The 144,179-nt window shown below is 41.0% G+C and overlaps 1 protein-coding gene across 1 annotated transcript; it reads left to right on the forward strand.

The window, feature by feature from the left end:
* The first annotated feature begins 30,481 nt into the window (after nt 1–30,481).
* On the forward strand, nt 30,482–32,167 carry Znf648 (zinc finger protein 648). The gene has a single exon (XM_026392823.2). The coding sequence runs from the start codon at nt 30,482–30,484 to the stop codon at nt 32,165–32,167; it is 1,686 nt and encodes a 561-aa protein (XP_026248608.1).
* The last annotated feature ends 112,012 nt before the right edge of the window (nt 32,168–144,179 follow it).

Genomic DNA, 144,179 nt, shown 5'->3' on the forward strand with positions numbered 1-144,179 from the left:
AACCATCTCTTTTCGTAAGTCAACGTCGGCGGGGGGCGGGGGACCCCTGCATAGGTTCTCACAGATGGCCCAAGGCCACTCAGATAAGACCCCAGTCAGCTTGGAATGCTGAGCAAAACAGAGATTTCTAAGTCCTTGCTGGACTGCAATGTACAGAGGTGCCCTGGTCATGGACAGCCCCACAGTGGGATTTTTCTCATCCAATGCTAAGATTTATCTTCACCACTGCTATGTAGGATTAATAAGGACAGAGACTTGTTCATTAATCCTCTTTATTCCTCCCTGGGTATCTAGAACAAATGCTGGGTCTTCACTTAATTCTTGTTCATAGAACAAATTTGTCAGCCACCAAATGTGTGCTGGATGCCTCCTGTATGATAGACACAATCACTCAATGCACAGTGTGGTTTTTAAGGTCCAGGGAACTTTCCAGGTAGATAATATTACAAAATTATTCTCAACTGCTTTTTCAAAATGGTCCATTAGATCAGTATTTATCCATAAATGGCTACAGCCCTGAAGTGAGGAGGCATAGAGAACCCCTCACTGCCTTCTCATGGGTCAGCTGCAGCCCAGCGTGACCTGTGACCTGCTGCGGAGCTGGGCAGTGCAGAAGATGTCAGGGCCAGCAGGGCCCTGAAGTCACTCAAAAGATGGGTCTTACAGGTTCCACTGGCTTGTTGGGAGTTGAACTGCTTTCTGAGATTCTGGTAATGGGGATGAGGAATGCACAGTGGGAGAGACAGGATGTTAGGGAAACAGGTAGAGTCAAGCAAGAGAGCACTTCAGGGTGACTCTGAAGCTGGGCTAAGAGTCTTCCTGGATGTTTGCAAAGGTGAGAGCAACACTTGCAAACTGTGTCCCCCTGGTGAGATAAACAGAACAGAGAACTGGAGTGCTGGTATCTTATCAAGTTTATTCTTGGGAAGCAAGCCTAGGACTGCTTCAAGGTGGCCAGTGGGATTCTTGCCTCACAGCTCGAGCACAGATCTGTAGATACCTGAGCAGACCCAAGCAGGTGTGACACAGGCAGAACTGCCTTCTGCAAATGCTTTCCAGGAAACTGGTTACGGGAGGACAGGTAAGTGTCCGCTGAATTCTTTGTCAACATCCTGTAAGCTGAGGCCAGGCCAGGCTCTTGTTGCGCTGGATTTACTGGAAGGCCCCTGTCCTGCCTGCAGGTACCTGCAGGGCAGTTTTGCAAGTCAGTTCCCCTTTGGACTCTGGCTCCTTTCTTTGTCCATATCCTTGGACAACGTGGCCATGCAGCTGAGGGCTATGAAGCATTGTCTTTGCAGCAACCCTTTTCTACCCACACTGCCAACCTCCTGCCAGATCTCTGTGTGAATTCAGACGTGCTCTGACCCAGAATGAGTTATGGCCCTGTCATGAAGTTGAATCCCTCTGCTTCAAATGCAAGGAAATGAAGGTCTTGTGGTACAGCGTTCACAGCTCCCTGAATCCAAATCAGCTTTGGAGAGAGCTAGAGCCAAGAGCCCAGTGGGGCAGAGTGTGAAGGAACTCTGACCCGAGCCTCCATGAGGTGGCATTCCCAGGCCTTCCTCTTCACGAACGCTCAAGGGTGACCATCTCATCTTCACCTACAAGGCCCTGCAGCCAAGGGGGCCATACTTCTCCCCAGCTTTCTCTGGGGCTATCTAGCTTGGAAATGACAATCAAGCAAGCAATAATACAGAGACTCTGTGGAATTCCAGAGCTCAGTCTCAGAAATGGAAGAGATTGGAGACTCTCCATCATTCCTGTTCTTTCATGTATCGTAGCTCTGTAACACCAAGGTCAAAGGATCAGCTTCTTTATTTTTTCTTCTTCCTACTGAAAGAATTAGGTTTCTTTTCTCGGGGCTACACATTCTCCATTGCATCAGTCAATCTTTATAAGATATGACATTACACACAGGTATGTGACTATCCACAGTCCTGGGCGTACAAAGAGGAGTAAGACAGGATAATCAGGTAGGGCAACGAGTACCATGTCCTGAGTGCTCTATGGAGCCACATGCCAATCACTGTGAGAAGTGCTGAGCAAGATGCTACGTAAAGCAGCAGGGAACATTCTTGGGGTGCCTGACATCTAAACTGGGTGCTTGAAAGGATGAATAGGGTTTACCGAATGCACAAACAGGAAGGCAAAATGTTCCAGGCAGAGGAACTAGCACTGATTCACTCCTTCCTTCATCCCTTCCACTAATATTTACTCAGTACCTGTTTTGTGGCAAAATGTGTCCTGAGGAAATAGAGTAAAAAAAGAAACATCATCTCTGCCCTCATGTAGCTGTCCTCAGATAGCTTCCAGTTTTGTTTGACATACAGGTAAGAAAAAAGGCAACCATGACAAGGCCAGGCAAGAAAGACATGGGGGAAAATGGGGACTCTGGGAGCCCACAATCCACACCGTATCCTGGAGAGGGACTGAGTATGGTGAGCTGAGGCAACAGGGTAGCCAGAGTTCTCTGGGAAAGTAGAGAGAAAGGAGGCTGGGGTTAGAACATGGAGAGTCTTGGGTTTTATTTCTTATGCAGTGGGGAGAAAGCCTTGAAGACTAAACAAGTGATCAGGGTGATCCTAATCATGCTCAAGAAAAAGCACTCTGGGAGCCATGTGGAGAACTGGCAGAAGCAAGAGGTGGAGCTGGGAGGGCTGACAGGTTGCAGTAGTTTTCATGAGACCTGGTTTTTTTCCTTCACATGCACCTCAGTAGGTCAATTTCCTCTTTAAGCATGACGCCAGAATGGAATGAGATATTGTAGGTATGGATTGATCAGCAGACTCCTGAAAGATAGGTGATTAATGTGTATATTTTGATTGCTGCCTACATGGTTGATTTTTGGTAACATTACTCTACTACTTCATATGAAATTTGTCAACATAAATTCCTGGGTCACTTTCTTCTTTACCATGCAAAACACGGGTTCCCTCACCTGATAGTTAGATAGTTCTTAGTACCAAATGCAGGAATTCCCATTCATTCTTGCTAAATGTCATTTCATTAGCTCTATTCATTCATCTAATCCAGCAGAATTGTTTGGGATCTTGTGTGTTCTATCAATGTATTTGTATCTTACTTAGCTATTGCTTTGTATCATCTGAAAATTGGATGAGAACATCATTGGAATGAGGTTCTTACATGAATCTTTGACAGCATCTTTGAACAAGCCAAGAGGAGAGATGGTAAAATATGCTATCTATCAATTCTCTGAAACTTTTTCATAGGCCAATATTTTGCTGTTGTGTTTGAGGATACCAGAACCAATCTTTTCTCAAATGCCGTATTGAAATCTGGCTTAAACGTGGCATTGTCTACAGACATTTTCTAAATAAAAACATTTGCTTTATCTAGAAAAACTTGTTCTTAGTGAACCCATGTTGAATCCTAGCCATCATCACCTTCTTCTTTAGGGATTTATTCATTGTCCTTTAAACCAACAATTTCAATGGTAATTTCTTAGTTCTGGTCTTACTTGATCATCCCTCCTTCTCCTTGAATTCTGTTTTTACTGAGTCTCAGAACACCACGATCTCCATTGTCCTCCATCTCACTGGATATTCCTTTTTGGTCTCCAGATGCTAGTTCCTCTTCCTCTTCTATTTCAACTTAAATGTGCTTGAGCTCAGTCCTTGGAGTTCTTCTTTTTTATAGTTACTTTAGGCCATTGGGTAATTTCAACATTCAATGTACCTATCTTAGTCCATTTTCTTTTACTACAAAATAATACATGGGACTAGGTAGTTTACAAATAACAGAGATTTATTTGGCTCACAGTCTGAAGACTGAGAAATTCAAGAGCTTGGCATTAGCATCTGGCAAGGGCCTTTGTGCTGAGTCATTCCATGGTGGAAGGCAGAAGGGAAAGACAGTGAGAGCAAGGGGGGTCTGAACTTACTTTAACAACAAGTCCACTCTTAAAATAACTTCACTAACTCACTAATGTGGGCAAAGCCCTTGTGAACGAAGCATTTCTTATTAGACTTCACCCTCTACAACAGGGATTGAGGTATTGTTTCCAATAAATAAACTTTGGGAACACATTCAAAATGTAGCAGTATCTTTCCAATCTTGGTCTCTTCCCCAAACTGCAGACTCACAAATTTGATTACCTATCAAATATCTTTTCTTGAATGTCAAATAGGCATCTAAAATACACAAAAATACATCTAAATACACGAAAAAAAACAAGCTCCGCAATTTCTCCCATCACCTAAACTGGTAGTTGTGCTCCAGTATCTTCCTGTTTTAGTTAATGGCATTCCATCTTTCTAGCAGATCAGGACAAAATTCTTGAAAATTAACCTTGACTCCTCTCATTTCTCACATCCTTATTCAATCCACTAGCAAAATCCCAAGGTTTTTATCCAGAAATTGACTACGTCATAAACAGTGTCTTCATACCTCCATGGCTACCAACCTGGCTCAAGCCATCATTCCCACTCAATAGCTGCCTGCTAGGTCTCCCTTTTCCACTGTAGCCTCCCTTTAGTTTTACCACATAGAGGGAATCTGTTAAAATGGATATCTGAGCATGCCACGCCACTGGTCAATGACTGCCATATCTCCCTCTAGGTAATATTCCTGGGCCTTCCAAGAACCTCCAAAGCCCTGCTCAGTCTGGCCTCCTGCTGTATGTCTAACCTCATCTCTTCCCCAGACACACTAGCCTCCATTCTGTGCAGGAAACACATCCAGTACATTTCCTTCTTGGGCTCTTTACAGGTCATTCTCATGAGCCACATTATCTTTGGATTTTGATAAAAGACTTTACCCAACTCTCCTCTTTAAAATCTAAATCCTTTTTGTCTAACATTTTGTTTCCTCCTGCTCTACTTTTATTTTTTTCTGTATAATTTCCAGTGATCAAAATATTAAATATTTAATTATTTTTGGAAATTATATGTATCCCCCTATGTATCACACTAAAAAAGGCATGTATTTCTGGTGTTTTGCTCAGGGTTCTATTCCCAGGGCCCAACATTGAGCTCAACACACAATGGGAATGTAGTAATACATGTCAAATAGTATAATCAGAAATCTTGCCTGACATTGAGAAAACTTCACTTATTTTGAGACTTGTAACACATCCATTTATGTCTGCTTTCTGGATTTTTCTTTGATTGCCATGATGTTTCATAGAAGCCTTCATGAAACCAACCATATAATAACAGAAGCAGGGACCAGTTATTGAATATTTACTAACTGTCAGACTCCATGCTCAGAATAGACAGAATCTTATTTAAACCCTTAGACAATCCTATGTGGCAGGTGTCATTGTTGGAGAGACACAGTTTGCTTAGGTGATTTCCCAAGGCCACACAACCAGGAAGTGGCTGAGTAAAGATCCAAACCCAGGTAGCCAAGCTCCAGGGGCTATGCTCTTAACTATTCTGCCTCTACACTGACACCTTCTTTAAAGTTCTTTTAGAACTCTGGAATGTAATTCATTTGGATCAGGATATTTCAGCAAATTTGAGGAGTAGGTTTTCTCAGGCACTCTCCTTAATCTTTGCAGTCTTCTATGGCTTCTACTCAATGCTTTTTTTTTTTTTGTCTTAAAAATCATTCACTTTGACAAAGAAATTGGAAACAAAATAGAAATGAGTAGGAATGCTTTCCTGACACTCATAACATCTCACCCTCCGTTCCATAGGGACAGTAAATCTCATTTATTCTGCTCAAAGAAAGCTTTGGAAAATTCTGTGCTAACATTTTTCAGATAATGCTGGTTCAGCATTCCTAATGTTGCTCTCACTGTTCCATATTGACGTTTCTAGGTTGTTTTTGGTCAAGCCACTCTTGTCACCTTTTGTTCATGCTGCTTCTGAGCTCATTTGAGAGTTTCCTGGGAAGCCACAATGACCTATTTATCTATTGATGCATGTTCTTTTTAAAAAATTTTTATTTATTTATTTTTTTAGTCATACATGACAGTAGAATGCATTTTGACATATAATACATACATGGAATGTACATACATCCATCATATTGTCTCTTCTATTCTGCTGCCCTTCCTATCCCCCCTACTCCTCCCCTCCTCTCCCATCCTTTCTTTCTATCCAATCTAATGTGACACACTTTTTTTTCTTTTTCTCATTACAACATCATATATGTATTCTGTATAACAATGAGGTTCTCCTTCCATCTTCTGTGCAACTCCCCTTCTCCCTCTTTTCCCCTCCCACCTCTCTTCCCTATTTAGTGGTAGTCTTCTTCTCTTGCTCTTTCTCCCTATCCCATTTTGAGTCATCCCCCTTATATCAGAGAAGGCATTCGGCATTTGTTTTTTAGGTTTGGGCTAACTTCACTTAGCATAATCTGCTCTAATGCCATCCATTTGCCTGCAAATGCCATGATTTTATTATTTTTTAGTGCTGAATAATGGGCTGGGGATGTGGCTCAAATGGTAGCGCACTCACCTGGCATGCGTGCGGCCAGGGTTCGATCCTCAGAACCACATACAAACAAAGATGTTGTGTCTGCCGAAAACTTAAATAAATAAATAAATAAATATTTAAAAAATTCTCTATTGATGCATGTTCTTGAGAAGAACTTTTTAGATATTTCCATTCTTCTTCAGAGCTCACCTCCCACTCTTCTACTTGAGGAGAAGGTGAGATCACATCACTGAACCTCATTCTATAAGGCTCTCAGCTGGCATTCCCATTTGGTTGACTCCACACCGTCATGGTGCTCATTCATGATGTGGAGCTGGGAGGTCCTTTCCAATAGGAGCTATGCTTTTCAGTCCCATTTGGGACAGGCCTGTTGAGTTTGGGCCAAGGACATGTGGGTACAGGTGATATAGATCACTTCCAGGACTAACAACAAAAGCCTTCCTACCCCTCCACACCTTCTCCATGTGCTGGCTGGATGCCTGCACTCCCGATGATCTGAGAAGCTGTGTGTTGAACATGGCAGTGCCTCTGCCAGCCCCGGAGGTCTGTGGGACACCTTCCCAGGTTACATTTTGTGAGAGTTAGGAGCTGACATCTTCTCTCTTGAGCACAGGTGTCTCCCTCAGCCATCAGGAGCTGAGACAGGAAGTGGGCACTCTCCTAACGGTCCCACCGTCTCCACATCCTGAGCCATGCTCTACCACAGTGAGGTCCACCTCACAGTTCCCCTCATCATACTTCCTACCTTTGGGGTGAAAAAACTGTTTTTTTAAAAAAAAAGAAAGAAAAGAAAGGCAGAGGCAGCTGTCTCAGCTACTGGGCTGGAAGAGGGGCCAGCTGGATCTATTAAGATGGAGAGGGGAGAGGGGTAAACTGACCGAGGGGGGGCCAGTGTCTGGGCTTCAGTGAGGGCTTCAGAAACAAGCTCCTGACCATGTGAGAAGCTTTTCATTTGACTCTCAGAGTCAGGCCAAGAAGCAGGTGCTCGTCCATCCTATACCTGGGGCAGCAAGAAGAGCTGGTTGTCTGGCCACCAAGGGGCAGGGCTTGTGCTGTGCGCCACCTTTGTGTTGCAGACACACCCAGCATTCCCAGGAGAGATGATGAGTAAAAGCCCCAGCACTGAAAAGAAGAAAGAGAGAGAGAGAGAGAGAGAGAGAGAGAGAGAGAGAGAGAGAGAGTGTCTGGTGGAGGGAGAAGGGAAACCAGGCAGGGTGAAGCCACAGATGGAGAGAGAGAGAGAGAGAGAGAGAGAGAGAGAGAGAGAGAGAGAGAGAGTGTCTGGTGGAGGGAGAAGGGAAACCAGGCAGGGTGAAGCCACAGATGGCATCCGAGAAGGCCTGGTTCAGGTGTCTTGCCCCTTCCCAGCATCAGGAAACTCACAGCGGGTCTTTGTAGGGCAGGTGATATGGCTGGGGACCTGCAACCCTAGACCAACTGTTATTAGTGGCTTGGCGTGGTTTTTCTTTTCTTTTCTTTTTCCAAAATGAAATCAGTTTGCCTATTTTGGAAGTGATGTTAAACATTTTAAAAAAACTGATATTAACAACAATAAATACTTACAGAGCATTAGCCAACTGTCAACCATTGTTCTAAGTGCTTTCACATATAAAACTCAATCTCCAAATGAACTCTGTGAGGAGGCCCTTATTCCAATCCCATTTTACAGATGAGGGGACTGAGGTCCATGGAGGCTACATTTCTTGTCTGAGATCACACAGATAGTGCATGACAATGCATGGGATTGATCTAAACCTAACTGGCTCCAAGTCCACCTTCTTAAGGACTATAGTGTGTACAAGGTTTCTACCATATCACCTGGCACCCAAGCAAATATCCAGAAGTAGATCAAGCAGTATGTTAGAAAGGTTTTCTTTGCCATAATGAAATACCTCAGGCAGGTATTTTTCTTATGAAGAAAACAGGTTTATTTAGCTCACAGTTTTGGAGGTCCAAAGGCATGGCACACCCTCAGCCTTGTAACTCCTCTAGGCTGCACTACATCATAGTGGATAGCAATGACAAGAGGGTGTATTGGAGCAAGAAATTATGACTTGATACAGGAAGCCAGAGAGAGTGGAGTGGGTCCTGGCTCAGAACTCCCATGACCTAAGAACCTCACACTAGGTCCCACCTCTTAAAGTTTTACCACCTCCCATACTGCCACCCTCGGGACCAAGCCTCCAGCACACGGACGCTTGGGGGAAAACCACATGCAAACCATAGGAAGCAAGAAATCACGATCCCTGGGACTGACTTGAGAGGTTTCCCCTTCCTCTACAGAATCCGTCCGTTCCTGTAGCTTCAGCTGGCCTAGGACACCAATGATCTGCAAGATCGTTTCCTGCAGAGCCAGAAGCTTCTCTGAAAGAAAGGAATTCCTGGTGGGAAGGAAAGAGGTATTTTTCTCACACTTGACCTGGAGTGGTGCCCATCCAGGTAGTGGCTTGTTGAAAGAAAGTGAGGGAGAAAATGGACAGGAGGATATGGTCATCCAGGTACAATTGGGATAGAATATAGGAGGCCAGCCAAGTTTTTTTTTTCCTGAGAATTTCTCAAGCCCTCTATAAGAGAATGCATATTTCCTTTCCTCCACCCATCAAAGCATGTTACACATTTGGCTTTCCATGCTTCAGAGCCAAGGGATCCTGGATCAGTTTCCAGGAAAGATGTTTAGAGTAAATGAGGAGGATAATCTATCCCTGGGATAATCTATCCAAGGATGTGTAGAGAAGGGGCTGAGCAGTACATTGCCCAAGCAGCTGTTGTACAGCAAATGATGGACACAATGGCACACAGACCCGGACATGGAGCAGGCACACACACAGCCTTTTACCAACACCAGAGATGGGCCAGGCTCTACACTGGGATTCAAACCAGGACTTGCCATTGAGAAGGCATAAGTTGGGGTGGGCACCCAAGCAGATGTGCAAAGTAAACACCCTGTGGGCAGTAGTGCCCTGGGGAAGAGCTGAGTGATCTCCAATGTTGTGCCCTCCTGCCACAGTATTCAGGGTGTCTTTGCCACCCGGTGGACTGCATGACACCCACGTCAGCAGCTGCTCTGTGCTCCCCCCTCTCTGGGAGGCTGTTGGGAACCTAAGCATTCCAAAGATGCTCCAAGCATGCCCACGGGGCACCTGGCAGGTAGTGAGCTCTGTGCTGATTGTCAGATCTGAAACTAAGGCTTCCTGGTAGGAGGGCAGATACATAAGTAAATGTCATGCCTTAAAAGGAAGAATGGAATAGTGATGCGGACACAAAGCGGGGTGGATGCTACAGGGATGTGCAAGTTGGGGCTGAGCCAAGAGGAAAGAGCTGCCGCGTGTTTACCAAGGCACCCCTGAGCTCCGCGCTGTCTTCCGTGGGAGTTCACGGATCTGAACACATTACCTCTGCCCTTCCCAGCTCCCAGCCCAAGAAAGGGCATCAGAAGATGCTGACGTCAGAAATGGCAAACCAGGACTTCCGCTGAGCTTCCTGGTGCCCCTCCTAGCGTCACCACCACAGCCTCCTCCTACCGTCCCGGTGACAGGCTTGACTTTGGAGGACTTGGAGTAGCATCCCGGCTCTGCCCACCTACGACAACAAGGCTGGTTGTTTTCCCTGTGACTGCCTTCCTGGTTACCTGAGTGACTCATGGGAGGCAGTAGGTGGTGTGGGGCAGAGGCCCAGGGCCAGCCTGGGGCTCTGGTCAATGGCTGGCCCAGATGCCCAGAGTTTGCTGGTTCGAAGAGAGAGCAGCCTGCTCCTACATGGTCATGGCTTTTTTGTTTTACTGAGCTCAGCAATGTGGTCTGATGAAGGCCAGAGAGGCCCTCCAGGAGGAGGAAAGGAAAAGCAGGGAGAAATGCTTCGCCAGATATAGATCAAGAGTGTGTTCTTCCAGGAGAAGGCAAAGTACCCTGTCTCCAGTGCTATTTTTCCTGGACAACAAGGGCGGAGACAAGCATGGCAGGCTGAATGCTGGCCAGGTCAGGAGCTGGCAGCACCCCACCCTCAGGGACTGACTGGGGTGGCTGCGAGGGGAATTCCTGGTGAACTTTTCCTTGTCTTATGCAAGCTCAGAAAGAAGTGTGGCCAGTGTGGGTGGAGCCGAGACATGGGAAGGAGATTTTTACTCACCTTGTACCCCTCCCCTTCCCCAACCAACCTGCTGTCTTCTCTGAACATGTCTCCCTCACTGAGCCAAGGTCCCAAATTCATCATGATGAGGACTTGTTGCAGTCCCAGAGTTGGTGATGATATCCACCTCAAGGGCCAGGGAGGAGGCTGGGCATCCCACCTCTCTTGCCTTCCCTGGCTGATGTTAGAGTGTAGATGGTGTTGGGCCTCAGCCCCACTGCTACTATGCCTCTGCATGGGGATTGGGTTGGGGTCCTGCATCTGCTCCGAGAGGATCTCTTTCCCCAGCCCTCTCTCTGCCTTTGGGCCTTGTGTCCTTTCTTGGTCCTGGGAGAGAACCCAGGCCATGTTGCCCACAGACTCCCTCGCCCTGGCATCCCACACACTCCAGGGGAAGTGTTGGGGACTGACAGAAGCACCAACAAGGTTGACTATGGACCCCAATGGGCCTGTCCCACCCGTGGACCGTACTGATTTTACTTAAGAAATCTCTAATAACCTTTTCCGTAATCAGTAATCCATCCTCAGGGCTCAGCTGAGCTCCCACCTGTGTAATGAAGCCTTCCCTGTCCACCCCAACTCGGTCTCCTCTTGTCCCTCCCCATCATGCACTCACAGCTGTTAATTAACTTTTCTCATTACACACTGTGTGTCCCCCTCCATCCCCCCTGGTACTCTCACAAGGCCCTGCACCAGAGGCCAAGAGGGGCAGAATGTAATGTGATGCTCTCTATCCTCAGTGCAATCAAGATGTAGATATACACAGAAACTGCCTTTGCCTTCTTCCCTGAGAGATTTAAAAGAAAATGCTCAGGGCAGGAGGAGAAAAGACTGCACCGACCTGAGTTGGGAGGTAGAAGGACCCCCAGGTAGCATCTGAAAAATGACTTCCTGAAACACAGGTTTGAATGGTGCACGTTGGTGGGAAAGACTCTCTGTCAGAATAGACAAAGACCTGGAGACTGGACATGGTGGATGGACATGCAGGGAACTACAAGAACTGGCCCCACCAAAGTCGGTCCCAACCAGGCCAGATCCTTCAAGGTGGCACCCCGGGCACCTGGGCTTCCCTCCTCCAGGCTCTTTTGGCTTTGGCAGCTTTCTGCCTGGGCCTCCATGGGCAGTGATTTGGGGAGGCTGCAGGAAGAAGGAGCAGCAATGTAAGGGCTCATTGTTAAAACCAAAAGCTAGCCACCCCAGCCCAGATTTTCCATGCACAGATAGCCCATCAACTTTCACCACTGTCAACACCAAGACGCCCTCTGTGACCTCCATTTCCTGAGGGACTCTGGAAATACTGCCTGCCTGAGAGGTGACCACACAGGCCACCTGGCGACCCCATTTTCTTCTGCACACTCATAAAAAGATGGAGGGAAGACTCAACTGTTGGAAGTGGGGGTGGGGGTGTTAGGGCTGAAGAAAGAAGAGGGGCATGCCCATCGAGAGCAGCACTGTGCCAAGCAAGGAAGCTATTGTGTGTTCTCCTGCTGGACTGGCGAAGATTCCTCACCCAGCATCCCAGAGGGAGGACCCAGGGGGAGGACCCAGAGGGAGGTGGAAGTGGGCCGTGGGCCGCCACTCCATTCTCCTGATGGATAAACTCAATTTGGGGATTGCAAAGCGGGGCCTGCGGACACTGATCACACAGAGGGGAATTTTGTCTGCTTCCTTCAGAAGCACCTTGAGGTCCCTAAGGTATTCTGATCCTGTGGCTCCAGGTTAAAACCTGTGAGTCGGTTTCTTCTTTCTTCTCCCCCTTTCTTCTTTCGAGAAGCATGCAGAGTCTCTAGAAGCCTTGGAATAAGACACATTTGGATCCACAGATAGTTATGGATCCCTACTTTGTGCAGGGCATCAAGCTTCCTGGCCTTGTCCAGGCCTCACATCTTATACCAGTCTACGGAAGCCTCCTGCTGATGGCCTCATAGGCTGGAAAGGTCTCATTTGTTTCTGCCCTGCTCCAGGGAGTCCCTCATCTGAAGGTCAATGCTGCCATCTGCTGGTCACTCTTAGACATGTCCTGCATTCTCCCAGTCCCCGGTGGAAATAGAGGCCCCATGTAGGGAAGCCTGGTGTGACCCTTTCTCTCTTGATGGGCCTCTGAAATGTCCTGTTCTGAGAAGGAGTGTCCCCTGATCATGTGCTTCTTTTAGTGCCTCTCATTTGAACTGGGTTTTCCTGGCCCGTCAACAATCAAATGGCAAATCTTCCTCACTTACCACCTTATTTCAAATTTGGTTCAATTTAGTATGTGAAACACCTGATAGGAGTAAAAAAAGCAGAGGGCGAGGATGCAAGGCCACGCTCCTGCACAAAGCAGGGAGAGGGATTCGTGATTATAGATGGTTTACACCTCAGGTGAGGTCTGAGCTGAGTCCTTATGGATGAGTCTGAGTCAGCCAGGGGAATCATGGGAAAGAAGATTCCAGACAAAAGGCCTAGGAAGATGAGCTATTCTGGCTGTTTGCGTATAATTGCTTTTTTTTTTTTTAAATAAAATTTTTAGTTGTAAATAGACACAATATCTTTTTATTTATTTATTTTTACTTGGTGCTGAGAATCGAACCCAGTGCCTCACACGTGCATGGCAAGCACTCTCCCGCTGAGCTACATCCCCAGCTTTAAATTTAACCCACGTTTTTGCTGCCCTCTCCACACCACCAAGTGGTGGAATCTGAACATTCCTCCCTGGTTTCTAGGTGGGCTTGAAGATAAAGAGAAAGGGGAAATTATTATCAGCTGATAAGGATTAGGCTTTAAATTTTAGGGACCTTCTAGGTCCATTGCAAAAGAGTTTCAGGGAAGGAGCAGCATGGCCCGAGGAGGCAAGAGAAAGCTTCTCCTGCTGGTAGAGAGTTCTCCAGACCAGCATCAGGAGACGGTTCTGAGCCACCTCCCATGATGGTCCCTGAACCATCCCAGAGAAGGATCCGGACGCCAGAGAGAAGTGGTTTCATAGTGCCTGGACCCTCTGGACATCCAGCCAGGTTCCAAGGATGGCAGAGGGACTTATTAGTCTCCACCAGGGAAGAGCCCAGATGACCCCTGCTAACCCATGTGGACAAATGCCCAATGACAAGATCTCTTGGCCCTATGAAGGATTCAAACGCAAGGCCAAGTCATGATGAGAAAATAAAAGAACTCCCTGTTCTTGCGCACGAGGCTTTATGGCAGATTCTTATAGGTCATAGGTATCAAGAAGGTCAAGGCAAGGCCTCTGTTCTTGAAAAAGTTACAAGGAGGCCAGTAAGGTCCTGAGGGATTTGGGGTGAATCACTTGCCTTCTGGGCTTCAGTTTAATCTCTGGGGTCAGAACAAGGAAGGTGAGCTAAAGAATCTCTAAGAGTCTATGGGAATAAAACCACGAGCTGCAAGAGATCAGGGAGAGAGCCTGGGCCGATTGGAGTGAGCAGAAAAGCCTTCATGGCTGAGATTTTGAAACGTCGAAAGAGGGAAAGGATGAGGAAGACAGAGGATTTTAGGTGGTGAGAAGAGTGTGTAAAAGGGGCTCATGTGGGCATGTGCAGGGTGCGCCTGGACCACACAGCAGATCTGCCCTTGCAGGGTCCAGGCCTTCTCCCAGGACCAAGGCAGGGGTGGTGAGAGCCAGAGCTCCACTCCCTGGAGAATGGGGAAAGGCAGAGCTCACAGTGAAGGAAATAGGAAAGGTCGCCCCTGGGAATCCGTACTGTATTTCCAGAAAATTTTATCTTGAGCCAAATGCTCCCCAAAGTCCCTCCTGACTGTCTCCAGAGGCACTGGCATTTCCACCACCGAGTGGCAGAGACACACAACGTGTGAGCAGTGTGTTGTCACAGTGTGTGTATATGCCAGGAGAAAGGCACAGGAAGGGACCCAGAGCCACCTGCTGATTGTGGCCTGCAAAGCCTTACTACTGGACACAGATGATTACTAAGACCTTTTCTGGCCAGGCCAGCGGAAGCCCAGAAGGCAGTCAGCCTTCTGCAACCCACCCTCACAGAGCTTTTTCCCAGAGGCCCTGGGCCTGGTCAGGAGCAAGTGTCCCAGAAGTGAAGCACTCTGGCCAATGGTGCCAGAGTGAACCAGGCCTCACACTCACACCCTTGGAACAAATAATCTTCCTCTGACGACTTAAGAGGCACCAGATTTAGAGGTGGTTCAATCATTGGTCTAGAACGTGGGCTCTAGAGTGAGAAGACCTGGGTTCCAAACTTTGCTCCAACATTTATTAGCTTTGTGACAAAGAGGAATTACTCAACTTCTCTGTGCTCCAGTTTCCCCTTGCATAAAACTATGATGAAACAACTACCTCCCTGTGTTGTAACGTGGGCCTCACACCTGGTAAGCACTTATAAATGGAAGCAATGGTTGCCTTCCAAGACCTCAGGACATTATTCTCTGGTGTGAAATCAGAGAGAGGAATATGAAATCTTACTGGGAAAGTTTGCATTGATTCCAGTTAATTCTTTCTTGTTATTTGACTGTTTGGCATGAGAATTGAATGGAGAAGGTGTACCAATCTCAAGGCTGGTTAATGGAACTATCTGGTTGGTGGGTGGGAAGCCAATAGCCCATTGTGTTCTGTAGCCGTGGTGGTTCTGGGATCCTGGCCAACCACCCCCACCCACCCCCTGCAAGAGCATCCACCCAGAAGGTTGTGGTCACCTGGAGCCAAACATCAGATGGAGGTTAAGTTTGATAATATTCTGCCTTTGTTCATAATTCCCAGCATTCTTCAGCTATATACCTTCTAAAGATGAAAGTTCATCCTTCAATGACCCCCAGAGTCCCCAGGACAGAGCCACGGTCCTTGTGTGTCCCACTGTTCCTGCCTCAGCAGGAACATTGACCCTGGTCAATGCTGCACCCTGTTGTACCCCAGCCCCCCAGAAGGACTCGCAGCTCCCACCTCCCCTCAGCAGCCGCCCACCTCTCCTGACTGACTCTTATTCATCCCTCAGGCCTGCATTTAGCGATTTTCTGAATCTCCCTCTCCAACAGCGTGGCTGAGTTAAGAGGGTCTCCTGCGAGCTCCCACCTGCTCTGTTTACCCTGTCGTGGCCTGTAGCGCATCCCAAACCACCTGCCTGTCTCTTTGTCTGCTCTACCAGACCTTGAACTGCTTGTGAGCGGAAGATGTGAGTGTATTGCTATGGCTTCCACGGCACCGAGCACAGCACCCTGGAGTAAGGAGGGTATTTAACAAGGTTTCTTGGGGGAAAAGACTCAACATGAGACCGAAAGGTGTCTTCCTCACCTCTCCCAGCTCTTTCAGACCATCCTCCTCTTCTTTAGCACTGCCCAGTTTTGAATATCAAATGATCAGCCTCAGTATCTGCCATCCCTCAGGGCAGTCTCCCAGAAATGCCACCTCACTTCCCCTCATTCTCCCTGCGGATCACAGCACCTGGCTTGCAGCATGCAAGCATTTCCCAGAGGCCCCCAGCCCATGGCGCAATTGGGAAGCCATGGAACCTTCCAGAGGTGGGATCCAGTCGAGTGAAGTTAGGTCACTGTGGCCTTGTGGCATTGCTATTGAAGGGGATATTGACTACAGTGACACAGATTTGACTAACACCATTCTGGCCAAGCCCACCTTGTCACCAGGCTTGGCACTGAAGCCCCACGTAGCTGGCTTCTCATCTCCCTGAGGGCCGAGCTTCTCTCTTCCAAGGAGCTCATCCTCCACTCTCTCAAGAACTTAAATGAACAAAGTCTAGAGCCTGCCTTCCTTAATAGCTGTGTCTCTTCCATAATCTCAATTTGGCGCATGGTCCTCTCTGACAAGCACCTCCCGACTCCCTGCCTGCTGCCTCTGAGATCCCACCACCACCACTCCCTCCACACGGTGGGGTCCCTGACCCTCTCTACCTTTGAACTTATTCTGCTCCCTTTGTGTTCTCTCTCCCCACGAGACTGGGCTGACATTTCCTGGATCATCACTTTAATCACTCCTTTTTCGTATACCCTCATTTTCACCAGCGTTCTATACTTCTTGGCATTTGTTTGACAAAACTCTAAGCCACAGTTAATCTGGCCTGAGCCTCCTCCAGGCTTGCACCCCACAGCTGACTCTGGCAGGAGGGAAGCACAGGCTCTTTCGGGCTGGTCTAACTTTAACTCAGGACTATTCACTTCCAGTGGACCTTTCGTGCTGATTGGTAGTTATGGGTTCCTTCACTCTCCCACATGGACATTTCATAACGCTTCCTCCCACACCCTCCATCTCAGTTGATGACCTGGGTCAGCCCTAGAAGGAGAACTTCCTTCTGCTCACCCTGCCCTTCTACCCACACACCTGCATCTAAGTTCTTACACCTTCCTCCCATCACTGTGGATGGACAGCCTGCTGCTCTGAACCTGGATCTTATGCTTTCTTACTTCCTCAAAGATACCCTCTCATTTCTCTTTCCCCCTTCATAGTAAAACTCCTTGGAGGATCTGTTTACACCCATTGACTATTCCTCTCCTCTCTTAATTAAGTCTGCTCTAATCAGGCTTTAATCCCAGGTGGCTGAATCAAATGGTCTATTCTCAGTCTTCATTAGCATAAACTCTCAGCAGTTTTGGACATATTGGACCATTTCCTTCTCTTTGAACTGTTTCCTTCCCTTGATCTCCAGAAAATCACACCCTTTTGAGTTCCTTTTGAATCCTTTGTTCACTTTTTCTCACCTCTCTGGACATTTCTCACCTCCCCCTCTGAATTGATCCAAGGCTCAGCCCTTGACCCAGTTCTCTTTGCTGAATATCTTCCTTTGGTGACTCATAATCCTGCAGCTTTAGAGCACTCCATCTACTGATCACTTACATTTTACTTTCCGCTACACCTCCTTCTTGAAATCCAGACGCCTGTATCCACTCTAATGCCTGCATCCTGTTCAGTGTTTCCGAGTGGAAACATTGTTCACACCAAACAAATCTGCCCCTATTAGCTCCTGATGGCTGGAATTTGTGTTTTGTTTCTAATAAAACTCTAAAGCCTAAAACAGCCATTGGTACACAGTAGGTGCTGAGCAAACATTTGTTAAATTCAGGACTTGATGCCTCCCTCCATTCCAGACCCTCTGAATGAATGATCCCCATTTCACTCCAGATGAAGCTGATCCTTACATAATCTTCAAAGTCATGCACAATCACGCCCCTTCTCTGACTCCTTTCCTGGTGTCCTTCCTAAGCTATGCTGGCTTCTTTGTTGTCCCTCAAGTATTCCAGGCAGGATCTGAACTCAGGGCCTTTGCATTTCCTCCTATTCTCCCAGGAAGAGCTCTCCCTCAGTCCCGGAAAGTGATATGGCTCATTCCTTTCACTTTCAGGTGTTTGCTGAAACTCACTTGGAGCCCTTCCTGATCACCCTCTGCCTGCTCCCCACCCTGTCCTCGCCACAGTCCCACCCCTGTTTCATTCTTCTCCGTAGCAGTGCACAGACTTCATCAACATCTAAAGGACAGTCTGTCTTTTGAGAACTCTATGTAAGCACAGTATTTTTTTAATCTTTCTTTATCTTCTCCTTCCTTCCTTTTTAAAAATTTCCCTGCTATATCCCCAGGCTCTAGAGCAGTGTTTTGCTCACAGCAGGTGCTTGCTACACATTTGATGAACAAAGTCCTGACTTACACAAAGATCACTGTGGTTGCTGTGTGAAGATCACATTATAGGGGAGCAAAATGCAAACAGGGAGACAAACAGGATGTGCTGATCCATGAGACAGGAATGCTAAGAAAAATCAGGGTAAAAAGGATAACTCCTAGGGTTTTAAACCAGCTCCATGGTTGATGGTGACATCTATTGAGATGGCGATGGCTGGCGGAAGAAGAGGTTTAGAGAACTCTGTTTTGGGTGGTTAAGTTTTAAGCATGAGCAAAGATTGGCAATTGAATATAGAAATCTAGAATTCAGAGATGTATAGTTAATGGGTCTTAGAATACAGATGGAATTTAAGCTTATGACCATGAATGAATGAAATCATCTACAGAGAGTGTAGAGAGAACAGAGAGTAGAGGGTGAGAAGAAAGATAAAGCAAATGAGAAAAGAGGAGGAAGAAGAGAAGGAAAGGAGAGGAAAACAGAGCTTAGAGTAAAATTCTGAAGAATGCTGATATTTAGGGAGAAGAAGGCTGGGAGAGAGAAATGGGGAGAGCACGGTATCATATAAAGAAGCCAAGAAAGGGAAGGGTTCTGAGAAGGAGCCTGGAGCCACCCTTGCTGACTAGGCTGAGAGTTTGAGCCAGGGCCAGCTAAAGGTATCTTCTGCCATTTTTCAGATGGAGATCATTTCCAGTTTCAGTTAAGGGGACTGTGAATGCCCTAGGGTGGCCAGCTTAAAGGGTAGATGGGATGAGAAAGTGAAGAGGGCATGGGTTGAGAAGGGTTTCCAGAAGTTGGGCAAGGAGGGGAAGAAGCAGGAAGAGAGGAAAGGTCCCTGTTACATTCGGCAGCACGTCCCACCAGCAGCCTCTCCAGCCAGGCTGAGATATGAGAACTGTCGGTGCCACTCCTGGGTGCAGAGGTCATGGAGCTGCGCTGCTGCATTCCCCTCCAAGGCAGCGCTAGCTGTGCTGTGCAGGGATGGGGTCAGCAGACACCCTCTGACTATCGGCTCCTTCAAAATTTGCCTCAGCTGCAGAGAGGCCAGGATCATGCCCTTCCCTGGCTCCTGCATCTAGTGACGGGGCCTCTTAAGTCCCTGCTAGATACTCTAACAGGAAGGCATGTTCCAAAGTTACCTTCCAGGTGGGTCTCATCTTCCTCTGCTCCATCCTCCTGACCCCCCTTTCCTTTAGAGATGTTGGTCTCCAAGAAATGTCTCATACCCCAAACTCTGTTTCAGGTGCTGCTTCCTATAAATTTATCCAGAAGTCCAGCCGCCCAAACACAGCATGGGTGAGATATGATGCCATGATTTCTGTGTCAGGTTCTTATGACACTAGCAAGGCCAATGCATAATGCTAGTCCAAGAGAGTGGTCTAGAAAAGGAAAGGTGTTTCCTGCTTGTAATGGTTAGACAGGTGCACCAAGAACACTGCATTCAGTTGGGAGCCACGTTTGAGGAGACCTACAAATTACATCAAATATTGACTTCAGTAGAGGGCTCAGAGATAGCAATGGGACTCCAGTTGTTTTCCATTTTTCTCACCTGCAGGTCTCCATGTTTTCTAGGCCTCTAGATCAAAATCCTGTGACAAAACGTTCTTGCAAAAGTGCCATGAGATGACAGAATGCACATCTGCATAACGCATGCAGCAGTTCTGTGAGCTAGGTACCATCACCCCACTGCGCAGATGGGCTGTGAGAAGTTAAGGCTTTTCTTCAAGGTCTTACAACCAGCCAGTGACAGAGCAGGGATTAGAATGCCAGCCTTCCTGACTCCACAGCTTGCTCCTGAGTGCTTTTCCAAAGCTTGGGGGTTCCTTCACCTTTTAAGAGGAAGAGTAGGTGGGTGGGGCGAGCCACCTAAGAAGCCGGTGTATGCCTGGAAACATGCAGCTGCAGAGGCTTGGGAAACCCGCACATCCGCTGAAGGTACCAAGACAGTGTCATTGGGACCAAATGAAGCTACAGGTGGGTCTTAACTAAGGAGAAACCTTTAAGGTGGAAGATCGCCTAATAGGAGAATAGGCTGCCTGGGTCTAGGGAAAGAGAATTCCCTGAACAAGAACTCAGGTCTGTCTCCCGAATCGCCCTGTGATGGTAAGTAAGAATAAGCATGCACCCTGGAGTCACACAGGTGCGGAGCCCCTGTACAGGTGCATCCTTGAGATGGAGACAGGCCAGGGGGCAGGCATTATGACAGCATCCCCAGCTCCTTCCCTTTCTCTGATTTAGTTCTTTTGGGCCTCTGATTCAGTTTCACTTGCACCTTGCTGAGCATGAAGGCAGCCCACGAGTTTGCAGGAGAGTTCTGGACTCCTTAGTGAGCCCGTTTCTCCTGATAAAGAAGGACTGCAGGTCTCTGTGCACAGGGTCTCTGCCATTGCTTATTGTCCCTCCTCTCCTGAAGGAGAGAGAGAGAGAGAGAGAGAGAGAGAGAGAGAGAGAGAGAGAGAGAGAGAAGAGCCTAAAAGAGACAACTCTAAGTTCTTCACAGCAGTCCTACCTGCAGCCATCAACCTCCACCCCTCCTCCACTGGCCGGAGCACCTGAGGTAGGAAGATGGAGTTTCTGTCTCTATGTGGATGCGCTTGCACCCCATGGGGCCCAGCCATTTCCAGACTCTTGACACTTTTTATTCTATATGCAAGATTTTGTTTATATATGCACAAGAAAGTAATTTGTTTCTTTGTCATTTTCAAATGTGATGGTATAAAACCATGCAGAATGCTTTTATATTTTTATACCTTACTTATAATACTGTTTGTGTCTTTATACCCACCCCACTCCTACTCCCTGTTAGATCTGCCAGAGGTTTTCATGGTCTTTCCAAAGCATAGACGTGCTCACTGGACCAGGCCCCGGTTCAACCCTGGCCAGGAGAATCCATGCATTCAGAGGAATTCTGCATTCCAGCAGCCCCACAGGGAATTTGTTTCAAGAAACCTGGCTTCACACCCCTGGCCAGAGCACTATGAAGAGAGGCCCTCTCCAGCTCTCTTCAGAGCAGCAGTTGAAGAGGAAAGGGGAGGTGTATTTTTTTGGAACCTCAACAGCCTTCCTCCTCTCCTGTGAATCACCTCTGTGTTCAGGCAGCCGAGACAGCTGCACGGAAAGGCGTGTGTGTGTGTGTTTGTGTGTGTGTGTGTGTGTGTGTGTGTGTGTGTGTGTGTGTGTGTGTATGTGGAGATGGGGGCCTTGGAAAGAAAAGGCCCCTTGTACCCTGGCCAGCACCTGGCGATGGTGTGACCTGGGAGAACAAGGGAGCCAGGAGCTCCACAGCAACTCCACAGAAGCCAGAATTACAGCGGCAATGTTCGTGTGAGCCACAGGGGGAGCCCGAGAGCCGGGAGTCAGCAGCGCCTTCAGCAAGGTGAGCCAGGACTAGGGAAGGAATCCTGATGGGGCCAGGCTCCGGCTCTCCTCTTCTTTGCTTGGCAAACTCAAACTCATCCTTCAAGGCCAATTCAAGAGCTATATCTCTGGAGAAGACTTTCCATAAGCCCAGCCAAAGCCTTTTTCTCATGCTTCTGGCTGACTGACAGCATTGCCTGCCCAGGGCAGAACTGTCTGCAGATGGCTCCAAATTCTCCAGCACACTGTGAAGCCCTGTGAAGTAAGACATGGCCTGGATCCTCTCTGTCCCAGCAGTTCAGGGTCTGGCTTCTCCTTGGTGTACCTAGGATTCATGCTTCAGAGTCATTCAGGGAGTTGTTAAAATGCAGATTCTAGGCTCACCTGGATCTAAAGAGTCTGCGAGTGTGGCTCTGAAATCTTCATCTTTAACAGGTCCAGGTTACACTTTATGCACATCAGGGTTGATATAAAACACAGTGCTTTTCAAATGTTTTTGAACAAGAATCAAAGCGATCCAGAATATGAAATATAGTTTTCATTATAACCCCCCACATATTGTATATATATAAAACTAGAACAAAAATACAGAAAACAATAAATTGCTAGGATACGTGTGAGATACTTTGATATACTCTTTTCTACTATAAAAAACAATGTTGGTTTGTCATCACTAAAAGTTATTCCCTGACCTGTTTGTAGGTTGTTTCTTACTGTTTGAAATCATTGATATAACAAAGCTCAACAAATGTTCAATGAATGAATAAATGAATGATGGAACAAATAAATAGATACTTGTATTTCTGTAAAACAGAGAGATTCTATCAAACAATTTCTGAGATCTCCTCATTTAAAGTTCTGAGGTCTGATGCTCTTTAAATTTTTTAATTTCTAACAATTTCATCATGCCCCAGGGCTGTGGTAATTCTCAGTGAAAGAGATTGCCAATGAGAACCCTCAGTTTAAGGGTTCTGATGCAAGAGCTCAGAGGGCTCTGTTTTGATTTTCTCATTAATTAAAGTTATGTAGCATCTTCCCTTCTAACCTCCTCAGAACTTCCATCCCTGAGCCTGGAAAGATCAGCAAATACAGAAGCTAAAGTAAATTATAGGAGACTTTGAAAAGTCTTTTCTTTTGGTGTTCTTTCTTCATTTTCAACATACTAAGCACAAGGAGAAATGTGAAGGAGCAAAGCCCAAAGTCTATGTGGCCTGGAAAGATATGCTTTCCCTGGGCCAAGGACATGTGCTGCTATGCTCACAGAGAAGGTGAGCCTTCAGCCTTGGTGCCCTGAGGATTCTATTAACTTCAGAGGTGCCCACCCACTCTTTGCAGTTCCTCCTCCCATAGCAGGGGCCAGTGGCTGTAGTGGTCATCTGAGCAGGCCATTACCGTATGGTATGTGTCTTGAGAAGCTTATAGAAGGCTGGTCTTGGAGCTCACCCAAGGGGTTCCATTGGGACCTGCTTAGAGCTCATTCATTATGTGTGGTCTTGGACTAGCTTTAGGAGAAAGTTTCAGGGGAGACCAGAGGTGGTGTTCTCTCCTGCTTTGACTAGAGGTAGAGATGAGCCTCCAACCTGAACTATATTATTATAGTTAGTTCATATATTAGTTCATATTGATTGCACATTCCTTGGACTCCACAAAATACTTCATGAAATCCCCCAAACTCTGAAGTAGATGCTATTACTAACCATAATTTACAGATAAAGAAACTAAGGCATAAAGGCATTAAGGATCTCACTTGCTGTCACATAGCAAGTAGCAGAAATTGACTTATTCTGGTAGCCTGATATGCACATTCAGTCACATTGCTGTGTAGCCATCAACAGGGGCAGGTGGTGTGAACTTGGGAAGCAGAAGGGCTTCCACCTGGCACTGTGCTGCAGGAGGAGTCATGGCATATCCTATCATCCTGTCTAGAGCGTAAATCTACCATCTCTGCCATTTATCGCCATATGTGCTGAGCGTAGCACACTATGAAGGGCCAGGGAGCAATGCTCCAGGAGCATTGCTAGTCTTCCCCAGAAGTGCTGTTTGGCCAATCTCTAAATGAGAATGTTTGGGGCAAGGAAGTCAGAACCAGAGCCTGGTGCATGACACTCTATTGGAAGCAGATTAGGCTTGGTGATTCACACCTATAATCCTGGTGGCTTGGGAGGCTGAGGCAGGAGGATTGTGAGTTCAAAGCCAGCCTCAACAACTTAGCAAGGCCCTAAGCAACTCAGTGAGACATTGTCTCTAAATAAAATATGAAAAAGGGCTGGGGATGTGTCTCAGCGGTTCAGCACCCCTGGGTTCATTCCCCAGTACCAAATAAATAAATAACCTATTGGAAACAGAGTATCTAAAGGCCAGTATTATGGAGAAGCAGGGATGAGGCAAAGGCATCAGAAGCTCCTACCAGCTCTAGGACAAAAATTAGGGTTATGTTTCATTTAAAAATCACTATAGCGCTAACACTCAGCTAAATGCTTTAAATACATGATTTCAGGTTATTTTCACAACAACCCTGCCATTATACCCATTTTACAGTTGTGTGGTGGGGGGGGATGGGGGGTGGTCCTAGTCTCAGAGAAGTTAATTGACCAAGACCAAGATCAAGCAGAACTGGGATTTAAAGCTGAGTGTGTCTTACTAAAAATTGTGAGTCCTGTTTCACCTACAATTTGGTTTTCTGCATGTATATTTTTACTCAACAATGTTTAATGCCTGAGAGAAGAACAATATTTAGAGTCTCTACCATGCATGAGCCATTTAAGTGGCTCTAGGAATCTTCTTTAAGGAGGATGAAGGGCCAAGGCAGAACTAGATGGTATGGTTCCTCACCAGCTATCCCAGTATTTGAAAGCACTTAACCAGGGCCCTGACCACAGAATCTGAGGAAGAACTGCAGGGAATGGGGCCTGGGTTCAGAGCCTTAGCCGCTGAACTGGGGAAACTTCACAAGTTCCCTTGGAATCCCAGCACAACCCAACGTCCAGATGTACCATGTTCACAAATTCAGCAGGGAGCGGAAGGCATCCTTCAGGATCGAGGGCCAGTGTGCCCCATTCTCCACCATGCCACACAGCTCCAGTCATCCACCTGTGTGGTTGACAGCATGCACTGTGCCTAGCAAGAGGCTGACATTCCTCGTCTTCTCTGGCACCTTGCGCTCCCCACTCAGTCTCTCCCTTCTCCCCACTTCCCAGACAGACAGGTAGTCAGAACCTTCTTTTCACCACTGCCAACTAAGACAGCTCAAGGGAAATGCCAGATTTTAAAAATCAGACTTACAGGCTGGGATGTAGCTCAGTTGGCAGACTGTTTGCCTCGCATGCACAAGACCCTGGGTTCAATCTCCAGCACCACAAAAAAAAAAAAAACCTTGCAAATAATAAACAAATTAAAATAACACCTTCCTTGTTCCCATATTTAAGGGACTAGACAGAATTATATAGATTCTAGAAGTTTTCCTTAAAAGAAGGAAAAAGATGTGGCTTGGGGAAAGGCCCTTTAACTCTCCATGCCTGTGGTCTTTACAATGACTGTTACAATGATTATATAAGACTGTGAATGTTCTTATGCTATCAAAAGGGAAAGGGACTCAGGACAAGAAATTGATTCCAGAATTCTGGCCTAAGGCCTGATCAGCCTGCAATGTGCAACTCATTAGCATAATGAAGAATCATGCGGGAAAGGTGCATGACACTTCCAAACAGGATTTGAAAGATGGCTGGGGAGCATCTCAGGAAGGTGACCCAAGGAGTTCCCAGTATCTCTCCATATAAGTAGATTCCAGGCCACTCCTTTTCCCTTATACCCCAAGGTGACCTACGCCATCGCAGTGAGATAGTGACTCCAGCATACTTTGAACACCACGCAGATGCCATCTGGGCAATTTAACATGGAGGTCCCACAGCATATGGTAATTAGTCAGTTGTTACAGTTTCCAGAAAGAAAGTGTGATGCCAATTAGGTTGTCAAGCCTGATGAGAATGGACAGGATTTGAGGGAACCATCTCTTGGGCAGCTTAGGGACAAGAATATCCTTCAGGATAATGACAGCATAGACCTTATACGCATGGTCACACAGCCTAGGGTGGAGAGACTAAGGGTTTCCAGGAGAGAATGAAGGTGGAGTGAGGCGCAGGCCAAGCATGAAGGCTCTGCAGGGACCATGTGTGGGGATCTTGTGCAGTCAGGGCTAAGGGTGAGGACCCTGATATCTCGGATTCAAATTGTGGATTCACTACATAGTAACAATGTGTCTGTGACCTTGGGTAAGGTACTTGAGATGCTGGCCCAGTATTCTCAACTTACAAATGAGGCCAACACTCATGATGGCTGTTCCACTGGGATGTGGTGAGGATTCGTGGAGAGTGCCTCAGTGTATTGGCACAGCGTTGGCACTGGTGATTGTTGCTCAATGGATGCCCTGCTGAGGTTGGAGTGGGGGGGGCATGCACACTCATCCCAGCTCTTATGTTCCCATCCACAGGCTCCTCTACCCATTTGTGGGGAAATAGGTGCTTTCATGTTAAAGATATCTAAAACCCAACTCTTATGAGGTGGTCACATGGACCACTTTGAACAACAGCACCGGGGTGGGTTTGTGTCCCCCCGCCCATGTTACTTTGGGAGATGTTTTAAATATTCCCTACTCTCCTCAGCTCACATCTTCCCCTGATGCCTACTTTTTTTGAGTGCTGACCCTTTGAGAGATGGATGACTGCTAGGATCTTTTTGCCCAAATGGTGTGTATCCACACCTGCTGCATTCTGCACTTTACTTCAGGGGCTCCATGAACAGCAGAATTTGAACCCTGTTCCAGCTGATCAGAGACTGTGAGACATGTCTCAGCTACCTGCCTCCTCCCTTGGAAGTCACTCCTGTAAATCACCAAGGGGCAGAGGAACCTGCTTTTCTAATCACACTGAGACAATTGCTGTTCAGAACAACATCTTGGGTGTCAGTATTCCTATGAGAGTCACAGCCCTAACAGGGCCATGGGATGGAACAGGAGCCCTAGGAATAACATCAATAATTCTTCACATGCATTATCTTATTTAATTCTTCAAAGACCTTCAGGATGGTGATACTATACATCTTGCAGATGAGGAATTGAGGCACACAGAGATTAAGTAACTTGCCCAAGGTCAGACAGCCCCAGAACCTCACTATCAACCAATAAATTTTTGGCCACCTAGTGACATCTCGGTTACAATACTCCTATCTCCTATTAAGGTGAGCATTCAGAATGAACACTCTTCAAACTGAACCTATGTAAAATCAGTGCTTAAAAGATGGAGAGAGGTCCCAGGCAGTCCTGGACCTGTATGAATTAGAACAGAAACTATTTCCTTGAACCCCAGCTAAGTGGTCATGGGCATCTTTGAGACAATGATTGGACCACTGTAAGGAATTGTGGGACCCTACTCCCTGCTCAACCCACAGCTCTGCAGAAGGTGGGTAGCGAAACCTGGGAAGTGATATTATAAACTCCCAGTGTGTTCTGGCTCCCGGGGCCGGGAGGGAGGGACGACATGCACCCCAGAGGCTGACCTGTGACAAGTGGCCCATAGACACACCAGGAGAGGAGTGAAGGATGGACAGTTTGCCCTGTGGGAAGAAGGTGTGAGAGAGAACTGGAGGCTCAGGGCCACCTGCAGGAGGACTGAGCAACCTTCCAGGGAGGGAGGAGGAGGGAGGAATGCTGGCTCAGGCAGGGAGGAAAGGCGGGAGCAGAGGGAGCCTGAGGATCGGTTCAGGCAGTGAGAGGGCAGCCCCACTGTATTTCCCAGGCTGCTCTCTGGGATGCGGGCAGGAAGGTTGAGTGTATTACACTGGCCCCACCTCCCGAGGCTCTCTCTGCAGCTGCTGGACTTGACACAAAAGCGTGAGAGACAGAGACACCATCTCTGCTAATCTGTACCAAACTCTGGCTCCTGTTGCTGAGAGACCACATGTGACAAAAGCCAGGGCAGGGGGCCCCCACGTCGCTGTCTGCATTTTGCAGGTAAGCAACTGTTTGTGTCCCAGCCAGAAGTGAAGAGCAAGGCTTAAAGGCAGTGGGCAGAGGAGAATGTGGGAGGTGGCTGCCTGGGATGGACTTAGCGCAGACAGAAGGGGCGAAGGGAGAGGGGCCGGGACCAGGAGCTAGAACAAGCCTGGGGCAGGCTTCTGCACAGTGTCCACGTATGAGGTCGGGGAGCTGGAGGCTGTACCAGAGTCACTGCTGGCTGGAGGGTGTGGGCGAAATTCCAGGAAAGGGCTGTGTTCTGACAGCCTCAGGGGGCCAGCACATCTGGAGAGCAGAGGGGCCAGCTACACCATAGCATCACTGTTCCTCTTCCTGCCCAGGTATATTTATGCAGACTTTGCCAGAAAAATCCCACTCTGGGCCCCTGCCCTCCTCCTAGTTTTCTGGATGGTGGAGAGAGAGAGCCTTGGGCAACTACAGAAGGGAGAAAGCCGGATGTATGTCTTTGCTGGGGCCATGGCTTCAGTCAGAGGAGAGATCCCTGATCGGAAAAAGGCCATCTCCTGTCAGCCTCCTGAGAAGGGGTTAGTTGGCTGAAGGCTGTGTGCTGTCCTGAGGAGGCTCCTCGGTGGAGCAGAGGCAGAGAGTCAGTCACAGGCTGTGGAGAACAGGGTATGTGTGTGCTGGGTATGGGGTGGGGAAGGGGTGACGCAAGAGTCTGTGGAACAGTGCCACGGGAACGTGCACGGTGTGTCGCAGAGAGAGGAAGAGACTCCAGAAATCTATTTGCATACATGTCCCTTTGCTGTCCCTGCTGGGGACCACAGCTCCTGATCAAGCATGCTAGTCTGTAAGTCCTATAAAGTTGGCTGGTCTTGTGTCCCCTCTGTGAATGACACACATGCATGTACGTACCTCTCCTCTCTAAGATTTGCTATGATATAAATATGTCAAACTTGGTTTCCTGTCAAAAGGGTGCCAGTCACACCCTGACAGGTTATGGGGATAGAGCCTCAAGGTAAGAGGAGTGACCCAGGGCACAGGGGACAAAAGGACGTCAGACCCCGAATCCAGTCATGACTGCAGTGTGTCCTCCTTTTTTTCTACTCTGGCTTCTGTACCCAGAGTAGAAAGTGAGGATTCCCCCTGTCTGCTCCCCACTCCACAAGCAGCAACTGTGTGGTGAGCCAACAGGAAGGGGGGAAGACACTTTGCTGAGACGGGGACACCTAATAGGACGCACCAACGAGAGAGCAGGGGAAGGTGGTGGAGGCAGAGAAAGAGCTTGCAGAAGGTAAATAGTCGGTGACTAACACTCCTGACCACCCCAGGCAGCAGTCTCTGCAGCATGTGTCCTGGCTCTGACAGTCGGCCCTGGGCCCTCTCTCCCGCGAAGGGCAATCTGGGTCAATGAGAGCAGGGAGGAACCCAGCAGTGAGGCCTTGCAGCCAGTATCCCTTGGCCCAGAAACACAAGGGGCTTTGATGCCTGCAGAGTGCAGTGCTCTTCCCCCCAGGATGCTGTGGCCACTCTTGGCAGGGCCCAACCCCAGGGCAGGCTCAGTCTGGAGGCCACAGCTGGGAGGTGGTATGGCTCCACAGGTCTTAACATAACGGTCTTGGAATTAGAAAGAAATTAGAGGGCTGCTGTCTGTGAGCTGTGTGGCCTTGGGCAGGCAAGCCTCAGTGTCCTTTCCTATAAAATGGAAAGAATAATATAATAATGATAGCCTCCATCTTAAAGGTTTCTGCAAGTCCTAAATGAAGGCATGTTTGCAAAGTGCTCAACATAGTTCCTGGCTCCTAATGTGTTCCCAGAAAAATGGGAACTGTTAATATTAACGCTTCTGGGATTCTCAGAAGGTTCCCTCCAGACCAGTGCAAACTCAGCCCTCTGTCAGCAACTGACCTCTCTGGGAGGCCCTCAGAAGCTGGCCTCTCAGGCCAGCAATTCCTGTTAAATGTGTCACTCACAAAAGCAATGCTTATTAACCAACCCTTGGCAGGCTTTCCCTGTGTCTTCAAGCTAAAATAAAATCAATTTGAAAATAAAACCCAGATGGCTCCTGTGTCTCATACCTCGCTGTCAAAACCTTTGTGCTGGGCTGCTCAAGTTGGGGAACATGCACTCCTGTGCTGTGTGGGGGTATGCCAGGAGTACATGATGTGTGGGGTACATGGGCCACACTTGGAAGGAAAGTTAAGCATTTCAGCTGAAGGTAACTTAGATACTGTTTTCCTATTGATGTTTATTATATGGCACTGAGCATAAATTCTCATGGATGATTAAGACAAAGCATTATTTCTGATAGTTCACGCTCTCTGTGGGTGTTTACGTTCACACTCCCTGGCTGTCGGGGGCTCTTCATTGCAGACCTGAGAAGCCTTGCTCAAGCAGTGAGGGGCAGCTGGTATCTTCTGGGGAACCCACCTGGTTTCCTCTTGACTTGACCCCATTCTCCTAGGGGCTATTCCTTGACTTCAGAGGAGATGACCTACACGGCTCAGTGCCTGGGAGGTGGTCCTAGCTGGCATCTTCACCAGACAGCACCTTTGCACTCCTATCAGGGACAGCTTGGTGTTCAGGTTCCAGACAGGGGGACAATGTCAGAGTGTCTGAGGATGCCCAGAGCTCGCGTCCTGCCTTCTCATCTAGCCTTCATCATGCCCGCAGAGGACCTGTGTGACCTGTGAGGTGTGAGCACCCTGGACAGAGCAGGACACAGCTGGCACCCAGCAAAAGTCCCCCTGCCCCTGGCCATTCTTGACAGCATGGCTGTCTGGGGCTTCTAGAAAGTGGGATTTCCAAAGGGAACAAGGATGACTGAGGCATTTTCAGCAGGGCCCAGCTCCTCCTGCCCTAGGGGAGGCTCAGCAACACGCCTGGCAGGTTACCAGTTGGAAACAGAGCTATAATGAGAACCTCAGTCCCTCTGGTTATGAAAGTCTAAGTACACTCTTTGTGATTTCCTCTTCACACCTCCCTTTTTGCAGGTATCCTGAGCCAAGCAAAGGTTCTTCCCTGGAAGAGCAGACAACAGAAGCTCCTGCTGCACAACATGGCAGAAGGGGACTCCCAGGACAGGTGGGGCAAAGGGTCCCTTGGCAGCCTGACTCATGACAACCAGATGTTGAGCATGAACTTGAAGAGTGAAGATGAGGATGGTGGGGAGGCAGGAGATACAGGGGACCCTGGTGAGCAGGCTCCTCCAAGGGGCAGCTCCCCAGTAAATCACCATTATCCTGACTTGCAGTGGCAGAGTCCCTCGTTCAAAGAGGAAGACACCTTCTCTGATCCTATTAGTGCTGGAGACATGGTGGAGAAACCTATAGAGATGCCTGGAAAGATCCGCTGGGAAAGAGAGGAGTCAAAGATCACCCTGACTCAGGAGTCCCCCGAAGCAGGAGCAGCTTTGGGTGCCCTTCCTAGGGGCCTCTCACACAAGTTGGTCAGTCGTTTGCAATCTCCTAGAGACTCACTACCTGTGGGGGATGATGGAGGCTCCAAGGCAAACCAGGACACATCCTTGGATGTTCCATCCAGCTTCCTGGACAATGAAGAATATTTCTGTGCACACAAAGATATAGACACATCTCCAGACAACTCTCCTGAGTGCTTTCCTGGAACAGATAGCATTTGGGATCTCCCTATGCAAGAGACAAAGGCACAGGACCAGGGATCTGCCAATCCAGCCTGTCTGGCAGCTGCAGTGTTGGCAAAAGCGCGGAACAGCAGAAAAGACCAGAACCCAGCTGCTGAGCCAGACCCCAGGCAGGCAGAGGGGCATCCCTACAAATGTCTGCGGGGCGGAGAGGCCTTCCAGAAGCCCCGCGAGCTGCCTGGAGCTGCAGGACGCCGCAGTGCCAAGCCCTACGCGTGTGAGCTGTGCGGAAAGGCCTACTCCCACAGGGGCACGCTCCAGCAGCACCGGCGCCTGCACACGGGCGAGCGACCTTACCGGTGCCCCTTCTGCGACAAGGCCTACACCTGGTCCTCGGACCACCGCAAGCACATCCGCACCCACACCGGTGAGAAGCCCTACCCATGCCAAGACTGCGGGAAGGCCTTCGTGCGCTCCTCGGACCTGCGCAAGCACCAGCGCAACATGCACAGCAACAACAAGCCCTTCCCGTGCTCCGAGTGCGGCCTGACCTTCAACAAGCCGCTGTCATTGCTGCGCCACCAACGCACGCACCTGGGCGCCAAGCCTTTCCGCTGCTCCGCCTGTGACCGGGAGTTCGCAGTGGCCAGCCGAATGGTGGAGCATCAGCGCGTGCACTCTGGCGAGCGGCCATTCCCTTGCCCCACCTGTGGCAAGTGCTTCACCAAATCCTCCAACCTGTACGAGCACCAGACACTGCACACAGGGCAGAGGCCCTTCAAGTGCGCTGACTGCGGAGTGGCCTTCGCACAGCCCTCGCGCCTTGTGCGCCACCAGCGCATCCACACCGGTGAGAGGCCCTTCCCTTGCACACAGTGTGGCCAGGCCTTTGCCCGCTCCTCCACCCTGAAGAGGCACCAACAGATTCACTCTGGAGAGAAGGGATTCCTGTGTGCCGAGTGCGGCAGGGCATTCCGCATTGCGTCGGAGCTGGCTCAGCACATCCGGATGCACAACGGGGAGAGGCCCTACCAGTGTGAGGACTGTGGTCAGGCCTTCACCCGTTCCAACCACCTCCAGCGACACCGAGCCAAGCATGACACCTGCAAAAAGGAGCCCATCCCTTCCTCCTCTGATGAGTGAGGGCTCAGTGGGCTAGTTCCCCGGGGGAGGCAGACACCAGGAACCTCACTGCTTGGAACCCCCCTCCCCCAGAGCCCCACATGGTGTGACCAGCCAGCCTCACTGGTCAGCTATCTCCCAGGGATTGCTGGTCCCAGGGTGGTCTGTCTCCATATTATATTTGTTGTCATAGAAAGGAACCACAAGGATGGCTCTGTGCGAATTCACGCCTGTCTTCCGTGGCTCAGAGCCAGAAGCAATATGAAAAGGGTGAAATAGAAGAGTAGGAGATGGTCAATAGCTGAGTTCCTTGGGTCAGGGGACCTTAATAAATCAGAAACTATTTATAGAATTATTTGCTGGGTACTGTGAAGACTCCAGGAATACAGAGAGGAAAAAGATTGTCCTGTCCTGTCCTGCCCTCAAAGCCATACGAAAATACTGAGAAGGCATGTATGGTTTTTACACAAATAAAGGAATCCCAGAAGTGGTCCCTGTGATGGGCTCTTCTAAAGAACAGAGCCTAACTGGGGTAACTGAATCCCATATAGACACGCGGCGTCCTTTCAGTTCACTGATGAAATGACTTTACTTTTGGGAACCGTCTCCATGAGTTTTGACTTTGAAGTGGAAAAGGCCTTTACCTTATAAAGGGGTTGGGGGTGGGATATGTCCAATGTTTAAGGATCAGTTATGCCGGAAGTTCAGAACAGCCTGCGTCCCACCCACAAAGTTCATATGTGCATCCTGTCTACCTCTTTTTTCTGCTCCCACCCTGCAAGTTTAATCATCTGTAATATTTGCAGAGGAATTGGCTTTTTCTTCCCATTTACAGGGAAGCACAGAAATTCCTCCAGATAGGCTGAACTGGCTCATGAAAACTTTTGGGTTCATTTAAAATTGCCTAGATCATTAGATCTGATTTGAAGCAAATAAAGCATTCTTTGCCCAAGTGCCTGTTAGCTTGTCTGTTTTGGTTTCAAAGCCATTAAAACCAGGTATGAAAGTCTTCATGACTCACCTTTGTCTTCTAATGGGATTATTCAAACTTTGCATTACTGATAGCCATGTATTGATATGTATACTGATTTTGGTGAAGTCAATAGTTCTTTTTTTTAAATGTTCTTTGATGTCTATAAAGAAGAGATTTTGAAGTTTTTTTTTTTAATTTTTTTTTGTTTAGTTGTCATTGGACCTTTATTTTTATTTATTGATATGTGGTGCTGAGAATTGAACCCAGTGTCTCGTACATGCTAGGCAAGCACTCTGCCACTGAGCCACAACCCCAGCCCCAAGTCAATAGTTCTTAACTCAATAGTTATTAGTCAGCTGGGAGTAATCTTATGATTTCACAAAGAGCCTTTGGTGCACACAGGCAAAAGGCACATCTCATCTCACCAAAGTTAAGTAAGATATTCCACAAGTAAGTCTAGTAATGTTTTCCTTTAGTGACTATCTTTAGTATATTCCAAAAATTGCCACTAAAATATACTAAATCTGAATTTATCTTGAATTCTACCTGATTTTGACCAGGATGTGACTGCCAAATCATATTCTCCGAATATGTAGAAAGCCATGTGTTTGTGGGATGGGGGGAGTAATATACATAGCTGTGCCTGATTGAGAAAAGTGACCTTAGTAAGTCAGCTTTGGTCAAAAACCCTGGAGGGTTTGTGTGTTCCTCCCTTAGATATATCTGCATGTCCACAAGACAGAGTTAGTCTTAATTTATCCTTGTTATTTATCAGTGAACTTGGGCTTTTGCTTCTGGGATTGCATTGTTGAAATAGGAATGATGATAATAGGCAATGAAGGTTGGAGCCATCCTAACAGATGACAGGAACTGTGGCTGACTGCAAGAGCATACAATTGGTTGAGAAGTCACAAGAATGAACTTGTGAATGAACAGAGCAAAGACTAGTAGTATATTTATTTCTGGGCAATCAGCAAAATTTTTGAAGACTGAAACATTATTCTTTTTCTCTATATTCTTTTTGAGGATGGTTGTCAGTATGATTTACACTAACTTAAAAATTTAGATTGGTTCTATAGTTTTTAGAGGAGTTGTCCCCAGAACTAATCCATAAAGTGGCTGCATGGGAATCATCTCACTGTTTGTTAACCATGCAGCTTGCTGAATCTTTACCTTGAACACAGATACAGGTCTGCGGTGCAATATCTGGTATGGCTTCCCAGATGGGCACACCTTTGGGAAAAGAGTGAATGTACTTCTTGTTAATAGGCAGAAAAACTGGCATAGCTTGTGCTAGGTATCTTTGGTGCTCTATACTATGTTTCTGGAATATAACGGGTAGAATGTACTGACTAGGCCAAAGAGAAGTTTGTTAATTTTTCAAGCTTATCACATTTAAGCAAGTCACATTTTAAGGAAATTTGTCCCAATCACTTTTTTCTGACATAACCTGCTAAGATTATGCTGAGTAGGTTTTGGGGAAAAGCAATCTCATTCTGTAGTCCCAGGTCACAGGGTGCACAAATGCAAAGTAAGAACAGAGCATGGATGGGGACAAAAGAGAAGCCAACCAGTGATGAGGTAGCCTGGCACAATTCTGCTCAATGGAGCATGACCATCCAAAGTAGGGGCAATTTAGCCATTTCTTTGGAGAAGAATCAGTGCTTGAGGACAGGAGCATATTCTAGCCTAGATTGTCTCCCTAAATTATGCTGAGCTCCTTTTTTGGCCTTCTAGAAACCCATACTACATTACAATAAACCATCTTATTTTCCTATTGTATAATTAAAAATCAGAGAAGGGGCTTCTTTGTGACAGCATTTAAAGCATCTCTTGGGACTAATGCTGTTTCCACAATTTAGTTTGCCAATATTGATTTGAACATATATGTTCATTTATTAGGTTCCCACTTAATAAAAACTCACCTGATGGATTCACCAGAGTCTATGATAATCCTGACCCACATCCTTTAGATTATAATGAGAAGAGTCAATACTTACAGACTGCTCAGTGTGTGCCAGAATTATTCTAAGTGTTTTACACATATTCAGAATTTAATTTTAAAAGAAAATTATGGTGATTATTACCCCATTTTTTTTTAAGATGAGGAAATCAAGGGACAAAGAAGTTAAATTATCCAAGATATCATAGCTAGAAAGTGACCGGCATAGTAATGATTTAGCATTTAGGCATGCTTGCCCCAGAGACTGTGTTCTTCACCACAGGGCCAGCTGCCTGTTTGGTATGGAAGGATATTCTGTAATTGTTGATGATTTGCAGTTTTAAAGCACAAAGCATTAATTAAAGAGGAAAGTTGAAACCCAGCACAGCAGAAATCATGGTGTGCTGGGAAGAAGACCTGTAAATTACTTAAGAAGCAGTTTGGGAGAGCGTGGGTTTGGCAGCTTTTAAGCATTAATTCCCGGGTAAGATTGTCAAAAAGCTGGTCAGAAGGAAGGGATTAGAACCAAAGGAGGGATGGTCCCTTAAAGACCCACCAGTGTTTCACATCTCTGTCTAAAAACATACTGTCCCTGGGCTGCACACAAAGCAATCTATCAGCAAGGAATCTTGGCACTCAACATTTACACACATCTTGTAATCTCAATGCGTGTACACAGAAAAGCTGTATTACCCTGGTATGAACACCATAGATCAACCAGGAAACCCAACAAGACCTTAAAAAAATATTGTTCAGAAGAAAATCTTTGTCAAGCATCAATTTAATTGATAGAATGCTAAAGTAGATGTCATTGCTCAATTCAGAAGTAGATGAAGAACTACAAACTCCATGACCCATGAAAATATTGCCCCAAATGGAAGGACTTGCCATTTCATCAAACCAGAAGAGGGTACCTGTTTCAGTCGACAGGGAAGCTCATTTTAACCCTCCCTCCCTCCTACCTGAAACCATGCCAGTACAATTTCCCCACTGCTGCTGGATAATATTTTTATATCTCTTTCTCCTTTTTGTTTTTTGTCCTTACTCCCCCACTCCCAAATTGGTTCAGAGTTTCACTGACCTAGGAGTGGAACTCAGTAGGTCAGGAACTTAGTAGATTGATTCTGTGACAGAATGGAGCTTCTGTAAAACACAAGTTAAAACTAAGATTTGAAGAAAAACAGACTTCTCACATCAAGCAAAGTTGTAGAGGAGGCTGAAAATGAGGGGAAAAAAATTCCTGTTGTAATTCAGATGAAGTCAAGTAGAGATTGGGGTGAGTTGTGGAGATGCCAGGGATTTCAGACATGAGTCAACAGGGCTTGGTGAAAAGATAGTAATAGCTATGCTTAGTGAATTCTTTTGAGGAGGAATATGGGGGAAAACTGGGCATTGGACTCAGGGCCTTGTGCATGCTAGGCAAGTGCCTTACCTCTGAGCTACATCCCCAGACATAGTGAATCCTCTTTTAGGGTCAAACACTGCATTTATTATCTCTATTATTCCTTGCAAGGATCTGGTATGGGAGACCCTTGAAAACTATTCCCACATGGGGTCTGCATCAATTTTCCTTTTTAGGAAAGCAGAGAAGATTAATAGGTCATGGGTATTGTGTGTTATTACTAAGCAAGGAGATCCACATGTTCTTCTAAAAGATAGGCTACTTGTCTGCAACAGGGGAACGTGCAGAAGTCCCTGCCTTTTGATTTATAAGTCACAATTGCTGACATTTTTATTATTCACAATTGTGGTTGTTTGAAAAATATGGGCACAAAAATTTTGACACTCATCCCTCCAAGAGTCTAGTTTCTTTTCCTTTTAGTGACCTGATTTAATGATGAGAAGGCTAGATCATAAAAGGTATCAGGGCTTCCCACTTGCACTTCCCCCACCCCCACCCATCACTTGCTCTGGGGAAGCTCACACCTTGGCATGAGCAGCCTTAGAGAAGGGCTCTATGGCTAGCAACTGAGCTTTTCTGCTAACAACAGCCACAAACGAATATGGTAACATCATAGGGATACCAGCTCAGGTAAGGTCCCACCACTTCATCACAGTAGAAAGATCCCTTTCCAGAGTGTGTCTGTTGGTGTCTTTTTTTTTTTTAAAAGAACACAAGTTGGCAAATATTTTATATAAGTGTTTAAGTCTTTATGGGACTTATTCAATCTATCACATATTGTTTGTTTATTTACAATACTTTATAAATGTGAATGTCATTCTTGGCTCATTGGTCATACAAAAACAGACTTTTACTTGGCCAAAAGACTATGGTTTAACAACCCCAGCTTTAGAGTATGATCTATGTCAACTGTTTAGGATCCTGGCTCTGCTACCACTTGGTCCTGGGGCCTAGGAGAAATCATTCCGCCACTCTGTGTTCCGTTTCCTACTGGGAGCCAATTCTCCAGGGGTCTTCTCCCATTTTTTTACATCTCTGCTCCAGTTTATCTTTTCAAGGATATTAGTAAAGATTACAGCCTTGGAAGAGAGACTGCACACAGGCTTCTGTCCCCAGAAGTCCATCACAACTGTTATTGTCAAGGTCACTGAGGACCTTCTTGCCATTCAATCCATGGATACCTTTAAGTCTGCAATATATGTATATATATTTGATTCCTCTGCATCATTTGGTAGTGTAATTATCATTGCTTTCTTGAAATGGTGTCATCTTACAATTTCTCTGATAACAAACATTCCAGGTTGTTTCTCCTACCTGTGTAGTAGGGCTTTCTCACCTACTCTCATCTTCCTCAAAGATTTAAAAATTCTCCTCTTTTGCTTTTTTTTTAATTGTTGTTTGCCTGTTTTGCTTTGTGCTCATTTTCATTCTCTTCTACACTGTGGGTTATGCACTCAGTGGCTTTGGTTCTCTTGGACATGAGCATATTAAACTACTCTTTGGAGTTCCCACTGGCTTCTTAAAGACAGCTTATCTAAAACTGAACTTATCACCTTTAACCATTAAATGTATTTTGCCTCGTTTCCTATTTTATCAAATAGACCACCTGTTGCCAAGGCCAAACATCTTCCCTCATTACTCACAACACATCACCAACCCATTTATCTCAATATTTCATAAATCCTCTGGCTTCCTTCTATTCTAAAGACTAGGACTTTGTTGAATCCTTATCAGCGTCTATTTCCTCTTCTTTCTTCTTAATTGAACTCAATTCCAGTGCTCACCTCTTCTCCATCTCTGCTTCTAGAGTCCATGTGCCTCAGAGAATTTTATCTCAAGCTTAGCTCCAAGAATTAGACTGACTGGTTAAGAATTAACCAATTCCCCCGGGCATTGGACAGGGTGGAAACTGGCATGGACTCTCTTTTGGACAATAAGAGCCATGAAAAGGCAAATGGAATTCTAACCCACAGGACATGTCTCACTCTTCTGGGAATGCTTCAATAATTGACCCCACTTCCTCTGGACACTTCATGTGTCAGTCATAGAGTCCGAACCAGATATAGAAATTTGGCTGTCAAATCCTCCCATGCATTCATTCCTAGAAAGCTACAGAAAGATGTGCTCTCCCTAAATGAGATGGACAACCCAGAAAGTGAATGGTGGGACACCATAGCAAACAGGGGCCTGATGCAAGAGAGCAGTGGAGAAGTTCAGAGGATCCTCACCAAGGCCAATTCCAGGAAAATGGTGCAGGATCAGCAGACCTTAATTTCACTTTCTGCAATAGCATCATTTGCTTCTTGGCAAACTCCATAAGCTCTTTCTTGGGCAATGTTTCCTGCTGAAAGATGTCACCGACTTGTTCTCACATTTCCAGTATGCCACAAAAAAAGAAACCTAATGTCTTGAACAAGGGTCTTTTTTAAAAATAAGCCTTTATCTCCTCACATCAAAGTTTTCTAATTTATCATCCTTCCACTCTTCAGGGAAGTCTGGTCAAGCATTCTCTTCACCTTAGATGTCAGGGTCCCAGGCATGGCAGATGAGGCCACCCCCATCCTGAACAGGACCCTCTATCATGTCACCTCCATTGTAGCCTAGCCCAGGATCTGGGAGCCGGGCCCCACAGACCCACTGCCTCCTGTTGGTGTCTTTTTAATCTGGCCAGATGGACAAAGGCCAATCCACATCCTTGATCTTTACATGGCTTATCTTGAGAATGGACACCTTGCTTTGTGGTTTGTGAGACCTCTTATAATAAACAGAACTCACATATGGTTTGTTGTTTTCATCCGAACTGTGGTGGTTCTGATGTATCTGGGATTCTTCACTTGACCCTTTCCCAGAGCCATCTTGGAGTGCTGTCTCTTATGTACGTTAAGCAACTGTCCCCACACATCTGTGCACAGGAAACTTTTATCCCAATCGGGGCACTTACGTGGCTGGTACCTAGAGTGAATCAATTTGTGCAGATGCAGGTTGGCAACCCCAAACAATTTCTTGCTGCAGATGGGGGCAGCAATGTTTCTGCTTATGCTTTCAGAGTCCTGTAAGGACCTGGAAAACAAAAATGTCCCATGGTTTTTATGTGGATAATAACAAGGTTCTCCAGAGATTGGCTCCAGGTCTTTGTTATCAAAAGTGCCAATAGGGATAATATTTTCATCATCCTCCATGGATTCTCTCAGAGGAAGTTCTGTGTGCTCAGAAGAATACCATGCTGGGGCTGGAGATGTGGCTCAAGCGGTGGCCCGCTCACCTGGCATGTGTGCGGCCCGGGTTTGATCCTCAGAACCACATACCAACAAAGATGTTGTGTCCGCCGAGAACTAAAAAATAAATATTAAAAATTCTCTCTCTCTCTCTCTCTCTCTTTAAAAAAAAAACAAAAAAGAAGAATACCACACTAAGCCTTCATCTTCACACTGCAAGGCATGGTTGGTTCCAAAGAAGGAGAGGCTCTGCAGGGGCTTCACTCTATGAGTGGCAGTAGGTTTTATGTCCCCTCTTCTTCACACTGAAGTTCCACTGGGAGCTCTTGCTGCCTGGGAGCCCTGCTAAGTGGCAGCCAGCCCTGGAGGGGGTGACTCTCCATAGACCTCCAGATGGAGGCTGGACTTCCAACATATCTTTTTTGAGCCCAGGCTGAATTCATCTGAGATGCCTTCTCTGTGTCCCGGGTATCATGACATGCTGCCTCTATGTCTATCCTTGGGTTACCAGGTTTGGGTGTTTTTGTCTTTTTGGTGAGGTTCTCTTCCTTTGGTCTTGTATATTTCCTAAGCAATTTGCTAGAGCTTCATTTGAGCTCTGAAAAAAAATTCTAAAAGAAAGGGGAAAAATACATAACTTTTATTCATAGAATTTGCTAACATTTATTCCAGAAATTACACAATTATTTCTGTTTCCCCAAGCAATTAGTTTCTAATTGTAAGGAGAATTAGCACAAAAATTGCCCGATTTTCAGTCAAGATGGTGCTGCATGCGAGTTTATACTTTGATCACTACTCCCCAAACACGTGGCAATGCAATTATAGATAAAATATAACAGGAGGAAAAAATGTAAAATACAGCTGTGCTCAAAGTCAAGATAAAAACCCTCATAGAGTATAACCGAAAAGAAACACAATGCAGAAATTGGAGCTAAAGAAGTAAGTTTGTTGTGTTCTGGGTCTGAGAATTGGTAGAAGTGGCTGAGAGTGTAACTCCCAAAGCGTAGGTGAAATAAAAATGAAGGTGGGTTAGAAAAGGATGGGCTTGCAGTCTGTGAGGTGGCTGGTAAGTAAGCTAAGGTTTTCTACTGAGACTATTACTTACTATTCAATACCTGGAAAAACAGGCAGAAGTAGATACAACCTCTGGACCAGAAGGTGGTCGATAGAATAGGAAATTAGTAGCCTAGAAGACAAATTAACAAACAAACAAACAAGGATGGAGAGGGAGTGGGTCACAGTAAAAGGTTGGTAAAAACAGTAATCAAAAAGAGAAAGCATTAGCAAGACCGATAAAGGGAGAGGGCAAAAAAACATTAGATAGAAAAATCAGGCAAAATTATATTTATGGTAGAGAGCTTTAGAACTAGAATAGAACAAATAATATTTCAATAAATCGAACCATTTGATGCCAATACATTTTAAAAACTTAGATGGAAAAATTTCAGGAAGAATGTAAATCATCAAAATAGCCTCAAGAAAATGAAAGTAAATCAATAACCATGAAAAACTTTAATCTGTTTAAAATCATATTCCCTTTATCTCAATTTAAAGAAAAAAACTTTATGTTTATGTGATTTTGTAAGTAAATGATCAAATATTCAAACAAAAGATAAACTTTTTCTAATAAAAACCATCCAAGAAAATGAGAGAAGGCAACATTTATATTAAAGACTGGATTGGGACAGAAGAAAGAAAGAAAATTGGCTGGCTCTCACTTACAAATGCAAATACAAAATAAATATTACCAAATAAATATTAACAAATCAAATCTAGCAGAGAAAAAGAAACACACACAAAATCAAAAAGCAAACAAGAAAACAAAACAAAATACATATGACTAAGAAACACAGATCCCAGGAAGAGGTCCCAGAAAGATACATCAATATGGAGAACCACAACAAAATAATGGTCCAACTATTTAAAGTAAGTCTGTGCTTGTGATTGTCATCTAAGTTGAGATGGAGCAGTCCTGGGGACTGAGTCCTCACCTGTGGGATTCGATATTATCCCCAGGCAGTGTTAGAATTGAATTGAAGGTGAGTTAGAGGACACCCTGCTGGTATCTGTTACAGAATTGCCCCTGTTATCAGAGTCCTAGGCCAGAGGTCCAATTCTGGAGGTCCCAACAAATCAGGGTGAGCAATCTGTTCCGAAAACCAAAAAAATAAAATAAAATAAAAGAATGGTGACAAGCAGGTAACATTTTAATTACCATGACCATATTGGAATGGCAAGAAAGAACAAGCATCTCAGCCTTGTCTTTGGGCTACTGACAGGAACTTTAGGTTTACCTGGAGAATTAGGCAGGGGCAAGAGGTGTGCATAATGATCAGTCTTGGTTCAACTGTGGTCTGGGAGGTCTCACCTCTGTTCTGGTTCTGACAGGTGGCTCTGGAGAAGTCCCTAGCTCTTGAGGAAATCTCTAGTTGTTTCCCAGGATGTTCACCTATCAGACCTGTGATCCTGGGCAGGGGCAATTTGGTCTCTATGAGATGATTGCTCCTGCTTGGGGTAGGGTTGGGGGGAGTCTCAACATGGGGTGATCTGTGGGGTGGCTCCACTGTTCCCAGAAGGTATAGGACGATGACTGAAGGCTTGTAGGCACACCCCCGGGAGTCTGGAATAGGACATTGTTAAAGCTGGCAGTTGAATGTTCCTGCAAATCTTGAAAACACCGTAGTGCCTCTTTTCTTGGTGCCTGCAGCCTTGAAGACGGCTGATTGGCACTTGGATGAACATTGCTTAAATTATTAACATGCCTCTGTGCAGAGCTGAGCAGAAGTCTGACCCAGACTTTAAGGAAATAAAGGGGACAGATAAAAATTGAAGGCGGAGATGCTAGGTTTTCTCCCAATTTTTGTTACCCCTTGGGTGTCTCTGAAGAGCCAGTGCTTTTTAGAAAGAAAGCTTCTCTAAGTCCCTTTTGTTTTCTCTTACTGGTGGGGAGGAATCCTATACCTTCTGGGCTCACAGAAGACTTCTGAGTTGATTGCTCCGAGTGAGAGTACAACAGAATGTAAGGGTTTTTTGTTTGTTTGTTTGTTTGTTTGTTTTGTTTTGTATTTTTGCTCAGATGATAACTTTCCAACACAGATATCTGAAGATCTGTTTTGAAAAAAGTCTAAGAAAATTGACAGCCACACCATAGGAACTAAACACAAGATTAACCTATAATGATTAATAAATTTCCATATACCAGCAGTAGCCAACTTTAAAATGTAATAAAAATAGGTAAATAGTCACATTAGCAGTAAAATCTATGATTTCTAGGAATAAAACCCAATAAAAGTTGAGCAGGACTCTTACAGAGAAAATTACAAAAGGCTATTGAAGAACATAAAATAGAACCTAGTTAAATACAAAATAAATTAGATTCCTCCTAGATGGAAAAACAGTACCATAAAGATTAAATTATCTGTAACTTAATCTGTAAAGTTGATACACTTTCAATAAAATCCCTAATATGAATCTTTTAAGGACCTTGATAAAACTGATTTTAAAATTCATATGGAAGGGCTAAAGACACATGAATGGCCAAAATAATTTTGAGAGAGGAAAAAAAAAATGAAAAAGTAACCAGGAGGAGTGCCCTGACCAGTTAGTAAAACATAATGTAGCAAGTCATTTTGGGATAATTCGGTCAGTTTTGAATTGACATAAGGATAGATGAATAGATTTACAAACAGACTGGAGAACCTGCAAAGAGATGGAGCTCATAGAGGCTCTTGATATACGACAGAATGGAGTGGTGAATCATGGGGAAAGAAAAGTTGTTCAGCAGTGGTGCTGGGACAACCAGGAGTACTTAGGGACAAGCAAAGTTAGGCTCCCTGCTCACACCACAGAGGCTGAAATATCCAACTCTGAACATCAGGATATTCAAACTACAAGACATTACCATAGACATCTTCACAGCATGGGAGAAGATTTTTGTTGTTGTTTAAGACACCAGAAGGAATCATGAATGAAAATAGGTTGAAACTAGACCACATTAAACTTTCAAAGATCTTTAAGACAAAAGATAGCATAAGGAACTACAAAAGATGAGTGGGGACCTGGGATAATCTACAAAATTTAACTGCCAAGGAAGTAGTATCCATAATTTATAAGTAACTCAGACCAATTGATAAGGAAAACTTATCTCAAAACAAAATTAGGCAAAGATTATGAACAAAGTAACTAGAAAGAGAAGTTTGAGTTACCAATAAATAAGGGCAAAGATGCTCACCCTTGGGAGAATCAAGGAAATGCAAACTAAACTGCAATTCCATCTCACATCCACTAGATCAGCACACATGCTAAAAACCTGAGAGCCCCCTGATGTGATTCACTGAGAAGGGCAAACATCACTTGCACAAATGCATTACCCAGTCTAACCATGTGCAAAACATCAGACAAACACAAATTTAGGAACGGGAATCAAAACAACCATTCTGTACTCTTCAAATATGTCAATGTCATGAGAAAGGAAGAAAATATAAGGGACATGGGAACTAAATACAATGTGGGCTCTGGTTCAGAAAAAAAAAAATGCCTGAAGGGACTTGATTGAGAAAATTAGTTAATTCAGTAGTTCTAGGTGAATGCTATGTTTCCTGAATTTGATGATTTTTCCACAGTTACATAAGAGAATGTTTTTGTTCTTGGGAGTTACACTTGGGAATATGTAGGACTGGAAGGTCATGATGTCTGCGACTTACTCCTGAATGGTTTGAGGAAGAGTGATATAAATAAAAAATAAATTTCTACTAAGAGAAGGAAGAGAGGAAAGAAAGAAGAGAGGGAGACAGACAAAGAGAAAGAAGGAAAATGCAGCAAAGTGACAATAAAATCACTGAATCCAGGTGGAGGACACATAATGGGTCATTATACCATTCCAGCAACTTTCCAGCAGGTTTGAATTTTTTCCCAGAGCAAAATGTAAAATGCAATTATTTATATTAAGTGTTGTCGAGGGTGTGGAAAAATGAAATTTTTATGCTTTTCTAAGAAGAAATGCAAATTATTATTGGTATAGTTCTGTGAGAATAATACAATGAGGGTGTAATATTATATTTCAATGACAATAGTGTGGCATGAGGATGATGATAATATGATAGCAATGCAAGCAAAGATGACAATGTCCATATCTTACACCTTAGCAATTCAAATTGGATATGGGAAGAAAATAATAGAACTTTGTGTTTTTCATCCTTTAAGAAAAATTTGAATTTTATAACAGATATTATAAATAATTTTAGAAATATTGGGGATAGGGAAGTTTTTTTAAAATTAATAGTACAGTATGATCAGCAAAGCAGGAAATGATTCCCTGTCAGAGATTCAAATATGCACAAAAAGATATTTAAGGATGTTAATTGAAGCATGATTTATAATAGCAAAAAATTAGGAAACAACCTAATTCTTCATCAGTAAGAGAATAGATAAAGAAGTTTATTTTATTCATATGATGGGATACTAAACAGCAGTTGAATGGAAAAGAGTTGAAAGTATCTAACTGGAGTGGGTTAGGAAATGTTGAATGAAAACAGTCACAGAACAGTTAGTCCATTCACATGCATTGTCTTGGTCTGTTCAGGCTCCTAGAACAAGACACCATAGTCTGGGTGGCTTATAAACAACAGAAATTTATTGCTTATGCTTCTGGAAGCTGAGAGTCCAAAATCAGGATGCCAGCCTAGTTGGCTCATGGTGAGGTCCTTCTTCTAGGTTGCACACTGCAGAAAGCCAGTCAACAAGCTAGCTCCATGGCTTCTAATCCCAATCAGAAGGACTCCATATTCATGACCTAATTGCCTCCCACAGGCCCAACCTCCAACTATCATCATATGGGGATTAGAATTTCTACATATGAATTTTGGAGTAGACACACAAATATTTAGTGCACTGCATCAATTTCAACTTGGAGGCAGATGTGCATCGAGGAACTATAGTGTGAAAAGACACAGAGAGGAGATGGCCATCAACAAGCCAAGGAGAGGGGCCTGGAACAGATTCTGCTTGCTTTCCTCAGAAGGCACCAAACCTGCAGACATCCCTACATCAGCCTTTTATCATCTGGAAGAAACTGTGAGACAATAAATTTCCATTGTTCAAGTCCCCTAACTGTGGTACTTCTTATGGAAGCCCTAGAAAACCAACATTTATAAATCAACATTATAGCTGACCAAAACAGAACCTTCAGAGGACATGTAGAAAGAGAGGTCTTAGGTGACTTTATGGTTATTTTTTTTAAAGTTATGTTTTCAGCAGAGGGGGAAAAAAAACCCTTTTTGCCCTTACATATAAAACAAGAAACTAAAAGACTAGAAGTTAAGAAGAGAAACTGATCTACTAGTTAATAAAATATCCTTTCATATTTTAACAGTAAAGTTAAATTTTTAAAATCTGATATCAAGATATTTTTTGTTTAATAAGCTTGGTGGGTCATTCTTATTGAGCAAGGGAGAACAATTCCCATGTCCTCAGAACTGTATTTTATGGCTTCCTAATTAAGGATGGGAAAGACAATTCCCAAGTTTCCTTTAGAGAAGAGTGGTGCAATAAACATAATTAACTCTAAGAGGCTTAGTAATAAATCACCAAGTCTCAAGGGCATGATAAATACAACTAGGGAATTATTTTAATATTGACTTAGTGAAATAAACACAAATTCAACTTCAGAGCAACATGAATTTCAAATATAGTGCAGATATGTTGAATTTTATGGGAAGTCAAATTTTAATGGATTTCAATTTTCCTAGAAAAGATCTGTTTGGCATGCTAATTTTAAGGCCATTTGTCATTGGAAAGAGAGGGCTGTGATAATATATAACTTCAGCTGACTTAATATCAGCAAGTATAATAATATCCTCCTAAAAATTCTTTGTGAGACCTTGCTGGAGAGAAAATGAAGCAAAATAAAGCACAGAACATAAATACGACCCAAGAGAGAACTTCTCCAGGACCACGTGTAGAATTTTGTAATCATATACATTGGTTTTTCAGTTAGCAATATGCTGACTCCTCTGATGTGGTGGATGAGCATGCTGAGGGTTTTGTCTCATGTCTTCAGAATGGTGCCTGGGATCCACATCAGAGAGATGATCAATTGATGAATGAGATGGTTTGACGTGAGTCCATCTTAATTGGATCTCATAAACCCAGAGCTACCCCACTGACAGTAAGAAGTACACCTATCAGATACAACCCTCGACTGTGATACTCAGTCTGATATGATACGTAGACAACTGGGTGGGATCAGTAAAAGTTCCAATGCCAAGTATTCAGGTCTAAATATCTCCAAGTCAATATTTTGATAAAGGGCCACTTCTTCTCCTCTAGTTCCCTGATTCTTTAAAACAGAAGAAAAGAATCTGGAAAGTCATTTTCTCCAATCACCAACTTAAATGCAGGAAACTTATATAGATGGTTTATCTAATAACTCCATGGAGTGAAAGAAATCTCATGCATTCTTTAGGTATTCTACCATCTCACTGCTCTAGTTACTAGAAATGCTTTCCTGAGAGTGAGTGCCAAACTGCCATACGGTCAAATCTACTTAGGAGTCTCAATTTGCCTTTCAGAGATGAAAGAAAGAAGTCCATTAGAAATGACAGCTCTTCATTACCTAAAGAAAGAAATTGTATCTCCACTAAGTCTAAGTACCAAATAAACATTTTTTATACTTCAATGAATGCTGGGGACAGTGTTAATTTGTAATGATGGAAATGGATATAAGTAGGGGGTTGGGAAATAGTTTAATTATAGAGCAATTTCCATGAAATATTTTTAGACTCTTATTGTATGCTTATAATAATCTCTCTACAAACTGTGGCTGAGCTAATTTTCACATGGTGAGTCCAAAGAATGTCCCTATAGGAAACCAAGAAAGTACCCAGAGAAGAAGAGAAAACCAAATTGGGGCCAAAGGAACTGCTATGGTTTGGACTTGGAATGTTTCCAAAGGCCCATGTTTTAAAGGCTTTGTCCCCAGCCCATACTCCTGTTGGGGGGACCCTGGTCCCCTCTCTTTGCTTCCTGGATACCGTAAGGTGAGCGATTTCTTCCACCATGCATTCCCACCATGATTCTCTACCTCATTATAGGCCCCAAAGCAATGGTGCCAATCAATCATGGATTGTAATCTCTGAACCTGTGAACCCAATAAAACTTTTTCTCTTATTAAGTTCATTTATCCCAGCAACACAAAGCTGACTAAAACAGGAACCTTCAGAGGACATGTAGAAAGAGAGGTCTTAGATGACTTTATAGATTGTTCATACTGTGTGTAATCTCTTTCTTAATGCTTTTACTTCCGACCTTTGAATTTCAGGCAAGGAAGACCACACTAAAACATCAGTAAGACCAAAATGTAGTGATTCAATTATGTAATCAGGATTTATACATTATCCAGAAACTCTGTTCTTCCCCAAATTGGTTCAATTGAAGTCTCCTGGGGAAAATGTATGTATATCAGTTTCCATTAATTGGTAATTTCTCTAAAATATGATGGTCTCTATCTTCAAACTTTTCCCTTCCAAATCTTGAAAGGCAAATACCTCAAAGATAACTGGAATAGTATTTGAGAGTGATTTAGTAAATATAAACCATCTTTCACTGTTGCAATTTCCAGTAACAGTAATCCTATTTGCACAGTATCAATCCACCTTGCATATCCAGATTATAGGTATGAACATTTTACATTCATTTTGTAAACTAAAGATATAAACAGAACACTTCTAAAATGTCTGTTTTTCATGGCATGAGTATATGGTATTTTTTATTGTTAGAGGTCTCATTCCAGAAGGCATACAATAAGCCTATGTTTATTCTTATACATGCCCTTATCTTTTCCAAGCTTAGTTTATCTACTTGTAGTTTCTGCTCATTCCTGAAGTCCCTCACATATGCACAACTACAAAACATATATTAAAAACATTTTTCCCCTCCTATTTGCAGTTATCCTACTTTTACATTTCAATCCTGGACAGTATAAGCCAAACACAACTGAGTTGAGATTGATATCAGAAAAATATCTTCAGTATCACCAATTTCTTTTGTAGTACAAGACTGCCAAAGTTTCAATTATGTGGAACCAATGATGATACTGCTTGATGTGGTGGAGATACTCCTGATGGATGATTATTATAGAAACGAAAGAATTATTCAAAAGAAAAAGACAGAGAAAGAGCCATAAAGGTCTCCCTAAAAGTCTTTAACTTAAATTATCACATGCTAAAAAGTTTTAGTTTTGAAAACCAATTCCTATTAAACTATATTATTCCCTAAAACCTAAAGAGACATAAATACAGTTCATCAGTGTGAGTTTGGGGAAGTATTTAAATCTCTCTCTCTCTCTCTCTCTCTCTCTCTCTCTCTCTCTCTCTCTATATATATATATATATATATATATATATATATATATATATCTTGACAGAGATTTGGATTGTACAGGAGTGGGTGTTTATCACGATTCAACATTGAAAGCTACATTTTTTCTTATATACATGACAATAGTGGAATGCATTACAATCATAATTATCCATTCACAGCACAATTTTTCATAACTCTGTATATAAAGTATGTTCACGCCAAATTATGCCATTATACATGAACTCTCTTATTATTGTTATTGTTATTATTATTATTATTGCATTACAATTCTTAATACACCTTTATACCACAATTTATCATATCTCTGTTTGTATATAAGTTATGTTGACACCAAATTCACATCTTCATACATGTATTTTGTATAGTGATGAGGGTCTTCTTCCACCATCCATGTTCTTCCTCTTCTCCCTCCCTTTCCCTCCCACCCCTATTCCCTATCTAGAGGTAATCTTCCTCCTCTGCTTTCCCTCCCTACCCCATTTTGAGTCACCCCCCTTCTATCAAAGAAGACATTCGGCATTTGTTTTTTGAGGATTGGCTAACTTCACTTGGCATAATCTGCTCTAATGCCATCCATTTCCCTGCAAATGCCATGATCTTATTCTTTTTTAGTGCTGAATAATATTCCATTGTGTATAAATGCCACATTTTTTTTTATCTATTCATCCACTGAAGGACATCTAGGTTGGCTCCACAGTTTAGCTATTATGAATTGTGCTGCTATAAAAAACATTGATGTGGCTGTGTCCCTGTAATATGATGTTTTTAGGTCCTTTGGGTATAGTCCAAGAAGAGGAATAGCTGGGTCAAATGGTGGTTCCATTCCCAGCTTTCCAAGGAATCTCCATTCTGCTTTCCAAATTGGCTGCACCAGTTTGCAGTTCTACCAGCAGAGTATGAGCGTACCTTTTTTCCCCCGCATCCTCACCAGCACTTCATAATGGCTGCCATTCTTACTGGAATGAGATGGTATCTTAGAGTAGTTTTAATTTACATTTCTCTGATTGCTAGAGATGATGAGCATTTTTTCATGTATTTGTTGATTGATTGTATATCCTCTTCTGAGAAGTGTCTCATGTGTTCAGAATGGTCCTTGGCCCATTTATTGATTCGATCATTTGTTTTTTTGGTGCTTATCTTATTGAGTTCTTTATATACCCTAGAGATTAGAGCTCTATCTGATGTGTGAGGGGTAAAAAATTTGTTCCCAGGATGTAGGCTCCCTAACTGAAGGCATTCCCTCTAAGACAGGGATGCCCTCTCTCACCACTTCTATTCAACATAGTTCTTGAAACACTGGCCAGAGCAATTAGACAGATGAAAGAAATTAAAGGAATAACTATAGGAAAAGAAAACTTAAACTAGGACTATTTGCTGATGATATGATTCTGCACCTAGAAGATCCAAAAAAACTCTACCAAGAATGGAACATTTAAGATATATGTATGATATATATTTTAATAGATAAATATTTTTATTTATTAGAACCTCAGAAGATAAATATTGAATTCTGGTTAATGATGTATCTGCTGAAGTGTTTAGGTATAAAGTGTGCTTATGCCTGCACATGCTCCACAGTGGGATTTCAGCAATCCAGAACATGTTCTCATAGCAATGAGAAAAGCACCAGAGGCCAAGATGCACCATGCAGACTTAATGTCTCTGTTTGTGTTATGACCATTAAAAATCCACTGGCCAGCACACTACCAAAAGCAATATAGAAATTCAAAGCAATCCCTATATTCTCCACTGAACCAGAAAGAACAGTCCTTATTTATTTGGAAGAATAATAGAACTAGAATATTCAGAGTGATTATGAACAAGAAAAGTGATGCAGGAAGCATCACAATACCAGATCTCAAATTATACTGTAGAGCTATAATAGCAAAAACAGCATGGTGTTGGCTTCCAACAGACATGAAGACTAATGGAATAAAATAGAAGACACAGAGAGAAACTCAAATAGCCACCTGATACTTAACAAATGTGCCAAAATATACATTAAAAAGAGCTTTTAAAATAAACAGTGCTGGGAAAATGTATATTCATATGGAGAAGAATGAAATTAGATTCCTACTACTTTCACCCTCCACAAGAGTCAACTCAGAATGGATTAAAGACTTAGAAATTAGACCAGAAATCTTGCAACTGATAGAAGAAAACATGGGTTTAACCCTCCACCATATAAGTGCAGGCACTGACTTCCTAAACAAGATCCCTAAAGCTCAAGAAATAAAACCAAGAATTAGTAAGTGGGATGCCATCAAATTAAAAATATTCTACACAGTAAAAAAATGAGCTTATGGAGTGGGGAAAAAATCTTTGCCATCTATTTCTCTGACAGAGGATTAATATCTAAAAGAACTAAATGCCAAAAAAAAACCCAAAACAAAAATGTTCAACATCTCTAGCAATCAGAGAAATGCAAATCAAAACTATACTGAGATTTCAACTCACTCCAGTCAGAATGGCAATTATCAAGAACACAAATAATAATAAAAGCTGGTGAGGATGTGGGGGAAGAGGTATACTCATACATTGCTGGTGGGACTGCAAATAAATACGACCTTTATGGAAAGCGGTGTGGAGATTTCTCAAAACACTAGGAATGGAATCACCATATGACCCAGCTATCCCATTCCTTGGTATTTATCCAAAAGAACTAAAATCAGCATACTATAGCCATACAGCCACTTCAGTGTTTATAGCAGCACAATTCATAATAGCCAAGTTATGGAATCAACCCAAATGTCCCAAAAGAGAAGAATGGATCAAGAAAATGTGTTATATATACACAATGGAGTTTTACTCAGCCAAAATACGAAATGGAATAATGGCATTTGCCAGTAAATGGATGAAAATGGAGAAAAAAAAATGTTAAGTAAATAAGCCAGACTCAGAAAAATCAATGTTTTTCTTATATGTGTAAGCTAGAGCAAAATAATGGAAAGAAGGCAGTGTGTGTGGTTGGAGATATCAGATGTCATAAAGATCTACAGGAATCAGTGGAGTAGAAGGAGAACCAGAGGAAAGGAGGGAAAACAGAAAAGGGGAAGATAAATGGGTAATTTTAACAAAATCCTTTATATATACATATAAATATACCAGAAGGAATTTTTGCTTTATGTATATGTAGACAGTACCAATAAAAATAAATAAATAAAGGAAGAAAAGGAAGATTAGTAAAGGAGGAAGAATGGGGGGGAGGGAGGAGGGAAGGAAAAGGGGGGAAGGGATTGAAATCAAATTCCTTTCATGTATTATTTTGTCAAAATGAACCAAAATACTAGTATAATTATAATACTCTAACTGAAAAAAAAAAAAAGAATCCACTAGCCAGGAAATACAGCGCCAAGACCAAAGTCAATTAGTCAGAGATAGAGACTCCCCTTATGCTACTGGACGACACTGCAAAGTTACTTTGCAAAAATGAAGAAAGGAAGGGGAACAAATTAGAACAGTAATCCAGTCTACTATCCTGGCCTGTGTGACTATCAGAATGGCACATAATATCTCTGAGTTTCTTCTTCTTCATTTATAAAACAAGAAGAATTTCAAGTAACCTTGGTAAATTGCTATAAAAATCAAATTTGATGTGTACACAAAAGATTTCCAAGTTTTATAAAGTCCTGCACGTTTCCTAGTTTAAAAAAAATTATTCCCCATCCCTTTCCATCAACCACCTTGAGTTCATATCAAGGTCTTCTCCATCTTTCCCAGTAAGAGTGATCATTTAGACTCACTCTCCAAACAAACTTTATTCTCATTCACTCATCTAACCAATTTCAATTCAAATAAGCAGAAAGTCATTAGCTTGAGACTGTCTCCATACTTAGAGTTCCTAAATGAGAAATAGCAGACTAACTTAGTACACATACCAAAAACTAAATTAGAATATATTTTTGTAAACAAATAGCAATCACAAAGAGCCAAGTTTTAGTCAATCCCAGGCAGCCAACTGATGAGATCAGGCCCAAATAAGGCAAATGCCTCAATGTACCCAAGCAAGTAATTTCTCCACTTTGCTTCCATGTTCAGCCTATAAAAGATTCCTGCTCACACTACCGGACAGAACAATCTGACCCTCCTCTGAATCTGTGTGCTGCCTTATTAATGAGTTGTTCTTTGCTCAAATAAACTCTGCTAAACTTAATTAGTCTAAAAATTTTCCTTTTAACATATGTGATTTATTATTACAAAAAATATTCATTACTATTTAAATGGTTGTTTTCAGGAAAACAGAAGCACAGAAGTCAATTATGCTTAGTCAACAATAACAACATAACTTGAGATACCTTTCAAGAATAATAACACTGATAAGGATTTCCATATAGTTTTGCTATAATTCTTAACTTTTAAAGCAATATTTCCACTAGAGTTGAAGAAATAAATGGAGACTAATAAAAGAGGGCTATGTTAGCATTTTACATATTAAGGAAGATATCAAACTAATATTATTTTCAACTTGTAAAGTGGCATTTACCAACTTTAAGGTTTTGTCTATAGTTTTTAAAAAGGAAGAATGATCTATCCTCAACTGTCCCTTGTCCCTTTCCATCAACCCACAGGCAGGCATGGTCCAAGGAGGGCACTCCTGATAGAACCTGTGTATCTGGGGCAGGATGGTTGATGTGGATTACTGACATGGCCAGTTCTTAAGGTTCTTACCTGACCTGGTTGCGCTCCACGCATTTTCAGTTGGTCGTGAGTAAATTGTTCATTGGGAAACTGAGTTGGTGGAGTCAATATGGAGACATGGGGATAGAATAAAACAGATTGAATAAAGCCTTCCAGAAGTTAGAATGTGTGTTTACCCTTAAATTTTACTTCTCCTTTTCCTCATCTTATCTGAGCGGCAGGGCTCATTATCTTGACTTACTCAGGTGATAGAAGCCACCTAAACAACTTAGAAGTCTACTAGTGCTAGAGAATAATAGGCTACAGCTTGGACATAATGCTAGCACAGTGCAGGGCAGGGGAGAGTCTGCTGAGGGGAGGGTATAAAGTTCCCATAAGACAAAACAGCACAGGTGATTTCCTCTGGGTGGGAGGGAAAGCAAAATTAGGGACAGGAGTCAGAAGACTGACACTGGTTCACATTAGAGATAATAGTGTTGGACAAGGGTGATGGCAGTAGGGATAAAGACACATGGATGGATTTGAAAGATATTTAAGACATAGAATAAAAAAATTGGGTGATGGGTTGGTGAGGAAGGAGGAAGAATTGAGGATGACTGATATCTGGCATCAGCAATGAGGTGAATAGTGGCCATGAAAGTTATTCCTGCTGGGTCTCTTCTCCATATCCCTATCACTTTTATAGCAATTATCTTTCTGCCTTTTCTGATTCTCTTTTGTGTAGAGATTTAATTGTCATGCCAGATTATCTTTGAAAACATTAGCAATAGCTTCAGGTTTTCTTTTGCTTAGGTTGTATGACAAAAGATTCATTTGGTCATTTGTTGATTGGCTGAAGGGATTAGCCTCAAAATTAGAAAGTCCAAAGTCTCAGAGACGCTGAAGCCCAAGCTGTAGGTGTTCTTAAAAATCTGAGAATCAAGGGGCTTGAGTGAAGGCTTGTACTTTGAGAATTGTTACATTGGCCGAGCACAATTTCACCAAGACTTTTTCCCACTTTATGGGCTTTGGAAATGTGGGTGGATGCTGTATTTTGTCAAATGTTTTTTCTGCATCTATTGAGATAATCATGTGATTCTTGTCTTTAAGTATATCAATGTGGCAAATTATGTTTATTGATTTCTGTACGTTAAGCCAAACTTGCATCCCTGGAATGAAACCCACTTGATCATGGGGCACTATATTTGTAATATATTTTTGTATGTGACTTTCCAATATTTTATTAAGAATTTTTGCATATGTTCATCAGGGATATTGGTCTGAAGTTTTCTTTCCTTGATGTGTCTTTGTCATACTATGTGATACTAGCTTCATAGAATGAGTTTGGAAGGGTTCCCTCCTTTCCTATTTCATGAAATAATTTGAGTAAGATTTGGTGCTAGCTCTTCTTCAAAGGTCTGGTAAAACTCAGCTGAGAATCCATCTGGTCCTGGGCTTTTCTTTGTTGATAGGCTTTTGATGGCATCTTTGATTTCATTGCTTGAAATTGCTCTGTTTAAATTTTGTATGTTCTCCTGATTCAAACTGGGTAGGTCATATGTCTCTAGAAATTTGTTGGTGTCTTCAAGATTTTCTACTTTATTGGAGTATAGATTTTCAAAACAGGTTCAGATTAATATTTCAGTAGTGTCCATGATGATATTTCCTTTTTCATCATGAATTTTAGTAATTTGAGTTTTTTCTCTCTTTTTCTTCATTTGCTTGGCTAAGAGTTTATCAATTTTATTTATTTTTTCAAAGAATTAACCTTTTGTTTCCTTAATTTTTTAAAATTTTTTTGATCCAATTTCATGGATTTTGGTTCTGATTTTAATTATTTCTTGTCTTCTACTGCTTTGGGTGTTGATTTGTTCTTCTTTTTTCTAGGGATTTGAGATGTAATATAATTTATTTGGTGATTTTATATTCTGCCGCGTCCCCTCGCCAGCAAAGGAAACACGACACAGGATTCTTCCTTTAGCAGTTTATTCAGGCCTTTGTTTAGACATGTCTTTTAGCTTGTTTCTCTCTCGAACTACTACTACTCCTACTGCTACTCCTACTCCTACTACTACTACTACTACTACTATTACTACTACTACGTGCCCCAGCCTTAATAAAGCAGATAAAGCCCCAATGCACAACTGCCACGTGGATCTTTCTCATAGGGTGTTTTACAGCTACGTGCCAACTCTCCCAAAATAAGGAGTTGTTTATCACAGGCCACGGCGCTTATCAGCGCCATCTTGTAATGGCGGCCACAGTACACAGAAATGGCTCACCACAATATTCATTTAACGAAGGATCTTGATGTAATAAACTTTCCTCTTAGAATCACCTTTATAGTATCCCAGAGATTTTGATTTGTTGTGTCCCTATTTTCATTTACCTCTAAGTATTTTTTTTTTTTAAATTTCAGCCCTGATTTTCTCAGCTATTCATTGGTCATTCCATAGCATATTATTTAGTCTTCAGATGTTAGAGTAACTTCTATTTTTTATTTTATCAATGATTTCCAACTTCATTCCATTATGATCTATTAGAATGCAAGGTATTATTTCTATTTCTTTTTGTATTTGCTAAGAGTTGCTTTGTGGAATAAGATAAAGTCTATTTTAGAAGATAATCTGTGGAATGCTGAGAAGAAAGTGCCTTCAGTCATTGATGGATGAAATATCCTATATATGCCATTAAGTCTAAATTATTAATTGTATTTTTCAATTCTACACCATCTTTCTTCCAGTTTTATTTGGACAATCTATCCAGTGATGAGAGAGGCATGTTAAAATCTATTGATTCTTTAAATCGAGAGGGGTTTGTCGGATGTGTGCAGATGCTCTATTATTTGGAGCATAAATATTTGTGATTGTTATTTCTTGTTGATGTGTAATTACCTTAGGCAGTATGAAATGACCTTCTTTGTCCCTTCTGATTAACTTTGGCTTGAAGTCCATTTTATGATATGGGGATAGAATCCCCTGCTTGTTTATGAGATCCATGTGAATATTGTGTTTTATCCTCATCCTTTTACCTTTGGTCTGTGGGTGTCCTTGTCTATGAAGTGAGTCTCTTGGAGGCACCATATTGTTGGTCTTGTTTTTTTAACCTGACATTCTTTTTATTGATGTGTTTAGGCCATTTATACTCAATGTTATTGTTGAAAAATGATTTTTATTCCCTGTCATTTTTATTTATGTCTCATTTTTTCAATTGAATTAGTTTCTCATTTGATTGACTCTTTCTCTAGTGTAGTTCCTCCTTTTGCTTGTTTTCAATTTTATTTTTAATGTCTTATTCATGAAATATTTTATTGAGTATGTTTTATAGTAGAGGCCTTCCAGTTTTGAATTCTTCTAATTGTTGTTTATTATTTAGGGAAATTTTATATTTCATCATCAATTCTAAAGTTTAATTTTGCTGGATACAGTATTCTTAGTTGGCATTCATTTTCTTTCAGGGCTTGTATATATTATTCCAAAACCTAGCTTTTAGGGTTTCTAGAGAAATCAGATGAGATCCAGATTTGTTGCCCTTTAAATGTGACCTGTCGTTCTTCTCTGGCATATATATATATATATATATATATATAATAAAAGAATACAAAACAAAACTGAAATATACTAATCAAACTTTCCAGCCCTCAAAGACTGAGCCATGAAAAATAACTGCCTCCAAAATTTGGGCTGGGAAGGCTCAGAGCTATAGCACTTGCCTAGTATGCATGAGGCATTGGATTCAATCCTCAGCACTACATAAAAATAAAATAAAGATATTGTGTTCACCTATAACTAAAAAATAATATAAAAATGCTAAAAATGAAAAAACAGTGACAAATATGTAGATATGTGTGTCCATGAACCATTCAGCTCACAATTAAAAAGAGAAAAAATATATTCTCAATAAAAAGTCAAAGAATTGTTTCTCTTGGCTTTCCTTCTTAGCAGTGTTAGGTGGGGTAGGATGGAGTGTGATGTCTGCTCCACCTTCAGGGTGGGGTTGCTGGAGTGTGAGAGGAAACCCTATAGGCAGAGCTCCTGGTGGTGGGTTTTAGGGTCAGGTAGGCCCCAGGTTCTTTGTTGAATGGTGACGGGCTGAAGATTTTATTTTATTTTATTAATTAACTAATTAATTAATTTATTTATTTATTTTTAAAGAGAGAGAGAATTTTAATATTTATTTTTTAGTTTTCAGCGGACACAACATCTTTGTTTGTATGTGGTGCTGAATATCATCGAACCAGGGCCGCAGGCATGCCAGATGAGCACGCTACAGCTTGAGCCACATCCCCAGCCCAGGAAGATTTTAAATCAGTGCGCCTCTAGGGCACAGTAGTTGCCAGTCCACACTGGGAGAATGGTCTCCAGGAATCTCTCCTGGGTTCCACTTACACAGTGGGGGAGCCATTCTTTTGTCCCTTCTGTTGCCCACAGACCCCCACATTCCTAGTGTCTCAGGTTCAGTCTCCAAACTCTGTCACTCCCACCCTGACCCTTTTGAATTCCCAGCTGGGTGCATCCCTCCCAGATGATCCTGCAAGCCACAGGTCTCCTGGGGGGGAGGGTCCACCACCCATAGTCCTTTGTGTAAGCCCCTCTCTGTGTCTTATTTTCTCTTGGTCACTCAGGCACACTCTGTGTCATGTGGTATGGGTTTCCTAGGCCTGTATTTCAGGCCCAGCTCAGGTTTGCCAGGAATGGGCTCCCAGGGCTGGTGGCCCCTGTGGCATGCTGCGAAATGGCTCCTTACTCTGTCCTCCACCTGCCACCAGGAAACAGGTTGCTTCTTTCCTGCACAAGGATGTTGGGCAGTTTATCTTTCAGGTTAGTCTGGCAGAGTCTTTGATCTCTAATCTCTGTACCCAGACGTGCCACAGGCCTTCTAAAATGCAGCGTCTTTTAATTCCCTTATCCTTCCACGTTGGTTGTGGGGGAGGGGACTTCTATGGCTGGTGCTGGTCATGGTGGCAGCACCAGCAGTGGCATGAGGGATTTCCTTCCTATTTTGTTATATTCAACCTCCTGAGTCCCTGATCTGCCTTGACTGTCCAGTGTCAATTCCCTGTAAAGTGCCCACCTCACTGGGAAGCTGCCTCTCTGCTTTCTTGGTTTCATACCATGGAGCGGTCAGGAAAGTGACCTCGTCTATTCCACCATCTTGACTTCAAGTTTCTGTGGGTGGGAAGTGAATATGTGTATGAGTTAGCAAGTGGCAAACTGAAGAGGTAAAGGAAGTTTCAGAAGAGTAAAGCGATGTCCCTGATAATGGCCAAGGGCTTCAAAGGAGAGTGGTATGTTCTAGAACTGTGTTCAGTGATTTTTTTTTTTTCTGTAAGGGACCAGATGCTGATTATTTGTGGATTGTATGTTATTGTTCATAGTTATTAATATCTGCCATGTTAATGTAAAATTAGCCATAGACAAAATGTAAAGCAATAGATATCACTGTCTTTCAATAAACTTTACTTATAAACACACATTTACAAATCACAGTGGCCCAGATTTGGCCCATGGGCCATAGTTTGCTGATCCCTTTTCTAGATCATAATTTTTAGATTCAACTAGATTCAAACTAACACACTGAGACTCAAGTTCTCCCTGGAATAAAGGATTGGTCTTGAATTATAAATTACCTCACAAAAGCACAGAGGTGGACTCAAATCCCGCTGCCCCATCCATACCTCTGTACCTAGAATAATGCAAACATCTAGTGAGTGCTAAGTTAGTGATAGTTACTGGGTCAGCCATGAATGCAATATTGAACAGTCACTGAATCTGCTAAGATCTCTCCACTGAGTTCATAGCAAATCAAATAATTCACAGGGAATCAAATAGTGAAAATCAGGATATCTTTTGATGGTCTTTTATTCCTTTTCATGTTCTAATTTTTTAATATTTTTTTTGTGCATCAGAAACTGTTAGATGTGTTTGTATAGGTTCTCAGGGTTCTCTAATAACTCTGCACGAAAGGTACTTTTATTCTTACCTCAGGGATGAAGTTATTGAATTCTATGGGTTAAGAGTATCCCTCCAAAAATGATATTTTAAGCTCATAAAACTTTATGCCTCAGAATGTGATCTTATTAGGAAATAAGTTCATTGAAGATGTAATTATTTAAGGTCAGATGAGGTCCTTCTGTAGTAGGGTGTACTCCATTCCAACAAGCCTGGTGTTCTTATAAGAAGAGTGGCATTTGAAAACACCTAGACTTAGGAAGAATGGCATGTCTAGTGAGGACTGGAGTGATATATCTATAAGCCAAGGATCACCTGGGGCTACCAGAAGTTAGGAGAAAGGCAGGGAAAGAGGTCCTTCCTAGAGCCTAGAGCCTTTGAGTGAGTTTTCTTGACTTCCAGACTCCAGAGTTGTGAAACCATAAATTTTTGTTATTTTAGCCACTAGGTTTTTGATACTTTGTTACAGCAGGCCCTAGGAAACTAACATATTGAGACTCAAGGAATTAGTCACTTGTCTAAGATCACCCAGATAATTTGAGATAGAGCCAGTATTCAAATCCAGGACTGCCTGGGTCCTGGCTTTGAGCTTTTCTTGATAGTGCTTGGGTGAGTCAATCTTTGATTCTACTTCAGTGTGATGAAATGATGTAAAACCAAACATTGACTCATGGAAGAAAAGTGATTCCACCTCTTCTGTTCTCACTTTGTAATATTTGGAACAACATTGCTTTCTTTCATTTGCAGAACTCTTTACCGATACTGCCTTTAAAGACGTTTCTCATCCTTTCTAATACTGTCTTCAACAGTCACAAGCTATAAGTTCTGCTTTTCAGCCCTTCATGAAGAGGCTTCAACCTAGTCTTTTTTCCCTTTTTTTTTTTAAAAAAAAAAGAAAACAACGTTTATCTATATATAGCACACTACTCTTTTAAACATCCTCCAATGCACACCTTAATGAAAATCAAATACAACCAATAAATGTTTCTAGGTGATGTTTCCTAGAATTGGGGGGAAAGAACATGAGAAAAAAGTAGTGTTTTGCCCCTTTTAAAATTTATTATTTCCATTTCCCATTCCAATTCAGTGGGGCAAGCAATATTAACCTCATTTGTGGAAGAAAAAATTCAGGCAGAGAAGATTGAGTAATTTGATTGAGGTCCAAGTTTGTATATGGACCTCAAACATTCCCCACCTCAGTTCTGTCTGTCTCCAAAGTCTATAATTTTTTTGTTTACCTCATTTATATGAATTATCCTCCCATTGCCTTCTTTAAGGCATTATTTTCTAATTAACACTAACTTTTCCTATTTCCTTCTCAAGTAGACACTTGAAATTATTCTTTTCCATATTCATACACATCACTAAATCTTCATGTAAATTTTGCCAAAAATGTAAGAAGTAAAATTGTGAAGTATAAAGAAATATTCTCAGACATCCTTTTATCTTTGATCATTTGACAAACCTTAACAAGGCCTGTGTGATACCTTGGAGCCTGACAATCAAACCCCTCCTGTCTATGTACAGACATTCTTAGAGACAGAGATGATGCCTTTTCTCCTGTAGGAGGCCTATCATTTCTTTTCATGTGGACCCTTGATTGCACCCCTGTCAGTCTCTTTGGGTACCTTTCTCTGTCTCAGATCTGTATCTTTCATCACTCTTGCCTTCTCTGCTGCATACTAATATTCCTTCTTTTCAAACCCTCCTTTATCCACTACCCATCAACTCACTACCTTCAACCTTATTTCCATCTTTTTCCTCTTGGCCCTACAGAGAACAGTATAATTGTCACCACCACTCCTTCAACACATCTGCTGTAGTCAAATTTTGCTCCTACCTTCCCAATGATCACCCAAAAGGGGTTTAATTACCAAAACCAATATGTGCTTTGAAGTTAACCATCCTGCTTCATTTCAATGGTGCTTTTGACAGTTTTCATCATCTTCTTCTGCCTAAAACTGACCCCTTGGCTTTTGGAAGATTGTATCCATTTCTGCTTCTTTTCACTTACATTTTCTTTCTTCCTCTTCTTTCTAATGTGGCTCTGCTCATCTTTCACCCCAAGCTACGCAGAGAAGACTTCCATTCTGTGTGCTTCAACCAGTACCTCCACGTGTGGCCTGTGCACCAGAGCTCTGTGGCTGGTCCTACCCTCTCATGACCTCCTCTTCAGTATTCTCGAAGGACTTACTCTCTCTTAAAGTTGGATAATTTTTGAAACTTTTTGAAAATTGACATTCTGTTTGTGGATATTTCTGGGACAGTTTAATAATTCAATACTTCCATGCAATGTATACTGATCAACATTTCTGTATCCTCAAATGTGTGTCATTTCTATGTGCTTGAAAAACTCTAGACTCTTCTAGTTAACCTTGAATATACATCATAAATTGATATAGATAATAACTATTCTAGGCTATAAATCCCCTTCTGTGCTGTACAACACCAGAACTATTTTCTCCTATCTCACTGTATTTTGGTACCTATGGTCTAACTCCCTCTGTCTCCCTTCTCCCCTACCTTTTCTAGTCTCTTGTGACACTGTTTTGCTCTTTTCTTCTATGACACTGACTTTTTCAGCTTCCACAAAAGAGTGAGAACATGCTGTATTTGCCTTTCTATTCCTGAGTTCTCTCTTTTAACCTAATGTCTGGCATGTTCTTCCATGTCCTAACAGGATTTCATTATTTTTATGGCTGGATAATATTTCATTCTATATGTACACCACATTTTCTTAATCCATTCATTCATTGATAGTTGAATTCATATCTTGGCTATTTGTAAAAAGTGCTACAATAAACATGAGAATTCAGGTATCTCTTGACAAAATGCTTTCATTTTCTTTGCATATATACCTAGTAGTAGCCTTTCTGGATCATCTGGTATCTCTATTTTTAGGGTGTTTTTTGAGAAATCTCCATATGTTTTCCAAAGTGGTTGCACTAATTTACATTCCCACCAACAGAGCATGAGAGTTCCTCTTTCTTCACTCCATCACTAACATTTGTTATTGATTGATTGATTTTCTTTTTGATAGCCATTATAACTGGGGTGAGATAATATCTCAGTGTGGTTTTAATTCTTAAGATGAATATTGAAGTGAAAAAAAAATAAAACTTTGCTGTCAGTCTCACAAAGCAGACAGGGTATTCCAAGCAGGGAGTTTCAACATCATATACAGAGATATAGAAGTATGAAAGACCAACAGAGGTTGATAGGGCTGTCATCAGTTCAGAGTTGCCACAGGGTGAAGTATCATTTTTGGTGGGGGGAGAATGCAAAGAGAGATAGGAGGGGGAGGCTGGGCAGAAAGACAGGGGTCAAATGACATGAAGGGTCTCTCATGTCATTCAGATGGTTTCAGAATTTCCCTTGCTTATGTTGACCAATTTTGGGATTCAAAGCAGAAGAGAGAACCATAACCAGCTCTGAATTCTAGAGAACTTATTAATTTAAGATGGTGAAAGAAGGATGAGACCACAGAGAAGGGGCCATTGAAGAAGGTGTGGCAATATTGCAGGTCAGAGATAATGGTGGAGGGCAATGGAAATGATTGGGAGGGTAGGGATAATGGACTTTCCTAAAGTGGAATCAAGTGAATTGGTGACTAAACAAATAAATGGCTGAGCAGGTGACACTAGGATGACGAGGTTCCTGGTTTGTGTGACTGGATAAGTGAAAAACTATTCATCATGATGGATTATAGAAATGCAGATTTGTTACAAAACACTCATACACTTACTCATTCATTATTCTTCAGATATTTTAACATTTACTTTTATTAACACATATTAATTGTACATGTTGATGGGATCCACTGTGATATTACTAAATATGCGTCAGCATGCATGATCATATCCTATCACCCTTCTTCTACCCTCCTCTCCCTTTTCCCCAGAAGTTTTCCCAGGTCCTAGTAATCACTATTAGACTTTCAGATTTACTTTTTAAAAAATTTCTACATATGAGAGAGAATGCATGATTCTTTTCTTTTATGTCTGACTTATTTCACTTAACATGATGCTTTCTAGTTTTACCCATTTTGCTATAAATGACAGCATTTCATTATTCTTTATGGCTGAATATTACATATATTATGTGTGTATATATATATATATATAATTATGTACTTTGAATATAACTTTGAATATATATAAAATCATATAATTATATATAATATTTTATATGTCACATATATCACATATATCACATATATCTCCATCTCTTGATGGGGAGCTACATAGATTCCACATCTTAGCTATTGTGAATAGCACCACAAGAAAAGTGGGCATGCAGTTTTCATTTCTGTATGATGATTTCATATTCTTTTTTGATATATACCCAGAAGTGGTATAACTGAAACATATGGTAGTTCTATTTTTAGGTTTTTGAGGAACCTCTATACTGTTTTCCATAATGACTATAACAATTTACACTCTACCAAAAGTGTTTAAGAACTGCTTTCTCCACATCCTCACAAGCATTTGATTTTTGTTTTGTTTTGTTTTGGATAATGGTCATTCTGATGTGGGTGAGACAGTATCTCATTGTAGTTTTGACTTGCATTTCCCTGATGTGAAGGATATTGAGCATCTTTGCATATATTTATTGGCCATTTGTATTTCTTCTTTTGAAAAGTGTCTATTTAGATCATTAACTAATTTTCAATTGGTTTACTTAGGGTTTTTTGTTAAGTTTTTTTTAATTCTTTATATATTCTGGATATTAACCCTCTGGTTAAATGAAGAGTTGGCAAATTTTTATTTTCCATTCTGTATGTCATCTTTTCACTTTATTGGTTGTCTTGTTCATTTGCTGTGCAGATGCTTTTGAGTTTGATGTAATCTCATTTGCCAATTTTTGCTTTTGTTTTCTGTTTTGGGGGTCCTACCCAGAAAATCATTGCCTGTATCTATGTCTTAAAGTGTTTCCCCTATGTTTTCCTCTAATAGATTCAGAGTTTCAGGTCTTACATTAAGGTCTTTGTCTCATTTTGAGTCAATTTTGCATAGGATGAGAGAAAGGGGTCAGGTTTCAGTCTTTTGCATATGGATGTCCAGTTTTCCCAGCAGCATTTGCTGAAGAGGCAGACCTTTCCCATATGTATGTTTTGGGCCCTGAGTTAAGAATCAGTTGACTATTGATGACGAGGTTTGTTTTTGAGATCTCTGTTCCGTTCCATTGGTCTATGTGTTTGCTTTTATACCAATATATTAATTTTAACTTCAGGGTTCCAGAAATTTCAGAACTCTTGAATCAGTTCTATAATATTGCCTTTATAAAGTTTCTGAAGTGTTTAAACAAAGGGAACAAAGTAATATAAAAGGGCTTTATTATTAATCGGACTAGGTTTGATGTTTTGTCTTTCTAGAAACATCCCTTCTGCTAACTCCCACTACTTCTTCTTGGAAACTGTTTGCCTCCCTGACTCTGCCGTAGGTAGGCAAATTATATAAATTAGGTCATTCAGGGCCCCTTTGGGAATTTTCAAATAGAAATTAAGAAAAGGGACTGGCTCCTTTTCTTGATTCAAAACTGAAAGATGCTGATGCCCTTGACTCCAAACCTTGTGTATTGTGCTTGTCCAAGAGAAATAGGGTCAGGAAGGCAGAGGCAAAAGAGTCTGGAAAGAAAGTTAATCCAGTTCTAGTCAACCCCAAGAGTAGCTACCTTCCTTCCCTTTTCGTAGTTTTATTATATAAGTCAGTAAGTTCCCCTCCTTCCCCATATCACTAAGGTATTTTCCCCCTCAGTTGTCTCACTAGTGCCTGATAATTCTGATTAAATCTATCTCTAATGCAGTGCCTTGGTTAGCATTTAACCCAAAGGTCACTGCCTACATGTTCTTCCCTGAACTTCTAGATTTGGGTGCTTGGTGTAGGCATTGGAGAACAAGCCATGGAGTCTTCATTGTTTGAGGAAGACAGCACAGTGCAAGATGGCAGGGCATGTTTTGAAGAGGGAAGTTCTAAATCAACTTACACCTTAGGTGAGAAGAGGGAGTGAGGGAGAGAGAGAGAACAAAATGACCAGCTAGCTGTGAGGAGGCAGATCCTTAGCTGTTAAGAAACAGTAGCTAGGAGAAAAAAGAATGTGAGAAGTAGAAGAAACAGCCATCAGGCAATATGGTCCATTCAATCGCCTGGAACCCAAAGGAAGCAGCCATTCCTTTTCCCTTGGGAAAGGGAGAAAGGTGAACATAATGGAAAATAGAGAATGGAACAAAAATTCCCTTCCTCCTATTCACATGTAGTTAGTAAGCTCTACTGAGAGAATGAACTTTTAATTTTATCTCACTAATTTTAAATTTAAAATAACATTAGTGTTAAATATTTATCCATTAAACACAGCTCCATTGTCTTGGTAGGATTGTATTTCACTTTAACCATTGCATGGTCTCAGCTATTATTGTACAATAGTGTATGTGTCAGGCATTTGCATCATTTCTAGCATTACACATCAACATATCACTGAGTGAGTTGGTGTCAACTTGTTAATTCAGTTAAACGGCTGCTTTTAAAAAAACACTGTAATACATTTATTTGAATATATTATGCAGAAAGCATTAGTTTATGTGGTATCCATGTAAACTGTAATTGGTAGTTAAATTGAAATACATATTATTATAATGTAATTAAATTATTTTTAGGCCAACACAAAAGCAACACAGATAAATTTTTAAATTTAAAATAAAGACATGACATTGATGCAGAATCAAATGAAAATGTAGAATGGTAAAGGAAAAAGAGACCAGAAGAAGACGTGTTGCAAATTTTACAATGAATTGCAATTTAATGAACAACAATAACAAAATATTATCTGTTATGTAAAAACAATTTAAGAAAATGGATATTTTTAAGCAAATCCACTGTAAATTTGGCCAATAATAAAAAAGAAGAAGCAATTAAATTAACTGTCTGAAATCAGAATTAAATGACCCCCCTCCCTAATTTTTATAATGATTTTTAACAGGATCTGAGATTGTAACGTTAGCCAGTTATGAAATAATGTGGGTTCTTCACATGTACACACACTCTCTCTTTGGAGAGATGGAATAAGAAATTATTCATTATGCAAATGTTTTTAGAAAAATCTGAGGAAAAGACAAAAAAAATTTTTACAAAAAGCAAAACATCTCAACTTAAACCACCAAACACTTTTCCCATAGAATATTGAACCCAACAGCATCAAAGATAAATTGTTTCAAAATTTGAAAAATCGCTAAATAAAAGCAATTACTTGCTTTTTTTTTCTTGCTATGCTACGTATTTTAAAATATTTGTGCTTCGTTTTCAGAAGCAGACTGTCAGAAAAGTGCTTAGAAAACAGTTAAATTTTTTTCAGTATGTATGTGCAAATGCACATGAATCATTGCTGGTTTATAACACTGTTGAAAAAAATAGGAAACAATAAATTTGGTGATCTTATATTCCTTGCCAGTACATGTTGGTTGAGTAATAAAAGAGTTCTACAAAGATTTATGATACTATTAATGCCAATACTTTTAAACAAAAGGAATGCTTGCCAAATACTCATCAGGGAAAAAATGACAGGGCATCATTTACAATTTCTGCTTGATATCATACTTCTCATATGAACAACTAAATTTGAAGCTCTAAAGAAAGGAAAAACTTGCATAAGACCCAGCTACTCAGGTATTTCTGTAGAAATTGAACCTTTTCATAATAAAAATCAATAACAAATTTCACACTTTCCCAAATTCAAATCAAATGTGTAAGATTTTATGTGATTGGCAGTGTTATATAAATCAGTTGCAGTGTTATATAAATTAGTTGCAAATGCTACAATTTGAAAACAGTTTGTTAATATTTATAAATTTTGACATGCTACTTATATAATTCCCTTTGAATTGGATGCTAATATGAGTTTAGTTAGTGAGTTTACTAAAGTCGACAAAGAGTTTTGAACATGAAATCCATTTACTTCAAAGTCAAAGAAATTCTTCTAAAAGCATTAAACAGTTTTGGTTTACGTGCATGAAAATTTGAAAGGGATGTGATATTTTGATAATTGTTTCAGTTATTTTTAAGTATGCCTGGGACAATTTCAGTATAGAAATCTATTTTTTCAACTGGAAATTTTATGAAATCTAAGTAATAATCAAGTATTTCTCATGAAAACTGATTATCTGCATTGTGATCTGTTATAAATATATAATACATCCAGGCTTCAAAGATAGTATGACAAAAAGAATGGAAAAGGTTGCAATAATTTTTGTATTGATCACATAGTAATTATAATATGCTGGCTAAATAAAATATTGTTAAAAATCAATTTATACCTGTTTATTTTTACTTTTAAAATGTGACTACTAGGAAATTTAAAATTATTTTTATGGATTGATGAAATTTCAGTTCTACCACACTGGTTTGGAATGTAAGGCACAGGAAGAGTCTCACTCCTGGACACCCTGCTGTTTAAGGATGGAGACTACGTCTTGCTTTCCCCTCAGTAATTACTTAGCTCGGTAGTTTTTATCTAGTGGGTAATCAAAATGTTTGCTAAATTAATTTTATTTGGAATGAGGCATTAGTTTCTGTCATAAGAAATGACTCTCATCTTTCAGGTTGTAGAATATTACCACCAATTCAAAATTTGTTCAACCACGGGGATATAATATACTTCACATTTCTCTATCATCCCTTAGGTGCCAATTTTTTGAGCATCTTTATTTCCTTCTGAGTTTGCCATGGTGCCGAACACTTGAGGGCACTGAATAATTGAGTTCTTTCTATACTGATTACTTCTGTCAGCACCAAGATAGAAATGCAAAGCTAAAATATCAAGAAGAATCCTGCAGGGAAAGCAAGGAGGAACCGCAGGCAGAGAGGAGATAGCTTTAAAGCAGAAGTGGGTGAAAATCTAGTCCATGAAGCAGGAAATGGAATTGAGAGCCCAGCCATAAACATGAGGTACTCAAAGGAGAGCGACTTCCAAGATAGCAAGGCCAATACAAATGCAAAGGTTTAAATCATGAGCAAGAGGTCAAGATTTGGAAGCTAAGATGTAGAATGTTGGAGATCAAATTAATGTACTTGTGATCTACATATTTTTGAAGATCTAGGCCGGTGTATAAATCAGGGTTTCAGCAGGTGTGAGACCCAGGAAGAGCTGATTTTTTTTTTTTTCAGCCTAGGCCCAGTTGTAGGAGTTCTTACAATCTTTTTATTCTATCAGGCATTCAATTGATCGGATGAGACCCATTTCTGATGCAATCTGTTTTACTCAATCTACCATTCAAATGTGAATCTCAACTAGAAATAACCTCAGAGATATAGGATAATGTTTCTTGGACAAAGTGTCTGGGTACCCCATGGTCCAGCCGAATTGACACATCAAATTAACCCTTACAACCTTGCTCCAGAAGCAGCCACCCATGCTATTAGCTCAATTACCAGAGATGGATTAATGCTATAAGCTTTATGAATCTTTACTTGGCCTACCATTTTCTCTCTCTAGTATACCATATGCCACTCCCCCAGGAAACGTTTTTGGTCTGTGCAAATGGAAGAACTGCTTCACAGACCAAAAATCTGACAGAGTTACAGATTTACTGCCTAGAGCCTTTTCTCCATTAAAACCTCATCTACCTTCTAAACCTGCGGCAGCTGCCCCTTCACAACAGAACCCCATGAACTTCCAGGAGGTTTGCTGGGCCCTTAACTTTCCCCCAGGGATATAAAAGTATCTTCATGATAATGAGCGTGACCACAGATAAGGGACTTAGGATCCCTTAGTTGTCCCTTAGTTTTTCATCAGTCAAATGATAATAGTAACATGACTTGCTTGCCAGGGTTGTGAGAATTTGTCTAGAGCTTGGATAAGCCTGGCAGGTCATAAGCACTCAGGCCGAGTTCGCTGTTCTCTTCCTGTAGGGATAAGGAGTACTGGCCCTTGGCCTGTTGACTTTCTCAAGGGAAGGAAGGTGGACAGTCAATGCACTATGGGAACTCCCCATGGGAACCAATGCCAAATAGAACGAAACTGGTCCGTGGTAGCTTTACTTCAAATGCAGCATCAGAATGCAGCTTCTTCCAATGAGTCGTGAAGCGGTATGTGTGAATGTTCTCCTGGTGGCTTTCTTTATTGTCTTTATAAAGAAAGACACTGATGTTTGGCGAACTCATATGTGAGTGAGCCCAAAGTGGATTCCTCCCCAAAGAAGGAAACTAGGTATCTGTCTCGGGATCAGTAGAGGATGCTGCATGCTTCTAAGGAGGTGAGGTTGGTATGTTATGGTTGTAAAATCTGCTGAGTGGCCGGGGACAGCATTTTGGTGTTGAGGGGGATCTCCTAAACAGGTTTTAGACATAAGTCTGCCCCAAAGTTGCCTTAGAAAAAACACTCTAGTGTTTCTATGCCTCTATTTTATAATTTGAAAATTAGACATTAAATAGCTGAATTCCAAAGCCCCTTCAAGGTCCAGTATCAATCTGAGAATTGGGTAATTTGTGAATCATCAAGATTTAGAAAAAAACATAAAGAGATAGGTTTCTCCCTCATGTGGTACTCACGCTCATAATTCCTGAACAATATTATTAAATAGAAAATAATGTAACAGACAGATAGACCATAGGGCTACTTTAAGGGCCTGTTAGCATAACTCCATGAGACTTTTTGGTAAGTGACCTTATTGTAGTTCTGAAAGTTCCCACTTCAAGCTGTGTTAGTCTCAGAGAGAGGGGGTGGCTGGAGGAGAAAAATGAATAGTGTGTCCAGGTCTCGGAACACTGTACCCATCTCTGAAATCACATTGTGCGTTGTCTGGCTGGAGATTGATGAGATGCACTTGATTGGGTTGAGGACATTCTCAGCACCCACCCTGATTAGCTCAGGGGATAACTGCTGGAGGGGGTTCGTCAAACTTCTCACGGTGGCCCTCCCTCATCAAGACTTGGCAGAATCTGTACTTCCCCCCATGAGATCTTCTTTTCCTATTTGTATCCCTTTAATTTCTTTCTGTTGCCTAATTTCTCTGGCTAGAGTTTCCAGGACTATGTTGAATAAAATGGTAAAACAGGCCAATCTCTGATCTGTTTCAGTTTTTAAAGGGAATGCTTTCACTTTTTATCTATTTAGAGTGATGTTGGCCATGGGTTGAACATATATGACTTGTACAATGTTGAGATATATTCCCAGTATCCATAGTTTTCCCAGTATTATGAACATAAATGGATGCTATAAAACAGCTTTTTCTGCATTTATTGAGATAATAATGTGATTCTTGTCTTTAAGTCTTCTGATGTGGTCAGTTACATTTATTGATTTCCATATGTTGAGCTAACCTTGCATACCTGGAATGAAACCCACTTGGTTATGGGACACTATCTTTTTAATTTTTTTTGTGTGTGTTGTATATAATTGGTAAGTATTTTATTAAGAATTTTTTCATGTAAGTTCATCAGGGATAGTTGTCTGGAGTTTTCTTTCCTTGATGTGTCTTTGTCTGATTTTGGTATCAGGGTGATACTAACTTCACAGAATGAGTTTGGAAGAGCTCCCTCCTTTTCTAATTCATGGAATAGTTTGAGGATTGTTGGTGCTAGTTCTTCTTTGAAGGTCTAGTAGAAATGGGTTAGAATCCTCATGGGCTTTTGTTGTTGTTGGTAGGTTTTTGAAAGTACCTTCAATTTCATTGCTTGAAATTGATCTGTTTAAATTTTCTATGTCCTCCTGGTTCAATTTGGGTAAGTCATATGTCTCTAGAAATTTGTTGATGTCGTCAAGATTTTCTACTTTATTGGAGTTTAAATTTTCAATATAGTTTCTGATTATTATCTGCACTTCAGTAGTGTACATAGTAATATTTACTTTTTCATCACAAATTTTAGAAATTTGAGTTTATTCCCTCTTTCTTTTGGTTAGCTTGACTAAGAGTTTATTAATTTTATTTATTTTTTCAAAGAACCAAATTTTTGTTTCATTGATTTTTTTGAATTTGTTTCAATTTCATTGATTTTGGCTCTGATTTTAATTATTTCCTGTCTTCTACTTTTTTTTTCTTCTTTGTCTAGGGCTGTGAGATGTAATGTTAGGTCATTTATTTGGTGATTTTCTGTTCTTTTAATGAATAAACTCAGTGCTATGAGCTTTCCTCTTAGAACCGCCTTCATAGTGTCCTAGAGATTTTGATATGTTATGTCACTATTTTCACTTACCTCTAAATATTTTTTAACCACTGATTTCTTCTGCTATCCATTGATCATTCAGTAGCATATTATTTAGTCTAGGTGTTACAGGGGCTTTTATTTTATTTTTTTATTTTATCATTGATTTCTAGTTTTATTCCATTATGATCTGATAGAATGCAAGATATTATCTGTATTTTTTTTGTATTTTCTAAGGGTTGATTTGTGGCCTAAAATACGGTCTATTTTGTAAAATGACCTGTGTGCTGCTAAGAAGAAAGTGTATTCAGTAATGGATGTAGCATGTAATAATTGAGAAGGAGGATGAGATAGAGTAGTAATAAAGAGTTAAAGGAAGAGTGAAAGAACAATAGAATTTGTTAGCTAAAGAAAAGAGAGGAAGAGAATCAAGGGAAATAAGAGAAAAACTATATATATATATAAACACTAAAGTATATTAATCAAAAACCCCAGTCCTCAAAAGACAGAGCCAAGAAAATAACCACCTCGGGAAATCCAGAAATGAGCAAAGTGAGATGAATATGTATATGTTCAAATGTCTATGAGTCATTCAGCACACAAAAATTAAATTAAAAAAAAAAGGAAAAAGGTACTTGATGGGAGATTAAGGAACTGTTTCCATTCTAATGGTCAAAAATCTGTCAATAGTATTATATGTTGGTTGTCAGTTCCCAACTGTCTTTCTGTTTTTTTCTTGAGGTTTGTATTGTCTGCAAGAGTAGTAGTTGGATTGGGCATGGTGGCACATGCTTATAATCCCAGGGGCTCTGGAGGTGAAAGCAAGAGGATCAAGAGTTCAAAGGTAGCCTCAGCAACTAAGGGGGGCCCTAAGCAACTCAGTGAGACTCTGTCTCTAAATAAAGTGCAAAAATTGCTGAGGGTGTGGTTCAGTGTTTAAGCTCCCCAGTACCGAGAGAGAGAGAGAGAGAGAGAGAGAGAGAGAAAGACTAGAATTTGTGAAGTCAGAATTAGACAGGCAGTCAGTATAGATAGGTAAATCGAGTCAGGTCCCATCAAAGAGGCCAGTTTTGGATGAGTTCAGCAAGTTGGAGACTGTCCCTTGAGAGATTGAAATGTTAATTCCTTCATAACCTTTCCTCCACCCTTATCAAGAACCTGCCCCTGCTCCAACCTGCTACTAAGGTAACCAGTCCCAGGAATTGCCCCTCCTTACAGAGAACTATAAAGTTGTTAATTGCTGTGTCCTGGGCAGCACCATCCTGCCCTTCCCCCTTCAGCCCATTGGTTTCTCATCTTTTGGCCATCCCACCAGAGCATTCCTGGGCCTAGTCACTCAAGAAGGAGAAAGGTGAGGGGAAGAGAGCAGGAGAACAAAGGAAGCCTAGGACATATAAAAAGGGCAGAATTCCTTGCTTCTTAGGATACCAGGACACCAGCTATAGCCCCCTTCTCCCTCCTGGAAGAAGTCTGTTACCCCTTTTTGAATAAACTGTGTTTTATATGCTTGCCTTGGTGTGCTTCTCTAATGTTATACTTCAACATGTGGGGAAGCAGGATAACCTGCGGTATCACTTGGAGGCTGACAATCTGTCAATTCCTTCTTTTTGTGGAGCTAGTCAGGCTGCTATTCTCAGTTTTCCTTCTTGGCAGTACAAAGTGTGGCAGGTTAAAGGGTATTGTCTATTCCATTCACAGTGAGGGTTTGCTACAAAGTTGTGTGAAAGGGGTTCCTACAGGTGAAACTCCTAGAGGCAGGATTTGGGTCTAGCTAGTACCCTGGTGCTTTGTTGATGACATTTGGTCTGAAGCTTTTCAATCAGCACAGCTCCAGAGCTCAGGTGCTTCTGATCCGTGCTGGGAAGAACCTGTGCCGCTATAATCTCCCCTGGGTTCCACTGGAGCAGTGGCGGAATCAGCCCTCCTGCCTCCTCTGATTCCCATATTGCAGGCCCCTGGGCTCAGTCCCAAAGTGCGTGCGCGCACCTGAGTTGGTCCCAGGAACTGCAGGACTCACCCTTTGAAAGGCATCTAAGAGCTCTCAGGTCTGAGGGTCCCAAATTCCCCTGGCTACCACACTCTCCAAGCCTGAATTCCACCTGGTTTTCTACTCACACTCTGGGTTCCGGGGCGGGCCTCTGCCAAGTCAGATAGGCAGACCCAGCTGGAATTGCGCAGGTCTGGGGGCCTGCGTTTGGACCGTCACCCGCCGGCCACCGTAGCGCAGCAGGAAAAGATGGCAGCTGCCTCGGCTCTCTGCGGGCTTCGGGAGAAAGCGGCGTCTTTCCCTCAAGAAAATAAAATGTAGCTCACCCACTGGGTCAGTTTACGAACCTTGATCACTGATATCTCCATTTCAAGACATACTAAGGTGCTACCTGAAATGCGGGTTTTCTTGTCCCCCTCTCCAATCGGCCTGGGGTGGACTGGCATCCATGGCTGCCGGTGGATTTTTTTTCTTTCTTCTTTAATTTTTTTTTCTATCCAACTTTCTGAGTCCCTAGGCTATTCTGACATTCTAATATTAAACTCCAGTAGGATTTCTTTCTTCACCCACCTCAAAAAGGATTTCTTTCCAGGCCTCGCGCGGAGCCTGCTGGGAAAGTAGCCTCTGCTCCACCATCCTTTTTTATTTTTTATTTTTTTTAAAGAGAGAGTGAGAGACTTTTTAAATATATTTATTTATTTATTTTTTAGTATTTGGCGGACACAACATCCTTGTTTGTATGTGGTGCTGAGGATTGAACCCGGGCAGCACGCATGCCAGGCGGGCGCACTACTGCTTGAGCCACATCCCCAGCCCTGCTCCACCATCTTTGACCCTCCATATGGAGGTGGTTAAACTCTTGAATCTTGGGTGGATTTGTTTTTCATGACTTAAAAAGACTTTTACTATTATTTATTCAAGTATGTTTTTCTGCCCTAGGCTCTTTTCTCTTTCCTCTTTTTCTTTCTTCCACTTCTTCAACTTATGTATAGATTGCTTTATATTGTCCCATGTGTCTCTGAGGTTCTGTTTATTTTCTTGTTTTTTCTTCTCTGTAATTCAGTTTGGGTAATTTCTTGTTTCAATAACTGATTCTTGCACTCACAGCAATTCCAATCTATTATTAAGCCTTTCAAGTACATTTTTTTCATTCAGATGTTATACTTTCAACTCTAATTTCCATTTGATTATTTTCAATTTATATTTCCTAGTTCTTGTTAGACCAGGACGCAAGAAAAGACCACTGACTCCAATTAAAATCAAATTAAAGCAAGCTTATTATTTTGACTGGCCGGGCTGCCTCTCCCTCCCAAAACCGCGGAACAAGACAGCAACCCCAGCTTTCCTGCAGCCCAGCTTTATAGCCCAGAAAGTTACACAAAGGGGGGTTACAGATAACAGAATTCTGACAAGCATCACACTAATGGTAGTTTACATTTTTTGCTGGCCCCAACATCAGAATTTATGAGGACCATTAGAGCCTCAGAGAGGGTCATTGTCTGGCCAGGGAAGGCCAATATTTATGAGGTGTCACTAAAATTTCAGAGAGGGCTGCTATCTGGTCAGAGAGCCAGGCATGGGTGAGTTCAAGGCACCGGCAGGCATTCCAAGCAGGTTCAGAATTTGCAGTAGTTTATAGTAAAGCCAAAATTATCTTCTCATGGCTTTGTGGCGAGATGGCTCCCAATTTTAAGAAAAGATCAGGTTGGGGCTATCAGTTCTCTGCTGAGATTTCCCCACCTGTGCATTCACTGTGTATATAGTTCTCTTGAAATCTTTGAGTGTATTTATAATATTTTCTTTAAAAATCCTTTTCTGCTAACTGGAACATCTACTAAAAAAACTATAATGAAAAAGACACACACTAGTGAGTGTTAGTGAGGACATGGAGCACTTGAAATTCTTTACCCTGTTTAGGGGAGTTGTAAACAGGTTTAGCCACTTTGGAAAACCAACAGCATTCACTAAAATTAGACTAGGCATTCTCTAGGCCTAGCGGTCCTGCTCCTATGTGTAGTTAACAGAAATGTGTACACACATATATAGAAAGAACATGAAAATGCTTCTATGACATTGTTCAATATTTCTATGACATTGTTCAAATATTCCAACTGAATGTTATACAGCAATGACAAAGAACAAACTATTGCCACATGCAACAGTATGAATAAATGTCACAAATATGGTATTAATCCCAAAGAAGCCATACCACAAGAGAACACATTCTGTATGAGTCCACTTACGTACATTTTAATGCAAAAGCTAGTGTATGAATATTATATATCAATATAGCAGTGACCTTTGGAGAAGGAGATAAAGATTAGGAAAAGGTTTCAGGGAGACTTCTTGCCTAAGAATAATAAAGAGTTTATAATACTCTATTTTTATCTAGAAGGTAGTTAGATGGGTGTCTGCACTTTGTGAGAATCCAAAGCTATGCATTTAAAATGGATAGTTTAATAACATTGAGGAACATTTTTAAATTGGAGTTTCATTTACAACAAGTGATAAGGTACATAAAATGAATAGAATGCTTACAATTACAATTATTGTGCAAAATTTAGAGAAACCAATGCAAGTAGGAGAGTATTAGAAAAATGTAAAAGTGAGGTAGTGCAGGTCACGGTGGGTGACTAGTGAGAGATGGAATGCCACGGGAAGAGTGGCTGTGAAGGGAACTGGGGACCATAGGTGGAAGGTGTTGAATACTAGGCAGGGTTCATTTTAATCTTAAAAGTCCTTGAGGGCAAATAAGAGTTTTGCATGGGGAGGTAACATTCCCTTCCGCAATTCTTTCTGTTTCTAATTGGTTGAGCTATATATGATATTTTATCTTCCACAATAATCCAAAGGGGGTTGGGTTGTCATTATTTCACAAACGAGGAAATTGATACTAGAAAAGCAAAGTCACTTATCCAAGGATAAACAGCAGTGGGCTTCTAGCAACAGTGGGACAGTTTTTCTTCCTTCTGAAAGTGACCTCAAAAACAAAGCATTGAAGAATTTAGCAGATGACTTATTCATTGGGGATTGGAGGCAATAGGTAGAGAATGCAGAGAGAAGCTCTGCAGCATTCTGGGGCAGCCAGCATCCAGGGCAAGTGACTGGCATGGTTTCCATGGCAATAGATCCCGACCCCCACCACAAGACATCCTTCTCTTCTGGGCTAGAGAAACTAATTTGATGATCTTGCCCAAGTTGTGGAATCAGAGCCACTCAATCCCGTGTCAGCTCAGGGCACTGCCTCTAGAAAAATACCTTTTTTTATTTTAGCCAGTCATAATTAATGACTCTTTCTTCTTGTCTCAGAAATATTCTCCTGCTCAGTGATGCACTGAGTGAATAAGTATTTTTTGAAATTTTCCGTCTCCATCATAGCCCTCGGATTTGGCTGTGTCAAAGAGTTGAGAAAGTGGAAAATTTCTTTTACCCATTCTGAGATCTGTGCTGACTGAGATCTGAATTACCAATTATCTCTATATATATGAATCTAAAATGTGCCATTTCCTCATTAATGTCCAATTGTTCTTTTGATGTTGGATGGAAGTTCTGGTTCAGCTCTCAGATGCATCCCTTCCTAGTTCTTTGATGTGAAATGGTTTAAGCCTCTTTCGGGCTCAGTTTTCTTATCTGCATTATGGGGACTGAGGTGAGTATTGCACTATAGGGAGAAATAGGTATGAAGTGCTTAAAACACACACACACACAAAATAAATAAATTCAAATGAACCTTATATTCAGACTGGTTTTCTGGTCTTTTTACTACTTGACAGAGAATTTCTTAGTAACTGTAAATACTGATTATCCAACAGAGTCGGGAAACATGGTGCTTCAATTAATTGAATATTACCAGTAATGGAGACACACACGTATACAAACACACAACCAATAGAGGAGATAAAAAATATTTAGGGAAGCTGAGTATAGTGCTGCACACCTGTAATCCCAGCAGTTTGGGAGACTGAGACAGGAGGATTGTGAGTTCAAGGCCAGTCTCAGCAACTTAGCAAGGCCCTAAGCAATTTAGCCTGACACTGACTCAAAATAAAAAAATAAAAATAAAAAGGGCTGGAGTTGTGGCTCAGTGGTTAAGTGCCCCTGGGTTAAATATCTGGTACCAAATAAATAAATTAGGAAATAAAATTCACAAGTATATTTGCAAAGCACTGAAAACCCAGGGTTTGAATCTAGTTGGCTACCTCTAGAGTCCCCATTTTAATTCTCCAAAGATTGGACATATTATAAAAAGTTTTGCGTGCACTCATCTTACACAACTGAGTTATTCTTTTTCATCTACAAGCTTATTACACCTGAAAACATGGATGCTTGTGTAACCATGAGAAAATAACTTGGTTAATTTTTTTTTAATCTGTAAGATGAAAGTAATCATTATAACTCCGTTATGGAGTTATATGAGTTTAAATGAGACAGTCACTATCCAAGAGCTTAGCATGGAATATGTGCATTCGATGTGCATGTAGTGTCCCACCTGAATCCTCTTTGCAGGCCAGGCCGTGTTCATCCCCTGGCTGCTGTTTGTGAGGGCTGATAACAATTCACAGCTGCCCCTCCACCAGAAACTAGCTCATATGTAGCCAAACAAAGGCATCTTTACTGGGGAGATAATATCCCCAATCCTAAGGGCGGATCTCAGCCAATGGCAGTAGACTTAGTGGTACAAAAGACTGACCTCCTGCCTCAAGGCGGGGTTGATTTGCAGCATAGCTAGGTTCCTTGCAGAGTCAATCTGAAGCTAGTGTTCAGCAGCCACTGTACTCTTCTTTAAGGTTTTTAATCCTATGCTGCTTCCTTTACTGCTCTTGTCCCAGGAGCACTTTCCTAGTTACTTACAAGAATCTTCATCTCAATCCTGGCAGCTTGGGAACCCAACGTAAGACAACTGGCTTCGAAGGTGTCCCAGGAACCAGTCCTAAGGACAGGATTCTAGAGTCTGTTCAATGACTGGCTGGGTGGCAAGAAGGACCCCTCCAGTGGAGGTAAGTGGAGAACTGATGATACCTCGCACGCTACACACTATTTGTTAAGATTTCTCTCAGTAATGAGCTGGAGTGGAATTAGGGTAACAGGGGAGGCATTTGCTTGTGCCAAACCTCAGGCATTTGGGAAATGAAGGAAAATAATGTAAGTTCCCTGGAATCAGATGAGTTGTTGCATGAGTGAAAATTATAGGCTCAGTTCAATTAGTCAGAAATTTAAAGCAAAATATGAGAATCAGAAGGCTTCAACTCTGGCATTTGGGATGGAGCGGTGGGTTGGAGGACAGAAACAGCTGAAGATCAATTGCAATCAAGCAAACTTCTGAGAGGGCACAGCTGTCTCCCTAAGCAAGTCTTGTGAGCCAAAGTCAGGCTTAATTGAGAAAGTGTGACCCGAACAGTCAAGAGATCTCACTAGAGGGATGTACTGTGATTTTTTTCGCCAAATCTCTGGTCTATTTCCCCTTGTTAGAGTCCTTCATCCCTCACCTTGCTTGAAAGTTTCTAAAGAGACATCAAGTAAGCCCTTCAAAGACATTGAAGGGTCCTTTTCAGGATATGTTCCCACTTCTCCTCCTGACTGCCTAACTCCTAAGGAACATCAGATCTCATATTAGCACAACCAGGAAGTGCTGGGCATGCCAAGGGAGAAATGGTTGCTATATGCTGAAGCCCCAGGACCTAGGGAAAATTTACTAGCAGAAGCTGGGAGTGTTTCTGAGACACTTGAGTGTTTGAGCAAGGGGAACAGAACATAAGCTTGTTAAGGAAAAGCTTGTGGATGTGGGGCACAGCACCACCACCACAAATAAATGCCTGGTAAGGGCCTCATAGATAAATTCAAGCTGTTGTAGGAAAGTGTTTAGAAGACAGGAAAAAGCAATGATCTTCCCAAAGTAAAGTAAAAATGTGGGAACTATTGTAGCAAATGACGGAGGAAGGTACCAGAATGCTCAGGGAAGTGGGTATGCTGAATGGGATCTCTTGAGGGCCCAGAGGTCAGTCCATTTAGCAAGGTGATAAGAAGTAAGCTGATGAAGGCAGCTTCAGCAAGATCAAGAATCTCAGTGGTAACTGTCGTTGTAAGCCAAGACATGATAGGATGTGTGGTTACAGAATTGGGCTCTATACTAGCAGTGGGCATGATGGAAGCATGTCAGTAGCAAGGTGAATATCATTACCAGAGTGGACAACAAGATCTATCAAAGGAGATGGTTAGAATGTGCATTCCTGGTTAGAGTGGAGGCACATGGATCCAGATAGGCGACAAATGGAATCTTGGCCCAGATCCACCTCACAGTAGGTCTAGTGGATCCACAGTCCACATGCTGTCATTTCACTGCTTCCCAACTTTGTAATTGGGAGAGACATACTTATGCTTGGCAGTGGGCTGGAGGACAGAAACAGCTGAAGATCAATTGCAATCATGCAAACCTCTGAGAGGGCACAGCTGTCTGCCTAAGCAAGTATCGTGAGCCAAAGTCAGGCTTAATTGAGAAAGTGTGTGACCTGAACAGTCTAGAGATATCACTGCCAGTTATATCTTGAGATTCAGAGATAAAACCAACCATCTGAGAAGAAGGGGCATAGTTCATTCTTTTAGGTTCCTGAGGCCTGTCCACATATTATTGATGAATAACAGAGCATCCCATAACTAGTGGCTTAAGATGACAACCATTTACTGTTGCTCACACAGTGGGCCAACTAGAGTTCAGAAGACCTATTCTGTGCCGCTTCTCACTGCAGGTCTGTGTGTCTGCAAGTAGTGGGGGAAGCTTTGTATTAGGAGAGGCTGATCCTCCCTACCCCAGATATCTTTCTCAGGGCAAATGATAGAAGTGCAAGGAAATTCAAAATCAATGTCATGTCCAAAGTCAAGCCTCATTCAAGATGAGATCATGTCAAGGATGTGAAAATAGCAGTAAATTGGGGGCAATGATGCCACAGACTCATGTAAGAAAGAAGCTGGGGAGGAAAGATCTATAAGTAGGGAAGTTTGAGACAAACCATAGGAAAAAAGCAAGGGCTGCAGGAGACCATCAGGGGTGTCTGTTGTCCTCTATGGAAGAGCATCAGGAGCCTTGGAAAAGAAGTGAAGATAAGAACTTTATACAGCTTCTAGCTTCTTCCAAGTCTGTGAGCCTGTAGCGAAGACCATGCAAACACTGTGTTTGCCGTTGGGGATTGCAAGGAGCCCAGTAGCTGGGAGGGAGGGTAAGCCCTCTACATTCAGTCTTGGGGAAGGACTCATGGTTCCTTTTTTTTTTTTTTTTTGGTTCTGGTGACTTAACCACTGAGCCATATCCCCAGCCCCCTGGCTTTTTTTTTTTTTTTTTTTTTTTGCCAGTGGGAACTTAAAATGTTGCAACCACTATAGAAAATATATTGGCAGGTTTTTTTGAGAGGTCAAGCCAAGAGGAAAGGGCACGAACTCTACACAACAGTGGAGCTGCCAGCCAGCCCCATTTCTTCTTCTGGTAGTAAATCCCTGGGAGGGTTTTGGAGGAATTTAAGTATCAGCATGAGGGCAATGGACAGAGGTATATTCTCAAAGATTTAGTATAATTCAGAATAGATTCCCCCCACCTCTGTGCAGAGATTTTGATCCTTCTCATTATTCCTCTAAACCTGGACCCAGGAACAGCTAGTCGGAGAGCAAGCCTTTGGAGGGGGCAAGATATCACACTTCTCAGCCAGGTAGATGGATCTTCTGATTTCCTCAACATCCCTCTATGAAGTATAAATCTGCTTTTATCCCCAACTGTGAGTAATACCTATTGTTTTTAGATATCTATTTAAAACAATCTAAAAACAAGATCTGGCATAAGTTATCTAATGTGTGAATTTGTTAATTGTCCTAATTATTAGAAAGCCCCACTTAATATAGAAATTCAGCCATTCACTAGCTATTTATATTTTCATCCTATTCCATAGCCACAAGTGTGAGCACCAAACACGTTTTAAGGGATTGACTCTGTATATAATTTGTTTACTTAGAAATCCCCATGTTCATGAATTCACGAGACATACATCTTATTTGCAAGTATTGTAGTGGCAATGAGGATTGCTATTTGGTTTCATATTTAATGATCCAATGTCACTCGCCATAATTCATTTGCTTTTCAGGAATCAGATTGGTGAATTAAATTCCCATTAAATTAATGGGAATGTAATGGAGTTCACTATACCTACATCCTTGAGATTTCAGGGTGCTAATCTCTGTGTTCTGGGATTAAAAAAACTTTTTAAATATTGATATGGGCAGAAATGGGGAAGGTGGTATGCAGTTTCAAGGAATTACACTTACTCTTCCACTGCAGGACTTTTTACATGAGGTCAAGGAAGAAATGTGAGGGTCCTGCCACCACCATGTCCTGTAAAACACAAATAAAAGGAAACCATCAACAAAAATCAAATATACTTTAGCAAGTCAGTCTAAAACTATTAAAAAGAATGAAAGCTTGTCTAAAACAGCCGATTGGTTTGTTGAAAATTGCAAAGAAAGACATGGTGTTCACCTCTATCTTTATTTTCCTCTGCCATTAAGTTGCCTTTATTATCTTTTATTCTTTTATCATTGAAATTCTTATATACATTACCATCAAGACAGTGCTAAAGATTATTAAACAGCCAATACTTTGCTAAGTGCTCTACAAGTATTAAAGTACAAATATTATCAATGCAAATGGAGAAAACTATCATATGCCAAAAGGCAATATCCAAATGTAAGAACTTCAACTATTTTCTGCCTACTTCATATTAATTCAGTTCCAATAAAATTTGCCATATTTGGGGTTACTTAGAACAATTATTTAAAATTTTATTTGTAAGGAGACATAACTCATGAAAAATGGAAAAACTTGAACTCAGATATGAAAAGAGTTATGATAATTAGAAGAGTATAATTTTGATATGAGAACAGTGTAAATAGCTCAAACAGAATATATTTACATATGAGAATTTGTGACATATGAGATATCACTGGGAAAAGAAGAATTCTGCTCTGTGATGGTGCTAGGATGGATTGACAACATGTATGCAGCTGTTGTAACAAATTGTTCTGTACCACTGGAGAGCAGAACCTCTTATTTGGCACCTCCAGTGCCTAAATCAGAGGAGGTATTCATTAAATGATTATTGGACTTATTTTACTGAGGACTTACGTATAAGAAATTTAATAATAGTAATTAAAGGTTATCAACTTCCTAGAGAACTATGTGCTTAAACAATAAGTCACTCAAATAATCAAGTTTGGTTGTGAAAGGATTTTGAAGACTTAGCTATATTAATAACTAAAAGGCAAATAAATAATTGAAAAAGCATTAATTAGAGAAATCATACAAAGCAATAAGAAAATCACAATAAGCAAAGTTGATTATATGAATGATACAAAGCAGGAAAGATAATTCATCAAAGTAAAATTATTTAAAGAAATATATACAGAAACATACAAAGCCATTTTCTCCCATGTTAGAAAAAATTTTACTCAATAAAAAATGTACAGTTCTGATGCTTGGCTAAACACGTGTGCAAATGCCTAGCTACATTAGGAATTGGTAGGTGTATTGTGGAAGTTGATTTTTGTAAAATCTACCAAAAATTGCAGAAACATAAAGTTGTTCTTTTTATATTTTTAGGATGGATATCTTTAAAATGTAATCTACTATTTAAAATTTAGACATTAAAGTGTTCACAACAGTTATTTAGAACAATAAACAATTGGAAACACGTCTAACAATAGAGAGGGTTAAATAAAACATTGCATATCTGTTCTATGAAATACTGTAACCATTAAGTGTAAGAGTTATAAAGAAAATCAAGCCCACAGAAATACAATTGTTTTATAATTTCAGTTGATGACATAAGACCCAGCACTGTGTCCTAAACTGAACAAGCTCTGCAGAGGACTAGCCAGCCACATGCAAAAATAACTGCATCTCTGAGTACCAAATAACAAATAGCAACTTTTGATTGCTTTGTATTTGGTGTAAATGAGAAATAAACTTTAGTTGTCCCAAGTCATTGAGTGTGCATTGCTATAGCAGAGCCTATTATATTTTAATCAATACTACCACTCCTTTTTGCATAGTATTCTGTCGTTTCAAGAATACAGTATTTCTTCTGTTTCAAAATGTTATGACAATTTTTTGTTATTCCTTTTTCCAATATGTTTATTATGTTAGTCTCTCCTTCAATGTCTTATGATTTTGACAATTCAATTTTAAAATAGGGAACTAAAAATTTGAAATAAGCATGGATTGAGCATGTTAGATTTTATCAGAATATGTGCAGAAGCTAGCTGTTTATTTGGAGACATATGTCAATGTATGAAAATTCCTTCTTTGGGACTATTCAATAGCAAAATAGAATTATTCTCCTATAGAATATTGTCTGGGAGGAGAGTTGGCACAAATATATGTTCTGGGAGCAAGGTATAGAAATGATCTCATGGTCTAAACTGCAAACTTCCATCGAATTCTGTTCTTACTGCCTGGTGTTCCCACACCTGGAATCTTATTCAGTTTCACTAGGGAATCAACTTCTGATCTTTGCAGAGATTGGTCATCTGGCTGTATAGTTTTGGGAAGGGTTCTAGGAGGATCTAACTTCCTAATCTGTACCAGTGATTGAACTTGGGGGCCCTTGACCACTGAATCACAACCCCACCCCTATTTTGTTTTTTATTTAGAGTCAGAGTCTCTCGTTTTTTTTGCTGAGGCTGGCTTTGAACATGCAATCCTCCTGCCTAAGCCTCCCAAACTGTTGGGATTACAGGAATGTGCCTCCACACCCAGCAGGATCTAACTTCTTACATAGATTTCAGCCAAGTCCCTTATTTTCAATCTATGACTTTTATCTTTGGCAGTAACTGGGTCTCTAAATGCTAAGCCTTTCCAGGAATACCTTAGGCAAGTTACCTTTTCCTTTGCAGTCACATGGGCTGGTGTTTACTGTATTGAGCTAGGTCAGTCTCTATTCTTCCATATGGTATTTGGACTTGGTATAAATAAGATTTTTCAAAACTGTCAAATTTTATTATCTAGGGCTTTCTTCTGTGTTCTTTTAGATTTGTTTTCATTTCTTCATTGGGATATTATTGCATTTAGGGATGGAAAAGAGATTTTTAAAAAGTAAATGGTAAATCACCTTATTTAACTGGAAATATATTGCTTGTGTATTAGAAAAATTCCAAAGCACCACAGGGAAATGTCAGTGCTTCCTCATAAGGTATGACAGAAATCTATGCAAGCCCCCCACAAAGGGCCAATGTCCATGATGAATTTGATCCTCTACCTACTCCTTTCCTTCCAAGGTCGGCCATGTAGGTGCTTGTGCAGTTCTTAGAATATTAAAAGGACTCACTAATTCAATTTCACAAATCCTTACTGATGGGAAAAATCACATAATTAAAAGTCTTCCAAGAATTGTTTTCTGTGAATTGGCACACATGGTATAAGCAGAAATTAGTATTTTAGCTTTCTACTCTTTTATTCTTGGGTTATTTTTCTGAAAACATGAAAAATGGACTTTTTCGAGAAAGGGGTGTGTTTAAAACTATCATTTGTGTTGACCCACTGTAACATACATTCAGACGTATCTCCTGAATGCTACTACTGCTTCTAAGTCCGGAAGCTGCAGTGGGGACTCCCCATCCCACTGCCAACGATATCACCATGAAAATAAGGTCTGCCCTCAGCACTGTATTTTTGGGGAACAAGCCTAAAGAAACAATCCAAACTTCAAAATGTTTAAGTGTTAAGATATTCATGACAACTCTCATAACAGCAAAAAATGGAGGTCTCATTCACGTGCTCACTCTCTCCCTAGACCTTCCTCCACATACCCCAGCTGGGTATTCTTAATTACACACGGGCTTTAGACAAGAGCAGAAAGTTCATCTTTAGTAATCAGAGGAAGGCAGAGTATACAGATACAGATGGCTGGAGGTGGGTAAATGAGGTAGTGGGAGTTTGTGGAAATTCTCTTCGGATTGTTCCAATTTTTCCAGGAAAGTAAGAAGCAAGGTCGTCTGCTGAGACCGAGAATGGGGGCAGAAAGTGTTGGACGTGTGAGAAGAAAGAGGAAGGTGTGAAATAATCATTTAGTGGTGTGGGAGGGTACATATATGGGGAATACTTGTGGTTGCTGGGCGGCATTGCGGGCTCCCTGGAGGTGAGGGAAATGATTTCAAGTACATCAAATCATCATGGTCTTATGCATGTTCTCAGCCAAGGCCAGCTGCACTGAGTTCATAGGCCAGAGCAGCAAAGAGAAAATCAGATTTGGAGGTTAGCCAAGCAAACATAATGAAATAAGGGGGACGTGGGCGATGAGGGCATAGGCACAGAAGGTATTAATGATCAACTGTGGAGTGTGAGCTGGGAAAGGAAGGAAGAAGAGAGGGCATGAAGGGGGTGGGGACTGAGAAAAGGGAGCCTGGGTCCTGGTAGGGTCAGGAGATTTTTTAAATCTGGGCGCTTCTGGAAGAAGAAAGCTAATTTTACAAGAGAGGGATGTGGGAGATACCAAGGATAGGGTACCATGAGGGAGTTGTGCTAATTTGTTATGACGAGGTCCAGGGTGGTCACCATGGGAACAAGAGCTTGAGGGAGGGCAGAGGACAAGATCATCAATGTGGAGGCTTTCATGAAATGAGTGAATAACCCTGACACATGAAGTTTCATCTGCTAGTATATTAAAATCACCAAAAATCAAGACTGAAGTAATGTTGGAGAATGTGACAGTGAGCCAAATGTCAGTAAGTTATAGCTACCATGGGGGTGGGTGGGTGACATCGTCTGATGACATATGATTCAAAGCAGGGGTATTTTGGAAGGAGGAAGAGTGATGAGCAGCAAGGAGGACCTCATCCATCTTCAAGCCCAGAAGCCTGAGGGCTGTAGGAGGAAAAGCAGCCCTTACTTTGCTGGTGGCAGTGTCCTTGGGGAAGAGCCGAGTTTTCATTAGAGAGTGAGAGGAATGTTCAGCAAAGAGCCTGGAGACATAAAGGAATTTACTGCTGAGGGACCATGAATTCAAGAGAGCACAAGAAAAGTTTTAGGGTCTGGGGTAGTCTAGGATATGGGGAGATTGGACAGAGCCATATAGGAATGAGAAATGAGGGGTGGCCTGGCAGACTGGTGACTGACAGCAGCAGGGATATAGGTCATAGCAGGGATATAGGTCATAAGGTTGGCTTGGGTGGAGTCGAGGCAGATACTGATGGGAGGGGATGTCGAGACCGGGGCTTCCTTTGGACCTCTTCTTCAAAGACTTTAAGCTTAGACTTCTGTGGTGCTTATGCTTGGTGCCTCTGTGTAACTGGAGTTGCTTCCATATGCATCGTGTCATTTACCTAGCAACCCTGCTAGGGTTTGATTTATTCCCCATTTTACAGATAAGAAAATGGGCCGTGCCTCAGAAGTTGAATAGCTCATTCGGGGCTACACAGCTAGTCAGGCTAGAGTCACAATTCCAAAGCTATGTCTGTGTGACACCCAATTACTTCTCTTCTATGAAAACATAGTACCTCTCCTTGGAGATAAATACGATTGAGGTAAGATTGCAAATTTGTTTGTAGGATGGGGGCAAAGTTGAAGAAATTACATTTCAAGCCCAATTTTTTTATTTTTTGTTGATCCCAATGTCCATTTTCTGAGGTCCTCTCATCCCCCCTACTTTGAGATAAGATTGCCTCAATGTCGTATCAAACCTGACAGTCATAAGGCCTTCCCCAGATTCCTGCAGATCCCCTGGGCTTGCATTTTCATGGCTTCTCTGGGTCTCAATCATGGCCATCACTGAATTGGTTCATTTGAGATCCTCTCCCATCTTATGGGTGCCCTAATGTCTGTACCTTGTTGCCCCATAAGAAAATTGCTTATTCCTTAAATTCTATAAAACAAGATGCTCACGAAGCCCTTGTATTTGTGATAGGCTTTGCAGAGGCTTTGGATGGGAGCTAAAGAGGGGTGTTTATTCTAGCAACACAAGCAGCATCCCATTGAACATAACCCACTCCTTCCCCAAAAGCCTTTTAGTTTTTCTCACTGTAGGTTTTCACTGGCTTCTTCTCCTAGCAGTGTCAGCCTACTGTGGCCAATTTGCTGACTCCTCCCTTTTTCTCGCCTGTCTCACCTCTTCACTCCTTTCCTTTGTCATACTTGGGAATGCTAAATGTTTTCATCCTAATATATCAAACAACTACCACTAGCCCTTAGTTTCCTATAGTTGGCTAAGCCTTCCTTTGCCAATCCAAATTAATTAAGGGTCTTGATTAAAAGGGCCTGTCATGTAATAAGATCCTGCTGCCTGGATTCAATTTTGTATTGCCCTGTATATAGTCAGAAGCAAGGCTTCTTGCTGAGATAGGTGCTGTTAGGGGAAGGGCAGGAGTGAGAAGCAACCTAGATGCTCTTCAATAGATGAATGGATAAAGAAAATGTGGTATATATACACCGTGGAATATTAATCAGTATTAAAAGAGAATAAAATTATGGAATTTGCAGGCAAGTGGGTGGAGTTGGAGAATATGCTAAGCAAAGCAAGCCAAGTTCTCTCTGATAAGTGGATGTTGATCCATATGGGGGAGAGCCTGGGAAAAATGAAGGAACTTTGGGCAAATGGGAGGGAGAGAAGAGAAGGGGACATGGGGGGCAGGAAAGATGGTGGAATGTGATGGACATTATTATTGTAGGTACATGTATGATGGCATATATGATGTGATGCTACATGGTGTACAGAGAAATAAGTTGTGCTACAGTTGTGTACAATGAATCAAAATACATTCTACTATCCTATGAACCTAATTAAATTATTTATTTATTTGTTTTTTTAAAAAAGAAGAGTCTTGGGAAGGTGGGGAAAATGCCAAGTAGCCTCTTCAGAGAAAGCAGACAGCAGTACCATGGAAGAGGAGTGCCAGGAAACCCAGAGGAGGCAAGAAGCAGAGATGGTTAGATTTTTCTCTATCAATCAGTAAGCAAGCAGGAAAAAGTGGGGAAAAAAATGCCTGACATTTCATGGTCAGAAGTCTTCAGAGAGGTTGCAGGTTGCAGGATGAAGATGAAGAGACAAAGTGGTAAAATGTGGAAAGGATTGTTGCTGGTGAGATGGGTTGTGTGGGTCTCAGTGTGGCAGTAGCCAGGAGGAAGGCAGAGGGAAAATTCTGGCATCTCAAAATTGAAAAGGGCTGAGAAAGGATGGGCAAGGCAGGGAGGAGATGGTGGTCGGGGGTTCAGAAAGGAATCAGCGGTGCTTGCCTCTCTTAGCTCTCTGGGACTTGATAGTTAAAGGGCACCCAACACCATGCTGGCACTGCGTCCTGACTCTCCCTATTTTCTCCTTAAAGATACTGAACTGTTAAAGGTGCAGTGGCTCCAGCAGCCCAGCCAGCCCACCTGCTTCACAGAAGTCTAAGATGAGGAAGGCTAATTAGGAAGTCGGCCTCCCAGACTCCCCACCCGAGCAGGTTTAGCATGGCTCCCTGCAGCACATGCCTTCAAAGTGGTCATCTAGCTTAGGAAAATGCACAGTCACATAATAGCTGCTATTTCTCTCTCCTCCACTTCTCTCCCTAACATCCCACTCTCTTTTTAGGGAACAATGTTCTCTCTTGCCTGCTGCTACACATATGGGGGGTGGGGGAGTGGGCATTTGATTCCCTAGACTTGAAGTCAAATCCATCTCTTCTCCTGAAATTCTCTCATTTGCATTTGCTCGGTTTCATCATCTTGTAGTCTTATTGCTTACCGATTGCCTTCCTTGCTTTCCTCCCATCCTACAGTCTTCTCACATCTTTGTTTCATTTTTTGCATTTCCATTTACTGCTCTTCCAATCAAATGTCATCTCTGTTAACACTGCATGGGAAGAAGAGCAAAGAGGGCCTATCTTCTGGGTGCTCGATAAAAGTGGGCTCTGTGTAAGATATGTTCCACATGCCATAGGTGATCCTCTGTCATCAGTGCATCCTAAAATAGCATCTTTTCTGCCAGCTTTTTCTCTGTATCTCCTGTCCGTAAGTAGAATATCTGGTAGTTTGATATCATGTACTATTGTGCCTATGGCACAGTTAAGGCCACTTTAAAGTTGTAACAAATGTCTTTAGTCTCGGGCCATATGGAGACTCGGTGGGTGGTACCATTAGCTGCAACGCTCCAGGCAGCTCTGCAATTGCCTTCCCCAGAGGAGAGAATCCCAAATAGAGGAATATTTTGATAAAATATTCTGGAACAGATTTTAAACTGCTCTTGCATCAAGTAAGAGTCTTCCTGTTCTCAATGCAATTTTATTTCCCCCGAAATGATTTCAGACATGTTAAGTCATGGACAGAAGCAACTCCTGATGCTTATCTGCATGATCCCTGACAACCCCACTCTTATCCCACAATGGCAACTTGATTATAGTCCTCCCCAGAACCTAGGACAGATTATTCTCAGTCCAGTGTATAGGGGATTTGTTGGGAAAACAATGAGTTTCCCCTTAATATTTTTAACAGTCACATATTTCTAATGAATTTATCAGTAAACAACTAAGGACATAGGACACTCCTAATTAGGCAATAAGCAGAAGCAATTCTCCACTTTGGGAGCATATTACTTAGTCTTCAAAGTGATGCCATCAGCTCACTAGGCAACCTGCCCTCTATCAGAGACCAGCATAGATGGATGACTGAGTGGCTTGGAGGCAGGGGTCTTATCCTATCCTACTGTACCAGCACACGTTTGGCAAGGTGTTGACTCTCATGGCAGAACTGAGCTGAATCTAAAACAGGAAGGAGCCCACCAGGTCTTCTAAAAATTAGTTTTGAAGAATATTAGGATATTCTGAGATGGAGGTTAAGAGCTTATCAAGGCAAGAGAGGAGGTGCATTATTTTTCAAAGTTTTGTTGCTGTTTTTAATTGCAAAACATACTGACTCCTTAAAGAGCTACTGTGAATAACCAAAGGATTCATCACGAGCACTGTTTTCTTATAAGCTCTGTGGATCGGTGTGGGAAAGACTGATCCAGTCCAGACCTCTCAGTTTACACACGAGGAAACTGAGGCTGAAAGAAGACATGACCTGTTTAGAGACATTGGCCTTATTAGCAACTAGTCTGGGATTTGAGCCTGCCCATCTTGCTGTGCTTTTCCACAGGATGTTGCCACACAGGCCTCTGCAGCCAGGCAGGAGGGAAAGAACCAAGTGAACAAGCCAATAGCATGAATCTGATGTCAAGTGCTTATTTCCAGCTTGACATTTCAAAATTGATGTCCTGTGACTGCCAAGAAGAGTAACCCCAAACTGCCCAGGTCCTCAGAGAACATATTTTCCCTCATGAACCATGCAGTCTCCAAATTTCTGATCCATGTGAGGAGTTGTATACCCTGCTTTATATTTTATTCATGTGTCCAAGCCATCACTTCACCTTAAAAAAAAAGGCAAATGATCCCTACAGTAAGAACCTTTACAGACAGATGCAAAACCCTCTGCTGAAACTGGAAAAAAAAAATAAAATGCCAAGAAAAACAGTTAAACGTGCATGGAACACTAGCTAGAGAGGTGTGCATGTGATGGAGTGGGGGTGTCTTCTGAATCATTTCCCTAAATTTAGCAATGCAGTTTTAAAAAAATAAGCCTTTAAGAGCAGCTTCCCAGAAATCCTGTTATTTCTCTGCATATGTCTTACGTAAGTCTTTACCACAGGTCTATGGAATAGTCAAATAGGAAGGGCACAGCCCTATCCCCAGAAGAACTATCAAGAGAAATTCAGAGGTTTGTGAGAATAAGAAATTGAGAAAACCTGATCTTCACCTTTGACATCTAGGCAGCTGCGAGGTCCTGTCTACTGGAGGCTGTCAAGTGCTTCGCATGGAGATGTTGTAGGATGTTCCTCATATTTATTCATCTCTCCTTGTGGAATAGAGCTGTCACTGTTAATCATTTTTAAAAACCTTATAGTTATTCTTGCTGAACTCCTAAAGGAGTTCTCTCTGCCACCCACCCTCATTTCTTTGGCATCTCTGTCTCTACTCCCATTTATTTTTCTCTAGCTTCACCCCATGAGTGGTTCCAGAAAGAATCGGGCCTCCAGAGTGTTTAGAAATCCATTTCTTCACATTCCTCTTCCAGTTTAAATCTAGCAATTGCTTATGTGGCTTCTCTGAACTTCTACTTGGAATCCTAATGGCCAATGGCAAGCATTTGAGGTTTTGAGATTGAAAGAGGGTCACATTTAAGTTGGGATACGTGCCCTGATGTCTCTAACTCCATAGCTGCTTCTATGAGTGCCCATGTGTAGGGTCAGCTTTGAGCACTCCAGTGAAGGAAAATGACAGTTGTCACAATGTCGAACTTCTTTAGTAAGCCCCTGCCAATGTCTTCCACCTGCCTACATCCTCATTCTGGAGTTTTCTCCCATAGGAAACTCTAAACTCTTTTTCCTACTTCCCCATAACAAAGCCTCTTTCCTATTCTTCCATCCTGTTTAGTCTCCTTTTGTTTCCCACTGAGCTTCTGCAGATTGTCATGAATCCTTGCAAGCTTGAGTCCTGAGAAGTTGATGACCAATTTCAGAATCTATTAGTAACTGATTATGAATTTATTTATTACTCAGTATATTTAACATTTTGATAGGAGAAATCTCATTAATTCACAATTACTGAAATACCTATCATGTTCCAGGCCTTCTCCTACACACCAGCCCATAGGCCATCCTTGCTTATGTTAATGGCAGAGACTCACAATAAGCAAGGAAGCAAGACCATTTATGAGAGTACTGTGAAGAAAAGGTGATTTGATAGAGTAATTTGGTGAGTTAGGGAAGGCTTTATTGAGGGAATGACATTTGAGTTGTGATCTGAACAAAGAGAAGGAGTAAAATGCAGGAGAAGGGGGTTCCAGGCAGAGAGAAGAGCAAGTATAGAGTTTCTGAGGTGAGAACAACTCAGGGTCAGAAAGGAGGTAGGTAGGGCTGTGGTGGAGGGAATGATGGAGGGGGCGAGCCAGAAGAGGTGAGATACAGCCCAAATAATGCTGTGTAACCCACACTAAAAGCTTAGATTTTGTGAAATTGCATTGGGAAGACATTGGAGGGTTTTAGAGAGGGATCAAATCAAATTGAAGCCTTAAAAGACCAGGTTCTCACTTAATAGAATGACCCTGAACTGTAGAGAACCTTCAAGCCAACAGAAGATGCTGAGATGTACCAAGGAGGGGCTTTTCGAACATCTTGGACCACAGTCTGACTACCAAAAACACTGGCCAAGGCACTTAACCTCATTGCCTTTAGATTTTTTATGTGACAAATGCTTAAATTAGACCCCTTGTGCTCCCAAGCCTTTCCCCATAACACACATAGAAAATGGTATTCATGTAGCCCACGTAGAATCCTGAGGCTTCTCAAGGCTGTTTCAGGGTTGAGGCACACTCACAACACTCAGGGGGCAAATTAGTTGACATGTAAGACTCCTCTTGGTTACATAATTTGGAGGTTGAGGAGCAGTACGAGGAATTGTCATTCAATCTGTACCCAATGGGAAGTTAAATAGATATATTCTAACTGAAGCAAGAGCAACATGAGCCTGGGTGGTGATGAGCAGTGTAGAGTGTGGCTTACTTCACATTTCCCAGCATCAAACATCCTCAGTAACCAACCATGTCATTCTGTGCCCTCTGCTATGAGCCAACCATATAGATTTCCCTGACACACCAGATCTTGGGTCCTTTTCCCCTGCCACTCAGGTGATCAGTTCCTTCCTGAATGGTGAAGGGGGCAAGCCAGAAGACTCACAACAAGCAAGGAAGCAAGTGGTCTACCCAGCTCAGGGCTGCTTGTGCTCCAGAATCTTCTGCTTTTGTGACTGGTAAATTTAGATTTCAAGCCAAGCGGCAAGGCAGTCCACCACAGTGAGTTAATGAGATTCTTACCATTCCCTTTCCCATTTCCCATGGCCCAAAAGGAATTTCTTACAAAAAGCTAGAGCTGTAATCTGTAACAAATAAAACACAGCCGGGAAGCATCTGCGCCAGAGGATAAAAAGTCACTCTACTACAATAAAAAGTAAGTACATGAAGATAGCAAGACTTGCCCTCTTCCCCAGGATGTGTCCTTGGACTCTGTAATGCAGAATATCTCTACCTGCATTTCTGTGTCCTTTGAGACTTGGCCTAGTATGTACAGACCCCCTAAACTCTCCCTTACTCATGTTTGTTCTACTTCCAGACTTAAAACACCCCTCTGAACCTGATTTAATTCTTCCATGCTCACCTTTGTTCTGTGCCCCATCACAAACTCTGTCCTTTGACCTCCCTAATTCCATCAGCCAATCCCTTCTTCTAAAGCCTCATTTCCAAGCTTATTGTATACAGAATGTTCATTATAGTCCTCTGTGACCTTGACCTTCTGCTGTATCATTCCTCAAGTACAGGGACACTAGAACTCTCCAGCATTACCAAAGAGTTACACAACTCAGACAACTGGGACCTGGTTATGAAAGGGTTAACCCTGTGGTCTTCTCTGGTTAACACTGGACCCTACTTAACTGATTTCTGGCTCCTCCACAACTAACTATGCTTTTGGTTATGTTGCAAGTCTTTGTAATGTTGGATGGCAATGATTTATGTTAGGTATGGACATCATTCTTCACCTCAAGAACTTGATGCAGCTCCTCCTGAATGTAGAACTCATGGAAGTGTAGAGAGCTACCTTAAAAAAGGCCCCTGAGATTGTAATTGTAGCCCTCAGGTTTGTCCACACTCAGTCTCCCACAATTAGTCAATTACCTTTAAACCCTCCTCCCTGGCTCTAGCAACAGTGCCTGAGTCAGGTAAGTTGTGATTCTCTGTATTCATCTTGCTCTCCAGTTTTGGGGGTGGCAGTTTTCCCTGTGAGTTCAGTTCTCTAGTGTATATAAAAAGAGCTGGGTTTTCAGGGTTCCCTTCACCCCAACACAATTTGTTTTCTGTTGTAAGGACAAGATTTATAACCACCACGCTCCTGATATGACAAACTTGCAACTACAGGCTGCTTATTCATCTTTGAAGATCTTTATAATGACTTGTTGTCTAGATAGCAAGTGCTCAATAAATGTTTGCTGAGTCAAAGTCTGAAAGAATAAAAGAAGGAAGCACTAAATTAAGGGTCATTCCCTTAAAGATATAGAGCTTGTTTCTAGCTGTCATGTGAGTAAAGGAGACTTATTCTTTGCTCTTCAGCTGAGATTGTGGTAATCTTTTTTGGAAGAATTAAGAGTGTTTCCCAAACTTCTGATCCAATATCAGACTATAGCATCCCAGCTTATTTGTCCTGTCACCACTAGATACCAGACATTGAATTCTTATAAACTCTCCTACCCTACAAAATTCCCAAGAGATTTTTGAAGTCCCAACTTAGGGAGGACTCAGTCTTAATATGTATCCCTGTCTTCGTTTAGCTGATGTTTATTGAGAAAGTTACTAAAATATGTTGTGTGCTGAGGAAATCCTTCCACTGCTTCCCCTTAACAGGCTGAGGTGGGACTGACTTACATAATTGGAAGAGATGTAATTGTAGCTTAAAGAGGCTAAGGAAGTGCCTGCTTCACATAGCAGGTAGCAGAGCTGAGGATTTTTGTTGTACTCTCTCAGTGCATCCAGTCATCCTCTAGGAAAACACTGAGCACCTACATGCGTCAGGCACAGAATTAGGAGCCTTGATAGATACAAAGATAAACTCCATATTCTTGCCCTCAAAAGAATTATAATGCCCTCATTGGGGGAATATGTATAAGAGGATTTTTTAAAAAATGACAGATGTCTATGTTGCACTTCTAAAGCAAATAGCTTGTTATTTCCCTTCAGTGTTGGACAAATCTAAGACTTAGCTCTTGGGTTCTTTAGAGTTTCAAAACAACTAAATACTAAGAAGGCCTTCAAAGGATACTAAGAAAAATAAGTCCCCTACAATAAATATACTCCTCAACCTTCTAGTTAAAAACAAAAAGGCCAAACCTAGGAGGGGATATCTTAGAGCTATGACACAAGTGTCGCCTCCCTCTACCAGTCATGTCACCAGGACTAGCCAGCCTATGACTAACTTTGGAAAAGTAGCCCCTGAAGCTGCTATTTCTGCTTCTTTCCTGGACTTCTTGCAGACTCAGGATGGAGTAGATCAAGTAAGAGACTTAAACATCTGTTTGTTTCTCAAACCAGGTCTCAGTATCATATGATATATTAGTTTCTGAACTATGTACATTAGTATTATATACTCCAGTCTTTTACCTGATTTTAGCTTTCAAAGTTTTCATGATGGTCCAAATCTGAGTCACAATGATTTAGGTTTGGTAATGGTTTAAAATGATGAAAATAAAAGAATAGGCAGGTGAATGGGGAAAAAATTTTTAAAAAGCAAAGAGCAAGTGAGAGTAAAGGAAACTTAAAGGTCATTTAGAGTCACCTGTTCCCTGGTGAAGGGGCTGGAGACACACTCATGAACTATCAAGGTCCTAAAATCTCACTTTGCGCTGAAGTAGCTCCTGAATTTTAGAGCAATTAATCGCTCCTACCAGATGAGTACCTGACACCCCAGGAACAATTTTTACCTTTTATTATCGTGTAACCCATCCTGGTACTGCTTCAAAAAACTGTGGACAAATATAACACCTGTCAACTATTTCAGAAAGAATATTTCTATCCAAAACCAGAACCTCATAGTTTCCTGATATGACTTCATTTATAAGTTCCAGTATTTTTATCTATCTACTCCTTCCATCCAAACAGAATTCCCTGTATTCCTACCTGTAAAGTTCTCTCTGCTTTTTCCCAATCTTTACCATTTCTTCTTCCTCTCCTTTCTGAAGATAGGAGCAGACAGACCTTCTGTGATACAACCATGCTTTTTAAAAATTTTTATTATTTGTTTTAATTATACATGACAGTAGACTGCATTTATGCACTTTGATATATCATACAAAGGTAGGATATAATTTCTCATTTTTTGAGTGCACATGTTGTAGAATCACATTAGTCATGCACTCATATATACATAAAGTAATAATGTCTGTTTTGTTCTACTATCCTTATCCCCACATCCCCTCCCCTCCTTTCCCCTCCTTTCACTTCCCTCTACCTAATCTAATGTAACTGTATTCTTTAGTGCCCTGCCCCCCTTGTTGTGAATCAGTATCCATCCATACATTAGAGAAAACATTTGCCCTTTGTTTTTTTGGGGGGGATTGGCTTATTTCTCTTAGCATGATATTCTCCAACTACAACCATTTACTGGCAAATGTCATAATTTCATTCTTCTTTAAAGCTGAGTAATGTCCCATTGAATATATATACCACAGTTTCTTTATCCATTCATCTATTGAAGGACATCTACATTGATTCCATAGTGAGGCTATTGTGAATTGAGCTGCTATAAACATTGATGTGGCTGCATTACTGTAGTATGCTGATTTTAAGTCCTTTGGGTATGAACTGAGTAGGATCTGACTTCCTTAACAAGACCCCTAAAGTGCAAGAAGCAAAATCAAGGATCAATAAATGGGATGGATTCAAATTAAAAAGCTTCTCTCAGCAAAGGAAACAATCAATGTGAAGAGAGAGCCTGCACATTGGGAGAAAAATCTTTACCACATGCACCACCAAAAAAAGCATTAATCTTTAGGATATATAAAGAACTCAAACAGATAACTCAATAAATGGGCTAAGGAACTGAATAGGCACTTCACAGAAGAAATGCAAATCAAAACTACACTAAGGTTTCATCTCACTCCAGTCAGAATAGCAATCATCAAGAATATAGGCAACAGTAAATGTTGGAGAGGGTGTGGTGAAAAAGGTACACTCATACATTGCTGGTGGGACTGCAAACTGGTAAAACCACTATGGAAAGCAGTATGCAGATTCCTCAGAAAACTTGGAATGGAAGCACCATTTGACCCAGCAACCATGCTTTTTATAGCTGGACTTGTTACTTGACCCATTTAGAATTGCATTTTTTTCTGAAAATTGGAAATAATAAGTAGTAGTTGCTTCAGTGAGTTTCTGCAAGGTTATCGGAGGTGAGACAGGTAAAAAACCTGAAACTCGGTATCCAGCATAAATGAACATGGTTGCTACTTATTGTATCTACCCATTTTTTTTTAATTCACTCAAATTTCCCCTTCTCCCTGTTGCCTTTCATTTTACCCACATCAGAAAGCCATTTCTGGATTTTTCTATTAAAGTATTCCCCTATATAAAGTTCAGAGGTTTGCTCATGTATCAAAATATTTTAATCCCTAATTGGAAATGTCTATGATGAAGATGTAGATGCCGTAATGTTTACTCTGGTGAGGAGGACTTCTTTCAACTTTGTCTAGTATAATATCTATCTATACACAGAAGCTTTTGATAAAAACTGTTACCTCAGGACCCAACAGGTATCTCATTACCTTCTATTCCAGGCTCCATGGAGATTTGACACCAGCAATAATGACGTTATTACTTGACAAAGGCGTCCTCAGAAAGGGCTGGAAAGACAGGGTCTGTTTCTCTCAAGCCCCTTATGTCACACCCTGCATCCTGGGACCCAGTTTCCACCTGGCTTCTGAGGCAGCACCTTTCTGGGAGCAAGGAAGACTTGGAGACATTCCTGCCAGGCTAGATTCTCCAAGGGCCCCCGAGGGTGCCTTTTAAAATATGTATAATCCTGGTCACTTAGAAATACATCTCATTAAATGAGATATTTTTCAAGAATGGGAAATAATTTATAACAATAAAAATAACCCAGGCTTAACATAAAAGCACAAAAAATAAACTTTGCACCTTATCTTCCTGACTTGGGTGAGGGAGGGAAGGGAGAAGGAGAGAGAGAATATGTTCCAGCTAGAGCTGTATATAAGAACAGAAACTTGACTAACATCAGTGCCCTGAGATGAAGGAATCTTGACAATGGGAGGAATTGGATTTTAAAAAACTCTAGTCCTGAGCACCTCAAGTCATCCCCAGCATGGTGCTTTGCTCCTAGGTGATGATATACCATGGGGTACAACTATCCAGCCCTGGTTCCTCCTCCTCCCTAATATCTTTTAATCAGAGCTCTGAAAACAATTTAGGAGATCTCAAAAGGCCCTTTCTTCAGGTGTTTTTAAAATATGCCCCAATATGACTTCACGGTCCATAACTCTTCTCCTTGCCCACCAGCCCCACCCTTGCTGCTCCAAAAGGGCATCAGCCTCGCTCCTGCCTGGGCCCTCACAATGGCTGTTCCCTCCAGGAGTTTCTTGTTCCAGGTGTGCTCATTTCCTCTTCAAACCTTTGCTGCCCAACTTTTCAGAGTTGGCCAATGTCTTGCTGTTTGTCCTCATAGCATGGATCACCTTCAAAAGTACCATATAGCTTGTTTGTTCTTTATCTTCTCCAAGGAGGGCAATAATTTTTATTTATTTTATTTGTGGATATATTCCCAGCTCCCATAGCAATGGTCATCACTGAAGATTGAAGAGTTTACCAAATTCTCAATCACATCTGACAACAGTGAAGAACAGTGTTCCCTAAAAGTATTTGACAAATGGCAGGTCTTCCCCTCCTTCCAGCCATGACTTAGGATGCCACTATTCAGCAAGGGATGATTTGGGGCTGACAGAGGGTGGCCTCAGGTGAATTAGGGATAGCTACCCAAACTGTGCCTATCCTAACTTTGTTCAGCTCAAATTATAGCAATCGCAGCAGCCACATCAGCCACGTTGGTACTTTTAGAAACTGGCAGTGGAAAAGAAATCACAATAAGACTTCAGCTTGGACTGACTTTTCCCCTCTGCTTTTCTCTGCCTCTGCCTGGAGCACAGCCATATATTGGGCTGGGAATAAAAGAAGTGAGGGCATCTTTTGCACGCACTGTGTAAAACCCCTTTATTTCTCAATCTGTGTTCTGAGCTCATAATATACCAAGTTAGTAATTGTGGGTAATTACAGTAATACACAGTTCTAAGCAGTTGCTACATAGTTGTAAATACATCTTTAATTTGTAACCAATTACTATGAGACATCCTGTCCAAAGCTCAGATGTGCTTGCTCTGATTGCCTGGCTGCTTCCCCCAATTGGCTAAACACTTCAGAAGACTCTCAGCACCATGCAGGAAAAGTAGAAAGCATGCTCTGATGGTTGAGAAGCAGACAGGAAGCTCAAGTCACCTTTGAAAGAGCACCAACAGGGCACTGGAAGGCAGCACAGTGTCAAAAGACTGGTGCTCCTACCCCAGCACCTCCACTTGTCAGTGGTGTTAACTTAAAAGAGAACTTTCACAGAGCCAGCCTTCACTTACATATGTACACACACAGTACATATGTACATTTAAATAGGTGTTAATGCATACATATGACAACCAAGTGCATTTTCAGGTATTTGTTTTGCAAATATCTCTTCCTGCATCATGATTGTTTACTCTGTTAATAGTTCTTAATTTTAAAGACGTCCAGTTAGCATATCTTTTTTATGATTATTAACTTTTATGTCCTAATAACTTTTGCCTATCCTAAAGCTTCTAAAGATGTCTTCCTATGTTTTCTTCTAGAAATTTTGTTTTATATTCCTGTCTGGGGTCTATCTTAAATTAATTTTATGTGTAGTGCAATGTGGAAGGGATTATTTTCAATTTGTTCCATATCACTGTCCAACTGATGCCTTTTATTTTAAAGGCCTTCCCCCACAGACTTGTAATGGCATCTTTTCCCAAAATTGTATGATGAGGTTTTTGTGGATTAATTTCTATTGTGTTATAATTTGTTGCTCTATTTAGCTATTCTTTCACCAACACCACATAGTACATATATTACTAGAGCTCTAAAATAGATCTTTGAGCTTTGCTCTTCATGATTTTTGTCACTATTCTAGGTCCTGTAATTTGTATGAAAATTATAAAATTAGCTTACCAATTTCTACAAGATAATTCAATTGGATAGATCACCTGGGGGCAAATTTTACTTCTTACCCAGTACTGACTTCTTCTAAACCATGAATATGGTACATCCCTTATTTGGTGGTATTTAATATCTTTCAGCAATGTTTTATAGTTTTCAGTATTTTAAGTACTATATTTATTTAGCCTCCGGAACAAGCCTAAGAGATAAGCACTATTATCCCCATTCTTATAAGAAAATAAGGGTTACAGAGGATAAATGATTAGCCCAGGGTCATGTAGCTAAAAGCAGGAGGGTCACTGTACAAATACAATATAACTATACAAAAACATGTGCTCTGTAGATATAAAGTAGTGTCCAAATATCAGCTAAGATGACTACATTTTCCTGGGCAGATGGACACCCCCCTGCCCAGTGCTGCCATGTAAATATTCAGAGCCTTGAACCTCAGGTGAATTTTAACTTCACAGTCTGGGTTTGGCTGATTAGTCTTCTAGACTTTGTATTCCTTCTTAATATAATTTGAAATCCTGAGAAAAATGCTTTTTGTTGAAGGGTCATATTTTTCTCATTTCTTTAGTCCCCCACAGCCTGGTCTGATGTATGATTTGCAGTGTTAGCAGTAGATAGTTGCTGAAATGATAATGATGATCCAACCATGATAGTGAATTTCACCGGCATCCGTCATGGCTTTTTAAAACAGCGTGTGTGTGTGTGTGTGTGTGTGTGTGTGTGCGTGTGTGTGTGTGTGTGCGTGTGTGTGTGTGTGAGAGTGAGTGAGTGAGAGAGAGAGAGAGAGAGAGAGAGAGAGAGAGAGAGAAACTTAGGGAATTTAAATTCAAACTAAATTGTCTACTCAATTTTTAGAGAGGAACAAGAACAAAGGAAAAGGTCAAATGAGTAAGCCCCCTGTCCTTGAAAATGCCTCCTCTTTGACATATTTTTTAGTTACTGCTACCCTGTTTCTGTTTTGTCATCCTATTTAATCAGAAAGTATGCAATTTACTGGACACTAGGTCATAGATCAGTACAGAAATTGTTCCAGGTCTTTGAACTAAACTATATTTTCTATGTTAAAATATCCAAAACATGCAATTACAGAAGACAGTTTGCTTCAGAAAATGAACCACAAAACTCGGTGCTAGTGGCTCATGGGAAGGGTTCTTTGTGTAGTTTTTCAAGAGAGTAGAGAGATCAGGGTTTGAAATTAAAATGAAAAATTTTCACCTAATCTCCATTACTACAGGACTGAAAGGGCAAAGTGCAAGTCATGAGATCTCCTCCTATCTGCATCAAATCTTTGGCATCTGTCAATGAAAAAAATACATAACAGCTGTCACAATGCTTTTTATAAGGGAAACTTCCTTAGTACCAAATCATCTCTACAATGTTTGAGCATGTGTGTATTCCTGACTCTGCATATTACCAATATAATTCCCAATATCATGAGCTGTAATTACTGCATACTTTCTCAGCAGCAAGCTTGGATACTGATATTTGCCAAATCAAAGAAAATAACATCTACTGATGGGGATGGCAGAGAAATCAAAGAAAAGTAGAAAAAACTTTGCATAATTAAAAAGACAGCAAGTTCAAAAATGTAAATGCAGAAAGTCCCTTTATTTAGTAACTTTGTTCATGAGAAAATTGTTTTGAGTATCAAATACCAGCTTTTAATATATTTATTTGTGTACAAGCCATAGTCTGAAGATGAATCAATCCTAATAGAGTCCCCTTTGCGAATTTTTCTCACCAGCACTCTAAAGTTAATAGACTATTGACCTAGAGAAGCACAGAAGAGGATGATTGCAGTAAAAATAATAGTATTAATAATCCACCTTGAATTTCTACAAGGGCTTTCTTATATTAAATGCAGAGTGTTCTTCATATTTTCACAGTAATGCTCACATAAAATTTAGGCAACTTACAAACTGAGACAATTAGTGTTTTTACAGATGATATTAAGTTTAAATAAATCAACTGACTTAACACTGTATGTAGTCCTATGGACGAAATAGGACAGACAATCCCAGTTCCCTCTTCAGGCTTCCACTAGTGTACTAACATAATTTTCCCCACTAATCTACATTTTTCCTCTTTTTTCCCTTGATATGAATAAAAAGTTAGGTACCTGTCCTTTCATTGCCTTTTTGGTGAACAAGCAATAGAAATCAAGTGTGCTTCTGGCTTTTAAGATAGTTTAAAGTATTATATGTATTTAAACAAAAAAAATGCAGTTTGGGGGTCCATCTAATTATTAAAATTTCAAGAATGCAATATGATCATTCAATTATACTCTTGTTTTATTAGCTCTTTATTTTTTGATGTGACTCTGAGATATTTAGAAATTCCAGGTTTAAACATATTCCCTAGGTATATACATTTTTAAAATGGTTGCCCCAAGTGGAAGATACCAGTAGGCAAATTATGAGTCAAAGGAGAAAATGTCTAACATCACACGAGAGACTCAGGATGAGTGTCTACCTAAGGATGATCTGCTGTAGAGTTTAGAGGATTCAGGAAGAAAGTCAACAGCCTTAAGAATTAAGAAGACATGAAGAAAGCCTATGAATTAAGAGAAAAAAGTCAAAGGGAGTCTAAGATGAGAATAACATCTTAATATTTAAAACAGGGTAAGCACAAATTTGTAAGGAAATTGAAACAAAAATATTACAAATTAAAATATACCTGCATATATAGATATAAAGAGCAGAACTGAGAGAGCTGGAAAATCGGCCAAATATCAAAGGTCTTTTATCTTCTTCCTATTTTCTTCCTGGGGTTATAATTTCTCATTTGTTAGAATTTTTCATCATAACCTATGTGGCTCTTCATTGTTCTGACTTCTTCATTTTTTATTTCCTTGACTCTTACCTTGATTCCTTTTTACCTGTTGTCTTACCAAGTTTTCAGTTCAGCTGTACCTAAACCCATTTGGAGTTTTAATTACAGCTGTATTTTCTGATGGCAACCCTAAGAGCTATTTATAACAGAACTTGAGAGAGAATTAATCAGCAAACAACACTGGGAAGATTTTCAGAATTCAGATTAAAACAAAAATGCTGACCGAGAAGATATTGTATATGGATTGTGTATATTATATAGTGGGGATGAGGGGTAATGGGTATTCTGGATGAAAGGCCAGAGTAAATGGTTCCAATGAGATTGTTCAAGAAATGAGAGAAAAGCGTTTCTACCGTTTAGGTGGGGCAGGGAGCCTGGGTTTTCATGCAAACTTTAGGCAAAATGAATAATTTCCAGAGGAAATACATACCTGGATATAGTTTTAATTTAAAAAATCTTGTATACATTAAAAGACGGTTCAAGAGCAAAAGAAAAAATCAAGCTGGGGTTCCATTCTTAACTGGTAGTCTAGGATCTTTTCTGTCTTGGTGAGATCAGAACAAGAAAGTCTAGAACACATATTTGAAAGTACTGTAGAACATCCAAGTCAGTAAGAATTTGTGGGAGAAAAGTAAAAGGGGACAAGCACAGCATTTAATGTATTTTTACTCTTCAGGGGGGCTGTCAATAGCAAAAGCATCCCTCTGCCCTATCTAGAATTTGCCTATTCCTCCCAAGCTCCCCCTCCCTACCTCACTATGAATCAGCCTCCTTAGGAGGGGAAGGGAGTGGGGTATGGTGGGGTTAAAAATGATGGTGGAATGTGATGGACATCATTACCCAAAGTACCTGTATGAAGACACGAATTTGTGTGAATATACATTGTATACAACCAGAGATATGAAAAATCATGCTCTATATGTGTAATAAGAATTGTAATACATTCTGCTGTCATATATAAATTAAAAAATTAATGAAAAAGAAAGAAAAATAGCAAAAGCAGTGGCTGAAAGAATGAAAGGTGGTGGTCAAACATAGGAATTAAGAGCTCAACCAGGAGGAAGTGGCTAGGCTCATAGAGTTCTGAAGGAGCATGCCCCAGGAGTAAGCACAGATTAGGATTAGAGGATTCAGAAACTAGCATTATTTCCCATGAAAGCTGATGGCATAAGTGATCAGGGATTGTTAGTGCTCCTACCCTAGAAGCCCATGAGAAGTAAATAAACCACTTCTGAAGGAGATAATATCCAGAGCCTCAATTGCCTATGCAATTTTTCATTAACAATGTCCTGCATTTAGTCAAATATAACCAGACATGTGAAAACCAAGAGAAAATCAGAAAGGAGAACGAATCCATGAGAAACTCAAGGTCTGGAAAAAAATACAATTATATATATATACACATATACATACATATATAGAGAGATAAACACACACATGTATATATGTGTGGAAATCTCTTTATCCTACTCTTGGTTTTTTGATTCCTTCAACAGAGTAATCACAGCTATTATTACTTTCATGTAATCATTTTATACATGTTATGTAATATTTCTGAATATATTAAACATCACCAAATCATATACTTTAAGAAAGTGAATCTTGGTATGTGAATTATATCCATAAAGCTGTGATAAAATATGCAAGGGTACTAGAAATTACTAATGACTTTTAAAAAAAAGAATCACAAGAAAAAATAGCTTTTTCTCAAAACAATTTTTGGATGATAGAAAAAATTCTAAAACTCTGATAATAGATAGTAAGTTTTCTTAAAGTTAGAACATTACATATAAAATTTTTAAAAATACAGCCAAAACAGTAATATCAGGGAAAATTCATAGTAGATCATTTATTATGAAACAGTGATGAATTTTTAAGAATCATCCAATAAAATCAATAATTAAGAAAATAAGAGGGTTGGGGATGTGGCTCAAGCTGTAGCGCACTCACCTGGCAGGTGTGCAGCCGGGTTCGATCCTCAGCACCACATACAAACAAAGATGTTGTGTCCGCAGAAAACTAAAAAATAAATATTAAAAAATTCTCTCTCTCTCTCTCTCTCTCTCTCTCTCTCTCTCAACAAAAGAAAATATGAAATAGAAAAATAAAAAGCAGTAGACCCAGCTCTGGAGGCTGAGGCAGGAGGCTCAAGAGTTCAAAGCCAGCCTTAGTAATGGTGAGGTGCTAAGCAACACAGTAAGACCCTGTCTCTAAGTAAAGTAAAAAATAGGGCTGGGGATGTGGCTCAATGGTTAAATGCCCCTGAGTTTCATTCCCAGTGTCAAAATTTTTAAAAAAATTTAAAGTCAGTAGACCTGATAAATATATCTGATTATCTGATCTTTGAGGGATCAATAAAAGAAATATTTTAGAAAGCAGTGACTTTTAATTTCAGGTTAGTCTTTTACTTATCCCAGGATTTACATCCCATTTTTCATGGTGAAGAACTGAAATACTGTAAGTCCTTTTATGAATGAGGCATGATGTAAATCACACTTTAAAAGACTGTTTCATTAATTATAAAATAATGAAAATGAATATTTATCTGATTTTTCCATAATTATGACAGAAGAGAAACATTGGAAAGATCTTTCACTCTACCTGTTTCTTCTTGCAAAGCACAGACAGGTTAGGCAACATTCAGGTCACAGGGTAGTTGGTGTCAGATGCAAGGTGATCCTGAGGTAGCCCCAAGGCTGCGGTGTCCAGTTTTAAGTGGTTCCTAACCCTTGCAGGGCTGCACAGCAGCATAGATATCTTTGAAAACCTAAAAGTGAAGAAGTGCCTTTTTCGGTGGTGGGGGGGGAGCTACCCACATTGTTTGTGTACAACCTCAGTGAATTCAGGGACCTCCCTAAATGCACAGCCATGATGGCAGTAACACAGTTTGATGTTATAACTAAGCCTCTGAAGCAATGATTCCTATATATTTTAGTTGGAGTACCCTTATATATTCTTAAAATTTAGAGGACCCCAAAGAGCTTTTGTTTATGTAGGTGTGTAATCTTTCAATATTTATCATATGCAAAATTCAAATAGATATTTAAAAGTCTTAGTTCATTAAAAATGGCAATAAGCCTGTTACGTGTTAATATAAATAGCATGCTTTTCATAAAAATAACTACTTTTCTAAGACAAAAAATTAAAAAGTGACATTGATTTTTTTTTTTAAATTGGAGATATCTTTAATATCTTGTTTAATAGAAGGCAGCTTGATTCTCATCTTCTTCAGTCTTTTTGCATTATCACAGATTTTGTAACCTCTAGAAAACTCCAGTGTACACTCATGAGGGAATAAGAATAGAAGGGCAAATTTAAAATAATCCTGACTTTGTAGAACCCCTGGAAGGGTTAGGAAGAAGCCCTCTAGGTGGTCCCTGGACCACCCTTTGAGAACTGCTGAACTTCCATAGAACACTGACTTCAAATGGTTAATAGATGTTAAACAAAAACAGAAAAGAGAGAAGGAAGAGCAGCATGTCCAAAGACATTGGGAAAACGGGCTTGTCTACCACAAGACCCCTAAGACTTCAGAACTGACCAACAGTGAGAGGAGAGCAGGAAGATGGAGGAGCTGCTGCAGTTACACGAGGTGGCCATTGGAGGGCAATGCTGCTCCACTCAGGCAGCCTGAGCATCTGCGTCAGGCATAACTGTAGCTGTGGAAGCCCACACTCCCTGGAAAGTTGGAGGACTCTCACAGTGCTTTCTTTTGTTTTTATTTTTTAAAGTAGTGAAAACAGGTTATCACAGAGAAAAATAGAAATGCTTCTTGGTCTAACAAGAATTTTCTGCTTCACCCCAAGTTGGGGACTTTCAAGTTATCAACAGTGAGGATTTGAGAGTACCTTCCAAGTTCATGACTCTGGCTGGGAATATGAGGGCTTTGTAATGTGGAGATAAGAGTCCCTGACCTCAAAGCACTCCCTTAGGATGCAAGTAAGGGTGAAAGAAACAAAGATGTTCTCAGTCAGTACCCCATCCAGGTCTGGCTAATGCGCATTCAATTTTACTGGACTCCAAAGTTAACTGGACTAGCTGGGTATTATCTACATTGAGGAGGAATGGGGACACATTGCAGAAGCCATCCTTGGGGGCCAACAGTTTCAAGAAGTGATGGGTCTCTTCCCATTCCAACATGCTCCCCAAGAAGCCATTGGAATGGAGGAAGAGTCTGATGGCAGTGTAGGGGTGACCGATATCCTGGTCCACAGTGAAGTACTTCCTGTGGGGTCTGACACAATCCCTTAGTTCTGCCACTCTCCTTCAAGCTGCACCTCCTTGCAAGTGGCTCTGAATGGAATAGTGACATTTAGAGGGAACAGACTGGCCTCATCAAAGGTCTAGAGGAGGTCAGTGTGAAGATATTTTGGCTAACAAAAGTTTATTTTGCAGGGCTGGTGTCTAGGATCTGGGGAGTGCTGAGGGGAGAGTACCAGGTGGGTAAAAATGGCCAGAGACAGATCATAAGGAGCTCTTGGCAGGTCAGGGACTTGGAACTTTTTCCTAGGGATGGTAGGGAGCCTTTGAGGTATTTTAAGCAGGTACTCTTGTTTGCTTTGTACAGTGCTGTGATACTGAGATGTATTTGACAGAGTAATCAATGACTACTAAAAGATATAAAAATAACAATTCATGCTTGCCACATGCTAGTTATTAATATGAACTCATTTATTCTTTTAATCCTTCCTATGAGGTAGAAAAGATCATCCCTTCTCTATAGATGAAGAGACTGAGGCCTGAAGCGGTTAAAGAACTTACCCACCTATCACATAGCCCATAAGTGACAGGGCCAGGATTTTAGCAGCTAGTCTGGTTCTAGCAGCTATTTTGTCAACTCCTTATACTCTTTCACCCATAAAGCGGGGGGGGGGGGAGTCTCTAATTCACTATAGCTACTTGAATACACATCAGCTAGTCCAATGGGAACCCAGAGGGGAGAATGTTAAGTTCTCCTGGTATTGGGAGGGGCAGAGGTGATATGATAGGAAAATTCAGGGGACTAGAACTTAAGCTGACAGTCGAGTTTGTGTTGAATAAGAAAATGGGGATGGAGGGAGAGAAAGAGTGGGAGGATGTTTCAAATAGAGGGAAGGTCTGTCCAGAGGAGGCCAGTTCAGAGTCTGAAGAAAAGGAGGCTGCAAATAAAGCTAGACAGGTAGCTAGTAGCCAGGTAATGAGAGGACCATGTACTCTATGCAGAGGGATTTATGCTTGTTCTGTAGAACTTAGACTGTTAATCAGCTCACCATTTCATACATGCCCAGATCATTTAGGAGATTGTCCTTTACATCTCAAATATTAGCCAAACTTCCCAGATTTTGACATGTGTGACCTTGATTAAAAGTCAGCATCCAATTCAAAGTTTAAAATACTGAGTTAAGACAAATTAGGGCAGAACCTTTGAGCAAATAATATATACCTTGTTTGTAGCTAATCAGTTACATGGTCACCCATCTATACTGTCACTTAGCTCACATATGTTTTCACTGGGACAGCAAGAAGACAAATACTTGACTGAAATTAGAGACCTCACATGCACAGGTTTCTCTTGATCTCCTAATCTGATACCATACTAGAGAAGGAAGAGGAGCTTTTCTGGCAAGACTTCCTCATGAACTATGAACCCATGTTGATTTCTCTTGGTCATCTCTTTCTAGACTAATAAATTTTACAGTGAATTCTAGAATTTAACCTAACAGGCCATTTATTCTGTGACACCAAACACTTTTCTCCTTTCTGGAAACCAGACCAACATTTGAAGGGCTAGCCAATCGTCAGCCATCTGGGGTTCTCTAGAGATTGCTCACCATTCCCTAGGAGGTGATCCACCTGGCTCAGGGCAGGCAGAACTCTTGGATCTGGATTCTGCCCACCTCTCTGTGTCTCCTCATTCCTGCTGTCCTCCAGGGATGGTCACACTGAGTCACTGTCCATGCTGTTTCTTCTGCCCTGAAGTTGGTTTCTTCCTTCCATCCAGGGAAATCTTATTTTTAAGTTTAATTTGTTACAAATGTTCCAGAAAGTCAAATCACCATAAAGCTTTTTATGAAAAATAGCAGATCCTTGACCTTCCCCATTTCCCACCTTGGATGCTCTTTGGGCACTGACCTCCACTTTGCTAAATAACACATTTCTTCTAACAGCCTCTTGGTTTCCTAGTCTTAGGAATTATCTATTAAATTCTCACCATAAAAGATGAAGATCTAGTGCTTTAGCACCTCCCTCATCCACCTCCACAACTTCCCGCTCCCTAACCTCCCAGTAGACTTATCTCATCGTTTTTAGTTAGATCTGCAGTCAGTGTTTACATAATTATGACTATATTCACAGCATGCCCATGTAGTAAAATATGATTACATTTTCTTTCTTGTACAACTTTAAATTTTCCCTGGAGTTAATAATTGTTCTTCATTTGTGTAGTTTTCTGTTCACCTACCATTAATTTCTACCTATATGTATTTTTCCTATATATAAATTTCCTCTTGATATAGTTATGTACATCAGACATGGCATCAAGCTCATCTTCTTGGAAACTTTCTGGATGCCCTATTTTCTCTGATCTGTGTTACTTGCACAGCTGGCCTGCTGAACAGCTGTCTTCTTGAGTTCTCTTCCTCATCATTCTAGAATTCTCATTTCTTCTCACCTGCGTTGAATTCTTTGTTTCCCGAATCCCATGTCTTCTTTAATTGCTCCCTTTCTTTGCTGGACTATCTCTTGCAGATGCATATATGGGAGATAATTTTTTTTTTGGAAAATTTGCAAGCCTGAAAATGTACTTGCTTATTCTACTTGGCGTGTGATTGACAGTTTGGTCATGAGTCAAAAACTAGATTGGAAATTTTCCCTCAGTTTTGAAAGGATTATCCTATGTCATCTAACTCTAGTGTTTTTGCCAGTTGATTAGTGGTAAGTGAAGAAAAGACAACAAAGCAAGTCTGAAGCCATTTTGGCTCTTGATCCTTTTGTATGTGACTTCCTGAAAACATTTAGGGGCTTCTCTCCCTGCGTTATGACATTGTAGAGTGATGTGCCTTGATAGAAGTCTGTGCTCTTTCATGGTGCTAGCCACTTCTTGTATCTTTAAAATCTAGGATTTAGTGTCCTTCAGTCCTAGGAAAGTTTTCTGTTTTAACCATTCTTGTTTTGGGGAATTCTTTAGCATTCCTGGGCTGTTTCTCTGATAGCATACTGTTCTTCTATTTTCCATCTTTCTATTTTTTAGTTATTTCCTCCAATTATCTTCCATATATATATATTTATATATATTTTTTTCTATTTAAGAGAGATCTTTAATGCCTCCCTCCTTTGTAGATCACTCTGCTTTTGATTCACCAATAAAATTCTTATGAGGATATTGACTCATTATATACACATGCATGTTTTTTGGTGGTGGGACTTGGATATGTACATCTTTTCTCAAACATCTGGAGGTTCTGGGTTGTCCTCCCCACTTGAAGAATAGAGTGCTGAAAAGCCCCATGCTAGATGGGGTCTGTTGACCATAAGTAGCTTCTTTGTTAGGTGACCCAGCTGGGCTGTTGCACTGTGACACCCATTAAGACTTCTCTCTTGAATTAGACAGTTTTCTCATTTCCATTCTTGTCCAAGAGGGGATAAGCCAGGCACTAATGTTCTGGTTAAAGTGGAAGACTCTTAAAATTGGGTATCTGGACGTCTTCACTGAGTCCCTGTTACCAGGACTGCACCTCTGCCCTCACTGACTTGGTGTCCCAATCCAACCTCTCTCCAGTCCTCCCTCTCCAGTCCTCTGCCACCTGCATGGTTGGGCAGAGAGGTCATGGGAAGAAAGTATCTGGGGGTCTTCTTTCTTCTTAAATCGACTCTTAGCCATTTCCTCTGCTTCACTTAGTCTTGCCTTCCTCGTTAGAGGTATTTTCCAACTTCCTAAGTTCTGCTATGCAGTTACTTCTTCCAGCAAAGATGTCGGCCTCCTCAGCTCTGTTGAGACTGTAATCAAATGCCCATCTGCTTTTCTACTTAAAAATAATATGTTTGGTATTGTTTCACTTCTGGTCTCATTGTCCTTAAAGATTTATTTCTTTTTAAAAAGATCCCTGTGTTGTTGCTTTTGGAAAGGTTTGAGGAGATAGTGGAAATAATGTTAAGTCCCCAAGTTTTAACAGGAAGCAGACAACTACTTTTCAAACTCTAGTGTGGTAGGATCTCCTCTGAGGACCTTCCCTGACTGCCCCCACCCACAGGATCAGCAGCTTCCTCCTTTATAGCACTTCTGTATCCAAACCTTGTGCAAACTTCTTGCATACATAACATGATTACATAAGAAGTTTGGATCATCTTACTGGATTAAACTGCTTGAGTTGAAGGAGTCCTGTTATCTATTTTTACATCCTCAAGATCTAGCTCACAGTCAGGCACCTAAATGCCCCATGCATGAACTGAGCAGGAACTGGGTGCTATTTTCTATGAGTAAACTCGGTTCCAAAGAGTTCAGTGGCCCAATTGTCCTGCCAACAGGAAGGACAATACCCCTAACTAAGGGCATTTTTCTAGGTCCTGTGTCATCATTCTTAGGGTAATGAGCAGAGGAATTGCCAATTTTGTCTTTTCCTAAGGAATGCCCTTCAAGCCTGGACCATGCAGGGGAACTGGTTACTTCCTTCCAGAATGGGGTGGCAGGATCCGGAATTATGTGTGCCTTAGGAGAGATGATAAATTGGATTATTTTGGTCTGAGTCACCAGGATAAGTATGGCATCATGGCTCTGGAGGGAAGGGTGATTATATTCACCAACTTCCATTATGGGAATGGGGTGAGATCAAGAATGAGTGCTTCATCCTCTCCATCCTCCAATCAATATCCCTTGGTCCTAAACACACTTACTTAGCTCATTCTAATGAAAACTATATTTCCACTGGGAAAAACCACCCAAAGCTGGGCTGGGCTGAAGAGCATTCAGCAGTTTGATAGGCCTGTAGGGACACAGTCAGGAGTGAATCTTGGTTTCAGGTCTGCTTGCTGGGAATCTAGCTGACAGGGACAGTGTGATACCCAAGAAGTCAGTCAATATCACTGCCCCTTCCCCCCAAAAACAGGTAATCAAGAAACGACTTGCATGGTGATCATGAAGCCATCCAGTTGCTGCTTAACAACTGGATCTAGGTCTTTCAGTTGGAGAATAGAGCTTGTGGAAAGTCAGTCTAGGTTAGCAGCCTGAACTCTGAAAAGAAGGTCCACAAAGTTAGGACAGTCTTTGGAAGCCAGGAAAGCTGGGGAGCTTGATTCCAGGCAGCATAAGCAGAAGGTGGCAGCTGTGAGGCAGAATTGGAGATAAGAGATACCCAAAGCACACCTGCAGACCAACTGTGTGCATCTGAGCTGGTGAGTGAGGGAAGGTGGAAAGATGACAATCGGGCTTAAAGAAGTGTCTCTCAATAAAATCCTGTCCTAGCACTGCTTTTCCTTGCTTAGCTATTCAGTCTTCAGAAGGGTTCTTGAGATCTCAGTCTCCTGTTGCAGCTGATGACCCCTGCAGTGTAACACTTTACTTCAGAAGACTGGCTCACCACTATGATGACAATGTTTAATCAGGACCTGCCCAGTGCGGAAGAAAGGAGATCAAGAAGTGAGGGGAAAAGGATTCCATTCTCTTAGGGCAGATGGAGTCTGTCAGGAATCTGTTGGCCCATTTAGATCATTGACAAGACATTGAATGCAGACACAGAATCCGGGTGGCCTTGTGAGCCTGGGTGGCTGACCATTCTGACACGTGCTGATATTGATATGTACATGGTGAAAGGAACTAGACTCTCACAGCCACTGCAGCTCTGGGATGGACAGGCCAAATCTGCCTCCCCTTCTCTTCCTTTGCTTATTTTTATTCTCCTTTTAATAGGTTTAAACAATAAATGAAATTTAAACATGGATCTGGATACTGTTGAATTGCAAATGCATGTGAATCTTGGAGAAAAGGTCAAACAAGGCCAGAAATTTTCCAAGTGGCCTCTGAGACAATCTGAGCTTTTGGCTTCCTTCAGGTGGCTCTTCTGCGAGATTGTGAGAACAGAGGTGCAGAAGACAGCAAGGCCTCACTCTGCCCCTTAGTAGCTGAAGTCCTGGGAAGGTGAATTCACTTGTAAAATAGGAAGAATAGTAACCTGGTAGGCTGTCCTCAGGAACTTGTGAATAGCAACTTCCCCCAGAGCTTGGCACCCCGGTGCCCAGCACATGCCATGAAGATAACATTGATTTTTTTATGACCAGCTCTCCTATGGTGGAATTCTACCTTGTGGTCAGGCAGTGTGGCCACTCTGAGGAGATTTTTTGACCATGTACAAAGAAATAAGTATCCCAAAGAGAGCTATGAAAGCATTTCATGACGCTAACATTATCCATCATTTTTTTTTTTTCTGAGAAGCAGTTCTGTAGCATACCCAGAGCCCAGACTGAGACGAACATGGGTTCTAATGCCAGCTCGGCTTCTAAACCACTTCACTTTGGACAAAGTTCACGTCTTTGACATGCTGGGAAGTCTCTGTTACAATGTTATCATCAATGTTTTCCTTGAAGGTTGTTCCTAGGATTAAAGGAGGCAAAATATATGAAAATATCTTGCTTCCTGTCATGTGCGTGGAAGGCATTTGTGATGTATGTTAGCTTCTTTCTTCCCATGACTCTTCTTTTATGGCCCACTCATGAATCTCTAATGCATAATTCAGAATCCAGATGCCAGGGCAGACAAAAAGCATTGAGAGATGACAGAATCAAGATTAAATAGCATCTTAATAGCTTGGAACACTAAGGCTAAAAAAAAAAATATGAGATAAGATCTAATAAGAATATTTGTGGAAAGTGGCATTTTGTTGCAGTATCCACTTAGTGTTGAAGTGTGTGATTTTGTGAGTGTGGGTATGCATAAATGAGCATAGCTCTCACCTCAACTTCAAGCTCCAACACCAGTTACCAGAATTAGTGGGTCCATTGTGGTCAGCACAAGTCAGACCATCCCTAGAGCATTATATCACATCTAGGAGCCACAGTTTTTCAAAAGGAATGCTGATACTCCTGAGCCCCTTCAGGGTTGTGGCCAGTGTGGTGACAATCCTGAGGAATGACTAAAGGGATTTCAATCCCTGTTAGTATAACTGTTGTGTTTTCCATTTGTTTTCTAGTTCTTTTTTGTGGATTATTTTATGAAAGAAGGAAAAGATGGGCATTGAGCCATGTGAGGAAGCAGCATGAAGTTGGAAGTTTCAAGAAGAGCTTGATCCCAAAAAAACTTTTATTCACTGAAAGGTTTATTCACACAACCAAGATACATCGCTTAAATTGAATACGAATTTGTGTTAGACATGGTGCTTTGCAGTCAGTGGTGTGTTGATAAATGTTAACAGCCAGCTTTCTGAGCTGGGGGTAGAAGAGTCATTCATCACTTGTAGCACCTTCCAATCTCTGTGGTATAAATATTCTCACCATGGCTGATTACAAGATACCAATATAAATGTGAAATGTGGTCATTGGGCTTTCCCCAAGCTAGAGCAAGCTGGGTTCAGCACAGCCATGCCTATAGGCACCAGGGAAGCAGAGCTCAAAGACACAAGCCTTGAGTTTAAGAAACTTATGGTTTAAAGTGAGAAGCCACTGAGGTCCAGCTGTGAACTTAGAGTGTATTTGGCTTTCAGCAAACCCAAACCTGAATGGAATGACTCTTAGCTAATAGGTATTGGTTAAGAATAAAAACAGGAGGAAAGGCATTCCAGACAAAGGGGTAGCAGCTGAAAGCATAACCAAGGGGAGACGATAAACTCGGAATCTTATAAGTTGTCTGCTTTGATTGGAGCAGAGAGGATGAGGCTGATTCAGGAGGGCTGATGCTGGAGATAGGTGTGAGCCTAACACAGTAACAAATCTGAGCCTTATTTCAAAGACAATGAGGGATGGATGAAAGCTTTTTAATGGGGGAGTGATGTTGTAATATTTGCATTTTACAAAGTTCAATCTGAGGAAAGCATAGTAAAATGGATTGCTTTAGGTCAAGACTGGAAATAGAGCCACCAATGATGTCAGAAACCTTAGAGTAGATGAGGCAAGATGACAGAGAAATTAGGTAATGGTGAATAACTGGATCCACAAAGTAAAGGGGAATGCTGAGTTAGGGAGGATGCACAGGTTGATGTCATCAATATTCATCTTTTTAGGAAATAGTTCTTATGAAAACTAAGAGCTTATTTCTAAAATGAATCCCTAGAGATTGATGTTAGTAGTGGGGAGCGGGGCCTCTGAATCTGTATTTTTAAAGAAGCCCTGTGGAGCCAGGCAAGTGGAGGTGCACACCTGTCATCCCAGCAACTCTAGGGGATTGCAAGCTTACAATCAACCTGGACAACTTAGCAAGACCCTGTCTCAAATAAATAAATAAATAAATAAATAGGGATGTAGCTCAGTGGTAGAGCATCCCCAGGATCAATCCCTGGTACCACAAAAGTATAAATAAATGAACCCTGTGCAGTCTCTGGCACATCTCCTGGACAGTGCTTTCATTCATCCCCTGGGCCAACATTTACTATGGGTCAGGGATCATTCTAGTGCTGGAGAGGCTGTGACAAATGAGAAAAATCTCTGACCCCCTTTGAAGAGGCTTGGCTGGAAGAGACAGAAAATATACCAAATATATGCAATGATGTTTAGGCTGTGTGATGTGGCCTATGAATAAAGCACAGGCAAAAGTGATGGAGATTGACGGAAGATGGGTTAGGCTTGAAACTTTAGGTGAGGTGTTGGAGAATCTCTGAAAAGGTGATAATTAAGCTGTAACATAAAATAAGTGAAACTTTGAGAAACATTAAGTTACAAAATATAGACTTTAAAAATGGCAGGGATGAAAGGGGAATGAGTTGGTTGGGCATGGAGATGTCCAATAAAGCATCTGATGGGCAGAGCCCAGGGGTTTGCATTTTCACAAACTTCCTAGAAGATTCTAATGTATACCAAAGATTAAAAATTGGCACTTTCTAAGGCCTAAAATCCCTAAATGGCATCCCAATTAAAAGACTAGAGGACAAAATGAGCTCTGCATACAGACAGTGGTTGAAGCCATGAGAATGGAACCCAGGGGAAGAATGCTTTTCTGAGACTAGAAAAGGAAAGGACCCAGGGCAGGGAAGGAAAGGCAGGGAAATAATCATTGGGCAGTACTGCCAGCACAGAAGACGGTTTCCAGGAGGGAGATTCAAATGGGTTTAAGAGCTGCCCAGAAGTCCGAAGAGATTAATGTGATAAATTTTACAATTGAAGATAATTTTGTTATTATGAGAATGTTTTTTGGGGAATGGGGGGCTGAGGTTGGTACATAACAGGCATCACTAGAAGGAGAAAAATAGAAACAGTTGAGGTGAAACCATTCATTCAAAAAGGTGAAGGAAAGAGTCCTGGAGTGGTGAGAATATTTATAATGGAGAGACTTGGACATGTGTATGTGACAAAGACAAATAATCATCTCCTTCCTCCCCTTCCTCTTTTCTGTATTGACTAAGACACTGACAAAAGAGAGGGTCTGAGGTCTTTTCTCTGAGGCCAGAAGGAATGGTGGACGCTCATACAGAGGAGGATTGAAGTAGATAGGTACACAATGGATTTCCAACCCAAGGCTCTTTATTTCACTGAGAAGTAGAATTTAAAGTTGCTTACAGAGAGAAGGGTGAACAGATGGTTTACAGCTGGGGAAAGTGGCACAAATGTAAGAAACTTGTCCTTGGAAATAGGTTAGTGAGATGACCAAAAAACAGCCAGATGTTGAGGACTTGACTTGTTGGGACCTTGCCTTTGAGAGCTACCAGCCTACCAAAGCTGTGTGAATATCCAGCAGAACTCGGCATTTGGGAACAGGGGCCAAGCAGGTGGGGAATTGAACAGATCTGATGTTGGGGCTTTGCCCCATGAATTTGGAGAGAGCTGCAATATCAAGAGAGACTCCCAGTGGTCCTGGAAAGGAAGCCAATTGTCAAAGGCTGGCCATTGGTCTAAGTCTCCTTCTGAGAGTGAGCTGGTCTAGAGGTCTGCTTACTTCAGAATTACCCATGGTTACACAAGCTTGTAACCAGTGCTTGTAACTCCAGCAGCACATCTCTGATGGGCAGAGCCCAGGAGTTTGCATTTTCACAAACTTCCTAGAAGATTCTAATGTATACCAAAGATTAAAAGTTGGCACTTTCTAAGGCCTAAAATCCCTAAATGGCACCCCAATACATCTCTTGCCTCATCAAAACTTTCCCAAATGGAGCCGTAATTGGCCACAATGATGCTCCTGTCTGGAAGCTCCAGAGGAAAGTCTTCTCAAGTGGAATGTCATTGTCAATCTTTAGCCCAATCTCCCCCAGCAGTATCTATGAGGCTACCCACAGCACGTTGCCCTCAATATTTGGTCAGTTCCAAGGGGGAAGTTCCCTCCCCTGGCACCTCCCTGCAGGATCCTCTGGTCCCCTGCCTTGCCCCTAGCATTCCCAGCACAGCTGCAGGAATGTAAGTCTCTCTGGCAAGTGGCAAGCTTCCTGGAAGGAAGGACCCTCTCCCTGGGTCCTTCCTAGCCACACACCTCCATAGGCTCTGCCACTATTCACCTGGACCTCTGGTGGATCTCAATCCCCCACAGCTCCAGGAGCCTCTTCATGGACCTAAAGTGGGGATTTAAAAGCCAGAATTAATTAGGTAAATGTCAGGCAGGCATGAGTCACCTGCAGTCCAGGGTATTTTAGTCTATTACAAATGGGAGCCCTCACAGCCAGGAGGAGCCTTCGGCTCTGTCACCACCCCCGTAGGCAGCACTGGCTTCTGAGAAGCCCTAGGGGACATCTTTCCATCCACATCCACCAGGCAGGATTCAGCCAGGACTCTAAAGGTGTGGGTAGGGGCTATAAAACCCATGTCCTCCCGGGGAATCCTTGCCACTGGCTGTTCAGGTAATTAGGCACGAAATAAGCAGGCCAAACTAAAGATTGGTATAGACTGAAACTGGATGCATTCTCATTGACTAGAAGGAGCAGAGCTGGGGAGAACCTTAGAAGCTTGAGGGTACCAGCAACTTGCCCATCCAGAATGTCTTTTACAATATTTTCCTCACACTTGAAGGACCAGATCCTCATCCTGTTATTCTTTAAGCTGGGGACCATGAGGCGAGTGGCTGCTATGTTGTTATGGGATGCCCTGGCTTACGAGAAGGGCGGGGTACTTTTTCCCACCAGAAATCTGCCCTTTCCCTCCTCATCCATCCTCCTTCACACATCTACCCCAAGCTTATCCTACAGGCATAAAAACCAAGTGGAATCTTCCAGAATGATTTTTCCACCTATTAATGCTTTACCATTTATTCATTCAGGAAAATTATTGAATGTAATATAATTATAGTATTCTCATGCTGTTGGTAATAGTAATATACTCCATACTATTGGTAAATGAATCTGCCATGAATCCTGCTATTAATAGTTTTAACTTATGAAGGGAGTCAGCACATGCTCATCCTAAACTATATGCCAGGTAGAGAGAGATGAAAGCATGAGGTACAGGGGGAAAATGTTATGACTGAATAGATAATTGATCAGAAGAAGGAGTGAGTGACTATATTCTGTTAGATTGTTCAAAGGATAGAAACCTTCAGTTGTAGGAGGAATAACTTTTGCATGGTAACTATAGTTAAATAATATTTTGTACATTTGACATTTGCTAAGAAAGTAGATCTCAAGTATTCTTATCACAAGAACAGGCAACTGTGAGACATGGACATGTTAATTAACTTGACTGGTAGTCACTTCACAAATATCAAAACATGTTGCACACCCTAAATATGCACAGTTTTTACTTGCCAATATCTCAATAAAGCTGGAAAAATTACCAAGGAAGAGGTGATGGTGGAAGAATTTGGGCTTGCAAGCATAGCAATCTAGTCAGCAAGGCTGGACTACTTTTCCCAGCTCAGAATTAGTAGAAGAGTAGGACCAGGGATGGAGCTCGGTTCCCCTGAGTCCCACTCCAGGGATGTGAGCCACTAAACCGAATGTTTTCTTGCAAATACAATTCAACCTAAGAAAATTTATGAACTATTTGTGGCACTCAATACCAAGCAGGGTCTGATGAGGCATTTTTCCTCAAAGAACTAACAAGAGCAAACCAGAGCAGGCAAGCCTTCTTGGTGTTTGCTCAGGAATAATTGTGCCACCTTCTCCCCAGCCACATGAGTCAGGATTGTGAAGCCATTTGAGATTCTTTGTTCCTTTTCACTCCCTACATTTAATTGACTACCAATTCCTATTGGTTCTGCCTCATTAAAAATTCAGTCGGTATTAATTTTTTGGATATCTCTATTAGGTTCTAGGAAATGAGATCAAGAACAGAGACCAAGCAGTTTGAAGGAGCCCATGATTAATGGTGTCAGCTGACGTCAACCAAAACTATGGTGTGCTGAAACATATGAATAGTAGGTTATGGTAGGGGTACAGGGGAACAAAGGGGGACACAAACTCAGCCTGGAAGGGATTCAGGGTGGGACCTGCAAAAGGTTTTCCAGTTCATCCTTCCTTACCATCCTGAATATCATGTGCCCCATCAGGCTTTCCGCATTTGACAACTGGCCTATTGTGAAAGCCCCTTAAAGTTCTCTTGGTCTCTAAACCCAGCCCTCTGCCTCTCTCTCTCTCTCTCTCTCTCTCTCTCTCTCTCTCTCTCTCTCTCTCTCTCTCTCTCATGTATATATATTTCTCCATGCTGCTGCTGAATCTTTTAAAATGCAAATCTATCTATACACCCACTCCACCCTACTTAAAGCTCATCAGTAATTTATGATAACATCTGAACATAGACCTAGTACACAAATCTAGCCACAATATAAGCCTTGCTTCCTTTTCAATACTTTAATTGATACTAACTCCTTCTTCAACACACACAAATTCCTACTTTTGTATTTTTTTAATCAGTACATTATTCCTATTGTATTTCTAAGTACATGCCATTTTCTTCATCTATCTTCTCCCTATTTATTTCCCTGGAATCGCTACTTTTCTATCAAGGCTTCTTACAATTCACCTCCTAGATACTGCCTCATGGTTTCCAGGTATAATTGCTGTCTTCATCCTTGATCTTTTCTTTGTGGCTTCAAACATCTCTATACCCTCATCTCTCTCTCTTTGAACTACAATGGCCCATGAGACACATGTTCACGATACAGAAGAGCTATGTCTTTTTTATATTTTTATATCTGTGCTTCCAGAGCAGTATCTGATGCGAAATAGGGACACAATAAGTGTTTGTCACATAAATGTAAGTAACCTAAGAATTGTGTCCTTAGAAGCTATAGCTCTAAAAAATCATCTACAATTTGAGAAGAGAAGTCTGTTGAAAGCAAATAGGCCACTAAAATATATTAAGTTGATTTTATGTTGACATTACCCCTTAATTTTTAGGCAAAGGTATGTCTTTTATTCATAATAAGTAACATATAACTTGGAATACCCATTTGTTAAAACAGGGCACTGAGAATCCTACTATTCCAAGGGCATCCTCAGAGATGAGGTATGCCATGTCTTCTCTATTCCAATTCTGGAAATTTATTTTTTCCACATTTTTATTGGCACATTATACTCATACATAATATTCATATATGCATACACTAAAAGTTGGTCAATATCCTTCCCCAGTATTTCCTCTCCAATTGATACTTTTGTTTATAACTTTATGATTTGTATAATTTAACTTCTTGTAGCTTTGGTTTCCCTATTGATATAATAGGAATAATGTTAGTCTTTAGTGAGTTGAATAGTGATTCCCAAGGTATCGTCTATGTGGAACCTCAGAGCATGACTTTATAAGGGTTTTTTTTCAGGAATATTAAAGATCTCAGATTATAATGGATTAGTGCAGCTCCCAGATCCAATGGTTATAGTAGTCCTATGAAAGAGAAAATGAGACAGAAATAGAAAGGTGGGAATTGTAGGGGTGCTTGCTTAGGTCCAGGCCACCAGAAGCTAAGAATAAGGCTTGGAATAGGATTTTCCCTCAGTATCCAGGAGAACTAACTCTGCCAATACCTCAATTTCAGATTTCTGGCCACCAAGGCTATAAGAATAAATTGCTGTAGTAAGTTGACTAATTCATGGTAGTTTGTTATAGAAGCCAAAGGAAATGAATATACAGCATTATCTGGCCCACTGGGGTCTTAGGAAGGACAAGTGAGCCAGGGTGTGTAGACAGTCTGGGCCACAGAGCCAGAGGGTGGAAGGCCTGAGCTCCAGGCCCAGCATAGTCTGGCTTCCTTCTCCCTGGCTCTGCAGGGAGCCTGTCCTTGGTGCTAGGTGACCCTTCTGCAGACTCCTCTGGGCTCACATGAGAAGATGGCTCCGCTCAGCCTTGGGTTCTGCCTTGTGAAATACCATCCCTCTTTTCAAAGTGTGTGCCATGAAGTCAGAGGTCTGTAGGCTGTAATCCATCTGGCTACTTCTTGAGTGTATTCTTACGCAGTCAATTTCTGGCTTTTGGGGTCAAGGTTAAATTTATTCAGTCTATATACCACTTTTCCCCTGGCTGCTCAGCTGTGCCTCTCTGGGCACTTTGGCCTGAGTTCAGAGGGGATCTGGCTTCCTCCACCTGCCAGCGGGTAGCATCTTCATTATTATATGTAGTGTCCTATTTCCAGGGAGCAGACAGGCCCTCTATAAATCACTGTGGTTATTACATTGCCTTCCAGCCCCAGCAGAAGTCTGCCTCAGTGCCAGTCAGTCCTCCTGTGTGCTGATAGTGTCTTTATAACTGATGTTTTCCCATAGCATAAATTGGCTGGGGACAAAGGAGAGCCTGCAGGGGCAGATAATAGAAGTGGGAGGAGGAAAGTGCATCAGTCTAGTAGAGAAATGACGGCAGCTTGAACTATGATAACAGTGAAGGCAGAATAGACAGGTCTGGAATATTCTTTGAGGGTAGTGTGGATAAGGTTTATTAGAGGATTGGTTATGGGCTATGAAGGCAGAAGGGCAACAATGGTGACTTCAAGGATGTTTTTGCATAAGCACATGAGTGAATGGTGGGCCCATTTATTGAGAATGGAAACAAAGGATAGAGAAAATTGACCTCCAGTGGAAGAGCGCAAAGGTTAGGTCTTGACCATGTTAAATGTGACGTGCCTATTACTTTTCCAAGTGTAAAGGAACAATGGGCATTAGATGTATGGGTCTGGATGTGTGGGAGAAGCTGGATTTATAGGAGAGAAACGTTTGGAAGTTCTTGATATACAGGGGACTGGATGACATCACCCAAGGAATAAGGGTGGGTAGAGAAGAGATTCAAAGATAAAAGCTTATCTATATTTAGATATGGAAGAACAGGAGGATCCAGCAAGAGAGTGTTATTGTATACCTGACTTACAGGGGCAGGAAAAGTCATAGAAAAACAGTAAGCATTTGATTGGTTAACAGAACTAGCTCTGGAATAGATACCCCAACTTAATGACCCAGCTCCATCATTTATCAATGGGCGATTATTAACCTATCTTCAATCTCCCCCTTTTTTCTTTTGGATAAAGTAGGGCTAATAACACTTCTATAGGATTTTGTGAAAATTAAAGGTGAATATGCATATAACTCACTCAACACCTGGTACATAGGAAGCACTCATTAAACTTTCGGTATCACTGACAATGCTGTGCAAAGTGCTCTATACATTATGTACTAAGGGATTACAGTTATCACTACCATTTATTATTTTACAGATTCTTGGCACCAATATTTTTTGGTTCTATGATAATTAAAATAACTTATTCTTAGGACATCCCATATAAGAAAATCTGAAGATGGCCATTCATATAACTAATAAAGATTATTAAATTCATTCCTGGATACTTCTGCTTCCCCCATAAAATTATTTTAGATGTTTAAAGAAGGTAGGAGAAAGCTGGGGTAGGCAGTTGGGGTTTGCCATAACCAGTCTCCAAAGTCAAGTTTGATACTAAGTCATGAGACTTCTGAGACAGAAGATTATAGAAGAAGGCTTACCAGGGTAACTTAGCAGCCAGATGTGGAAACATCTGGAGACTATCCTCTCCTCCCCAAGATTTCATGGAAACCTGAGGATTCTTGAGGCATATTGCTTCACTTCCTAGTACTCAAATCATCTTCCGCTGACTTGAGTGAATGATCTGCTGATGATTATCTCAATAATTGGACTGCCTGCAGCTGGGCCAGGGGTCTGGAAAGCTCACAAAGAACAGGCATCCTGGCTACAAGTCAGATACCTCACCCTCCTGGCATGGCACTCGAACTCCATTAGAAGCTGGGACCTGTCTCATATGTCTTCTGGCTGGAGGATCAACTCCAACTTCTCACCAGAATGACAACTGGACGTGAAAACATGCCTTTTGGAATCTCAGATCCTCCAACACTCTTTTGTTTTAATACAGTACAGAATTCTCTAGACTTATTCAAGTTCAATCTAGTGAGTCTATTAAGACAGCATAAGGAGGGAAGGCAGGCAGTTCTGAAGGAAGCAAGAGCCTCTTTAAGGGCAAGAACTCAATGTCCCCAAATTGGGATCATCCCAAATTAACTCAAATTTTAATTTTACATCATCCATTTGGGTATGAAACAACTATTCTAATGCTCCATTGTCAAGTTCTTTAATAATTCAGCGGTGTTCTCAACTCTGGCAGAAGACTAGAATCACATGGAAAATTTTTGAAAAGTATTGTTACACAGACCACACCTTCAAAGATTCTGATTTAATTGCTTTGCTGCAGAGCTCAGACATTGGTATGCTTTTACAGCTCCTCTGGTGCTTCTAATTTGCATCTGGGGTTGCAAACTACTAAGTTTGGAGAATACCTGGTCTTTGCCTCATTGTTGTAACTACTAAGATGACTGGCTTGATCTGGCAAATCTCGGGTTTGATTGATTTCTCAGCAGTTGACCCACAAGTGGTGGAACCAATTGGCCATTCATATATGACCTAGGAATCTCTCACCCCATTTTCAGCAGAGAAGGAAAAAAAAAAAAAAAACCTTCTTCGAAAGAGGAAGTTTTGTTTGATCCAGGGAAACCAGCTTCACATACAAAGATGTGTGAATTCCAAATCCACTGCTGAATTTGGATATTTCAGTTTTTAGATGCAAGTCAGAGAAAATGAAGTGTTCCCAGGATGAGTCAGAGTACTTGGGTCTGCTAAAAGATGCTTAAGACAGGACCTTGGAGAGAGGCACACTTCCTCAGCAGGTAAAGTTGAAGCAGCTCCCTTTGGCAATAGCCACGTCTTCTAGTGTTTATATTTGGCACTTTGACATCTTGGCCCCTGGTGATCCTGGAGGGACTGCCCCTCCCAGGGTTAGCCAACTCTTAGAAAAGGATTTGCCCATCAGAATACTTTGCATATACAAATCAACCAATCCAAAGCCTACATCCTATCATGTCCTCTATGGAGTTCTCACACCTATGGCCACTATCCCCCTGCCCTAATCACCCAGGGCCAGATACCAGACACAATGGGCATCTCTGGGGTAAACTGCAGTCATTCAAACTAGCACATCCTAAGCCTGCTTGCCCTGCCCCACCTCTTCCTGTAATAATTACAAAAAGGCTTTCATGCACATTCCCCTTTCTTCTGCCTCTGGACTGACCCTGGTCCTCCCTATTTGGTCCCTCATTTTCTCTTGGGATCTGCTACTGTAACAGGTTCTATTTTCAGTGATAATTATCTCTTGATCTGCCATCCATGCCATATCTGAATAATAATATACCCTATATCTTAAAACACCTGAGTCTGGAGAAAGACAAAACCAGGAGTTTAAGCCAAAGGCGAGCTGAAAGGAACTAAAATCCTTGTCTCCAAACTGGGGGAAGGTGTTGAGATTGTCTTGGAGTGACATGAATTTCAAACCCTTGAGAAGGTTCCAGTGCTCAGGAGTTTGATCTGTGGATGTTTATGTAGCAGAACACACTCTGTATTTTAGAAGCTCTGGTTGCTTCCCTCTAGGGGGTGATGGGTGAGTCAGTGGTGAAAGGAATCAATAAATGTACTCCAACATACTAAAGGAGTGAGCCCAGGGCAGGACTGCAGTGAAGGCACACACCAAACACAAGGAAAACACACCTTGGGACAAAATTATGGCAATGGAGGCAAATAGCTCTTGATGGAATTTGGTTCCCTGTCAGGTGAAACCTTACAGGTGTAAAAGTGGTGGGGATATGTGTCCCCAAATGGCTCATAACAAGCTGGCAGAGTGTATGTGGAAGGAGAGAGAGGTTACACTATCAGGAGTCTTCTCCAATTCTCTTGAGGGTTAAGGGCAGTTACGGGCTTATCAAGTACAGATCAGACATAACACCTTTGCATCTGAATCATGTAGCAATCCTGCCTTCTCCTCTGCTCTCTGTTTGGACTGCTAGCTCTGTCTAGTAGTGCCTGCAGTTGTGGAAGTCTCCACACACAATTTGAAAAATAAAGGCCTTTGCCTGATTTTGGTGCATAGCTTTGATTCAAATGAGGTGCTAATAGATTGACTACCTTGAGAGAGTATTTCTGTTGTGCCTCCTAACTTAACAAATCTGGTGCTAAGTATAAAAATGTGGGCCACCATTACCTGAGGACCTGAGTCCATACCAGGTCAATATGCCTTCTCAATACCTCATTTTCTTCATCTATTAAGTGGGGAATATATTGAATTATTACAGATATTGGTTATTAAATTGAGTTTATATATTATATAAAGATTGAGAGCAAGGCTCAGTACTTAATGCTCAATAAATACTAGTTGTCTTTAATGACTAAGAGAAACACAAGGTGCCAAGGTGCTATGAAGACTCATTTGATTCTTGATCTTCAGTGAAGGGTAGAAGTGATCAGGATTCCTTGTCTTGGTTCCAGGGATACTTAGGATCTACCTACAGAACAGGTCTCAGAAGCTGTAGATTAAGTTGAGGTCTACCAGTTCAGAAGCATAGTTACCCCATTTGAATCAAATGTATGATATATGATATGTCAAGATCATTGTAATGTTTTGAGAACCAATAAAAAAAGAAGCAACTATGTTAGGAGCTCTTTCTGTGTGTACAGGAACAAAACTAATAAAATACAATTGAGAATGTTTGCCAAAAAAAAAAATGATCAGAGCTTCTCCCTCCTGCTGGTTCCTAACTAGAGCCACTATGCTCCAGAGCTGGCTAGGTTCTGGGAGCTCAGAAATCTCCTAGGCTGGGGCCCTAGGAGCTGATGGAGAAAGACAAAGGCTTCACAATCAGGCAGAGCTGGACTCAAAATTCATTTTGAGATATGGAAACCTGGGACTCTGTCTGGAAAGCTCCTTTCCTCCCTTCATTGCTTGGCTATTTTCTTTGTGCTTCAAAACAGAATTCAAGATCCCTCCCTAGGGCAAGACAAGATAATACAAATGGAAGAAATGATTTACAGTAGAAGGGGTAGAGAGAGAAAAGGGGAGGGGAGGGGAGGGGAGGGGGGATAGTAGAGAATAGGACAGACAGCAGAATACATCAGACACTAGAAAGGCAATTTGTCAATCAATGGAAGGGAAACTGATGTGATACAGCAATTTGTATACGGGGTAAAAGCGGGAGTTCATAATCCACGTGAATCAACCGTGTAATATGATGTATTAAGAACTATGTAATGTTATGAACGACCAATAAAAAAAAAAAAAAAAAAAAAAAAGATCCCTCCCTAGGAAAATCCTTCCTTAACTGGTCCAGGTCAAATATGGGGTCTTTTCTCTAGTCTTACTTCTGCCAAAATTTTTACTGCCTCTCAGATCAAATGACACAGTTGAAATAAAACAATATATTACAAAGTACTGTACAGTAATTTTTCAGTTGACATATCTGTCCCAATGACTTAATCTGATTTGATCATGAGCTCCTCAAAGTCAGGGACTTTGTCTCATTCATCTTTGTATACCCAGTGACTGTCAGAGTGCTGACACACACAAGCTTCTCAGTAAATGTTAGGGTAAGTGAATGAGTGGAGGAAACTCCTCTGAGCATCAATTTGAAAGTAGGATAAAGAATGCCTGCTTCACTGTGTCATCCTTTGGAAGCAGTAGGTGAGATACCACAGGTAACTGTGCAGGTTCTTTGTAGCTCAGATGCCATCCTGCCGCAGTCTGGCTGGGCACAATTCATGAGCCACTTATCAAGCAGAAATGAACTTTATTTTTAGAACACACGCTGTACCACATGAGCTCTTCAGGAATTCCCTCCGAGCCCAAATGCCACCACCTGTTTCCCACGAGCCTCTCAACCCCCAACTCCTCCTGCTCTTGAGGCCGATTGGCTGGGTCACGTGGGCAGAGCCAAAAGAGTCCCCGAATGAGCAGCTCCGTGGTCTGAAAGGGCAGGGAAATAGCCCAATGAGCATCACCACAGAGGAGCCAATCAGCTGGCAGCTGGAAGTTTGCTGGGGCCCCTTTGGCTGTGGCTCTCGTAACACCATCCAGTGAGTAAGCCTTCAACCCTCCTTCCCTAAGGTCCCTTCCTGCAGGTGACTTCTCCATCAGCTCTCTGCTGTGTCTTCCATGGTATTATGGTTTTGATGTAAGGTGTCCCTCAAAAGCTCATGTGTGAGATAATGAAAGAGAGTTTAGAGAAGAACTGATTGGGTTAAGACTCTCATAACCCAATCAGTGACTCAATCTCCTGATGGGATTAACTGGGTGGTGGCTGAAGGTGGTTAGGGTATGGCTGGAGGAGGCGGGTCCCTGGGGGGTGTTCTTTTGTATCTGGTGAGTGGAGTCTCTCTCTGCTTTCTGACCATCATGTGAACAGCTTCCCTCTGCCACACTCCCCCACCCCATCTTCTACCTCACCTCTAGCCCCAGGGAATGCAGCCAATTGTCTATGGACTGAGACCCCTAAAACTATCAGTCCCCAAATTCCTCTACAATTGTTCTGGTCAGGTCTTTTGGTCAAAGTGCCAAGAAAGCTGAGTAAAACACAGGGCATCTTGGGAAATCTGCAGGTTAGTGACCAGAAGACTAGCTGGGCACCGTTTCCATAATTTCCCAAGTCTACAAAGTCTTGTATACCTTTGCTTCAGGGCAACTTCCTTACACCAAGTAGCCACCCTTTCCCCAAATTATTATCTGTCACTTCACCTCTTGTGGATTCTTGGCAAGGATTCTCTCTAATAATTTTTCCAAAACGATGAGTGTCCCCTCCTCATCAAATTTAGCAAAATATTTTGGCAAAAGCCACAGAGATTAGGAAAAAAAAAACTTATCATGTATAGTAATATAGGAAGACCATGCACAGCACTTTTTTTTTTTTTTTTTTTTTTTTTTACTCCAAAGACACTTTCTGGACAGAACAAAAAGTTCTTTGCTTCCACAACAGAGTATTCTGTTCCTCTGTAGCTATTTTAATTTGTCAGAAATATGGATTTTATTTCTTCTTTCCCTCACCCTCCTTCCAAATGATTTCTATCATGTATTCGACCAAGTCATTTGTAATCCAGCAAGACAGAGGTGGCTGTAGCCCCTGGCTGTGGGTGGTGTCACTCGGTCAGAAATCAGCTCCCCACTCCAGGAACAACAGACAGTAGGTCTATGTGGTGGATGTTGGTCTGGGATGAAGTGGACATAGCTGTACCCCTGGGGATTTCCAGACAGTTGTGCACATTGCAGATCATTTTGGAATGGAATGTACCCTCCATCATGGACTGCTGCACAGTACTGTTCTTGCCACACCATGCCTTTGAGGGATCCCAGGCCTTAGCCCTGCAGGCTAAGAGCATTTGCTTTTATATGTTCCACCTGCAATTTCCAGCATGCACTGTGCTGGCATGCAACAGGTGCTGTTAGAGATTTAAGCTACACCACAAACAGGAAGCTGTGTTGTTCCGCAAAGTGGTGTGAGATGCTGAGTGTGCACTGAGCTTTTGGGTTTGCCACTGGACTCTAGGGGCAGTCTGGAGTAATCAATTGTAATGGCGAGGCAGTCTGTGCACCTGCCAAGCACCTTGAGTGGGGGCTGCTGCCTGGTGATGGTGTTGTCAGGAGTCGGATCGAAACACCTCCCAAGATCCTGTGATGTAGCGTAGAGCACAACTCTGGAGTCTTGGTGGCACTGCCCAGTGCCTGCAGAGCGATGCACATGCTAATCCCTTCTAATCTCCTTGATTGTACGAGGACACCTAGCAACAGAGATGTTATGCCACTATTGGAGGTCAAATAGCACCTCCCTGCATTGGCCACGTGGTTGAGACATGCTTATCAGCAATCCCGTACAGTCACCAACATCAAATGCATTTAGGGATGCCAAAAGGACTACATTTTGGACACATGTGTTCTGATTCTAACTTAGCCACTTGATTATTTGTGTCAAGAGGAAAGCAAAGGAGCCAATTTAAAAAAAAAAACAATAAAACACGTTACATAAGACAACACTAGTCAGAAATATTTGAAAACAAGTTCATTTCTTCTGGAAAGCATATACACACCACAGAGTAAAAGCATTGAAATAATCCCTATAGGACAGTGTTGGCTAGATATAGTCAAATTACCAGCTCATGGGAGTAAAGGTCTTTACCTCACTTATGTGCCCTTCCTCCCCAGTTTGCTGCATAGGTTACAATTAGAATTCTTTCTTTTAAAAAATCTTTTTGCTTAACATATATTAAGTGTACATATTAATTGGATTCATTGTGATATTTCCATTCATGCATAGTGTGCACTGATCAAATCTGACCTTACTTTTTTACTACCACACCCACACCCTTCCAACCTTTTTAGTATCCCACTTTCAAGTCAACTTTTTTTTTAAGCTTCCACATAGGAGAGAGAACATTCAACACCTCTCTTTCTGTACCTGGCTTATTTCCTTAAGATAATGTCCTCCATTTCCACCCATTTTACTGCAGACTACAGGATTTCATTCTTTTTTAGGGCTGAATAATACTCCATGGTGTATATATATTCCCTATTTTCTTACCATTCATCTGTTAATGGGAAGCTGGATGATTCCATATTGTGAGTAGTGCCACAATAAATATGGCTATGCAGTTGCCACTTTTGTATACTGACTTCATTTCCTTTAGATATATGTCCAGAATGGGATATCTGGATTATATGGTAGTTCTAGTTTTAGTTTACTAATTTTCATAACAGCTGTACAGATTTACATTTCCATCAACAGTATTAGTTCCTTTTTCTCTATATGTTCAACAGTAGTTGTTATTGTTTTATAATAGCCACTATAAATGTGGTGAGATATTTTATTGTAGTTTTGACTTGCATATCCCCAATGGCTAGTAATATTAAGCATTTTTTCATTAATTTATTGGCCACTTATATTTCTTTTGAGAATTGTCTATTCAGACAATTTCCCCAGTTTTGATTGGTTTATTGTTTTTTAAAGTTTTTTGGAGTTCATTATATATTCTGGTAATGAACCCTCTGACAGATGAATAGTTGACAAATATTTTCTGTAGGTTGTCTCTTCACTCTGATTTTCTTTACTAGCAGAAGCTTTTTAGTTTGATGCAAACTCAATTATAAATAGTTGCTTTGTTTCCTGTACCTCTGAGGTCTTATACCATGGGTACAGAAAACTGTTGCCTGTACCAAAGTTTTGAATGTTTCCCCTGTGTTTTCTGCTGGTAGCATCAGAGTTTCAGGTCTTACACTTATGTCTTTGATCTAGATGCAGTTCATTATTATGCAGCAGGAGAGATGGGGATATCAACTTCAATCTTTTGTGTTTGGATTTTCAATTTTCCTAGCACCATTTGCTGAGACTGTCCTTTCTATAATATGGCACTTTCATTGAGAAGTAGAAGTCTGTAGATGTGTGGATTTACTTCTCAGATCTCTGTCCTGTTCCATTGGTCTATGTGTCTGGTTTTATGCCAATACCATGTTGTTTTAATTACTATGGCTCTGCAGTATGCTCTTTTTGTTCAAGTTTGCTTTAACTATTTAGAGTCTTTTATGCTTCCAAATGAATTTTAGAGTTTTAAATAGTTCTGTGAAGAATGTCATTGGTATTTCGGTGGGAGTTACATTGAATCTGTAGATCACATTCAGCGGTATGGATATTTCAATAATATTTATGAATATGCAAGATTGTTCCATCTTTTTATGTTTCTTCACTTTCTTTTCCCAGTGTTTCAGTATTTTCATTGTAGAGTCTTTCACTTCTTTATTTTATTCCTAAGAACATTTTGATTGTGCATGTGGCTATTGTGAATGGGATTATTTCATGATTCATTTCTTAGTAGTCATTATTGGTGTATATAAAAACTGACTCTTGTACATTTATTTGTATCCTGCAAGTTTACTGAGTTTGTTCAAAAGTTCTAATAATCTTAAGATTTTACTCGATATAGGATCATATCTGCAAAGAGGACTAGTTTGACTTTCTTCCTATTTGCTTGCTTTTTCTTTCTTTTCCTAATTGCTCTCGCTAAAACTTCTCGTACTATATTGAAGAAGAGCAGTGAAAACATACCCTCTTTTTCCTTGATCTTGGAAGAAATGCTTTCATTTTTTTTCCTCAACCTATATTCTGTTGGCTGTGAGTTTGTCATATACAGCCTTTATTATGTAAAGATTCGATCCTTCTACACCTAAGTCATTCAGTGCTTTTATCATGAAGGGTATTCAATTTTATCAAATGCTTTTTTCTTTGTATATTGATATGATTTTTATCCTTCATTCTGTCAATGTGATGTATTATCTTCATTGATTTCTGTAAGTTGAATCATTCTTGCATCCCTGGAATGAAACCAACTTGATCTTGGCATGTACTCTTGTTGATATATTAATGAATTTGATTTGCTTGTATTTTGTTGAGGATTTATTCATATATTGATCAGGGGTATTAGTCTATAGTTTTAATTTTTGTGATTGTTGTCCTTGTCAAATTTTAGTAACAGGGTAATGCTGGCCTCATAGAGTGAGTTTGGAAGGTCTCCCTCCCTTTCAATTCTATGGAACAGATCAAGAAGAATTGGTGATCATTCTTTAATAGTTTGGAAATTTTCAACCATGAAGTCATCCAGTCATGGGCTTTTATTTGTTGAGAGACATTTTATTGCTGATCCAACCTCATTTTTGTTTTTGGTCTGTTCAGTTTGTCTAAATAGTTAAATTTTTGTAGGGCAAATGATTCCATAAATTTGAGTATTTCTACTAGGTTTTCCAATATGTTAGCATATACTTTTTTCATTAGAATGCTTAATGATTCCTTGTATTTCTGTAGTTATCAGTTGTAATGTTTCATTTTTTCATCTCTGATTTTATACATTGTAGTTGGGCTCATCCTGATAAACTCATACATGCATGGAATTTGATTTTAGTTTCTGATACCCTCCTTTCCTCATCCTCCCTCATCTCCCCATTCTCCTTCCTCTACTAGACTTCCTTTTGCTCATCTATTTATTTATGTTTGATTGGTTCTTTCTACTTATGCATGAAGATGAAATTCCCTGTTTTATATCCATATATGCACATGACATGATTTTTTAAGTATTCATTCTGCATTGCCTCCCCTTACCTATCCCGCCACTCTGCCTCTCAGTCTCCTTCTACATTACTGGCCTTCCATTTATGTTACCTATCCTATCCTCTTCCTTCCCTGTATTTATTATAGCTTCTGCATATGAGAGGAAACATTCAACCGTTGAGTTGCTGCATTTGGATAATTTCACTTAACATGATTTTCTCCAATTTCCATTCATGTACTGGCAAATGCCATAATTTTGTTCTTTTGTATGAGTAAGTAGAACTCGTGTGTGTGTGTGTGTGTGTGTGTGAGAGAGAGAGAGAGAGAGAGAGAGAGAGAGAGAGAGAGAGAATTTCTTAATCCATTCATCTATTGATGGGCACCAGAGTTGATTCCATAATTTAGCTATTGTGAATTATACCACCATAAACATTGAGGTGGCTATGTCTCTGTAGTATGCTGATTTTAGATATTTTAGGAAAATACTCAGGAGTAGGATAACTGGATCATGTGGTGGTTCCATCCCTAGTTTTTGAAGAATCTCCATACTGCTTTCTATAGTGGTTGCATTACTCTGCAGCCCCACCAACAATGTACAAGTTTACATTTTCCCCACAACCTTGTCAGCATTTATTATTAAAAAGAGATAAAGCATGTAAACTCTAATGTCAGATTGCCTGGTCTGTTACTTCTGTGTGGGCTTGGGTGAATAATTAACTCTGAGTCTCAGTTTCCTCAACTCATAGGAATGGCTACTGCCTTGGGATCATTTGCAAGCCTTACCCAAAAGTATAATTTTCAAAAAGTTAAATACATAATCCTCCTGCAAGTTTCTGGTAAGGATTGCATCAAAGATTTGACTGCAAATAACAAAAGTTGTATAAGGGAGGATACAAAACACCGGGGAGGCAGAAAGAAATGATGGAATGAAATCACAACATTAGGCATAAAACTGATTGATGTCCTACAGGTATAAGAGCTGTTACCTTTAGTTCAACTTTTCTTTTAGATTAAAAAAATTAGCAAAAAATCATATGTAACATTTTGATTTTCTAAAACTTTGACACTATCTTTACAGAGCCTGGGACCTAATCATTGGTAAATGTTAAAACAAAGTTATCTCCTCTAGAGAGAATCATATGACCCTTATGCAGATTTAACTGATTTTGTTCTTTAAGTCTTTGGAAGTTTGTGATCTACTATTTTTTGCCTGATTTTTAGATAATTTTACTTAAAGATTCAATGTAAGAATTCTCATGTAGCCCTTAGGATAGTGCCTATTTTGAATATTAGATGTCTTTCATCATTACTTGAAAAATAGAGAACATTAAGTAATGGTATTAAAATCCTACATGGTTGTTACAAAAAATTAAACAATCTATATCAGCTCTTAGCACTGTGCCTACCTAGCACATAGTAAGTACTCAGTAAATGTCAGCCATTGGTTTTGGTTGCTGGGATGTCAGAAACTATGCAACTGTATAACCATATTGGGAATCCATGACAGAAACTTTTCACATGATTATAAATTCTATGAAGTTTGCCATTATTAACATTTAAAGAATGTGCTACATTATCAAGTGTGGTCTTAATTTTGTTGTAAGTTATGTGAGAAACACTTAAATCCTTCAGGAGAAAGTCTGTTTCCAGAATAATCAGTCTGTCAATCAATCAGGGATCCCTTAAGTTACACCAATCTGGCTTCTGTGTTCTTATTTCTGGGAACAAATTTTCACAAGGAACAAATGTATTATCCACTTTTGCATAAATAGCATTGAGCAAGGGTGTCTGTTTCCAAGTTTACCATTCACTGATGGGCTGGATTGCTTGCCTCAAAATACCTCACAAATGAGATTGTGAGCTTTACTCTCACCATCACTCTAGCCGATCTTTTCAGTCCTTCTGCAGTGAATACCCAGGACTTAGGAAGTGTGCTGGGGAGAGAGGGAGTGCCTAGATTGAAGAATAAGAACAGGTACCTTTTCCCCTAACTATCTCTATTGGTTTCATTTGAAGTGCCCTTACTTATTGAAAAGTAGCCAATATTTAGAGCTAGTCCCCAATAATGAAGTCTAGAGACAAGTTCATTCTTTTTCATTCACATTCAGCTATAATTGAGCACCTACTCAATGGACCTCATTTACTATCTTGTTGAATTTACCCTCAGAGCAGAGAACATACTTTATATCGACTATGTCACACTCAGCATAGCTATAGGATAGAACTACCCATTGTGTCTGCAAATGTTGCATTTTAGAGACATCTGGAAAACTTCAGAAAGAAAAGAAAGAAGAAATAGACCATAGAAGCTACTTTTGAACAGTTTTACATAAGCTGGTTACAGCCATCAGGGACTATAAAGCTTGGAATCTCATACCTACTTAGAGAGCCCAGAAGGTAATTAAGTACCATTGCATCTAATTTATTTTCCCAAGGAAAAGTGGAGAAACCAATTTACTCAACTTGGATAATCTTCCTCACTCTTCCACCATAGGATTCTAAGGAGTTGAAGAAAAATAAGAAATCTATACTTAATTATATCCAAAGTATGTGACATTAACAGTCACATTAACAGTCAGTCTTTGAAGTAAGTTGCTTCAATTCATTGCTATTATCTACAAATATATTTGAATCCTGTTGATTTCTATCATTCTCTTAGATATCCTGCATTTTAGATTAATAAAAGTAATTTAACTGTAAAATTCAGGATTGGAAGTAATTGCCTTGTTTTGAAGGCAAAGTTCATATCTATGTTAACCTCACATATATAAGGAAGAAAGACGTTTCCTCTGTCCACTTAGGTTCTGGGCCCAGAGCCAATGAATTGAATTGAAAAAAGGACAGATTAATGGGAGGAAAAGCATTCAAATTTTATTCAATGTTAATGATGCTATGTGATTGTAGGGGTGCATCAGAATGGAAAACCCCAAATAAACTATTATAGGAAGGGATATGTATACCATTTTAGCAAAAAATGATAAATATGGAAATATGCAAAGACAAAGGAAAAAGAAGTTTGAGCTAAATATGTAAAATGTTGGAAAGAGACTAGGAAATATAGGGAGGGCACTACTGGCACATATGGATGATTTTAGTGAGATTTATTTGTACAGCTTTGTCTCGGCCTTGGCTTATCTCCTATGATGAGAAAGTTTTCCCGTTCTTGGCATATGCAGAGCACCTTTCTTACAGGAAATGTATGCCCTGCTTGTAAGTAAAGATGGGGGAAGACTAAGCATACTTCTTGCATCTGCTATTTCTCAATTACCTTCAGATAAAAGTAATCAATATGGCAAATGGTTTATTTTGGGGTGGAATTTTCTGATTTTTACAAATGGTTTCAAGTTCCAATATCTTTCTAGTTATCCTCTTCTGTCTGCAACTTGTCTTTAATACATCCAAATCACTGTATCCAGAAATGACCACAAATCTCCATGTGTATTTTAACCAATACAGAGCATCTTTCTTTAAATACCATACCTCCTGTCAATCCTACCAGAGGTGAGTCAGTTTTTTTTGACTGCCCCAGCTCAGAGAACTGACTCATTGGGTATTTGTGTACAATTCCCAAAGTCTCTGGCACATGTGCTGATGCTAAACTTCTCCTCCTCCATTCTTGCTTTATGTAGGTGCTTTTTCTTTCTTTCTTTTCTTTTCTTTTTCTTTCTTTCTTTCTTTCTTTCTTTCTTTCTTTCTTTCTTTCTTTCTTTCTTTCTCTCTTTTTTCTTTCTTTCTTTCTTTCTTTCTTTCTTTCTTTCTTTCTTTCTTCCTTCCTTCCTTTCTTTCTTTTCTTTCTTCCTTTCTTTCTTCTTTTCTTCCTTCCTTCCTTCCTTCCTCTTTCTTTCTCTTTCTTTCTTTCTCTCTTTCTTTCTTTCTAAATAGCCCATGAATATTTTATCAACTTCTTTTATTCAAACAAGAGAGAAAACAACAAAGCAGAAAAGATAAGCCAAGTTAGTTTAAACTTTATCTGAAAAGAAGTAGGGGACTATTAATTGTTATAAGGAGAGGAGTGACATCAGACATCACCTTACAAAGTGAAGAATGTCCTCGAAAGAGAATATTCAAGGCAGGAAGACCAGTAAGTCTGTTGTGGTGTTCTGGACCAGGGTAGTAGCAGGTGGGTATGGAGAAAAAAAAATGGATAAAAGAGATAGAAGTGATAAGACCTGTCAAATGGTTAGTACTGGGGGCAATAAGAGAGATGGTAAGAATGATACCTAAGATTTTGACTTAAACACCCAGGTGGACACTGGCATATTTATTGAGAAAGAGAATATAGGTACAGGAGCAGATGTTCTCTTAGTTTTGGTTTGTATTTACGTGGGCACAGGATGAGTAATATCTCTTTTGCACATGACTTTGGGTTAACAATGGAGATGTTAAGGATGTATTAAATATGTAAGTGTCAATTTGAAGGGAAGATGCAAGTGAGGATTAAAGATTTGGAAGTTATTAGTATATTGATGAATGAGCAAAAGGGACAGGATGAGAGGTTCAGGTGTAGAAAGAGAAGACATAAAAAATTGCATCACTTAAATCTTGTAAGAGAAAGAGGACTCCACAAAGAAAAAAGTAATATCCAGAGTCCCAAATGGAAAAATGGCAAGAAAGTTTCAAGGAGGAAATTGGCAACAGTATCAACGCTGCAGTGAGGTCATCCAATGTATTACAATTCTTTTATCCAAACTTCAGCAAGAATGTCACTGTATAAGATAGACCGGACTGGTAAATGGATGGAGTTGTGTAAGTGAAATAAGCCAATCCCAGAAAACCAAATGCTGAATGTCTTCTCTGATATAAGGAGGCTGATTTATAATGGGGATGAGTTGGGGAGCATGGGAGGAATAAATGAACTGCAGATAGGACAAAGGAGAGGGGAGAGTAAGGGAGTGGGTATGGGGGTAGGAAAGATGGTGGAATGAGACGGACATCATTACCGTAAGTACATGTAATGAAGACATGAATGGTGTGACTCTACGTACAACCAGAGACATGAAAAATTGTGCTCTATATGTGTATTATGAATTGAATCACATTCTTCTTTCATATATAACAAATTAGAATAAATCAAATAAATTAAAAAGTAGACATGAGTTAGTGGGTTGTGAGATAGGAGAGATGGCCAAATTTAGGCTGCAAACCATGTTTCTAACTTGGGCATCTGAAGAAAGAGTGCAGTCACTCACTGGGCCAATGAACCCAGAAAAGGAGTCATTTTTAGGAGGGAAAATGAATTCCATTTTGCATAAGTTGAGTTTTTGCAGCCATGGGGCATACAGATAGAGCATAGAATCATAGGGAGTAGAGGCAGATTAGAGCCATCAGGTTATAAGAAAGAACTGAGGGATAGCTCACCCAAGGAGAGTGAAAAGAAGATCTAAGAATGAACTCTGGGAATCAGCAACATTAAAGGATGGCAGAGAAAGAACAGCTGCTGAGGAGATGAGCAGCGATTGGATATGTAGGCAGAAAACTGGGGGAATTCAAAGTGGCATAAAGGAGTGTCTCTGAGATGAGGGAGGGAATGGTCAATAACAGTAATAGTTAACATAGAGAGTGCTCTCCATGTGCCAGGCTCAGCATGTGCCAAGAGCTGTACACACACAGCTCATTTCACCCTCCCAACAATCCCTTAGAAGATAACTTGCTCAACACTACTGTAAGGAAGAGTTGGGAGATAGACCCAGACACACTACTACTGAGTTCATGACCACTGCTGATAAACTGCATTGCCACACACTATAAGGGGTTGAGTAGGTAAGACTCCAGAAGTGCTCATTAGTAACAAGACAGTTACTGGTGACCTTGGTAAGAGTGGCATATGTGGAAAGGCACATTTGAGTAGAGGAGTGAATGGGAGACAGGTGCATGTATGTGTGCGTGCATGGGTTTTAAAAAATTTAATTGTATAGGGAGTGGAGAGGATAATAGCTAGATGGGAGAAGGTATAAAGGGAGAGTGTGCTGTGTTTGCATATGTGGTTTTTATGTTAAGATGGAAGAAAATTGACTTTGTTCCAATTTGAATGGCAAGAAACCAGTAGAGGGAGGTGGTTTGAGACACAGGGAAAGAAAAATATAACCAGTAGGTGGAAATTTCTGTATTATAGGATCCAGAGATCCTTGCTCCTCCATTGTAATAGGAGGAAAGAAGGAAGCAATGACAAAGGTGCAGGTTTACTTGTGGATCTGGGAACCAGAATTCGAGGAAGTCCCCATCTGATGGAGAAGAGAAGTTTATGTATTGTGAGGGGGAAGTTGAGGGTCAGAGGTTGAGAAGAGGTAGAACAGGGCAGCAGATGCTGGGATACTTTGTTCCTCTTAGTATTCTGTTGTCCCAAGTCTCTGGATCTTATAAGATTTCCATTTTTCTCTGGATTTCCAGGGTTGTCATGATCATGCATGGTAATATGCAGCCACACCCTTTTCTTTGAATCTTCTTTGTTGGGGAACAGATGAATACGGGGAGCATCTCTTCAGCATCTCAACCTCCAGCCCTCTTTTTGTTAATATTGATGAACTGAATCTTCTCTTTCTCTTGTCTGATCAGTTTTGCTAACGGCTTATCAATTTTATTTATCTTCTCAGATTTTTGTTTTTCATTAGTATTTTCTTTTTTTATTGAAATCCACTTGACCCTCATTTTCTGTCATATCTTGGGTTTAGTTTGCTTTTCTTTTTGGCTTCTTGAGCTAGAATCTTGGCATCCCTATCTTGTTCCCAGTTTTTAGAGGGAATGCTTTCAATTTTTCTCCACTTAGAATGATATTGGCCTGGGGCTTAGCATAGATAGCTTTTACAATGTTGAGATATGTTCCTATTATCCCTAGTTTTTCTAGTGTTTTGAACATGAAATGGTGCTGTATTTTGTCAAATGCTTTTTCGGCATCTATTGAGGTGTTCATATAATTCTTATCTTTTAAGTCTAGTGATGTGATGAATTACATTTATTGATTTCCGTATGTTGAACCAAACTTACATCCCTGGGATGAACTCCACTTCATCGTGGTGCACTATCTTTTTAATATATTTTTGTATTTGATTGCCAGAATTTGAGAATTTTTGCATCTATGTTCATTTGGAGATATTGGTTTGAAGTTTTCTTTCTTTGATGTGTCTTTGTCTGGTTTTGGAATCAGGGTGATATTGGCCTCATCGAATGAGTTTGGAAGTGTTCTCTCTTTTTCTAGTTAGTGGAATAATTTGAGGAGTATTGGTATTAGTTCTTCTTTGAAGGTCTTGTAGAACTCGGCTGTGTATCCATCTGGTTCTGGGCTTTTCTTGGTTGGTAGGCTTCTAATGGTGTCTTCTATTTCATCGCTTTAAATTGATCTGTTTAACTTGTGTATATCATCCTGATTAAGTTTGGGCAAATTATATGAGACCTTTATAATACAGGCATTTGCTTTCCCCCATGTATTGCTGTAGCAGCATCTTACATGTTCTGGTAAGTTGTGTTGTTCTTTTCATTCACTTTGAAGTACTTCCTAACTTCTCTTTTGATGTATTCTTTATTTCATATGTTATTTTGAAATGTTATTTTGTTACAAAATATCTGGGGTTATAGGAATATTTTTTTTCCTTTTTTCTTTTTGGTACCAGAGATTAAACTCGGGGGCACTCAAAATTACGCCACATCCCTGGAGTAATTTTTGTATTTTATTTAGAGACAGGGTCTTACTGAGTTGCTTAGCATCCTCGCTTTGGCTGAGACTGGTTTTGAACTTGTGATCCTCCTGTCTCAACCTCTGAGCCACTAGGATTACAGGTATGAATCACAATTTCTGTTCTTTATACTTAATTTCAATTCAGTCAAACAACATTCTTTGTGTAATTTGATTGCTTTTAAATGCATGACACTTGTTTTGTGTCCCATAGTGTGGTCTCTCTTGGCAAATACTCCTTGTGCACTTATAAAGAATGTTTATTCTGATGTTGCAAGGAGGGTTTTATAAATGCTAATTAGTTCAAGTTGGTTGATAGTCCTTCTTGATCTTCCCATATTTAAGACTACTAAAAGCTTTCTTGTAAGTATGGGCTTGCTTTACTCTTTATAGTTTGATATGTTTTTGCTTGATGTGCTTGAAGTTCTCTTATGAGATTCATACACACTCAATTCTTGTGCTGAATTGAGTCCTTTATTATTTTAAACTGACCTACTTTTTCACTATAATGTTCTTTGTTGTGATATTAATGCAGTTCTCCCAAACTTCTTTTGATTAAAATGAGCATGGTGTATCTTTTTCTACCCTGTAACTCTTAAGCTGTTTGTCTCTTTATATTTGATATGAGATACTCCTTGTGGTTAGCATGTAGTTGGCCCCTATTTTAATCCATTCTCATTATCTCTGCCTTTTAGCTGGGTATTTTGACCCCTTATGTTTAATATGATTGTTGATATGGTTAGGTTTAAGTGTGTTGTCATATTGATTATTTTTATTTGCTCCCTGTGATCTTTCCCCCCATTTGCCTCTTTTTTCTGCTTTCTTCTGGAAAACTTGAATAGGTTTTATGATTCTATTTTATCTTTGTTGAATTTAGCTAGAACTCTTTACCTGATTGATTTAATGTTTGCTTTGAGGTACAATAGCATACTTTTTAGTTTCTTAGAGTACACCTTCAGATGATATTTTACCAATTCCTATATAATTGAAGAAATAGAAGAAATTTACAACAGTGTATCTCTTCCTTCCTAGAACTTTGTTGTTTTGTCATATATTTTAATTTTATATAGAAAACTATAATAAACTGAACACCATATTGCTCTCACTTATATTTAAACAATTATCTTTTAAAGCAGTTTACATAATAAGAGAAAAATGATATAATAACCTATATAGTTACCATTTTCATTTTTTTTAAAAAAGAGAGAGGGAGAATTTTTTAATATTTATTTTTTAGTTATTGACAGACACAACATCTTTGTATGTGGTGCTGAGGATTGAACCCGGGCCAAACACGTGCCAGATGAGCGTGCTACCACTTGAGCCACATCCGCAGCCCACCATTTTCATTTTTTAATAGATCTTACTTTTATCTGGTGTCACTTCTGCCTGAGGGCTTCCTTTAATATTTATTATAGTGTAACCTACTGTAAAAATTTTTTAAAAGTCTATCCTTTTAGTGTAAAGTATTTTTCCATCATTTTTTAAAAGATATTTTCACTGGGTATAAAATTACAGGTTGATAGTTTTTATTTTGAATACTTTGAAGAGTGAATCTACTGTCTTCTCATTTGCATTGTTTCCAATGGGATCTATGCTTTCTTTCTTCATTATTCTGAAAATAATATGTATTTTATTCCTCTGACTGCCTTTAAGATTTGCTCTTTATCACTGGTTTTGAACAGCTTTATTTTTATATGCTTTGGTATTGTTTTCTGAATGTTTCTTGTGATTGCAATTTATTTTAGTTGTTATTTTAAAAATTGGGGAGCATTTCATTTACTAGTTCTTCAAATATTTTTTCTAATACTCCTCTCCATCAACCAAAATAGGGGTATTTTTTCTAATCCCCCCCCTCCACACTTTGGGTAGTTGCACTTTGGGTACTCAAGTTAAATATACATTAGGTAGCTTGAAGTTATCCCACAATTCATTGCAGCTTTTTTCATTTATTTTTAAATTATGTTTTCTATGTGTTTCCTTTTTTCTTTTCTTTCTTTTTCTTTTCTTTTTTTTTTTTTTTTTTTTTTTGGTACCAGGTATTGAACTCAGAGGCACTAGACCACTGAGCAACCTTCCCAGCCCTATTTTGTATTTTATTTAGAGACAGGGTCTCACTGATTTGCTTAGCACCTCACCATTGCTGAGGCTGGCTTTGAACTCACGATCCTCCTGCCTCAGCCTCCCGAGCTGCCAGGATTACAGGTGTGTACCACCACACTGGCTCTGTGTTTCATTTTGAATAGTTCATATTGTTAAGTCTTCATAATTTGCTGATTTTTTTTCTTTTGCTGTGCCCAGTCTTTTATTATTTCTAACCAATAAGAATAATTTTTATTATAACATAAGAATTGTCATTATTTTTAACATTGTGGTTTTCACCTCTAGAAGTTTGCCTTTGGTCTTTTTCATACCTTCCATCTCATGTTACCTTCTAAATTATGTAGGAGAGTTGACTGTCTTTGTTTGCTAATTCTAGCATCTGTGTCACTTCCGGTTGTTTTCAACTCTGACTTACCACCTCATTATGCCTTGTATTTTCTTTCTTTTTTTAATGCCAAGTAATTTCTCTTCCTTCCTTTTTTTCTTCCTTCCTTTCTTGATGCCAAACATTGTAAATTTTACCTTGCTGAGTGTTGGATATTTTTGTACTCCTATAAATACTCTTGGGCTTAGTTCTGGAGTGTAGGCAAGTTACTTTGAAACAGTTTAATATTTCCTGTTTACTTTTTTAAGATTTGTTAAGCAGGACTGAAGCAGTTATCAGTGTGGGGCTAATCATTTCCCTCCACTGAAGCAAAACCCTGTTCAATTTACCCATTGACCCTCGAATCTTGAGGTTAGAATAGGCGCTATTCTTAGCCCTGTGTGAGTGATGGACCCTGTTACTTCTAATACTTTCAAAAGGGTTTTTCTCTCTCCCACATCTTAGTCTTATACATATGCATTGACCAATGGCCAAATACTTGAACACTTCTGCAGGTAACCAAAGCTTGTTGGTGTTCTCTTTCTCTCGTGTTTGCATATAATTGGTCAGTCTGTCGGTCTCACTCGCACACTAACTTTCACACTCTTTTCTTTTGGGCACTCTATCTTGAGAATTCTACCAATTGAATCCCCCTGGACCGTCAGCTTTCTGGGTCCAGCTCAGGTAGTCTACTGGGTTTCACTTCTTGCCAGAGCCTGGAAAATTTCTCAGACAGTCAGATGAAATAATTACCCTGCTCACCTCATCTGTTTCTCCTTTCTCAGAGATCATGGTCCTTTGTTCTTTTATATTTAGTTCTTATATATCACTGTTTCATATATTTTGTCCATTTTGAGCTATTCTAAGTGGGAGCATAAACAGGGTCCCTGTTACTCCATCTTAGCCAGGAGTGGAGGTCCCAGAGGGCCTCCCTCAGTAAGTATGGAACTCAGCTGAAAGGAGAGTTCTCAGGAGCAGCCAAGCTTGACAGCCACTGCTCTAAGCTAAGGGACAACCTCAGGAAAATTGCACCTTTACTTTTCATAGGCAAACAGGCAGTACAGTATAAAGACATCTTTTTGTTTCTAGATGATTCAGGTAAAAGCTATTTCCTTTCTATTGCTGTGGCCCTTTG

Source organism: Urocitellus parryii, chromosome 9 (assembly GCF_045843805.1).
Source record: "Urocitellus parryii isolate mUroPar1 chromosome 9, mUroPar1.hap1, whole genome shotgun sequence".
NCBI lineage: Eukaryota > Metazoa > Chordata > Mammalia > Rodentia > Sciuridae > Urocitellus > Urocitellus parryii.

Excerpts from the sequence above, each read along its gene's own strand:
- Znf648 (XM_026392823.2), top strand. The coding sequence starts at position 30,482 with ATGGCAGAAGGGGACTCCCAGGACAGGTGGGGCAAAGGGTCCCTTGGC.